Below are 144,179 nucleotides of genomic sequence, written 5' to 3' on the forward strand. Positions count from 1 at the left end.
GCATTTCTAACTGCCCTAGTGGAACACGGTGACCCAAATGAAAGCAACAGCTTTAGATTCTAACCTAACCTAGTTCTTTCTAAACAACTATTTTTACAAAAAAAATTATCAAAGAGAGCTTCTCTGTATATATTTATTTTTTTTTTTTAAAGCGCGTACAGTGAAAGCCCTCTTTGACGGACATTCACCGTCGAGTGATTTTTGTTCACCCATGAGAGAAGTCCACCTAAGAGAGGTAGGTGGTGCTGCCCTGTTATTGTTTGGGCTCAATTAGCACTATCTGTGCCATTTTGATGCACTAGTAGTTGACCTTTTTCTTATTTGCTATCATGTTTAAGCTTGTCGTTCAAACCATTTTGTGGTTTCGATGAAGCTACTAATATCCGTTATGCTTTTTGTAGACATCCATGCGAGGTTTGATACTTGATGGATTCCCAGTGTTCTGTGTCGGATCTGCGATACGGCTGGACATTCACAGAGGAAGTGGAAAATTGTTTCCTTATTTCCTATTAGTTCGCAGCTTCGGTATATGTTATTGTAGGGCATACCCATTTTCGACGCATGTTCTCCAAATGGCCAATGCCTCTTATGGTAGCAGTTAGTCTGAAAATATTTTTCCTTGACTTATTTAATAAGTTCTCTTCATGTCGTATTTTGGTCATATCTGTTTGGTTATTTTGCATTTAGTTGTATTCTTCCATCTGTTGTTTACCGCTTGGCTATCCGTGTATATTGTTGCTTTATGTATCCTCTCATAGTTTTCAAATAGAGCTTCACAGGCCTTCTCTATGCCTAGTACTTCCGCTTGGAAGATACTAGCCGAGTTTGGTAAACGGATAGAGAGAGAAATGTCTAGATCATCGGAAAATACTCCCGTGCCTACATCGCAGTCCATCGCAGACCCGTCGGTATAGACTGAGATGGTATCTTCCGCCCCCATTCTTCCCCTTCTCCATTCTTGTCTAGAGGGTATCCTCACCTGGAAGTTACTATTGAAATCCAGCTGCGGGAGAATATAGTTTGATTTATAGACTTGTATTCTGAGTTGGTTTAGAATATCACTATTTCCATAGTTCTTCTGATTCCTACTTCCTAATTCCTTTATTCTTATTGCAGAACATGCTGCTATTTTGTGAATATGGATGTCTATGGGTAGTTGATGCACGATCACATTAAGCGCATCAGTCGGACATGACATGATTGCTTCAGTTACTCCTGCACATGCCGCCCTTTGTATTCCATTTAGTTTTCTGATACCAGCGCTCCATAAGTAAGTATCGGTCTAATGACAGCCGTATACATTCACATGATTATACGAGGCTTAAGACCCCAATTCCTGCTAACAACTCTCTTACAAATGTAGTAGGCATAAGTGAGAGTCATTAGTTCTAAAAATTTAACTCCGTCCAATAGAGCTGTCCCTTAGTAGAGGTTTCTCTGTATATTAAAGAACTTGAAATATGGTCGAAACCCCGTAAGCTTGTTATATCTTAAAAAAAAACACTATTAATAATATTAAATATATTTCTTGTATTTATTTTTATATAGTACAAAATACAATATTTTTTAATAATTAAAATAATAATTACATTAAATATTTATTAAATTTTTAAATTATAATATAACGACGACTATGTGTTTTGCATTCAAATTGCATTTAAATTTAAATAAAAAATATATAAAATATTTATAGCATAAAATTAAAAAATAAAAAATTAAAAAATTAACAAATTAAAAAAATTAAAAAATAAAAAAAAATTAAAAAATATAAAATTAAAAATATTTATTTATATGCTATAATATTAATAAACTATGCGTGCTTGCAGCCTACCGCTGCCATACACACACGCTTCGTTGGACGCGTTGTCTTAGCTGCCATTACTGCCATGTCTTCTGCTAATTAATATTATTAATATTTTATTTTATTTATTTGTTCATTCGTTGTGCATCACGTTTACAATTCGTTATGGGCGCCACATAAGTAAATAATACTTAATTAATTTCCTCTTTTTACTATGAATAATTACAAAATTAAGCGAAATGTTTAGGCGCCATTTTCAAAAAAAAAAAAAATATTTATATTATTTGTTTTCGCTAAAGTATAAACTAAATATAATGTAATATGCTTACTAACTAATTACAATTAATTATTGCTGCACAATAGTTTAGTTTATTTTATTTTCATATTTTCATTTAATTTCGTCTTAATCTTGTCTGCACTATATGATTTGAGCAGCTTTAAAAGCTTCACATTAAATATTGTAATCTGTATATATGTGTGTGTTGTTGCATAAAGCATTAATTACACACAAAAAGAACTTTAATTTTATTAATTATAGCATAACATTTGTGCAAATTAAGTAAATGTGTAGCATGCATTTAGGCGCGCATGTGTCAAAGTGCTGCAATTCAAAAATACTTTAGTGTATGTGTGTGTATACAAAAGTGAGAAACAATTAAAAATTACAAATTTAAACAAATTCAATTACAACAATTCAATATAAAGCTTTTTTTAATTTTTTGTTTTTGTTTTTTTTCAAATTTTTAATGCATAAAACGCGTTTTTTTTTGTTTGTATGTGTGTAGTGAGTATTCGTAGTCTTGCCAACTTTTCGCGCTTTAAAGGCAGTGTTTTTCACTTGTGCTTGTTTTTATTTTTATTCTCACCACTTTACTTTACTGTCTCATGCTTACCATTTGCCTGCTCCACTTCACTACTAAATCGTACGGTACTAAACTAAAACCTATTCGCATTTAAATACAATGTATCAGCGGCGTCGCTTACAGATTTTCCATGTGACGCTGATTCGTTAGTTTTATGACCACAATTCTTTATTGCCATCCATTGTTGGACGGCACACTTCAATGCATGTGTTTATGTATGTGTGTATGTGTGTGTGTGTTTCGAGTTCGTAGCGATTTGCGCTTATTGTACTTCACTGTCACTGTCGCTCTTCTCTGCAAAGCAAAAGCAAAAACACATAAATTGAGCGTTTATTGATTTCGAATTGAGTTATGGTTAACGGTTTATTGTACCTTTCTTGCCAGTGTACGCGTGTCGTTTCAGTCGATCGTATAAGTCTTCTTTAGTTCCATACAGCGAAGCATTCGACCTCGCCAATGTACTCATTTTACCGCCATGCAGACCTGGAAGGGGTAGAGGAGGGGAATGCAATTAGAAATATTTTGATGAAAAACATAGCATAACATAACATAACATAACATAACAAAACTTAGCATAGACTAGCATGGAATAATATAGTAACATAGTAGAGCATAAGGTATCAGAGCACATCTTAACATAGAATAACATAGCATAACATAACATAGCGTAGAATAACATAATATAGCATATAATAAAATGCAATTAGAGTATTTTGATGAAAAACATAGCATAACATAAAATAACTTAGCATAACTTAGCATAGACTAACATAGAATAATATAGTAACATAGTAGAGCATAAGGTATCATAGCACATCTTAACATAGAATAACATAGCATAACATCAAATAACATAACATAGCATAGAATAACATAATATAGCATATAATGAAATGCAATTAGAGTATTTTGATGAAAAACATAGCATAACATAACATAACATAACATAACACAACAAAACTTAGCATAGAATAGCATAGATTAACATAGAATAACATAACAATAATAAAATAGTATAACATAGCATAACATATAATAACATAACATAGCATAGCATAACATAATATAGTGTATAATAAAATAACATAACATAACAAAACTTAAAATTACATAACATAACATAGCAAAATATATAGTTTATACAGTAACGATAATATAATTCAACTAAAACTAACCTAAATTTAAGTATAGAGTTTATCTAAGACTTAAAACCGGGTAAAACTAGTACTCACCACCGCCATCCTTGATGTACGCCTCATTGTAGAAGTTCGGCATCTCCCAGCCGTCCTCCTCATCATCATAGTAATGCGCATAGGTGCTGTGATGCGACGGCGCAATGGACTCCGCATAAGGCGTATGCGCACCATAGTAGAAGTTCACCTGTGAACCTGTCTGATCAATAGCAGGCGTCAGCATCTTCTTGGGATCACGTCGCTTCGTCGAACGCACGCAGATCATCCAAATCAGAAGTACAATCACGATAATAAAGATAACGGCACCCGCAATACCACCGGCAATGTAAGCAAACTCAGAGCGTTCCGCACAGTGTGGACCAGTGAATGAGCCGATGCAACGGCACGATGGTGTACCCTTGAGATCCTTAACACAAGTGCCGGAATTCTCGCAGTAGCCATGACACATGTCTGTACACTCCATGCCGGTACCATTGAAGCCAGGCTTGCACTCACACTGGAAGTCCGACGTTTCGGGCACCAATATGCAATAGGCATTGGGGTCACAGTGTGGCCGACCTTCGGCAATATGTTCGCATGGGTTGGTGCACTCCGATTTCGCAGTGGCGCCGGTGATCTTTGTGCTGTGATTGGGTGGACATTGTATACAGGAAGTTTGCTGTGAATCCGGTTGGTAGTAACCCTTACGGCATTCCACGCACATATTGAGTGTACCATTGAGATAAGTACCGGGTGAGCAGACGGGCAGTGTGCATTCCTCCACAGAGTTGGCGCCCACTTTGGGTGTTGTGCGGCCGAGTGGACAATTGACGCATGAGGGTTGTACGCCCTGTGTGCGGTAAGTGCCACGTGGACAGGGTTCGCAGCGGCCGTCGATGCCGAGTTGTTGACCAGAACTGCATTCATCGCGACATTCCTTGCGTGAGGTAGCCTCACTGGAACGTGTTGTTTGACCGAGACCGCAAAGTTCACAACTGAATGAACCTTCGCTGGGCTGGTAGAAGCCATGACCGCAAGAGCGACACAAGCCAGTGTCCGAGTCGAAGTATTTACCAGCTGGACAACGTTCCTTACAATCGGCAGCAGAGCGTGCGCCAGGACCAGCAGTAACACCCGGACGGCCAGCGATTACTGGACACTTGCTGCATTGCAGTTGACCCGCCTCCGATTGATAAGTGCCACGCTCACAGGCGACACAAGTCTTATTGGCCGTATCGTAGTAGGTGCCAATGGCACATGGCACACAGTCGGGTATCATAACCACTTGACCGACGGGGCAAGCATACTCCGAACCCAATTCCAATGAAGCTGGATCGGGCACGGTGTTGGGCAGTATATCTTGCACGGCGAACTGATCATCTTCCAATATGAGTTTTTCCAAGAGATTCTTAACGGTCGAACGTTCACCTGTGCTCGAGTGTATAACCGGGTCGCTGTGAATAATAAAAGTTGTAAGTTAATACTTATGTTCGCAGACAGCGTGGGTTTATGCGTTAATAGCTAAGCATTATTGGATTATTGTAAGCACAATATGTGAGTATGGTATTAGCAGTAAGGTTGATGCAAGTGATGTTTGTGGTTTGCAGGTTATGTTATGTTATGTTATGAGTTATTATGTTACGGTTTGTTATGTTTTATCATATTATGCTGTTTTATGTCACAATATGAGATGTTAAGTCACGCTATAATGTTATGTTAAGTTACGTAAGAGTATAAAACGACATGATATGACATAACATAACAAAATTTAACTTAACGTAACATAACTTAACGTAACGTGACGTCAACGTAACATCGTAACGTTACGTTAAGCTATGTTACGTCAAGTAATGTTATGTTACGTTAAGTTAAATTTTGTCAACGTAACATCGTCACGTTACGTTAAGTTATGTTACGTCAAGTAATGTTATGTTACGTTAAGTTAAATTTTCAGATGTTATGTCATATCATGTTATTTTAGACGGTCCATTTACGTTAAGTCACTTTACGTCACGTAATGTCATGTTAAGTACAATCTCTGGGTTAAGTTAGCGTTAAGCAATAATGAGAAAACCCATTATGCTGTCAAACCAATTCCCAAAGCAACAGCAAAACTTAAAAGCACAAAGCCACAAGCCACCAATAAAAAACTTAACCGAAAATGCATAAATCATGTGGAGAGTGAAGCGCTTTCGTCCAGCGATATTAAAGTGCTAATGTGCGCAAAATTGCAAATTGAAGCAGAAATTCGACAATGAGCATAAACATACTTTACTGCTGGGAAGAGTATCTCCAGCATGTACGTATCGCCGCCAGCTTGTTGGCGTCCTTGACGACCGCGCGGCTCGACCTCATCGTTCTCGCTATAAATCATTGATTAATTGTGTTAAATTCAATTAAAACAAACACATAGAAACAGTAACCATTCACACATTCACATATATACAGACACGCTAAGTGATTACTTCAACAAACATATAAACATTTAGGACACACATATTTCTTCCGCCAGATTTCCAATTGATTTTATTACTTACTTGAGCACTGGAATCTCGGCTTCCATCACGTATACACCGCCATCCTTGACTTGGCGACTCACGCGTTGACTTTGCGCTGCACGATAGTGATCGCATTTCACATCAATCTTGATATCCTTGCATTCGCTGTGGGGATGAGAGCAGAAATAAATTATATTAGTAAACTGAGAAATATATTTCGGGAGTGAAAAAAATCTTAAAATACAAAAAAGTAGTTGCAGAATCAGGAAAAAAGGTTTTAAATGAGCTTTTCTAAAGCTTTAAGCTCCAAGCTCCTCAGAGCTTTGACATTAAAAAGACTTGGTCTCTGAGACTAATGAAGATTGGTCAAAACCTCGCAAGATTACCTTAAAAAGTCTTAGGTGAGGCTTGAATGAATAACAAAAATGTTTCAAAGACCTCACCTAAATAGAGTCTATCGATCCACATTTACGGAAAGACCAAAAAGCGGTTTCACTTCAAAATTTTATATTCAAAAAATCACTCACCGTGTACCCTCCACAGAGTATGAGCAGAAGTTCCAGTCACGATTGAGAGCATTCACTGAGTTCGTCACCTTTTGACGTAGCACACCTTGACCAGCCTTGTTGCAGAGTACATCCGATGGGAAGAGCATCTTAATGCGGAAGACACGTTGAGCGGGTTTGGATGCTGTAAGCAAAAACAATATTTATTCTAGATTACTTACAACTCCAACAATAAAGACAGATGAGGAACACTTACGTGAGCAAGATGGATAAATCAGCGGCATGGATGGTTCGCGTGTTGGACGCCAGAAGCCTTCAGCACCACATGTATAGAAGTCAGGTACATCCTCAGAGAAGCGTAAGCCAGTATTACAAGAGATCTCGCAAACCTTAAACTGACCGCCTGCGCCCCAATCTTTGCAGACTTGCACACCGCCAACTGGATCGGCCAAAGGTGGACAGAATTCGGCTGTAAATTATAACAAAGTGATGTTAGTACCATTTAAATAATTATGTCTTTGCTAAAATACTCACTTAACAAAGCAACCTTGAAGCTGCATGTGGCCGTATTGCCTGCTGCATCCGAAGCTATATAGGTTATGTCATAGGAACCCCATAGCAGTGTGGTGCCCGGGCGATGGCCGTTACGTTCGACAATTTTCGTTACGCCAATGTTGTCGCTGAAGTGTGGCTCATCCCATGTCACAACAGCTGAACCATTCTTAGCTATGACCCACAAGTCACCTGGGCAATGCTCGACAATTGGTGGTTCTTTATCAACAACCAATTGTTGGCAATTTGGACCTTGATAACCGTTAGGACATTTACGTTGGCCGCACATTGATGGTACCGTACGTTCAACGCCACCCGATGTTACTTCATAACCGGCCCAGTTTAGTATAAGACCATGATAGAGTACAGGCTCTGAGCGGCAATCTCGCACTTGCTTTTGTATTTCGGAGGTGATGTCCAGGGCACGTCCCCAAACTTGCGCTTTAGTAATTGTACCTTGGAAACCAGATTCGGCGTATGATGCGGAATTTCTTGTCTCATCGGGTTGTGGACGTCCAAGTACGGACCAAATATATTGTGGCATAGTACGTCCGCCACCATATTCCAATTTGCTAGCGATAAGACCCTCTGTAATCAATTGCAGTTGACCGGTGACACCATCCCAGAGTATGGCCACATGATGCCATTGTCCGTCATTCACTGAAGTGTACTCGCCGAAGGAGAGGAAAGCGTCGGGCAGATCTTCGAAGATGGAAACTTGCACACCACTTGAATGTGCTTGTAGTAATAGGCGGCGATGGTTGGCAATATGTGCTGATTGCACGCCATAAAGTGTGAAGAAGATGCCAGTATCGTCCTTCTGTGCGAATTGCACCCACATTGCTATAGTTAGACTGTTTGACTCGCCGGTGTAGAAAGGTACCACTTGCGCGGCAGTTGAACGTAGCGGATCGCTGAAATATAAATCGTAGTCTACTTGTATGGTCTTGCGACAATCATCGCCAGTCATATTGAAGGCGCACTGACAGTAGAAACCATTTGTCAAATCGATGCATGTAGCGCCAGGTGGACATGAGTTGTCCTTACAATCGACAATATCATCTTCGCAGTTTTTACCAGTATAACCAGGTGGACAGGCGCAGGAGTAGCCGTTGCCGTAATCAATGCAGGTAGCACCGTTCTGGCAAACATTAGCATCGCAAGCATCGAATTCGTATTGACAGCCGATACCAGAGAAATCAGCTGGACATGTGCAATTCAGTCCGGAGCCATAATCTTGACACTTGCCGCCATGCATACAGGGGTTGCCGATGCAACGTTCGGGCGCTGTCTCACAATTCTTGCCATCCGTGCCACTTGGGCACACACAGAAGTAGTCCTGGAATAAGTCAATGCAGTTAGCGTCATTCTGGCATGGCGATTGACCACCACACGATGTAATTTGACGCTCGCAACGCACACCGCGCCAACCATCCAAGCAAGTACACTCAAAGCCAGCAACACGATCGCGACACTGACCGCCATTTAAGCATGGACTTGCCTCGCAATCATCAATATCCGTCTCACAGAATGAGCCGGTGAAACCTTCGCGGCAGACGCACTCAAATTTATTATCCAAATCGAGGCAACGCTCAGTGCCTACAGGGTTGCATGGATCGCTCAAACACTCATCGATTTCCGCTTCACAACTGAGACCAACAAAACCTGGACGACACTTGCAGGTGAAACCATCCAATTGATCCACACAGGTAGCGCCATTCTGACATGGGTTCGATTCACAGTCGTCAATGGTATGCTGACAATTCTTGCCAGTATAACCAGGCTCGCAAGTACAGCTGTAACCGTTCGCTAAGTCCACGCAAACACCATCATTGGCACATGGTTCTTCAGCGCAATCGTCAATGTTCATATCGCAAGCATCACCAGTCCAACCCGGATGACAGACACACTCATGATCGAAAAGGCGATCTACGCAGGTGCCATGTTTACAAGGCTCCGACAAGCACAAATCGATCTTCTCCTCGCAACGTTTACCGGTGAAACCAGACGCACAACTACATTGGAAGTCATTTACTAGATCGGTACAGTTAGCGCCTAATAGGCAAGGATTCTCGGCACAGTCATCAATATTGTGTTCGCAGTGTATACCCTCCCAGCCGGGCAAGCAATCGCATTTGTAGCGACCCTGTTGTAAAGCCAAACAGCTAGCGCCATTTCCGCATGGATTGCCATTCGCAGTGCAGGGATCGATGGTGACATCACAATCAGCGCCAGTATAACCGCTACGACACAAGCAGGTGTAGTTTTTAAAGCCAGGTTCATTCTTACACATAGCGCGCGCTGGACAAGTATCATTACCGCAATCACTCACTTCCTCCTGACAATTGATGCCAGAGTAGCCGGCTGGGCACTCACAGCGATAACCTTGTGGCAGATCGGTACAAGAACCGCCATTGTAACAAGGCTGCGAAGCACATTCATCAATATCGATCTCACAACGTCTGCCAGAGAAACCAGCCGGACAGAAGCACTGCACACCATGTCCCATGGGCACACAAAGACCGCCGTGCATACAAGCGCCTTCACCACACACCACTGGTTTACACTCCTCACGTCCTTTGGCGCCCGGACCTTCGGTACGCATATTTGTCGGGCATTCATTGCAAGTTTGTGCGCCGATAGCGCTCTGATAGTAGTTGACTGGGCAGGGTGAGCAAGGAGCCAAACCGGTGTATGAGTAGAAGCCAGGTGCGCACTTTTGACGACACAGATCCTTTGTAGAGGCAGCCGGTTGGAAGGTGAATGTATTCTGTGCACAGGCGGTGCAATCCTTGAAGCCGCCAGTTGGTGGCTCACCAGTGTACGAGTTACGTGGACACTCTAAACAAGGCACCAGCCCAGTTGGCGAGTATGTGCCGAAACCGCAGACGGGTATACAATCAGCGAGCGCCTTCGAACCTTCTTCCTTTGTGTATGTGCCAGCCGGACAACGTAGACAGGTGCCCTGACGATCGCGGTTCTGATAGTATCCACGTGGGCAGTTAGTGCACACGCTTTGTCCAGTTATGACATAAGTACCAGCGGGACAATGTAGACAACGTGGCACATCGCTTGTATCCATATTCAACACTTCACCAACGCTGCAAGTGAAACCACGCGAAATATTGCTCTTAAGCGCACGCAGCGGTGGACACTGATTGCCGATGTTGGAGATATTCAGCAACGAATCGATGACGGCGCTGGCGTAGGGCACACTCAAGTCGAAGATCAGGTTGAGTGTGGAGCCGCAAAGTTCGTACAGTTGTGGTTGTCTGACGGCGGGCAGAATCGAGAGTATAAAGTCCATCTTTACCACATTCTCCTCCAACAAACTAGGTACCGATTTCACGAAGGACACATTCATATTAACATTAACAGCCGAGCAACGCTGCGACAGCAGACGATTTAAACCGGCATAGTGTTGTGCCAGCATATCTTGATATTGATTGAGACACGCCTGTGCAACGGCGCCGTTAGCGCGATAGGTGACAGTAGCGGTGACTTGATAGTCAGCTTGTTCGGTATTTTCCGAAACGCAGTCGGGTACAACCGATGTGGGTTTCCATAAACGTGATGTCTCGCAAGAGAATGATTTCAATGGTTCGCCATCAGTGAAACGGAAGCCTGGTTTACAAGTCGCAATACACTCAATACCACGATCGCCTGGTAGACAATTGATAGCGCCATTCGCTGGCGGTTGCAGTTCCCAATCCACGCACGGTGAAGCCTGCACCGAGACTTGGAAGTGACAGAAAGCACGATTGTTGTACTTGTCAGTGGCAGTAACGGTAACATTCTCATACCCGCCGATGGGTATAACAGCACGCTCGGGTGTGTAAGTGACACGCACTTCACCAGATTCGTCGGAGGTCTTAATGCGCTTGCGTGTATCGTTGAAGTTCACATTGTAGCTATCCTGACGTTCTACTAACTCGATTACATAACTTTGTGGACATTGTAGCAGTGGTGGTGTGACATCTGTCACCGTGATATTGATCTCGCAAATCGCCACATTACCATCATAATCGAAGGCCACGTATTTCACTACAGTATCCTTGAACACATACGAGGGTGTCTTAAAGTTTTGTGGCTTGACTTCAAGACGCGCAATTGAGCCGGAATTGTCAACAGCAGTGGGTTCGGTGAAGTTGACCGGCAACACAGCACCGTTCTCATCACGTCTTACTATGATCGGTTGTTGTGGGCAGTTCTGGAAGATTGGTGGTTCATTGTCCACACATGGTGAGTAGCCATAGTCATAACCTAGTAGTGGTTCTTTCTTGGGTTCTTCACAACCCATCAGCTCGAACTTCAAGCATGCATTATCCATGTAACTGACGATACCCAAAATAACGAAACGTGCCTGCACATATTTCGGCAGTGTAATCATCGCCAATTCACCATAGTTGCCAGGATCGCGCATAGTCAAATTGAAATTGGGGAAATACACAACATAATTCTCATTCTCAGCTTGTTTGTAGAAGAAACGTATCTCAGTGGGACGTCCAACAATGTCATTGGTGACCACACCCTTAACCAAAATCGCCTTCACACGATGTATCTGACCCAAATCGACGCTGACATAAGTGAATGCTTCCTGCTTGCCACACCAGCCAGTCGCAGAGTTCAAACGTATATTTTTTGCCTCATAGTTGGGACGTTCCGAGGTGGCATTTATTGCAGAATCGGGTATCTTACCAGAAGTAACACCCAATGGCTTGATCACACGGCACTCAGGTTCGCGTATACAAGTAATCGGACGAGGATTAATCAATATATAACCGGGACGATTGCAGCCGAAGTACACTTCCGAACCCTGTTCGTAACTGCGCGCGATTTGACGACCATCACTTGGACGACCAGGATCCTCACACACAGGACCTTCACAACGTAAATCGCCAAAGTCCCAAATACCATCAGACTGACAACGCACGACATTATCGTGACGTGACGTCTGTCCGGCCAACTTGAATGTATTCTGACAGCCGAAGAAGAACGAGCTTTGGAAGCGTGTGTCCACAAATTGACCATATTCAGCACCAGGTGTTGGCATTGGTTGATAGCAATCAACGCGTGGACAAGAAGGCTGTGAACCGGATAGCCAGTAGTCGGGTAAACCAGGTTTGGGATCATACACACACTGACGGAAACCGGAAGTGGCTGTGTTACGTAGCTTACGACCAGGCGCACTGCAGGTGATAGTTACATTATCACGGAAGGGAACAAGCACAGATTCAGGATCTGGACGTTCTACCGAGAGACCCTCCAGTTTGTCATCAGGCAAGGAAACACATTTGGCATCTGTTAACGAAATTTTGGTTAAAGGAGTTAATATAAAAATGTAAAAGGTGAACTTACAGTTACATTCTGGTACCGTGGCATTCCATTGACCAGTGGACAAACAAAGCACAGCAGAGCTGCCCGACATAATATAACCAAAGTTGCACTGGAAACGCACAATATCGCCGAAATGATGATCGTTCTTGTCGGTCAAGAGCTTGCCATTCTCTGGCTCCAACAGCGGTGGGCACATGAGTGGCACACAAGTCTTATTACGCTGATAAGTATCGCCATCGCGTTCCCCAGTTTCAGTGCGTTCAATGCTATAGCCGGCTGTGCCATTGGCAGCGAAGAGTTGGTAGCCCGTATTACAAGAGCAACCATAACTACCGGGTGAGTTCACACATTTCTGATCGCAACCGCCATTATTCTTCGCGCACTCATTAATATCCACACAATCCAAGCGTGTGCAGCCCATCAACTCCATACGTATACATGGGGCGCCGACATAATCTTGTATGCGGAAGCGTATGTAACGCGCCTCAATGGGCATTGGTAGATTGAGTATCGACAGAGTGGGTTCTAATATGCGGAATTCGACAGCTGTGCCATCGGGATTGGTATAGTCTTTGAATACATCGGTAAGATCGTCAGTATATTGTAGACGCACGGCAGAGGTGAAGGCGACATTGCCATCGAAACGCTGTACGGACATCGTACGGAAGCCACGTAGTATTGTTGGTGCCTTAAGATCAATCAAAATCCAATTTGCGCCCGGTTCGACAAGCGCGCCACACCAACCACCTGAATTGAGACGTACCAGACCCTTTGAGTAACCCTCCTCACTGGACGAGGTCATTATGCTGTCATCGGGTATGCCACCATTAGCCAAACCTAAATCGCCGACAGGACGGCACTCTGGCGTTGGCGCAAAACCGCTGCGGCATTGACAATGGAACGAGCCATTCGTGTTCATGCACTCCGTTGTGGCCAAGTCGCATTGTGTCGATGTGCACTCGTTGATATCTTCACAAGTGGGTGGATTCTCAAAGATCTGCTCTGAATTGCAACGTATAATATTGCTACCGATCAGCTTGTAACCCTTATAGCACTGTACACGCGCATCGTCGCCAAAGAAGTACGGACGCGCTGAGTCCACAACGAAACCATTATCGATTTTCGGGTATTCGTAACAACGTTTGCGCGTGCAACGTGGCACATCACCGCTCCAAGTGCCATTAGACATACAAATCAACACAGGATGTCCATTACGCTCATAACCCGATTCGCACTCGTATTGCACGATAGTACCGTAACTGCGGCCACCGCCATTCAACAGCGTCACATTTGCGTGTGGCACTTCTGGTAGTGGTGAGCATTGCGAAGCCATACAAGTGGGTGTACGTTCCCAACGGCCATCGGGCAGACAGGAAATCTTTTCAATGGGTGCGCCCGAAGCGAAAGCGAAGCCGGCGTAACATTGATACATGGCGACGCCACGATATGTGACGTTCGAGGAGCCGATCGAGAAACCGTTATCGATTTGCGGCACAGGACCACAGTAGACCTCTGTGAATGGTAGAAAAGATAAGTTATAGTATAATTTACAATAACCATGCCGTTGAAACTCACCTTGACATTTTGGTATGTACGAGACGCTCCAGTTGCCACCCTTCATGCACTCGGTAACGATCTTATTCTTGCCGGTTGCAAACTCTTGGCCGATAGGACAGGTGAATTTCACAACAGTGCCAAAAGCGGTATCACGACTCGAAGCTAAAGCACCAATACCGGGTTTGAGCTCGGGACAGTCGGCAGAGTAAGTGGCGGACCAGCTGTGAAGGGAAAAAATATTGAAAATAAGAGTCTAAAAAAACAACCGCAACTTTCGTTACTTACCCAGCCGCATTGTGGAGCGCATCTGAGGTGAATTTGATCAACATCTCGCCGGACGAAGCAGTCAATGTAAGTTTAGGCGCTACGGTGCCAGTGAAACCATCACCTGAGTGCAACCGCAGACCAGCTGTGGATGAACCATCATAGACTTGTACGAAGTCGCTCTTGTGTACCATGAATTTATCGAATTTCAACGAAAGTGGTGAACGGCTTGGATTGCGTATGGTGAAATAGCATTCCTGGTTCTTTGGATAATCTTCCAAACCATAAGCAGGTGAGGTTACAGTACCATTACGTGCGGTGATTGTAGCCTTGCAGCCCTGTATGTAACGCAAGCTAAAGCCCTTGCCGGACTCACCCAAGCTCGATTTGAAGTAGAGATACAAAGCATTGCCCGTCGAGATAATGACCTTCTCATTATCCTTAGCTTTACCAGTCAAATGAGCAATAGGACGACTCATTGGTGATTCACCATCACGTATGAGCAACACATCACGTCCCTCAGCCACATCCAAGTCATCTACCTCAATCGAAATAATGCGTCCGGCTTGCGCTTTGATGATGTACAAACACTCCAAACCGCCGGGATATTGTTTCGGATAATTAGGGCTCGTCAAAGTTTGACGCTGCAGATTCGCCTTCAACACACCGCCACAATTCTTCGCCTCCGTCTTCCACGTGGCACGGAAACCCTTACGCTCCACACTACCATCCGTAGTGAATTTCACAATCATAAAATTGGATGCCGACACAAATGGTTGCATCGTCAAATCCAACTTGCCGCTCAGCGTTGCCAACGACACTGACTTATCTTCCGTGCGTCCACCGACCAACACTTGCACCGTATCGAAAGTCTTCTCCGTTTCGAACTCTTGGAACTGCAAAATTATATTACTACCCAATGGACCCTCCAGCGTCCACTTGCATTTGCTCATCGCCGCATATTTATGAGGATAGTTTGGCGTCTCAATCACATCACCGCCGGATTGCATGTGATAATGACACTGCGCCGGACAATCCAACTCATCCGAACCGTCGCCACAGTCATCAGAGCCATCACACTTGAACGCCTGATTGACGCACAAACCATTCGAGCAGTGTATGGAGTTTTGTGGACACGCCGGCGCGCGACACATGAACGGCAGCAGACTCTCGCAGGTGTCCAAACCCCAGGATTGCATGCGCGACGCGAAGGTGGCAGCAACACATTCACCAGACATTGGATCGGGTTGATTCAGTGACCAGAAACCGGAGTATTGCGAGATGAGCGCACCCGAAGCGGACTCCAAGGTGTTGGTGCGCAGATCATCCAGCGAAGCCAAACCTAACCAGTACTTATCAGAAGCGCGTCGATTGGGATCGTTTGTGCGCGCAATCGCCAAAGTGTTGTTATTCTCCGCGTAGGTGTCAATAGCCACGAGTTCGGCGCCATATCTGTGGAGGAGAGGGAATGGAGTTGTTAGTTAAAATTTTTTATAAAAAAAAATTAAAATCGTAGAAAGTGTAAATCAATAAGCGCAAGTGTTTTCTACAAGAATTTAGCACATTTCCTCACGCGTTCGCTAATTTTTTGTACGAAATTATTTAAAAAAAAAAAATACAAAAATCACAACAACACCAACAATTTCTGCCACTAACTTGTCATCAGCCAAACTTTCTATTTTCTTTGAATTCTTTGCGGCTCTTCTTTTTAGCTCATTCGACGACTGTAGTTTACTTCTTTATTAACAAAAAACACACAACAACATATTCAATTATGCTTTTGGCCTAATTTGTGTTAGTCAACGCAGCAACAACAATAACAATAACAACAATAGCAATGGCGCTGGTTGTCAGTTTGCGTTGGAAACTTTCCTTTCCAAATCAATGCCAAATGGTATGATTTCAAATTTGTAGCGGCAGTTACTAATAGTGGAACAATTACAACAATAATATGAGTGTGACAGACAAGTACAACAACAACAATAATGTGTTGTTATTATATACCGCCATTGTAGGTATATTTAAGAATAACGCTGTGGGGTCATTAAATGCCATTGATATGTACCATAGTCGCACAGCAGCGCGGAAATTGTAGAGCGAAGGCCAGCCGATTGGAGCTTACAGAGTGGTTTATATGCTTGTGTATGATTCATATCTTTATTTTTAAATTTTTTGATCATTTTTTATTTTTAATTCTTTTTTATTTTTTCTGTATTTTTTATCATTCTTTTATTTCTCAAAAATCCAGTTTAAATTGAATGCTGCGTGTTGGAGTTGGTTCAAGCTGATTGTGAGACCGATTGCTTATGGTGAAGGAAGGCGAGTTCGCAATTTTTCACTTTCATATTTTTGATTGATGGATGCACAGTATTCCCCGGTTATTTCATCCTTGAGTCATTGAATTTTTTGACTTATTTATGAGCACAATTTTTAGGTTAGGAACTTTTGAATAATGAAAGAAAAGCTTTGGATCCTATGAACCCTTAAACTAACAAGAGCGAATGCTTAGGTACATAACGGTAAAAATGGACTTAACGTAGTAGAAAAAGAAGCGTAGGGTCTGAACTGTAATATTTGTTCAAGCTCGGTTTAGTTGGCTCTTATGGACTTCGTAGCTTTTCAAACCGTCAAAGTCATCTATATTTTTCGCGGTTCAGCTCGTCATTATTATTTTATGAGCATAAAATTTAAAATTTATCATAAAATTATTTATTTATTTATTAAAAATAGTAGTTGGCAACTCTACTGCAAAAAAATTATACAAACTCAAGGCATCTCAATTAAATTCAATTCATATATTGACAGCGAGGTTAAAAATAAAAGAATTAATCAAAGAATGCAGCTAAAAATGCACACAAAGCACATACATATATATACCTATATATATATACAAACTGTAATTATAGTATATAAGAATACTCAAAAATATACATACATCCATATATAACTACATCTGACAACATTTTTACAACCAGCATGATTTCGACAACTACCACACCTCTTTGAACGCCAACAGGTTTCCTTTGGAATTTTCATCATTATTATTACTGCTCTTGTTGTTGTTGGTTTTGTGCTTTCAAAACAACTTAAGCCACACCCAAATCAACGCTGCATTCTTTTGTTGTTATTGTTGCGCTGCATTGCATTTTGCCCGCATGCCATAAATGCCGCAACATTCAAAATCGCATACTTAATGGCGAGCATAAATCTGCACAGCTGCAACCAAATTGTCAATAAACAATAAGTGTTGCGCGCCAGCCGGTGCACGTGTGTGTAAATTGCAGGCGATGTGACGGTAAATTTAGTACTAGGAGCACACATATGCACAGTTTTGCACACAATTTGGTGCAATGAACAGTGAAGCCGGGTGCTCTAGTTAGCTTTTTTACATGCCTTCGCTTCGCGTTTGAAATTTCGGGATTCCGCGAATACGGAATTTATATTTTTTTCTTAACAGCTAATAGCCTTTTCACACAGCCAAATTAATTGATCAATTAATATATTTATTGAGTTATTTATTCAGTTTTTTCCCTTCACACTACCTACTCAATAACCGATCAGCTGTTATACATTTTTGTTTTTGCTTTTCATAAGAAGTTGGTAAGTTTCATCGGTTGATGGCTATTTTCTGCAGCGACATCTACCGTCGAGTAGTATCAATGTTATTTTATCAAAAAATACAGCCAATTGCAGACAAAGAAGGTATATAGAATTACAAATACGGTCTTTGTCGCAGAGTTGCATTTCATTTTCAAGTCGATTAAAATTCAATTAAAAATGAATGTCGAGTTTTATTTTATATGGTAAATTGATCTTAATCAGCGTTTTAATCGAGTAGAGGCCGGTTAATTGATCAATTAGCGGCTGTGTGAAGAGGCTATAACATATTAAACGGATACTACATACATTTCTCGGATTCAGAACTTCGGTATGCCGAAAAGTCGAGATTAATTTTTTTTTATTTTTTATATTTTTCTTAATTAAATACAGTTAGCATTTTATACTAACTGTTATATTAGAAAATATCGAGATCCCGAATTCAAAATTGTATAATCCCGAAATTGAAGGGTTAGAAAAAGGAGCGGAATGTATTTTTTTATGAACTTAAAATTTCAAAAAAATTAAGATTATTTAAATGCTGGAAAATGATCCTCAAAGACCTGAAGACAGCACCTATTACCTTAGTATACAAGTAGAATAGATAAGCCTATATCTATATAATTCATCCAATTATAGGTAAATTTGCCTAAACAAGCCATATAACATTCGAACAAAGTAATGTGCTATTGCTCATCAAATACCTCCACTATGCTTTCTCACTCTCTAAAAACTGTGAGCAACAACCAACATTTGTCAGTTCAAAGACTTCTTCTGTAATATTTTTTTTTTTAATTGTACCCGCGCTCATTCAACCATGTAAAATGCCACAACTGCCCAAAAGTGAAATTCCACAAATTCTTGCATGTCAATTTCCAAACAATTTCGAAAGCTTTAAGCTTTAGAACAAGTTACCACACAGACACCGAAATTGTTTTGTTGATTTTCTACCAATTTCATTGCAGCTGTGACTTTCACTCAGGTAGAAAAACAGAGACATATTCACACGGCTCTTGGTAAAAAATATATGAAAAATACGATATGTCTACAGACAAAATAGCTGTATATATGTATAACAAGCGTTAAGCTTTACAAGCATGCATCATATTTACAACAAAAATATAACAACAAATGTTTGTGTAAATATTTTTCTTAATAAGCAGTAGTAAAGTGAGAAACCACAACAACAACAACAATTATCAACAACCAATTTCGCTTTCTGGCACGTTAAAAATGACCACGTCCGGTATTGGGGCGTACAAGCTGTGCGGTTCAAGTGTCACGCTTTGGTACTTCAAATTTCGTTTAAACTCAAACACACACTTGAGTCGTGTGAATTTTTACTTATTGTAGACAATTTGTATACTTTAGTGATTTTTAGCGCAAAGTTGGTGATTTTGGTGCGGAGAGTTTATGATACTCTGACATTTTGCGTAAGCTAAAGTGACGTCAGCAAAAGTGTTGATGCTGTGAAATTCGCTATGAGTCGATGAGGTGAGCAGAAGAGACATGAAGAACTTCTTGAAAAAAAAAAATTGATTAAGGCGCATAAAACTTAGTAGACCGGCAATATCTAAGAGACCTGAAAAAAAAAACTTAGAGAAAAAACATACTTTCGAATCTAGAGATCTGGTTTTCTTAAACTACGTGAGATATATTCATGAAACCAATCTACTCTCTTCACTAAGTTTCATTTGAGATCCTTCGGAGACTTTGGGACCTTGATGTATAGTATGATCAACTTCGGAGTAGAAGATGTTTTTTTTATTTCTTGAAAAAAGAGAAAAAATAGGTTCCATTGAAGACCAAACATATGCATTAACCATCCTAAGCAGACATTTTGAAAGTGCAGTGAAGGAATTAGGAATTTCGACGCTCGGCATAGGCTAAAATGACGTCATCAAAAACACATGTACTGACAATTTGACGAAAAGTGAATTCTGAGGCTTTAAGATGAGAATATGAATGAGAATACCATTTATTTTTTTAAGATGAATGCTCTCGACCTCTGCTAAGGAGTTATATTACTTCATATATTCATGATTACCTAGTACTAAGGAAGTTTATTGTGAGTTCTCCAAAAGTCAGTAATGACTCTTAATCTTTAATATAAGCGAAAAATGTATAGTTGATGGATGGATGGATTAAACTGGCTGACTCGTTGAGCTCTAAGTTCGGTCAATCTCGCTTCGTTAGATATACTCAAAGCAATCCGGAGATGGTAGGATTATTTTTGCTTGTAAGGAATGCATTTAATGCAACAAATGAAGAAGACAGATTAAAAAAAAGGAGTCAAATCGCATTACAGTGATTAAATTCTGATAAATCCTATTTCTTCCTCGAAAGAAAAAAATGGAATTGAATTTAATTTAAAGACTTTTATTTCTCGTTGCGTTAAGCTGACATTTGGTCCTTTCTTATGGAGCAAATAAAATGAGGTAATGTTAAGATAATAACAAGAGTCTCCATAGTGAAAGTTTTTTTTTTCGAACTCACTTTCAGCCGCCTAAAAAATGCGTCATAAGAATTGGTGTGTGAAAAAAATCTCTAAAATCTATTCCGACAAAAAATTTCAAGCGAAACAATCTCACTTTTTGTGCACAACAAAGAAATCTAACACAATCAATCACTACACAAATTTATTTCTTTCCTCCTAAGTAGTTACGAGAGTGACGCCGCGGCCAATTTGGACAAGAAAAAAACAAGAAAAAATAAATAATTGTGGAGAATATTAATAGTGCGAGCGTTAGATGGCAGCGGTGAGCGAGCTACCTGCTCACCGGCGATGCTGTGCTGTAGGCACAAAAGACGCTGACGCTGACGGCGCAGTGTGAGTGGGGTCTTCAATTTAAATTCTTCACTTCATTTTGTTGTAGATTCTTTCGCTGAATGGAATGCAATGATTTTCAATTTGTTGGCGCACAAAAACAATAACAAAACACCTGTCACTGAACTCAAATGGTCAAAAGCATTTAAATAGGTTAATGCTTTATATGTTGTTGTTATTTTTGTGTATACTTCCCCACTTTATTATTATTATTTTTTTGGTTTTTGGAAACTAGGCATCAATTGCTGCAGCGCGTTGCACAGCAAAGTCAACGTAGTCAAGGCAGTGTACAAAATTGAAGGCGGCGCATTAGAGACAGAGCCACTTAGCTTGTAGTCAGGTAGTTGATGAGTTGAAACAAGAGATGCCTTTGTTAATCCATAAACATACATACACACACACACACAACTGAACATGTAAATAAATGTAAGTATGTAACTTGACAAGTAAAATTATGCTTATCTGTGCATTTTCTCATTATGCCGTCGCGCTCTAATCTGTGTCTGCGACAGCGAGACTGCAGAGCAAGTGTCGGTGGCTGTGCGCGTTCTATTGCCACGCTGAGTTAGCCGACTCACATTACAATATTTTTTGTTGTATTTTTTTCATTTTTTATACACTTTTATTAGTTACTTAGCCAACGTGCGACTATTAGCTGATTTCCAAGTAGTCTCATAGAATAATTTTCTTTCCAGCTAGCAGTTAGAATGTTAGAAAATGAGTTTAGTTGAAGCTTTCTCCGCTTGACGTGGGAAATGGTTACTCATTAGTGTATAAGAGCTTATTTTATAATTTATTAATAAGCATTTTCATCTAGATAATGAATGCAATGGATTAGCTTAGACTGTAAAATTATCGCATGCGATTTTTTATGTACTGAGATTTCTAATAAATATTTTAAGCGAGATAATCTAAATCAGTGCTGTCTCAATCTTTTAAGTGTAAATCTGACACCTATAAGAGTTTCTCTTTTCTTTCTGAACTCGTTAACCTTATGGATATATGTATGTAGGCTAAAACTATATTTTTCGCATTATATTCTAAAATATTTAAAGGAGTATCTAACTCAATTTAATATGGAAATACTCGTATAATATATAGAAATAATTTCAGTATTTTTTATCGATATTTCGACTTTTCACAAGAAGTTTACATACCGAACCAAACCTTTACGAAGATCAAAGTTCAGATTAACAAGGTCATATAAAGTATTATAATTAATAGATTATCTCAAATAGATGGATGAATTCAAACAAAAACGTTTCGCATTTTTTTCTTTGAGATCTATCAGTCAAAAAAAAAGGCAGAAGAAGCAGAAGGAGTTAGACAAAATGCTCACAAGGATTGATAAGTGATCTCTATAGCATAGAAGAATATTATTTGTGAAATTTTTCACTTAGAAAAAAGTTTCGTTTCTATTGGCGTGTTTCAAGGAGTGTTTTTTAAAAGTCTTCGTACAATCCGTGGATCTCAAATTTTCGATAAGAATATATAATATATAGCAGGAAACCGTTATCAAAGCTTTAGTGTGTATCTGTGATGAAAGGTTTTTCTGTTGGAACAATTACAAATATTTGAGGTTAATTTAGGCCATATTCGAAAGAAGTCATTGAGGTACTTGAGATTCACCTTTGAGATCACTAAAGATCACTGACATAAAAAAATGTATATGCAAAAAAGTGGGCGATAAGTGGCTCAGATGATTCATTATGATAAAGTTTCATATTTTCACTGATTTCTTTCATGCAGCACTAAGTAGGATTTGGAAAGATCAATTCTATGTTTATTGGTTAATAGAAGAGAATTAACCAATAAACATATTTCCTATTTTACTAAAGATTTGCAGATACAGTCGACTCTCGTTAATTCAAACCTGCGAAAATTCGAACCTCTCTATAATTCAAAGTTATCACGAGTACCCTACTAAATCTCTTAATATTTCGAACTAAATCAATACATTTTCATACACTTGGTAATTCGAACGAAAAAATCATTGATATTTAACAAAACGACGCGTTAATTCGAACTTATCAGCATCCAACACTCGACAATTCAAAGTTGCAGAGAGAAGAGGCGGAAAGATTGTAAGTACATTTTCCGACAAGTTCAAACTTGTATCAAGATTTACGGGCCTTTGTTTTTGTTATGATTAGTTTGACTATTTGACGCACACACTTCTCACGAATTGGTTTGTTTAGTTATCCAGTTACTGTTACTCTTTCGTTGGTATGCAGATTTAAAGTTAGCGTTAGTTATGAGCCCTAGAAAGTATAAATGTTTGACGATTGCGGTGTGAGTTTTTCTGATTTTGTTTAAGTGGATGAAAATGTTGCTGTCTCAGGTTCACTAATCGATGGCGAAATTTTATCTGCGACAGATACGCAAAGTAACGATGAAGATGAGGGCGATACATCGGAACCTTTGGCAGAGGTGTCAGTTAAGGAAGCAAGATCCTAATTTGATACATGTATGTACACGAATGTACCTCTCAATTCTTGTCATTTTTATATTAATAAATAAAAATTAACCAACACTTAATAATTCGAAGTTTTGTTTATTTTCTTTCAAAAATTTCGAACCATTTGATATTTCAAACACTCGATAATTCGTAATATTTCAAGAGTCCCTCGAGTTTCGAATTAATGAGAGTCGATTGTAGTAATAAGAGTGGTCTGCTAATGAGTCTAAAATATATTTTGAGAGTTTTTCGACCGTTTAGTAATAATACCTTTTTATATACAATTTGGGAAGCGCTAGAATCGATGTAAAAATATTAAAAATTAAAAATAAAACAAAAACGTTTTTATAGGTTAGAATCGAGGTTCCTTCGAAAGTGAAAAAAAATTGTAACTACAAGGCTGTATGATCAAAATTTTGAAAAGGACACAATTGGGGAAGCACTGGAAATCAGTTAAAAGTGAGTAATATGAATAATATTCATTTTGTCTGAACATTTTGTAAGCCACAGGGTTGCATTTGGAGAAAATATGTGTTTAGGTATAAAAAGTTTTAACATATCAAAAATGGGAAATTAAGAAATTGTAATAAGGGTCAAAAAGAAAGAGTTTGAGCAGCGCTGGAATCGGTTCAATGTGTATAAAAATGGAAATTATTGTTTTTAGCTCAAAAGCTTATAGACTGCATAATTGTTTTTGAGGTAAAAGGGTTTTGATTGTAAAAGGGTCAAAAAGAAACAGTTTGAGAAACGCTGGAATCGGTTCAGAGTGAATAAAGAGGGAAATTGTTATTTTTAGCACAAAAGCTTATAGACTGCAGAGTTGTATTCGAGGTAAAAGGGCTCTGATTGTAAAAGGGTAAAAAAAGAAACAGTTTGAGAAGGCCTGGAATTGGTTCAAAGTGAACAAAGAGGGAAATTATTATTTTTAACTGAAAATTTTATAGACTGCAGAGTTGTATTTGAGTTAAAGGGTTTTGATTGTAAAAGGGTCAAAAAGAAACAGTTTGGGAATCGCTGGAATCGGTTCAAAGTGCATAAAATTGGAAATTATTATTTTTAGCTCAAAAGCTTATAGACTGCAGAGTTGTATTTGAAGAAAAAAACATGTTTAAACATGAAAATGTGTAATAGAAGAACTCAGAAATAAATTGGGAAATGTTAAAATTTTATTTAAATAATTATTAAGTGGGTTTAAATATGGCAAAAATTAAATTATTTTTGACAGATCATGTCTTTAAGCTTAATCTGACCACTTGCTAATATCTACACATGAAGAAGTGAGGCTGCCAAAGTTGCCACAAACTAGTCACTCAACTGCTCATCAACAAGGAAATTTTTTTTATTGTTAAAATTTGGACTTCCTCACAGTTTATGCAGACAAATATACTTTCTTTAGCACTCAGAGTGACACATATTGTATACATGAAGAAAATGGAAATGTTTTATACTACATTAATGGATTTTAATATGCTGGTGGTTATTAACGTGAAACATTTCCTCGCCACTTTGATGACAAACAGCGCACTTTCTAATACCAAATAATATTGTACATGTATATAAGTAGATATATTTATATATATAAATAGATATGTATATACTATAATAAAGCGGTTACCTGGTAAATATGGCCAAGTTAGTTGTTGGACTTAATTAAGCTACAAGTAACCAATATACACATGTAAGACATAACTTGGTACATAATTTTGTATAAAATGTAAAATTTAACGGTACATAAGTGCGCACAATTAGCATTACATAGTGTAGTACAGTTATACATATGTATGTATGTACAATGACAAGTTGCTAAGTACACTACACGTACAAATTGACTGACAGCGACGTCTTCAATCATTTCACTTTGACGATTTTAGCCAAAAAGCAGCAAACACACACACACACACACTTACATAAGTATTGATTTTTTATTTATTTTTGCTTTGAAGTGCGTCACGAATTAGCATGCCTTACGCATTGCGTTTGTCGACGTGTAGCCCATAACCATTAGGCCAGTGATCTGCAGTGAAATTCGCAGCACAAAAATCGATCGACGACAATGATTACACCAATACACAAGTGCTCATGTGTAGTACTTAAGTGTTAATCGGGTAATTGTGGGCAAATAATATTACGAATAACGGTAAAATTGAGTTCAATAACCGCTTTAGGCGACATTTTTGTAGTACAAGCGTGTGTATATATATTTATATATATGTGTGTAGATATATGGTGTGTGTTTGTTGTTGCGCGTAAATATTTTTCTTAAACAAACAGGTGCGCATACCAATTAGCGTGTGTTTTTCCCGCACTTCTTGTTAAAAAGGGAACTCTAGATTTATCTTTCACTTTGCGCTGATAAGCAAATGAAGATGGGTAAAGAAATATGTACATAAATGCTATTATATACTGTTATACAACTATAGCGTATGGCTAAATGTATATCTGTACTTGCATGAAACCTTTGAAGTCGAATATGATTTTAATATATAAAATATATATTTAAAGTTTTTGAAAAAAAAAAAATCTTTTTACTTCAAATACAACTCTGCAGTCTATAAAATTTTCAGTTAAAAACAATAATTTCCATTTTTATTCATTTTGAACCGATTCCAGCGTTTCCCAAATTGTTTATTTTCAACCTTATTACAATTTCTTAATTTCCAATTTTTGATATGTTAAATCTTTTTTTACCTAAACACATTTGTTCTCCAAATGCAACCCTGTGGCTTACAAAATATTCAGACAAAATCAATATTATTCATATTTATTCACTTTGAACCGATTACAGTGCTTTGCAAATTGTGTCCTTTTCAATATTTTTATCATAGAGCCTTCCTTTTACGTCGATTCTAGTGCTTCCCAAATTTTATATAAATAGGTATCACTATAATGTCGAAAATCTCTCAAAATATATTTTATACTCATTAGCAAACCACCCACATTACTATCTGCAAATCTTTAGTAAAATAGGAAATATGGTTATTGGTTAATTCAAGGGATGATAGAGTTGATAATCATCAGTGAAAATATGAAACTTTTCATAATGAATCATCTGAGCCACTTATCGCTTACTTTTGGCATATATATTTTTTTAAGTCAGTGATTTTTAGTGATCTCAATGGTGAATCACAAGTACCGCAATGACTTCTTTCGAATATGACCTAAATTAACCTCAAATATTTGTAATTGTTCCAATAGAACAACCATTCATCACAGATACACACTGTGGCTTTGATAACGGTTTCCTGCTATATATTATATATTCTTATCGAAAATTTGAGATCCACGGATTGTACGAAGACGTTCAAAACAAAAAACACTCCATAAAAACGAAACTGTTTTCTGAGTGAAAAATTTCACAAATAATATTCTTCTAAGCTATAGAGATCACTTATCAATCCTAGCGAGCCTTTTGTCAACCTCTTTCTGCTTCTTCTGTCTTTTTTAATTTAACTGATAGATCTCAAAGAAAAAAATGCGAAATATACAACTATAGAGTATATTTAAAGTTTTTGAAAAAAAAATCTTGTAAATATTCTTCGAAATGAGTCTCGGTCTCTATGTCAAATGTTATAAGAAATACTTTCTATATTTTTTGTAGTCTTTCACTCGAAATTCTAACTTCACAGCTGCCCTTCGAAAATTATTTATGTATTACACTTTTCTTCGATATCATGTTCTGTTCAGAATCCAGAATCCATTCCTCCAAACATTTATTTTTACAATCTTACGAAAATTTAAACCATAAGGCACTCAGATGGTATCCGCAAGTTCAAAGCTATGTAAATTGACAATAGAAAGGGAGATACATGAAGAAAAAAATGTCCATTGTTTCTACATACTGTCAAAGATCGTTTCTTATAACAAGTAATACTCACTTAACTCATTTTAAACTAAGTCATGAATGTCTTTCTGGATTCTTTCATATTCGAAGAAAATCTAGATTTTTAGTCTAAAATATTATCAAGTTTCAAACCATTCTTCAAACTCAACCTTCCACGCATATCTGAAATGTAACAACCTGCGAAATACTTTCTACTCGCTCACAAATAATAAAATCAACGCCAACGAGAGAGAGAGAGAGAGAGAGAGAGAGAGACAGAGAGATATCGAAAGAAGAAAAATATCACTTTCAAACCCGAAATGTTTCAGATTGTTTTTACTGTTAAAATCTTAACTTGGACGTCTTTTACTTAGGTATTATTTCAGTAGTAAAGCTTCCTATATATAGTATTATATTCACTTATTTCGAAAGAAAACAATTTTTGAACGATCTTAGGAATTTTCGAAAACCGAACAGACATTTTATCGTATTATTAAATGATGTTGATATAAGACTAATTAAATTTCTCTCCATCGTAGCCGGATTTGTTTTTACCTATATGTTCCAAATCTAATGGTTGCCAGAAAATCGATGGGTTCTATGATTTTTGAGATCTTAAATTTTTTTGTATTAATTCTCAGTAAAACAGTATACAGCAGACTCCGTATATAATTATTATTGAATAAAAAAACATTGTGAATCAAATATTTTGGAAATTGTGTTCCAAAGATAATGGTTGCTAGACTATTTATGACCGCTATGAATATAACCTCAAATTTCATCACATTCAAGTTTTTTAAGTTGAATAACAAGTAGCTATTAATTTTTTTAACATTTTATTGGTTGTTTTTGGAATAACATTCACTCGGTTTTGGAAATGGGTTTCTCACATAACCTCACTTTGAATGACATAAAAGCCTCATATGCAGAAGAATTATATAATAGAGCAATTATGTTAATAAAAATATGTATTATGTTGAAGTATAAACCAAGCTTCAATTCCGATATGCTTTGATTTTAATCTCTATCTTGAAGATAATAAATTTTAGAACTGCCCTGGGAAATTTACGAGGCTCTAGAAGCAGTGTTTTTTTAAGAAAAAATATATTTAAATTTTCTGTTAAATAATTAAGTAATATTTTATTTTATTTCTAACAGAATTTTATGCCACTACTCAACATATGGTTACAATGAAGTGTTCTGGAAGTGAGGGAAGTAAAATTTTAGCATGAACCCTGTTGTCTGAAGAAAGTATAAAAGGTATTGTATAGCACCAGTATCCCATATAAGAGGAGAATTTAGAATATCTAAATTCTGCAGCAAATAACCTAGGAGTTCAAATAGTCTGAGTGAGACTAACCAGTGGAGTGAACTACTACATCAAGTAAGCTTTAGTCACGACTTTTATATGATCGATTTGAGAGGTTATGTCAATAATGTTATTTTATAATTGTCTTTTATACAATGCGTATATTTATTCAGTCCAAAATTCAGTAAAAAAAATATGTCACCGTTACCGCATGGCAATAAACATTGTATACTATCAGCTATTAAAAAATATCAGCAGCAAAAAATATAAATGAAAATTGCACAATAACCGGATAGCTTGCAGACAGCGACTTCCTTACTTTTTGCACAAACACTTTATAATGTCTTTATATAGAAACAAACAACTATTAAGGTGTGACATTACATTGACAGCATTGACATGACATTTTATGCAACAAATTAAGACACATTCGCGCGTAATTAACAAACAATTTACTAAAGTGCTATTTTGTTGTAAACTAAAAACTGACTAGCACACCTAGTTAAAGTGTGTTAATATGCAAAACATTTGTTTTTTTTTTTTTAATTTTTTTCACAAGTTTCAATAACTTAATAACTTCAAAATTTTCGTCTAACTAATTACTTTTTTAGTTATGTTATTGCATTTTAATTACGCTCACCTTCGACACAGCTCAGCGCTCTTTTCCCATGAATGTTTTATGTTGAAGTATTTATAACAGTTAAGGCCACGCAATTCCCAGCCTGAAATGCAAATAAAGTGAAACAAAATTGAATTAATGATAAGGAGAAAAAAATTTGAAACATAAAATATAATATGAAAATGAGGGTAGGAAAAAGTAATAAAAAAATAAAAAATAAATTTAAAATATTAATTAAAAATATGATTAAAAATAAAAAAATATAAATAAAAAAAATTCAATTAATTAAATTTTTAATAAAAAAAAAATATATTTATATTTAAATAAGTATAAAAATATTAAAAAATTAAAACTATTTATAAAAAATTTAAATTTTGTTAAAAATGTTAAAAATAAAATATATGAAAATAATTTAAATTAATTTAATTTTTTATTAAAATAATGAAATAAATTTAAAAAAAAATTAATAATAATTTAAAGTAAAAAAACATTAAATTATTTATAAAAAAATTAAATTTAGTTTAAAAAATAAGAAAAATATTTAAATAATTTAATTTATAACAAAAAAACACAAAAGGAAAAAATAATTTTAAAAATATAATATAAAATTAAAATTCAATTAAAAAGTTATTAATAAAAATTTAATATAAATAATTAAAAAAATTAATAAAAAATTTAAAATTAAAAATATATAATTTTTTTTTTTTAATAATAATAAAATATTAAAACAAATACACAAGTAGTAGCTCATCAAGATAATATAAAATTATAATAAATTATACAAAAACAACAATAAACTCTAAAATGAGAAAAATTACAAAAAGCACTCACAATAATTACACACATAAATTAATTAAAAATCAAATAAATAGAGTTTAATAACTTCAAATAACTTAATATTGTTCAAATACAACTACAACATAAAAACAATAAAAAATAACTTAAAACTACACGCAACAATCAAATGCGAGTTTAATAAACTAAACAACAAATGTGGCAACTTTTTTTCACCACCGCCAACTCATGTTAACTGTATGATTGATTTATTTTATTTATGCATATTTGCCACATGAATGCCTTAATGCCACACCAGCACCGCCAATTTTGATTAGATTTCAAAGATTTTATACACCCAGCTGGTGGCTGGTGATTGCTTGAAATGCTTGCTGCACGGTTGGGGGTTATGCAGGGCCGTAGGAAAGTTCGAGCTGTTACAGCAGTGCAATTTTCGCAGCGGTATTTCAAAAGCATGAAGTTTGTAGTGGCATTGGTGTGTGTGGGGTTAAGACATTTCGCTGACATATTATGTAAATATATATGGAGGTGCGTATTACAAGGCACATAAATATGCCATAAACTCACTTGCTGGGATGTGATATATTGGAATTTGGTGTACCCACAATTTTTCCATCAAGTGAAAACATGTCAAGAATTATCTCTCCTTTGACATTTTTATTCGATCTGAATTCATGAATTCATAACTTTACAGATGAACTTCCATAACTCGATCTGCTCTAACTCGAAGTTCTCCATAATTCGAACTATTTAATTTTCAATAGAAGTCAAAATTCATACAAATTGCCTTCTGTTACACGAAAGTCTCTTTAACTCGAAGTTTTCTTGTGGAATATGGTGATTCGAGTTAGAGAAGTTCCACTGTATTAGGTCTACAACAAGCTTCCCCGTTTTCCAATAGATGTCTCTAGGGAAGCACTGGTCGATTAAATCGATTACATCGTTTTATATCGATCTTGGCTCATCCCATTTGTAACCGTTTTTATACAAAAAAGCCTAAAATTTACAAAAATATTTTATTTTATGTTATTTTATGTTATTTTATTTTATTTTATTTTATTTTATTTTATTTTATTTTATTTTATTTATTTTATTTTATTTTATTTTATTTTATTTTATTTTATTTTATTTTATTTTATGTTATTTTATGTTATTTTATTTTATTTTATTTTATTTTATTTTATTTTATTTTATTTTATTTTATTTTATTTTATTTTATTTTATTTTATTTTATTTTATTTTATTTTATTTTATTTTATTTTATTTTATTTTATTTTATTTTATTTTATTTTATTTTATTTTATTTTATTTTATTTTATTTTATTTTATTTTATTTTATTTTATTTTATTTTATTTTATTTTATTTTATTTTATTTTATTTTATTTTATTTTATTTTATTTTATTTTATTTTATTTTATTTTATTTTATTTTATTTTATTTTATTTTATTTTATTTTATTTTATTTTATTTTATTTTATTTTATTTTATTTTATTTTATTTTATTTTATTTTATTTTATTTTATTTTATTTTATTTTATTTTATTTTATTTTATTTTATTTTATTTTATTTTATTTTATTTTATTTTATTTTATTTTATTTTATTTTATTTTATTTTATTTTATTTTATTTTATTTTATTTTATTTTATGTTATTTTACTAATCTATATTTTTTCTAGATTTTTCTACAATGCCTTGAAAACCTCTAAACATCATTTTCAAACGGTTTTTGCTCCCTTACAATAGTAGTGACTAACAGGCAAGCACGCACCCAGCCGCCACATGCATATCACATACTTATATATATATAGAAATGCATTAACGCCGCAACACATGATTAGCATTAACAAATATTTTTCCTCTTATACACTATCTTTTATTTATTTAAATTGTTACTTTTTTATTTGAAAACTACGCGTATGAATAAACACCTCCACGGTGATTTTAAAGCAATGCAACATAGATACCTAGATATACAGATGTATAATGATAACATATGTATGTTATGAATGCATACGAGCAGAAGTGTGTAATCACGATGCGCAAACGCAGGCGCAAAGCCAATAAGCAACAGGCGGCACGCACACACACCACACACACGCATCAAGTGCAAGAAGAAGTGGAGAAAAAAAAACCAAAAATTTCGAAAAGTTTCACCGCACCTTTCAGCGTGTACGTATGCACATCAACAGCGCGCGCACACTTTCCCAGCGCGACGCGGTATGTTTGTATGCCACGGCGCATGCGCGCAAGCAAACGGAAAAATTTAACAGCAAAAACTGGTGATTGCGCTGCTGGAAATGCATATGGGAGTGCACACTAGCGCTGAACAACAACAATTACCGCCTCAACATGGTTGCAACTCATGGCTGCAACACGACGAACTGGTCAGCAACTTTCTACTAAATTATCAATAAATTCATTATTATTGACTGTTAAACGCCAGCAGTTATTTTGTAGTTGTGGTTGTTGTTGCGCATTGTTGTTTTTGTTATTGTTATGTAGTATTGACCATGTAGTTGTTTGGTTACGTATAGAATAAAATTCACTTTCCTTTGCAGTTGTTTCCATATATTTGTACATACAAATGTATATGTTGTGTATTTGAGTATATAAAGGCTTTGTATATAAGCACATACATATGTATGCAATAGTTAAGCGATCCTTCATTGTGCGACAACTATTGAATATGAAAGTGATCCAGGTGAAGGGGTACGTAAATGGCATATTGATCGTTTAGCTGCATGACACACGTAGCACTCACTACCGGTTCGAAGAGTTACAAATTGACTACTTAATTGAGTCATCGAAAGTGGTGAGTATATTAAATTATGCCGAAAGACAAGTAGTGGAATTAAATTGGCTTTTAATCATTTCCGTTTAATTTGTGAGTGGTTACACTATATTTGAAAGGCGGCTGTTCTCTACACTAGCTAATTTATCTAGATGATTGAAGAACGATAGCCAAGAGCTAAAAACTAAAAAGCTGGCAAAGTATTTGTTGCTGTGCATTTACGCTTTCTTACCTTCTGCACCTCTCACTGCAATATTTAATTTCCGCGAAAATCTGCTGACTAACATAAGCTGCAGATAATTAACAAAATCTATAGCTAAATCAATTTTCTATGTGACAAAATATTTTAAATTTTATTTTAATTTCCTTTTAAAATTTCCACATAAGCCTATACAAATATTTCAGCCAAGAAAACGTGCAAAAATGCCAGCAACATCCAGCTGTTGCAACGAAATGATTGAATCATTGCAGCCAACTGATATTTGTCGACTTGTTGACAAGTGATTATTGCTTACTATTTGCTTTTATTGTAGTTGTTGTGTTTTGTTTCACTTGACTTTTTGCCATTTTTAACCGCAAATCGGTGGTTTTCGCGCATTTCGCTTAATGCTCAGCCGCTTTCACACATTCCTGGTAGACAGGCAGTTAATCAAAGGTGAATCAGTTGAATATGCATATATACTCATACTCGTGTGTATGAATCAATGTATATAGTTCTATGAATATTAGTATTTGATTAATTGGTTAATTAGTTGTTTTATTCAACAAACTTCTTGGAAGAGATGTACATTTTAATTATTATTGTGTAACTTTTTTTAGGTTAAGTGTGAAAACAACAAAAAATTAATTAATTAATAATTAATTAATTGGGATTTCTTGGAGGTTAGGTGTGAAAAAAAAATGAATTGAAATGTTTTTTTTTTTTTATATAATCAATAAACTGAGACAGAGACGTTGACAAGAAAATGTATATAAAACTACTGAGACTCCGGCTCCATTACACTTTTAATTTACATATTGATCATATTGTTGCATTATTTATTTTTGTTTTTCCAATTTAGCCGTATTACAAGCATGACATTTGGCTCACAAATAAAAGTAAAAATTGATTTTCCAAAAAATGCCAATTTATAATAACAATCTTCTTCTTCTTAACTGACATAGGCACCATTCACGCGGTTATAGACGAGTTGTAACAACAATATTGTAGTATTATGTGAGCACACCTTAAAAGAGGCTAGTCCAAAGAGGAAAAATAGCAAGTGTAGAACCACATGCAATCTTACTGCAAAATAATACTTTGACATTTGATTGCGCAAATATCAAGAGTGAAGATGTCAGACAATAAGAAAAAATAAATCTTAGAAAAAAAATAAAATTTGATTATTAAAAAGGCAAGTGTTAAAAAAAAGTATCTAAAAAATTAAAGAAAAAATAAAACAGAAAATAAAAAAAATGAAAACGGGAACGTTAAAATTTTATAAAAATTAGATGTTAAGTAATATTATTAAACTGATCAAAAATATAAATTAAAATAAATTAAATAATTTTTTCAAAAATTAAATTAAAATTAATAATTAAAAAATAATTAAATTAATAATTAAATTAACAATTAAAAACTAAATTAACAAAAAATAATTAATATAAAAATTAAAAACTGTAAACTATAAAAAAAATTAAATTAACAGAAATAATTAATTTAAAAAAAATGTTGAAAAAATGTCCAATAAATCAAATAGTCATAATGTCAAAAACTCTGATCTATTAATTTTATAATTCTGTAAAGAACACTAAATCTTAAAATAATTAAAATTTGAACAAAATTAAATCTATGTATTTTATGAAAAATATACCTAAATACTTGATATTTCTTGACATCATTTATTAATTAATAATAATTTATTATTAAATTTATTAATAATTATTAATTTATTATTAATTAATTTATTATTAAAAACATTTTAAAAGCTAAACATATATGTACAAATTAATATATGCTAGAAGACATTTTTTTTAATTTGAATTTTATTAAGTATCTGAAAAATATAATAATTATTATTTTTTATAATTTTAAATTAAATTAGTTTTGAATTCAAGGAAAGAAATGTATTAAATTTAAATAAAAAATAAAAGTTTACCAAGAGCGATAAATTTTTTGCAGTGTAATTGCGGTCGCATGTATTTTTTTTTGCGGTGTATAAAAAAGATTCGAGCATGTCTACTCAAAGAAACAGGAATATTGGGAAATTTCAGCAAATGAGTGTATATATATAAGTATTAGTACAGCTATATGTGATTTTCAGGCAAGTATATTTCAATAAATATGTATATAGTTATGCATGATAACATATTATATCCAGTCACAAGAAGGCCGATTGTATACGGGTTTAGCACAAGAGACCATAATTACAAAAGTTATTGAGCTGCACAGTTACAATAAGGGCTTAAAGTCAATGGTTGTTCAATGATACCAGCGTTTTATTTTCATTTAACATTTTTCAGATATTTTTGGCTTTCAATTTTATCTACATTTGCATTTATTTTTTTTTTTAAATCATATTTCTTTTATTTTTATACCCTGAACAGGGTATATTAAGTTTGTCACGAAGTTTGTAACACCCAGAAGGAAGCGTCGGAGGCCCTATAAAGTATATATATGAGTCAATTTTGCCATGTCCGTCTGTCTGTCTGTCTGTATATATACGACTGGTCCTTCAGTTTTTAAGATATCGTTTCGAAATTTTGCAAATGTTATTTTCTCTTCAAGAAGCTGCTCATTTGTCGGAACTGCTGATATCGGACCACTATATCATATAGCTGCCATACAAACTGAACGATCGGAATCAAGGGCTTGTATGGAAAACTTCCGCATTTTACTACATATCTTCACGAAATTTTGTGTGAGTTATTGTTCATAGAAATAATTGAATCTCCGAAAAAATTGTTCAGAACGGTTTACTATAGCATATAGCTGCCATACAAACTGAACGATCGGAATCAAGGGCTTGTATGCAAAACTTCCGCATTTTACTACATATCTTAACGAAATTTGGTGTGAGATATTGTTCATAGAAATAATTTAATCTCCGAAAAAATTGTTCAGATCGGTTTACTATAGCATATAGCTGCTATACAAACTGAACGATCGGAATCAAGGGCTTGTATGGAAAATTTTCGCATTTGAAGTGGTATCTTCACGAAATTTGACATGGATTACTGCTTAAGGTAATAATATAATCTCCGTAGAAATTGTTCAGATCGGTTAACTATATATAACCTTAATGTTTCTAGCAACCAACCCGGCTAAAAAGAATTAGTAAAATGTTTTCTTTTTTTTACTTACTTTTTCTTATGTCTTTAGATTTGCTTAAACACATAGTTACTAAAAGAAATGCACCTGTGAAGGGTATATTAGCTTTGGTACAGCCGAAGTTAACATTTTTTCTTGTTTTCTATTAATTTTGGTTTTAATTTTTCTTTGTATACATATAGTTGCGACTGTCAGGCTGTTAATGTCAAGCTTTTATAGTTCCACCAAAACAAAGCACAGCGCTCTTAAAAGCTTTTATAACAAAGGAAAATAAAATTAATTTAAATAAAAAAATATTTTATGCATGGATTTTTTCTCTCAATGCAAGCACCGTACTAGTTTCAGAAGCAGCTCAAGTTAAAGAATATAATAAAAAAATATTTTTTCTTCTTTTTCTATAAGATAAAAATATCGCTTTGAGCTTCATGTTTAGCGCGTGCATTTATTTTGTAATCAATTTCTTTTTTTTATTTTCCTACATTACTTTTTTATGGCATCTGACCCAGCATACAAAAGACTTAAGCAACAAACTTGAATGCTTGACACAAGCCGGCTGTGGCAGGCGGCACATTTTTAGTATTGTACGCAGGTTTGCATGTATTAAAGCTTATATAGATACGCATACATATGTATATATATATATTTACTATATTCAAACACTAAACATTTTTTTCAACGCATCTCACCGTCTTTTATGACACATAAAATAATGTGTGCTATCAAGATGGCTATAAAAGCCTATGGCGGCTGTATTTACATACACTTAGTATATACATATATACTAAAAAACGCGCTTTTATGTGCCATTTCAACGCTTGCTTGTTGTTAACTAAATTAGTGATGCTGCAGCTGTTGTTTGTCCAGTTGTTGTTATTATTATTTATTACGCGAGATTTCGCTACTGCGACACTTTGTTGTAATTAATGTCATAAATGGGGTTTTAATGTTGACCTATACGGCTTTTATGCGTAAATGCTCTACTTTTTTTGCATTTTTTTTAACTTTTTTGTTTTTATTTATTGTTTTTTTTTTTAGTTTTCTTTAAATTATTTTTTTTTTTATTTTTTGTAATTTTTTCATCTCAATTACAATGTAATCATGTCACGGTGTCACTATAATTTCACCATATTCAGTTCATAACAGTTTCAAACCAGCTGTTGAAGTTGTTAAGTGACAGCGCTTTAACAGGCAGCTGTATTAGAATTAAATGTTTTTTCGGGAGTTTAAAACAGTAATAATTATAACATAATTAAATTAAGCACAATTAGAATTTCGAAATTCTCTGCTGTCCGAATTCAATTAATTTTTCTGGTTTTCTAGAAATTAAAGCGGAAATCAAACGTGTTTATGTTAAATGTCTTTAACATTAAATTTCTGTTGGAGAAATCTGGCTTGTCAGAAGCGTGCAGTTAATAGCATGCTGGTCGAGCAGATTAGCATATTTTTTGTATGTGTGTCGTTAGAATACACAGTTTCAGTGACATGAAAAAAAACTCATTTGAATTTTCAGTTTTTTTTTTTTTTTGTTTTTGGCTTTGTGTTGTAGGGAAAATTCCAGGTATTTTAATGCAAGAATTTGAGAAGTGAAAGCTATTGAGTCGAAAATGTTGAGATTCATGAATATTTTTTCGTCATATTATAAATATAAAAAAATGCAAAATAAATCAAAATTTATGAATAATAAAGTTCAATTTAAATTTTTTTTAAATACAGTGAAAATTCCTTAACTCGAAGTTCTCCATTACTCGAACTCTTGAATTGGCTACAGCGTTTACAAATCAAATTTCATACAAATTTCCTTTCACAACTCAAACTTCCTTAACCATTACTCGAACTCTTGAATTGGCAATAGAGGTCAAATTTCATACAAATCTCCTTCCATAAATAGAACTTTTCGACCAGGACATAATACAAAATTTAAAATTTTACTACTACTACTTTTAAAAGAGTCCCTCTATATCGTAAGGAGGAGAACAAAAAATATGATATTGGCCTAATGGATTTCATAAATCATGAAACAAAAGCATGGGATACAGACCAAAATGCAAGAAACAAAATTAAAAAGTACATGTTTTAAAGTATTTAAATTAAAATTTTATTTTATTATATTTTATTTTATTTTATTTTATTTTATTTTATTTTATTTTTTTTATTTTATTTTATTTTATTTTATTTTATTTTATTTTATTTCATTTTATTTTATTTTATTTTATTTTATTTTGTTTTATTTTATTTTATTTTATTTTATTTTATTTTATTTTATTTTATTTTATTTTATTTTATTTTATTTTATTTTATTTTATTTTATTTTATTTTATTTTATTTTATTTTATTTTATTTTATTTTATTTTATTTTATTTTATTTTATTTTATTTTATTTTATTTTATTTTATTTTATTTTATTTTATTTTATTATATTTTATTTTATTTTATTTTATTTTATTTTATTTTATTTTATTTTATTTTATTTTATTTTATTTTATTTTATTTTATTTTATTTTATTTTATTTTATTTTATTTTATTTTATTTTATTTTATTTTATTTTATTTTATTTTATTTTATTTTATTTTATTTTATTTTATTTCTTTTAATTTTTTTTTAACCATTTAAAGCAGTTATAATCTATATGTGCGTAAGCTCTGTCTACACTCTTTAAGTAACGTTGGTGCTGAAGCGTTAAAAATTTATGTAAATTTATTTGTTTAACAAACGTTTTACAAATCGTGGGAATTTAGCAATATCATTTGCATATTGAAAGCATTTACTGTGTAGGAAAACTCATTAGAAAAGGTGTGTGACGCGGGAATTAAGTCATTTAAATATGAGTTAGGAATTTTTTACAAAAATATCTCATTTTGGCTGAGAAAATGTATTGTTATACCGTTATTGTAGTTTCAAGTTCAGTTGGAGAGGAAAAAGTAATAAAAAAATATATGGAACAAAAAATAAAATGTTTCAAAAAAAAATTTTCTAGACGTACATACATTCAAAACTTAATCATGGCAACCCTATGAAAAGTATAATAGTTGAATATTTTAATTAATTAAATATATTTTTTCAATATTTATTATTATAAATACTAAAACCAAAAGACTTCACAGTCCACATTTAAATTCACCACACATTTTTTCGAACAGCAAACAACTGACTCATTTTGTGTTTCTCTAAATTTAAATCAAGTTTATTTTAATGATTTTTCCATGGCAAAAAACCCGTTTGCCACACTAGATTATGAAAAAAGTGCATAATTCTTGACTTAAGCAACAACAATAACAAGTTCAAACAAGAAAGCTAAAAACAAATATTAAAAGCGCTAAGCACAGCCAATCATTCAGTTAAGCGCTTACTCAAACGCTTAAAAATCAAGTGCTGCCAGATTACGTGCACACTGTGGCATGCAAAGAATGCTGAAGACGGTAAAAATCAAACGAAGCGTGTATTATTGATACATACAGTACACAGATGCAGATGCAATAATAAGGCCAAATATGTAAGTGTGTTTGTGTCAGTTAGAATGCAAGAACGGTGTAAGCGCAGCAGCTGAGACTGCAATCTAATATATATACATAAATATACATATATGTATGTACAACGGATGACAAAAAACAACCACAGCATCTAACACTTGCTACAGCTTTAGCACCAATCTTGCCAATCATTCACTACAAGCCAAGTCAAGCGCTCAAGCGCTATGTCATTTTAGCAGCAGCCAACGGCAACAAACTAACGCTACAACAACAAATGCAAAAAATATAATTATTTATATACATAAATACATATAGACCTACATATGTATATGCGTGTACAGTAATCACAATGAAACCTGTTAACCTTGGCAAGAGTTATGCCACTTCTGTTGGCGGCTACGGTTAGATCTTGTACACATACACCAGACTTATACACACAGTCAGACATATACCATATTTATTTATATATAAGTGTATATAGTTGTCTATGTGATTCACTTCTTGTGAGTTGAGCAGCAAAAATCTAAATGCACAGCATTAATTTTATATCAACCATTCGTATATATAAGGTAAATAAATACAAATTATTGCCAATCGAAATGTCATGACAAACTGAGAAATTGTGTGACATGAGGAATTTTTACGTTGGAATTGTATGTGTGAGGAATGCATGGTCGGAAATTGAGAAAAAAAGGCTATAAAATAGAAGTCATCAAAGCATCATATATGAAAATTATACTAAAATAGTAAAATTTTTCTAATTAGAATGTTTTAGGGTTGCCATACAAATTAAAATTTGATATATGGGGCTTAAATATTTTCTAATATTTATATTGAAACCACCTCTAGATTGGTATTAGCCAATTACCCTTTAAATATATTTTTACAAATTGTGAATTTAATTTTCATTTATATGGCAACCCTTACACAAATTTTGCCTAGAATTAAGTTGCCTAACCTTTTAAAACAATTTTAGATCAAAAATATATATTTTCATTAATTTCCAAGGATTTCAAAATAAGAGTTGCCACCTATTCAGAAGTAAATATTTATTGATAAAACAATTATAAATATTATATATCCATTCTAGAAATGTATGCTTAAAAAAGTATGTTTTTGACATATTTATAACTATTATGGAAAATTGTATAAACAGGATTGCCAACAGCAGTCTAATTTAAATTTTTAAAATTAATATATTTTTATATTTAACAATAAATATATTTTTCAGGCAATTAATAGTTTGAAAACTAAATCAGTTGCTATTAAGTCTCTCAATTAAATATTAAATATAATAAAGAAATATTAAATATTTTGGCGTTGAGTTTCTTTTTCAAACAGGGTTGCCACTTTCAAATTTCTTTTAATAAATAACTTAAAATAGAAAAAAGTAACAAAAACGTAAAGAAAATGTTCTCCATTATGTTCAACATTTTTTTTTCTGCAGGGTTGCCACTAAGTTTTAATTTTTGAATGGACACATAAATGGTTATTATTATTTTACCAAATATATAAATAAACACACATTAAATTATTTTAAATGTCTTTTGGGGTTTTATAAAATAACGAGTAGGGTTGCCATATAGCAAAAAAAAATTGTAGTACTAAACTATTTAAGTTAAAAAAATTACGTAATTAAATGCAGTTTAAACTGAAAGTTGCACAAAAATGGAAGAGAATATGTTGAAAATTTTAAATTACAATTTTCTTGTTGTAAATTGAATATTATTACAATGACAGGGTTACCACAATCTCATAAGAAAATATCTCTATGTATTGAAGAAACTATTTAAATAGTTATATAACTGAGGCGTCATCTTAAGAGCGGAAACGGTGCACAAAAGTTAATTAGTAGGCACAGGGTGACCAACCATTAAACTAATATTAATGTGAATATCTAAAAAACAGTTGCCAATTCTTTTACTTTATAATTCAGTATTTCTAAATCAGACTGTAGCGCAACAGTATGAATAATTAACTATAATTTCTTTTATTTTTTTTTTTGTTGTGTTTTCGCTTCCTCAAAACCAATTTCCAATCTGTAAACAATAATCAATGCGCATTACTGCTTATGGCAGTTGTAGCATTTAGAGTCATTAGACTTACAAATGGTCTGTGTATAATTTCTTCTTTAATTTTTCTTTTTTTGCCAAGCTCAAAGCACAAAACACCTAAGAGCTAAGAGCGAAGCGCACACTAATGGCTTATGACAAGAACGCCCGTTGAAGCGCGTAACTAGTATTAACAGTTAATTGCTGAAAGAAAGCTAGACTTAAATGGACAGTAAATGACCGTAGCAGCAAATTGAAGTGTCGGTGAACCAAAGCGGCAAGTTGGCGGTGAACGGTAAGTTGAGCCGACAGCGTAATGTGAAATGCCAGTGAAGCTTAACGTTTAACTATGGATAAGAACTTTTTTTTACATTTCTTTTTAATTTTTTTTACACTTCTATTTCAAGCTTGAAAATAATAGAAAGAGTTGAAAAAGTGCGCATTCCAATAATTTACAGTTAACTAAATTGGCGCACAATGCGTGTGTTTATTTTTAGTTATATGATGTAATAGGAAAAATTAAAGGAAATAAAATGTATTTGTATTGAATTTTGCCAGGAAATATATTATTTCCTTTTAATTTATATTTTCTACAATAAATTATAATTTGAAATTGTTTAACTAATAAATGTATAATCCTCTGAATAATTATAAATTTAAAAATTTTTTACATTTCACTATAATTTTTAATGATTCCAAAAAAAATTTTTTTTTTTTGATCCTTAGAAATACTTAAAGTTATTATTTTTTTCATGATTTTAAATATAATTAATTTTGAAATTTTTGACATTTTTTAAGTTTTAAAATAAATTACATATTTTTATATAAAGTCTTTTTTGTCTAGTTCTATAAGGATTTCTGAATTTAATATTTTTTTAAAGAATATAATATAGCTTTAATAAATTTTTAAATTCTAATTTTTCAGTATTTGTTTTATTTTATTGTATTTTATTTTATTTTATTTTATATTATTTTATTTTATTTTATTTTAATTTATTTTATTTTATTTTATTTTATTGTATTTTATTTCATTTTATTTTATTTTATTTTATTTTATTTTATTTTATTTTATTTTATTTTATTTTATTTTATTTTATTTTATTTTATTTTATTTTATTTTATTTTATTTTATTTTATTTTATTTTATTTTATTTTATTTTATTTTATTTTATTTTATTTTATTTTATTTTATTTTATTTAATTTTATTTTATTTTATTTAATTTTATTTTATTTTATTTTATTTAATTTTATTTTATTTTATTTTATTTTATTTTACTTTATTTTACTTTATTTTATTTTATTTTTTTATTTTATTTTATTTTATTTAATTTATTTTATTTTATTTTATTTAATTTTACTTTATTATATTATATTATATTTTATTTTATTTTATTTTATTTTATTTTATTTTATTTTATTTTATTTTATTTTATTTTATTTTATTTTATTTTATTTTATTTTATTTTATTCTATTTAACTTTACTTTATTTTATTTAATTTTTTATTTTTGTATTTTATTTTATTTTATTTTATTATTTTATTTTATTTTATTTTATTTTATTTTATTTTATTTTATTTTATTTTATTTTATTTTATTTTATTTTATTTTATTTTATTTTATTTTATTTTATTTTATTTTATTTTATTTTATTTTATTTTATTTTATTTTATTTTATTTTATTTTATTTTATTTTATTTTATTTTATTTTATTTTATTTTATTTTATTTTATTTTATTTTATTTTATTTTATTTTATTTTATTTTATTTTATTTTATTTTATTTTATTTTATTTTATTTTATTTTATTTTATTTTATTTTATTTTATTTTATTTTATTTTATTTTATTTTATTTTATTTTATTTTATTTTATTTTATTTTATTTTATTTTATTTTATTTTATTTTATTTTATTATTTTATTTTATTTTATTTTATTTTATTTTATTTTATTTTATTTTATTTTATTTTATTTTTTTTTTATTTTTTTGTATTTTATTTTATTTTATTTTATTTTATTTTATTTTATTTTATTTTATTTTATTTTATTTTATTTTATTTTATTTTATTTTATTTTATTTTATTTTATTTTATTTTATTTTATTTTATTTTATTTTATTTTATTTTATTTTATTTTATTTTATTTTATTTTATTTTATTTTATTTTATTTTATTTTATTTTATTTTATTTTATTTTATTTTATTTTATTTTATTTTATTTTATTTTATTTTATTTTATTTTATTTTATTTTATTTTATTTTATTTTATTTTATTTTATTATTTTATTTTATTTTATTTTATTTTATTTTATTTTATTTTATTTTATTTTATTTTATTTTTTTTTTATTTTTTTGTATTTTATTTTATTTTATTTTATTTTATTTTATTTTATTTTATTTTATTTTATTTTATTTTATTTTATTTTATTTTATTTTATTTTATTTTATTTTATTTTATTTTATTTTATTTAATTTTATTTTATTTTATTTAATTTTATTTTATTTTATTTTATTTAATTTTATTTTATTTTATTTTATTTTATTTTACTTTATTTTACTTTATTTTATTTTATTTTTTTATTTTATTTTATTTTATTTAATTTATTTTATTTTATTTTATTTAATTTAATTTTACTTTATTATATTATATTATATTTTATTTTATTTTATTTTATTTTATTTTATTTTATTTTATTTTATTTTATTTTATTTTATTTTATTTTATTTTATTTTATTTTATTTTATTCTATTTAACTTTACTTTATTTTATTTAATTTTTTATTTTTGTATTTTATTTTATTTTATTTTATTATTTTATTTTATTTTATTTTATTTTATTTTATTTTATTTTATTTTATTTTATTTTATTTTATTTTATTTTATTTTATTTTATTTTATTTTATTTTATTTTATTTTATTTTATTTTATTTTATTTTATTTTATTTTATTTTATTTTATTTTATTTTATTTTATTTTATTTTATTTTATTTTATTTTATTTTATTTTATTTTATTTTATTTTATTTTATTTTATTTTATTTTATTTTATTTTATTTTATTTTATTTTATTTTATTTTATTTTATTTTATTTTATTTTATTTTATTTTATTTTATTTTATTTTATTTTATTTTATTTTATTTTATTTTATTTTATTTTATTTTATTTTATTTTATTTTATTATTTTATTTTATTTTATTTTATTTTATTTTATTTTATTTTATTTTATTTTATTTTATTTTTTTTTTATTTTTTTGTATTTTATTTTATTTTATTTTATTTTATTTTATTTTATTTTATTTTATTTTATTTTATTTTATTTTATTTTATTTTATTTTATTTTATTTTATTTTATTTTATTTTATTTTATTTTATTTTATTTTATTTTATTTTATTTTATTTTATTTTATTTTATTTTATTTTATTTTATTTTATTTTATTTTATTTTATTTTATTTTATTTTATTTTATTTTATTTTATTTTATTTTATTTTATTTTATTTTATTTTATTTTATTTTATTTTATTTTATTTTATTTTATTTTATTTTATTTTATTTTATTTTATTTTATTTTATTTTATTTTATTTTATTTTATTTTATTTTATTTTATTTTATTTTATTTTATTTTATTTTATTTTATTTTATTTTATTTGGTGGGGCCGAGCTCAGGCTACCACCGGGGTCACAGGTGGCGGATAGTGAATGACCTATGTAATAGGTTAGCTGCGAATACGCAGTCCCCGACCAAGAGCTGCAGGAGAAGAGGGTTTGGCCTAAAAAGCCTCATGCGCCCAATGAACCTCCGGCGAAGAGGCGAATAGATGCCGCCTCTAACTAAGCATCCACAACCCCCACCGGGGTTGCATCGAGGGAGCACCTACCCATGAGAGGGAGGCAACAAAGCAACGTGGGAGCAACCCAGCGATTAGCACTTTAATGTGCTTAGACGCTGTCGAAAGCACTGGGCAAACGCCCATCAGAATCGAGGCCAGTAAGATTCTGATTATGGTATACTGGAAACACGGATTGGATTAGTTTGACAAAGGGCTGGTGAGAGCAGCATTCTGCCACTTTAGTAGGGGAGAGTGAAATCTCACCGAAATGGCTGGTAGGCTAATGCTGCGATCATCTCCGTCTCGTTAAAACCTTGGCAGGTCTTCAAGTACGTTCAATGCATGTCGCCATTAATTTGGTCGTACAGGTTCAGTTGAGACGAACTCCTGATCTGTGCCTGAACCTGGCTCTGAACACAAGCTCCCATAAGGACTTGTGTCAACCCTCGCGTGGCCTCCCTGCTTGCATAGATAACCACGGGGTTCATATAGGGCAACTGTGCAACGTGCGGAGATAGCGGCTTGAAGCGGAGACCCTTTAGCAAAATAAAAATGAACACACCACAACAACAAAAACCACAACAAAAAGAACAAAACGAAACACAACAAAACAAAGATGGACAAGAAGAGGAATACACTGCCTTCCGTAGAGCTAGCAGAATACTCAGATCTCCCATACTTACTGTCACGCCAAAGCAAGTAGACAAGGCTGGAGAAATGACAGCCGAAAGGGAAACTCCGTCTACACCAGCAGGATCCGCAAAGCAAACAGATGTGGCGAGCACTCCAGCCGTTACCACAGAAGAACCCCGGACCACTCAAAACTCGCCGAAGCAAGAGTATATATCCCAAATGAGACGGGCGGAAGAAGAATCCATAGAAAAGTGCAAGGGCATTGTCAAAATAATGAAAATGGCGATGGCGAAACAAAAAAATGTCAGCATGGACGTCAAAAATGGAACGGCACAGCTAGACGAACTCTTTGACGTAATCAAGAGTTACCGCAGAAATTGGCTTATCGCGGAAAAAGATCAAAAACGAGGACACCTTAGGACGCGCACCACGAATGCAGAGCCAACCACTTCGAAGCGACGCGCGACAAGCCCTGCGGAACCTCGGGTAATAGTGCGACCGCGAAGCGAGCACGACAACCAGTGGCAAACAGTTTTGCCTAAAAAGAAGAAAAGGCCTCACGCGGATGGAGAAAAGGAAACGGAAGCACCTAAAAACAAGGAAGAAAGAATACAAGGAAAGAACATTGCTACAAATCTGAGAACAAATAGGAATATCAAGCGACAATCAGAGGCAGTGATCATTAAACCAGCAGAGGGCAATAGCTACGCCGAGGTCCTTAAAAATATCCGAAGCAAGGTGAATCTAAAAGAAACCGAGGTTAAGATCAAAGGCATCCGCAAAACAAGAACCGGGGCACTACTATTAGAATTGGAGAAGGGACAGAGTGCAAAAGCTAGTTTTTGTGAGGCGCTTAAGACCACCCTTCAAGAATCGGCAACTGTGACCGACCTTAAACCCAAAGCAACTGTGGAGATTAGAGATCTCGACTCCCTGACAACAAAAGATGAAATCACAGAGGCTGTAAAAGAAGCGCTACAGGACCAAAGCGACGATTACAAAATCAACATAACGGCACCCAACACACGAGAGCAAGTAAGGGCATACATAACCCTTCAACCCGATAAAGCAGACACACTGATGCGACAGGCGCGCATTAAAATTGGTTGGGTCAATTGCAGGTTGCGGCTCAAAGAAAACGTCAAAAGGTGCTTCCGCTGCTTCGGACCAGGCCACTTAACTTGGGACTGTAAAGGACCCGATAGGAGAGGGCAAGGCATCTGCATAAAATGCGGCCAACCTGGCCACAAACTAAAAGAGTGTACGAAGCCCCCCTTATGCTGCCTTTGTGCAGAGGCGAAACAAGAACAAATTGACCATATCCCCGGCTCTATAAAATGCGCTGTATATAGAAACTGCCATAACAAATGAATATTCTACAGGCCAATATGCATAGATGCAAGACTGCTGACGCACTACTGTCCCACATGGTTACGGAGAACGGCTACGACTTAGTAATCATAAGCGAACAGTACAAAAAGAAAGAAGGTGGAACCTGGTTAGAAGATAGCAGCTCAACCGCTGCTATATGGCTACCTCCTGCAAGTAGAGTGAACAATATAGAAAAAGGGAACGGCAACGGCTATGTCTGGGCCAGATGCGACCTTTTCACAATAATTAGCTGCTACCTGACGCCAAGCGATAGCATACAAGAATTCCAGGAAAAGCTCAACAACATTGAAGACACGGCTAGGTCTATTGAAGGGCATCTAATCATCGCCGGAGACCTAAATTCTAAAGCTATAGAGTGGGGCATGTCAACCACGGATTCAAGGGGCAAGCGTATTCTAGAAATGGCCGCGAGACTTGGCCAAATAGTACTCAATACAGGCGATGCAACTACATTTAGAAGACCCGGATGCGAAGAAACCACACCAGACATCACTCTAGCATCAGAACGTATGGCAGGATCAATAGATAAATGGAGAGTTCTGGAAGATTACACAGGCAGTGATCACCAGTACATCTCCTTTACGATAAATATCGGAACTAACCCTAACCGGAATAGAAAAACCTTGGGCACCCGAAAATGGAACATTTCTAAATTAAACCTTTCGAAATTCATCTCCGAACTGGACGAACAGAACGCACCAAGCAGCTCTCCCAAAAATATAAGAAAAATTGTCGAGCACACAATGGAAAATGTTACACGTGCCTGTCGCAAATCGATGCCCAAAGCTGCACACAGCAAACATAAAGCAGCAGTTTACTGGTGGACTGAAAATATCGCTACACTTAGACGCACATGTCTGCGCCTTCGTAGAACTTACACGAGATCCAGGCGCAGAGGAGCCGCATCCGAAGAAGCCGAACAATATCAAGCTGCAAAAAAGGAGCTTAAGAATGCTATCGAAGCAAGCAAAAAGAAAAAATGGGAGGAACTACGTGAGGACATTAACAAAAACGTGAGGACATTAACAAAAACCCGTGGGGACTTGGATACAAAATAGTAATGAAGAAAATCGGAGCTCGAGCAAAGCCACCTGACTTAAACGCTGCCAAAATGGACCATATTGTAAAGGTACTCTTCCCTACACACGAAAAAAGGCCCAATGAACCAGAACAGGCCATTAGCCTTTCGGAAATTCCCAAGTTTACCCATGAAGAGCTGAAAATAGCCGCCGGAAAGCTCAAGACTAACAAATCACCTGGCCCAGATGGAATTCCAGCAGAAATACTTAAAATAATCGCCACGGAACGACCGGCAGTACTCCTGAACATGTACAACGCGTGCCTCGAAGCTGGAAAATTCCCTGACGTCTGGAAGAAACAACGGCTTGTCCTAATCAGTAAAGGAAAAGGAGATCCCAGCCAGCCATCAGCATACCGTCCACTATGCATGCTCGACACAGCGGGAAAGCTCTATGAAAGGCTACTCAAACCTAGGCTTCAAGCGGCTATCAGGGAAGCTGGTGGACTCTCCCCTAGACAGCACGGTTTTAGACCCGGTAGATCAACTTTAGGAGCTATCAAAAGCGTTATGGAAAGTGTAGAAGCCGCACAGCGCAGATGCCATAAATACAAAAGAATAGTCTTGCTGGCGACCTTAGACGTCCGAAACGCCTTCAACAGCGCGAGATGGGTGGATATTATCGACGCACTAGAAAAAGGTTTTAGTATCCCTGATTACCTCAATGTGGTGGTGCGGAGCTATCTCAGTAATAGGAAATTGGCATATCAGACAAAAGAGGGATCAAGACAAATAGAGGTCACGTCAGGAGCAGCACAGGGATCCATTCTAGGCCCAGATCTGTGGAACATTAGTTATGACGACATACTAAAACTTGAAATGCCAGACGAATCGTATTTAATTGGCTACGCAGATGACATCGCAGCAGTAATTACAGCCCGAGATACAGAAGATGCCCGAAGAAAGCTAAATCAGGTCATGATACGGACGCAAGCATGGCTTGACTCACATAACCTCCAACTGGCAACAGAAAAAACAGAGCTATTACTGCTAACAAATAAGCATATCCCACTGGAAGTTAGTATGCAAACGACTAAGGACACTCTAAGGACACAAAAAACGGTGAACTACCTAGGCGTAAGACTGGACCCCAGATTAACTTTCTGGGCACAAATCCAGCACGCCGCAGGGAAGGCAGCGAAAATTACATCCCAACTCAGCAGGCTAATGGCCAACATAGGAGGGCCCACCCAAGAAAAGAGAAAGCTCCTAATGTCGACTACTATCAGCGTCTTATTATACGGTGCAGAAATTTGGGCTGATGTATTAAAACGAGAAAATCGGCGCAAAGCTCTGGCCAGAGTGCATCGCACCGCAGCCCTCAGAGTCGCATCAGCTTACCGGACAGTGCCAGGTGATGCAATATTAGCTATAAGCGGAAATGCCCCAATAGACCTCCTAGCATATGAAAGAAAAAAGCTGTGGGAAATAAAGAAAGCAGGTCAAAACAATAAGAGTGCGATCGAACAAATAAAGAAAGATACGGTATCAGCATGGCAACGAAGATGGGAAAACGAAAGCCGCGGCAAATGGACGGCCAGACTTATAAGGGATTTGAGCTTATGGACAAGCCGTAAATTTGGAGAAGTCGACTACTACACCACACAGCTCCTATCCGGTCACGGATACTTCAAAAAATACCTGCACAGAATGGGAAAAGTCGAAGAGCCGTCCTGCCTATACAACGACGCAACAGAAGATGATGCCGAACACACATTTTTTAAATGCGTGCATTGGCAACGAGAACGCACCGCCGTAGAAGACCTGGTTGGACCAATAAACGCGGATAATGTAATCAGCGCCATGTTGGAGAGCAAAGAGAACTGGAATATTATCCAGAAATACGTAGCTGACTTGCTACGTAACAAAAAGCGGGACCTGGACGCAGGTGTGCAGATGTAAATCTCTCTATGAGAAAAATGGAACGCCACCCTGAAGTAATGCGAAAGCGGTTCCAGGGTGGGCGACGGTTCCCTAGAGGGGGGGTTTTTAGTGACCTGCAAGTGGCACATACCATTGCTGCGACGACAGCTATGATGATGCGGTAGGCATTTTCCACCCCCTCTCCCGCGAAAAAAAAAAAAAAAAAATTTTATTTTATTTTATTTTATTTTATTTTATTTTATTTTATTTCATTTTATTTTATTTTATTTTATTTTATTTTATTTTACTTTATTTTATCTAATTTTTTTGTATATTATTTTATTTTATTTTATTTTATTTTATTTTATTTTTTATTTTATTTTATTTTATTTTATTTTATTTTATTATTTTATTTTATTTTATTTTATTTTATTTTATTTTATTTTATTTTATTTTATTTTATTTTATTTTATTTTATTTTATTTTATTTTATTTTATTTTATTTTATTTTATTTTATTTTATTTTATTTTATTTTATTTTATTTTATTTTATTTTTTTTTTTTTTATTTTATTTTATTTTATTTTATTTTATTTTATTTTATTATTTTATTTTATTTTATTTTATTTTATTTTATTTTATTTTATTATTATTTATTTTATTTTATTTTATTTTATTTTATTTTATTTTATTTTATTTTATTATATTTTATTTTATTTTATTTTATTTTATTTTATTTTATTTTATTTTATTTTATTTTTATTTTATTTTATTTTATTTTATTTTATTTTTTTTTTATTTTATTTTATTATTATTTATTTTGTTTTATTTTATTTTATTTTATTTTATTTTATTTATTTTTTTTTACGATTACTCGACAAGATGACTGTGTTTTGTTGCAGCTGACGTCAACTACAAAAACAGGAAACTCACAAATAGTTTTCATCTACATAATTGGTTTGAGACACATACCTACTATGTACATAGAGACATTTGCATGCAAATGGTACAAATATGCGCGCAAGAATGAATGGAAAAAATTTCTGGGTCACACATACCAAGCCATATGCGGGCAACAAAAACTACAACTATTTGCCAATATGGTTATACTAAGTATTTGCTAGTTTTATATAAGTACATATGTACATACAAGTACATAGTTCTTTACTGTTGTTGCAATGTGTCTTGAAACGCACAAGCGACGTAAGACTTGCCGCACTATCTACTTGCAAGTAAGCACCGACTAAGTTTGATTGTGGCCAAACCGCAGCGCAGAAACAAGTTGAAGAACAAACACGCAAATTTACAAGCAAGTACACAAGCTACTTGCACAAGCTTACGTACACACACTTTATATATATTTACCTACAATTTTGCCAAAGACTAATGGCGCATTTTGTTTTGAGTGCTTAGGCAGGCATGCGATAATTTATAAAAATTTAGTTGCTATTTTTTTTCAATTTAATATGGTTTTTGCATAGGCGGCTGCCACAATAATAGTAGTTGCTGTTGTTGTTGTTAATTTATTTGTCGACAACACTGTTTTGTAAGGTATTGCGGAAATATGTATCTGTATGTGTATGTACGTGCTTTTCTGCTTGAATAAGTTTCGTGTGAGTTTTGGAAGTTTTCTACGACACGCCGGCCAACTAAAGCGACCGTTTAAGTGAACTCATCACTTCGGCAATTTGAAAAAAGCTGTGAAAAGAGATATGCAGTTGAATGAACTGTTTATGCGTGAAATATGGAAAAGTGAAAAAGTGTTAAAGTGGTCACGTTCGATGGTAGAGAGCGAGCCAAAATATGAGCTTAGGTACATATGTATGTAAGCACAGGTATTATATGTAAATGTGACAAAGAGAAATGTCGAGTGGTTGAGGTAGCAAAAGAAATTTTAAAAATTCAGCTGAGTAAATAAATATGTCTAAAATCACAAATGGAAATATTTCCTAAATTTTTTTTAAATAAAATTAAATTTAGCAACCCTGGTATGATTAAAAATATAAGCAATATTTTTTCCAATAAATTAAATCATATTTTTTCAGTTAAAATAGAAATTTTATATGCAAGCTAAATATTTTTTCTTATAAACATAATTGGCAACCCTATAGGTAATGTAAATTGAAAATTTTTAAGGCAGTAGTCTGCTTTACAGGCTTAAAAAATCGATTTTTCTGTTTTGTTTTAAATCTCTTCCAAAACTATCCAAGAATATGTCTTTAAAATTCCAGAGACCAATTCGACATATTTTCGAAGCTAGAGCAGTTTTAGTGGCCGAGCGTCGAGCAGGTGCTCAGGCAGACCTTTAAAGCGCGTTTTCTCGAGTTTTCATTTTCACAAGTGTTAGAAAACGGTGCCGGCGATAGCAAAAATAATATATGTCCGATCAAAAAAAACCAAAGTGATCTAGCTTCAGTATTAAATTACCTTCTATTTGAACTAGACAAAAGTAGTTGAAGTTGGACAAAAGTATTATTTAAATAACTTGTTTCGCAACTTAAAGTCAATTTTTTTTCTTAAAATAGTGATTTTTTTTTTTCAAACTTCGTAAAAGTTTGGAATTTTATAACTTCTTCGGTATTTGTGTACCTCATAAAGAAAGAAACTTATAAAAATTAAAAAAAAAATGGTTCGACTGTTTCAGATGCATCGCACGACCTCCATTACCGGCACCGATTTACAAGTGCAGACTCCAGGCGCTCCAGAAAAATACTTACAACTTTGAAAAAATTTAAATATTTTTTAATAATAAATATTGTTTTTTAAGCCTTAAATATAGTACACTATCGTCTTAAAATTCCGTTTACCGCAATCATTTCCTTCCTTTTCAAAAAAAAATTGCTAAAAAAACGCTTTTTTCGGCTTCTAAAGCAGACTACTGCCTTAAGTCATAATTAGCAACCCTATAGGTAATGTAAATTAAACATTTTTAAGTCATTTTAGGAATCTGCAAATCGGATCAATTAAGTGACTGCGTCATCTTGAGCAATTTTTAAATTTAATCATATTAAAATTAGTTGGCAACCCTGGTATGATAAGTAAAAGTATCAATAATTTTTTTGATAAGCATAGTAATATTTTTATTCACTTATATGATATATTTTACTTAACGAATTTCATAAAAAATTTGTAATCAAGCCTAATATTTTTTTAATAAAATCATAAAACTGGCAACCCTATAGGCAATACAAATTATAGATTTTTAAAGTATTTTATCAATTAAGTGACTGCATACATTTTTTTAAATTATTCTTATTTTATTTTTATAAATTAGTTGGCAACCCTGGTCCAAAGTAAAATTTATTGCAATCAGTCGCATATTATTTAAAATTATTTTCCGACTAAATTTTGCATATTTTTATTATATAAAATATTTTTTAAGCAACAAATGGCAACCATTTTAACGTTTAAGCTAATTTGAAATATTTTTATTATGCTGAATAGTATATTCTTTTTTAATATTGTCTAGTTTTTATTTTAATAAAGCTTAAAAATTTGTTATTTGCGAAAAGAAAATAATTTTTAAATCATTTTTGTTCAAAAATTTGTTTACTAATTATTTTCTATACAACTTAATATTTTTGATAATAACAGACGATTTAAAATCCGAATATTATATTATTCTAATAAAAAAATATTTCTCAACATATGGCAACTCTTTTTTTATTAAAATTGAAGCGCTTGCTATATTTACAACTATAAAACTATATCTTTTCATAAAAATATTTAAAGTTTCTATTAAGAAGTAATAAAAAGTTGTAATTAATAAACTGTTTGAGAATTGTAGACAAACATCGAAAGAAATTTTGCGCCTAAAGCGTAGCTTTCTTTTATAAGACATACTTTATAGATCTACATGTAATAAATAATAAGCTACTTCATTAATTTTTGTTACTTTTATAACTAACACTTCTAACCAGTAAATACCAGTTTTAACTAACGGTAATTAAGTAAAACTTAACTACGCGCCACACTACATACTTTCTTTCTTTCTTAACACATGCCAGCCGCTCATCAATATTAATCGATACGACTGACTGGTTCTACAGCAAAATGCATTTACTATGAGTGGGTATACTTTTAGACACACAGACACATATATGTATGTACATATTATTGTTGTTGTTTGCAAGTATACTAAAAGAATGCTGCTACAAAAGAATTCATTATTACTGTGCTTATAGCTTTAACACACTTGCCACAACAAAACTTCAACCGTTGCACCAAGCAAACTAACACGATTTGACCCACATTCTGCTAACAAAGGAAGCGGTCTTCACTTCACTTTATTACTCGGTTGGTAGCAGCCAGCAATGCTATCAACAACAAATCAGTGTTATCAGTTGAAAACTATCGTCAACTGTGTAATAAATTAGTGGCACAACAACAACACTTACAACTACAGTAAATGAAATAACAGTCAAAAATATTGTTGTTGTTATTACTGCTGCACCTACATGCAACTGCGGTGAAGTAGGCAGAAGCGCCTGCGTGCAACTTCAACAAGCAAACCAGCAATTGTTGGTGTGGCAACATCTTCTTTTAGCAACACGAAGTGTCTAAGAAAATTATGCAGTCAAGCATGCATGGCTGTATTTATTTGCATTATTATGTGTTTATGTATATATACAAGTTGGTTTGCAAAAATATTACGGCAATGGCGCTAGCGGCAGCTGTTGTAGGCAGCTTTATTGGTGTGACGCGGCCATAGCTGTTGTTGCCACAATTGAAGTAGAAGTTGGTGTATTATATTTAAATGTGTATATATTTACAAATACATATGAATAGCTAGTTATAGATAAACGAATATTAAATTCCAAAATTTAGTTAAAAATAACTAATTTAACCCTTTTCGATTTAAATATCATATTTCATTAAATAAATTATTTATTTAATCATTTTTTTCCTCTAATTCATATGTTTTAGTGTGCTTTGCTCGTTTTCTCAATTTTTTCTTAATTCACAGTTAGTTACAAAAATCATTACCATAAGACTAGTTACACATTTAACTACTTTTGAACTAGTTTTGGGCTAATTTCGATTTAAATATTATTTTTCATTAAATAAATTATTTATTTAATTTTTTTTCCTCTAATTCATATGTTTTAGTGTTCTTTGCTCGTTTTCTCAATTTTTTCATAATTCACAACTAGTTACAAAAATCATTACCATAAGACTAGTTACACATTTAACTACTTTTGAACTAGTGAAACGAAATTATCGATTTTGTTGGAAAAAATTGTTTAAATATATTTTTTATGAACATTCTGATAGTGATTTCATAATAAAAATTAGTAAAATAAACCTAAACGACTTAAGCTTCTTACAAAATTCTTGCTAATTTGAGCCCAGTTGCGCTACTTAACTTGATTGGAGTATATGATGACACTTTTGCGACATTTTCGAAAATTATAAACAAAATTATATGTTCAAATATATATTTGTTCATTACAACAACAACAATACTGTCAATTTTAGTTGAAAGTACACATTGTAGAAATCTTTCGAGCTTTCTTTATGATATCTGATCTGATCTATATGCAAAACGTCATTTTCTTCAGCTTATTTATGCATTAAATATACGCAAACTACTAAAATTCGACTTTTGCACAAGTGGTCCGAATGTAACTAGTCCACATTTGGGCCAAAAAGGCATGGATGTAGAATAAAAAAATTAATATTGACTAGAACCAGATATTTCACATAAAAATAGCCAGCGAAAGAATAACATACACAATAGAAAACTGTATATATGTACATACATACCTACACTTACTCTGTTACAACTCTGTCATATGCCAGTCGTACTGGTATTCTTACAATTCACCTTATTTAAAATTCTTGTTATTTATAGTTACTGCCTGTCTACTTATTTACCACTACTTCATTTGCACTTGTTGTTGTTGTTGCTCTTTCTCCATACACTCCATATACATACGTGTATATGGTATTTAACGTGTTTAAAGAAATACCGTTAAAAATTCTAGTTTGCTATTGTTGGCTTTACTGTTCTCATTGCTGACTACATTGCTATAACCGTGTCTAACCGCTACAAGCACACAGAAACACATATGAAAAAGTATAAGTTGTTGTTGTTGTTGTGACGCTTGATCGATGTTGAGGCACCGCTAAAACCCGCTTTATGCCACAGCGCTACTACACGCTCATGATAAACACGCATACACTCGTTATCTATACGCGCCGCCGCTAGCAACAAGTGGTAATACAGTTGTTGTTGTTGTTGCGGTTAGTGCTAGTGGCAATTGTGGTGGTTTTGGTTGTTGTTTGTTGGGTGTTGGCAATCGAACAAGTGTTTCAGCTGCCGCCGGCGTGTAACTCGCATGACTTGCATGCAACAGTAAGCTGGCATTTACATTTGCAGCGGGAAAAATGCTTATATACATATGTATGTGTATAACTGTTAAACCAATGTCTTGTGTATGTGTAAATGTTTGTGTGAAAGAATTGCCGATGGCCTAATATAACTGGTGCATTCTATGTGCATCAAGCAGTCATAACATTTACACTTACATACATAGCGACTTTTAACCACAACTTTATGCACTTCTAAATACTTTGTGCAGCTGTTAACTTCATAATCAGCTAATAAAGTTTTTTTTCTATATATATTATAGTCACTTTGCCTTATTTTGACTGGCCATCACTCATGCAATCACACACATCAATACTGAGTAATACAGGTTGGGCTGTTTGACAGCACAACTAAATAAAACGTAAGTAGTTTTACTCAAGAAAGCAGTAGTCATCATTATATAAAAGCCACTTTATTGAATGAGAACTCATTCAAGACTTCTAACTATCAGCCATATTTGTTATATGATGCATTAGATTGCGTCAAATGTCCGTCAAGTGTCCGTCAAGTGTCGCAGTTATGCATGTTGGAAGGTGAGAAAACAGTTGATTAGTGATATAACTGCAGGCCATGGATGTAACTATTGCGTCTAATTTGTATGTATGTATGTGTCTGAATGTGCTTATTACATGCTTTTATGTGAAGCATATTTAATTCGGGGGTATGACGGGGCGTACGAGTAATGTTCTTTGAAAAATCATATAACTGAAATTAAGCTCATCTCGGATAGTTTCTTTCTACTTGTACAAAAATGCGACAATTTTTAATTTTCTTTAAGAAATTTAAAATATTATACATTAACTAGTATCGTGATCCCGGTTTCGGTCCCGAAAATATAAGAGTAAATAATTACAATTAACCTAAAATTGGCATCATAGCTGCAAATAATGTCTATAATTAAAAATAATATCAATCCCGATTTTTTAATATGATCCCGTTTTAGTCCCTAAATTTTTGTAAAATTTGATAAAATTTAAGTTTAATTTTAATTATTGTAACCCATAGTGTCTAGAATGCAAAATAAAAACACAAATCTCGGATTTTTTTTTGCAATCCCGTTTCCGTCCCGAAATTGTATAAAAAATTTTACAATATTAAAAATGACAAATTTCATAAAATTCTAGAATGCAAAACAAAAACACAAATCTGGAATTTTTTTGCAATCCCGTTTCAGTCCCGAAATTTTAAATCATTTTTATTAATTTAAATTTCATAAAATTTTTTTACAATTTCGAAAAGAAAAATTTCATAAAATTCAGATGAAATTGTTGTTATTGCAGTCAATAAAATATAATATTCCAAAGAAGTATTGGTTCCGATATTTTTAATGTGGTCCCGTTCAAGTCCCGAAATTTTATAAAAAATTTTAAAATATAAAAAATTGCAAATTTCATAAATATTAACTGAAATTGGTATTATTAAAAACATTCATCCCGAATCCCGAATTTTTGATATAATACCGTTTCAGTTTTAATTTTTTTATTTTTTTTTTAATGTTATATTTTTTTGAAAAATCAAAAATGATTAGTTTCTAAAAATCTAGTGTATTTGCATATCAGAAAAATGTCAATCCCGATATTTTAATGTAATTTAGTACCGAAATTTATAAAAATTTTTGAAATATTAAAAATAGCAAATTTCATAAATATTAACTGAAATTGGTATTATTAAAAACATTCATCCCGAATCCCGAATTTTTTATATATGTAATACCGTTTGAAATTCTTTATTTTTTTTTTTTAATTTTATATATTTTTTTGAAAAATCAAAAATGATTAGTTTCTAAAAATTTAGTGTATTTGCATATCAGAAAAATGTCAATCCCGATATTTTAATGTAATCTAGTACCGAAATTTAAAAAAGTATCCTAAAATATTAAAAATGATAATAGAGATATTGCTCAACATTTTTAGAAAAAATTAATTATATAAGAAAGAACTAGATATCTCACTTCACTTGTCACATCTCTATTAAAGCTATTTATAACCATAAAATTATTTTTTTTTATCACAAGTCTTCAGCAAAGTATAAAAAATATTGCATCATAAAAAATTCAACTGTACTCACCATTTGGACACGAGAAACCCTCTTCGATTGCTGCATTTGTTGTCGTTGTGGCTATTAAAACCAGAAAATAAATAGCGGACAGCCAACTTAAACTGGCCGCCGTAGAACCGCTCATTTTGGGAACGTTTTAAACCACTTCACCACGTCTTACAAACGCTATTTGCAGCCAGTTTATATATTTCTTACTTTTTGTATATAAAAAATTATATATTAAACACTTTTTTAAAGATGATTACTTTAAAGATGAAGCTGGAATGAAAAAAGAGAAAAAAATAATTTAATTTAATTGTTTAAAAAAATTAAATATAGAATAATTAAATACAATTTTAGTAAAAAAAACATGACATTTTAATGAAAAAAAATATTAAAAATTATAAAACAACAACAAACAGTAGTTGTGACTTTGAATACACACGTACAAACACAAAGCTGAGCAAAAATTCCCGCTAGTTCACACATCTCAAATGTCACACACACATAGCGACCAACAACACAATAAACTGTACAAAAAATATCTAAAGTAAAGCGCTGTCCCCTCAAACGCGTCCGAGCACGTGCAAACTATCGCAACACAGCGAAATATAAAAACACTAAGACGCGCGTTAGCTCCCAACGCAAATGAAATGCAAATAAAATAACAGTTAGCGGAAAAACAACAACACTGTGTACATGAGCAGAATTTCACTTCCACTGCAACACCTACGAATTTATGCACTTTTAAATGCCTCATTACTACACTCAGCAACACGCCATAATACACACACATAGATATAAATGTATATTTATATTATATGTAACGAAGTGAGTAGCTTTAGAAAGTCTTGTGCACTAGTCTGCCAATTGAATTAAATTCAAAACTGCAATGATTGCTGGCAAGTCGAAAAATGTCTATACACTGTGACGACTGCCGTCTAACGCCTGGCACCATAGACCGGGCGCTGAGTTTCCCCAACTTCGATGGTTGCATTGCGGTAGTGTTGTTGGTGTTGGCAGTGCGCTTACGGTTAATTAGCTAAATACGGTTTTAACAAGTGCTCAAAATGCAAGCGTGTATTTAATGCCAAATGAAAAGTTTCAATTACACAGCAACTGTGCCGTTATTAAAGCATTCAATTCCACATTTCTATGTTGGTATATATGTATGTATAAATATATATTTCTTTTTTAATTAAATAAAATCTGAGGTAGATATTTGATATTTATTTAATTTTAATTTTATTTTATTTTATTTTATTTTTTATTTCATTTAATTTTTTATTTTATTTTATTTTATTTTATTTTATTTTATTTTATTTTATTTTATTTTATTTTATTTTATTTTATTTTATTTTATTTTATTTTGTTTTTTTATTTCATTTTATTTTATTTTACTTTATTTTATTTTATTTTATTTTATTTTATTTTATTTTATTTTATTTTATTTTATTTTATTTTATTTTATTTTATTTTATTTTATTTTATTTTATTTTATTTTATTTTATTTTATTTTATTTTATTTTATTTTATTTTATTTTATTTTATTTTATTTTATTTTATTTTTATTTTATTTTATTTTATTTTATTTAATTTAATTTTATTTTTTTATTTTATTTTATTTTATTTTATTTTAATTTAATTTAATTTAATTTAATTTAATTTAATTTAATTTAATTTAATTTAATTTAATTTAATTTAATTTAATTTAATTTAATTTAATTTAATTTATTTTAATTTAATTTAATTTAATTTAATTTAATTTAATTTAATTTATTTTTTATTTTATTTTATTTTATTTTTTATTTTATACGCCACCCTTCCAAAAAACCTGCCATGAAGTTCGTCGCCTGACCTTCGTTCGAGCAGGAACAAAAGACTTCAGCAACGAACGCGTCACTGACCAGACATTCAACAGACATCTCACTGCCTGATATCAACGAACAAATACTTGAAATGGCAACTGTCAGCTGATGCTGTTGGCATTGTTGTTGCAGTACTCACTATATAAATACAGCCAACGCATAACCTTGCAGCTCGATATCCACTTGCAACAAGCAAACGGTGCGTGACACCATAACGTTTTGTAGCAATAAATATATTTATTTACTACTACTTAAGACATATACGGCATATATTTATATAAATATATATTTTTTAAATGCATTTAGTTTTTTATTTAACTAGGTCGCCTTTTTTATTTCAGAAAGCAAATTGTCGTAAATTATTTAATTTCCGGTTTTTTATGCATTATTGCTGTGACTTTTTGATTATTGCTGACCTAACGCTGTGAGTAAGAACGCTAGTTATATTTTTTGTCTGTTGTTTTGTATGAGATTTAGTTCGTAATTGAAATTCAATCACTTAATAACAGCAACTTGTTCAGTAATTGGCTTCTAAATGTCCCAAAGTTCGCAGAAAAGTCGCACAAAAACTTTGACTGGGTCATTTTGAGATCAAGGCCTTTAAGTACATTATCACATTAGGTCCACAACTTTACTTCCGCCGTTTTTTTTGTAAATTTAAAAAATATTTTGTTGGGTTAATGTTGACACAAATGTCCAAGATTTTTTTTATATATCGATATAAAACGATTTAATCGATTTAATCGACCAGTGCTTAACCCCAGAGACAATCTCGCAAACATCGAAAATTCGGTTCAAAAAGTGAAATTTTCAGTTGAGAATAAGTTTGGGATGCAAACAGATCTCTACAAATATTTTGTTGGGTTAATGTTGACACAAATGTCCACGAGCGATATAAAAAAAATCGATTTAATCGATAGAGACATCTATTGGAAAATGGGGGAAGCAGACCTAATAATTGAATATAAAATAAAATAAAAATACTTATACACTCCGTTTAATTAGACTTTTATTTTCAATATGTGAAAAAGTTTAGCTAAAGTGACGTCACCAAACTGCGAGCAAATCAAGAAACTATTGGGATTTTTCAAATTTTCCGCAGGAGTATGTTTACTCTGATTTATAAAACATTTAATTAGGTTGCCATCAGGTAGTATTGTATGATGATGGAGTTTAGATACAATTTTAAAAGGTGAATCAGTTACTAGAAGGAGTAAATGCTTGACTACGAAGCTTTTCAATGCAGAAAAATCATTATTTTATGATCAAAGATATACCAAGAAACTATTCAGAATTTTCAAATTCAAATTCCAAATTTACACTGATTTATAAAACATTTAATAAGGTTGCCATCAGGTATATAAAATTATGAATTATTAATAATGTAATTTAATGAATTAGTATGTGTCATACATTTTTCAATTTTCTTAAAAATGTCTATATAATTTTTTAATTTATAAATCACATTATAAATTTTGTTCCAATTTTTATTTTATTTATTTATTTATTTATAAGCTTCGGAATTTTCAACTATTACTCCAAGTAAACAGACAATAGAGGACCCGTCTATCAGCTCCGCGTTTACACAGCTTTACAAAGCAATAAATCTCGTGTTATTAATAAACTTAGATAGCATATGAATATATACAGATATAGAATATATACAAAGACAGGTGTATATTATATACTAAACACATAAATCAGTCTTTGAAAGCACTTTAATTAATTATGTACCTTCCTAGCATTTTCTTCTCGTACTTGAAGAAAATTCATATTATTAAATTAATATTTCTAAGCTCATTTAACCACATTAGCTTGTATATACTTCTGCACTGCAGCAAACCCACACAAAAGTACACTTTATTGGCTTTATTTCAGCTCATTACTTTGTAAAAATAAAAAATAGTTGGCAGCTGTAGTCTTTTGCTGACTCTCCTAAGTGATTTGACCTTCAAATGGCTTATGTTGTTCAAATATAAATACACACAAGCATAAGTACCTATGTAAGCCTGTGTTCATGTAGGTGCAGTTGTTGTTTATTCTTTCAAATCGCAGAATTATAGGTGCAGCTTAATGAATAGCTTTAGCACAATGCTTTGGTAGGAGGAAATACGCAGACAAAGATTAAAAGTACAAACACATTATTTAATAATTTATCAGCATTTATAAGATGTGAATCAGTGAAGCGAGCTGTAATTAATTGAATGCTATCGATTATGTAATTTTAAGTTATATTTATAAGAGTTACAAGTGTATGATTTTAAGCGTGTAATAAATTGGAATTTTATTTAAGATTATTTATAGTTTTTTGGTCAAAGAAAATATGTTTAATATATAAAAATATTAAAAAGGATTATAAGTTTATGTCCAGCAAATAAAAATAGTATTAATGAAAATGTAAATATAAAGAAATAATTAAAAAAAATTAAAAAAGTCTCTGAAATTTGTAAATTGTAGTGTATGATGAAATATTTTTATAAATACTGTTTAAATTTATTTTCTTTTTAAATAATTTTTATTTTTATTTTATTCGTATTTATTTATTATTTAAATATTTTGTTTTTTTCTTTTTTTATATTTAATTTTTTTTATATTTCTTTTTATTTCTTTATTTTTTATTATATAATTATTTTTATTTTATTTTATTTTTTTTACTATTTAACTTTTTCTTATTTATTTTTAATTAATATTTTTTATTTTTTTTTATTTCTTTATTTTTTATTACATAATCATTTTTTATATTTTATTTTATTTTTTTCACTATTTAACTTTTTCTTATTTATTTTTTATTAATAATTTTTATTTTTTTTTTATTTCTTTATTTTTTATTACATAATCATTTTTTATATTTTATTTTATTTTTTTCACTATTTAACTTTTTCTTATTTATTTTTAATTAATATTTTTATTTTTTATTACATAATTATTTTTTATATTTTATTTTATTTTTTTCACTATTTAACTTTTTCTTATTTATTTTTAATTAATATTTTTTATATTTTTTTTATTTCTTTATTTTTTATTACATAATTATTTTTATTTTATTTTATTTTTTTACTATTTAACTTTTTCTTATTTATTTTTAATTAATATTTTTTATTTTTTTTTATTTCTTTATTTTTTATTACATAATTATTTTTAATATTTTATTTTATTTTTTTCACTATTTAACTTCTTCTTATTTATTTTTAATTAATATTTTTATTTTTTTTTATTTCTTTATTTTTTATTATATAATTATTTTTATTTTATTTTTTTTCACTATTTAATTTTTAATAAATATTTTATATTTTTTTTATTTTTTTATTTTTTATTACTAAATTTTTTTATTTTTAATATATATGATTTTTTTTAAATTTCATATTTTTTTCACTATTTAAATTTATATATTTTTGAGTTTATTTATCTTTTTCTAAAATTTTTAATTTTTTTTATATCTTTATTTTTTATTATTATATTTTTTATTTTTAACTATAATTAATTTTTTAATTTTATTAATTTTTTATTTTTTATTTTTTTTTTATTAATTTTTTTTATTTATTTGTAATAGTTTTTATATATTTTCCTTTTTTTGTAAATATCTTCCACAAATATTTTTTTTCCTTACAACATTACCACCTTTTTCTAATCTCATGTCTTAATAAAAGTATTTACAAACATTTCATTTGCATTTATGTAACACTTTTGCGCAATTTAATGCAATTCCCAAACGAAAAGTCGGTCAATGCAGTTTCTTTCACAAACTAATTCCATATAAGACATTATATATGTAAATATAACGCCAACAATAATTTGTTATTAACAACAAATATTTATGTCTATGCAACACCAAAAGCAAGCTTAACTCTAACTATGCCGTTGCAATAATACAACAACACAAAAAACCCACGAAAAAATAATAGAAGACAACACCGAGGCGTCTTCATTTGATTTAAGCCGCCTTTCACATGCAAATTTGCGAGCGATTTGTAATGGTAAGCGGCTTAAAAAAACGAAGAAGCGGGAAAATGAACTTAATATAACTCTAGCGAATATATGTAAGTATATGTATTTTATGGAGATGATTAATTGCAGACGGTAAAAAAACATCAAAAATTATGTAAAGAAATATAATAAAATATGACAACTATCAATCAGTCGTCTTATATATAGTATATTGTATGTAAGAAAAATAAAATAAAATAAAATAAAAATTAAATTAAATATATTTAAAAAAATATTTATTTTTATTCATGTGTAATCCAATCCAATAAACCACTCAAAAATATTTGCATAAGATAAGAATTTATACCCAAAAATATATAAAAAAAACCAAACCACAGAGTTATTGAAAAAGAAATCGGGTCGCACGCATGCAAATAAAGCAAGTATTTATTCGCAGAAACAATATTGATTCAAAGAAAGCGGCGTTTGACCGAAAAAAATATTATTCATTGAACAAAAATGCATGGAACTCCGGTATTGCTCACTTAATGATATGTAACTGGGTAGTTAGCCAGTTATCAGTGCGAAAAAAATCTTCAAAACATTGAGTCATCAATAATGCTAAGCAACTTAGATGCTTTATTCGCTATCAACTATCATAATTATTTAGTAGTTGCTATAAAGATGAGCTCATTGTTGGTAAAAATATATATATAATATAAGTGAAGCTGTGTTAAAAATAGCTGAAAGTGGTGTTGGCATGAGCAATCTGTGTTATTTTTGTGTTTCTATAATATTTTCTGCGCAGTTGTTTACTTTGGCATTACTATTTTTGAATTTTTTAGCCGTTGTAGTGCTTTCAAGAAAATGGTAATAATGAAACACAGCACACATAATCTACCAAATCATTCGCGCATATTTCACGCGCACACACACACACGCCCTCGTGGGCATTTTCTGCTAATCCATTGCCACCGAAAATCCGCAAATCAACCAGTTAAATTACCAACAGTTATTGATATGCTCTTGACTTGCGTCTGAATACCACACCTACGCGAAATTCAAATGAATGCCAAAACCGGTTGTTTGATTATTGATTAGCGCTAATGGCTTGGCAAAAGAATGTTCTTCGTATGTTCTTTTTTTTCAATTTATTTAATTAGCTTAGCTCACTACGTGCTTTGTGTCAATAAAGACTCAAATGGGAGCTGATTTGAGGTGAATTTTTAATGATTTAAAAAATAATAATAAAATGAGAAAATGAAAATTAAAATAAAAAATAAATAATTAAGCTTTAAAGCTATTTTTAAAAGAATTTGAATTTAGTTTAAAATTTACCATGTAAAAAAATTTTGTGTCAAATATACGAAAGATGAACTGTCAAACTATCTGTCAACTGTCAAATTAAATAAAAATTGTCATTCATTATTCTGACATACTCAAAGTTTATACAAATTTAATTAAATTCAAACGTAAAGCCCATTTCTTTAGTAAAAAAGAGTAATCTATAGACTAATGATAGATAATATCAAAATAATTCCACAATCATGACTTGTCAAATTGAATGACAAAATATTTCAATGACAAATAGAATAAAGTCCGACTTGCAGCTTGTGGAATTTTAAACTGATTTCGTAATGACAAAATGCTGTCTTTAGCTTGTTCAATCATTTAAGATATAATAATAAACTGTCAAAATAGCTGTCAGTTAGCAAATGAGATATGACAATTTTGACAATCTTGCATATACTGGAATTACAATAGGGGAAAGTGCTATTATTTAAACTAAATAATAACTAAAAATAATTTTTAAAGTTGTTGCACAATATTTCACTCGATTTTTCACTCAATCTACAAATGTCAAATTTAAGAACGCTATTTTCACCTACTATCAACTATCGATAGAAAAATTTATAATTTTGCTTTAAAATAATGAATAAATAGTAAATACCAAGCGAATTAAAAAGACATAGTCATTGGAACCATCGGAAAAAAATAACAACAGCTGTCACCTGTCAACTGTCATTGCTAAAAACAGTCTATTTGTTACAAATTTGTATGTATTACCTCAAGAAAAGATTAAAAATTGTAAATATGAATAAACTCAAGAAAAAGTAAGGATAAATTGAGAAAAATTTAATGCTCGATATTTTGACATATTTTTTACTCTTCATAAATAATGATCAAATGAAAGGTGAAAATATAATTAAAATATTTTCTCACTTAAATTGTGTCTATATAAACCATTGCAATTATGAGCATGCTACTCTGATAACACAATTTTAATGTCAAACCCGTCTAAATGTATGGAAAGGTATGAGTACATAGAGTTGTTTACAAATAAGTTTTGACAGCATCTTTCACTCAATCTAATTTTATGCTACATTTAATGACTGTAGTTTGATAGCAGTGTGAACGAGTAAGTGCAACATTTTCCAGTCATTAAACGAAACTGCTGCCTAACTAATAAACATTTTTATATGTATCATTTTGTGCTTTTTTTAATTTCTTTTTTTTTAATTTTTATTTTATTTTAATTTATTTTTTAATTTTATTTTTTAATTTTATTTTTTTTTTATTTATATACATATATTTTTTGTTAAGTTATTTATTATTATTTTATAATTTTTTCTTTAATTTTTCACGCTTTTATCACTCCGCATTTGACCACAAACGCAAAAGCCAAAAAAACAGCGGAAAGCCAAAAGCAACAAGTGGCATCATTGCTTGATTCAAATGCCGCAGCCGTGCGCCGCGACAGTGACAGCGGCATCGCACAGCAACTGCGCTCGAACGCTTGAACTTTCACTTGGGCAGGTTGGACTTCTTTCGTAGAAGAAGTTTTGCTTTTGCTTGCCTCCGCTACCCTTATCCACCGCAATGTTAAAGCAGCGGTAGCTAGTGTAGAGTCTAGCTGGTTGCCGCGATAAAAAGTCTTGATACAGTGCATATACTCGTATGTTTCTGTGTCTCCATGTGACAATACAGCTTTTACCGCATTTGCGAAAATTCCAATGTTTTTTCCTCCATTTTTTCGCTATAATAATATCTCTTTATCTTGCATGTTTTTATGCTTGATATTTTTGGGCAGCGAAACTAGTTTTTCTCGATCTGTTTTTGGTAATCAAGGTAAATGATATTTTTTTAATTTTATACTTTCGGTATATAAGGAGATAAGTCATTTTTTTGGCTGATAGCTTTCGTTAATGTAAAGTTGTATAATTTTTTTTTGAGAAACTTGAAGCGATTAGTATTTTTTTTAATTTTGGCTGAGCGATGGAGTTATAAAAGCAATATTTAAAAAAAAAATGCTTTAAATAACAATATAATTTTTTATTTTTTTATTAATTGGAATGCGTTATAAAAAATACTAAAATAACAAAAAAAATATTTGTTTAATGTTTTTATTGCTTTTATAAAAAAAAATATTTTTAATTTTATTTCTAGAATATTCAACTTTATTTTATAATATGTATTTCCGAATTAATTTATTTTTATACAGATTTTTTTTTAATTATTTTAACTTAATTTAATTTTATTTTAACTTAAGTTTAATTGGTGTTTATTGAACTGATAAACAAAAAATATGTGTTTATAATTTTAATTTTTAATTAATTTTATTTTTTATTTATTTATTTATTTTTGCAATCATTTTATTTTATTTTATTTTATTTTATTTTATTTTATTTTTTTATTTTTTTTTATTTTATTTTTTTTTTTATTTTATTTTGATTTATTTTATTTTATTTTATTTTATTTTATTTTATTTTATTTTATTTTATTTTATTTTATTTTATTTTATTTTATTTTATTTTATTTTATTTTATTTTATTTTATTTTATTTTAATTTATTTTATTTTTTTATTTTATTTTTGTTTATTTTATTTTATTTTATTTTATTTTATTTTATTTTATTTTATTTTATTTTATTTTATTTTATTTTATTTTATTTTATTTTATATTATTTTATTTTAGTTTATTTATTTATTTATTTAAATTATTTATGATCAATTTTTTTTATTTGAACATTTAATTTTGATATTTTTTGTTTAAATTTTTATGTTTTCCTCTCTTTTTACAAATATTTTATATTTAATATTCAGATTTTTTTATTATTTTATTTATATTCATTTATTTATTTTTTATTTTTATTTATTTATGCATCTCTCATTTTTTATGTTCGAGTTTTTTATTTTCAAATTTCATTTTTAAATATTTTTTTTAAATTTATTTCATTTTTTTTGCATACATCCTTCAATTTTTATATGTTTTTCATATTTTTTCTTAATTTCTCATATTCTCAGCAAATTTTCAAAGAAAATATTTCCACTCGCCAAGCGCACTTTTAAGACCTTTAAACCACTTTTTACTCTAAACCTTGAAGGTCAACATTCATTTAACACATAAAATTTGGGTTAACGGTATTTTGGCACAGCATCCAAGCACACGCCAACAAATGAAAAGCACCAAAGCCGAGATTTATTAAGCGCATTTGCAGTAAATCTGCCCTGCCGAACCACAGCATGGACCACAAAATGGAAAATAAATTATCAAAATCATAAATGAATTGCGTAACATTGACACAATTTTCTATTATATTTTAATTTTTTTTTATTCATTTTCGGACACACACAAACGCACGCGCTTATTACTTTTAATAAAAAAATTTAAATTTATATAAAAGCATAATTCGTACCCTTTAACACTGCAATTTTCGAAACACTCGAGACACGCAAACGTCAGCGTCTAATGAAAACATACACAAAAAAACTAAAAACAACAAAAAATGCAAGAACTAACGGTCACAACAACACTAAACGATTGAGTCGTCAAAGTGTATACGCGTGCGCTCCGACCGTTTACGAGCGCTGGCGGCAACGGCGAGTAGCGTTTTCAAACTGAAAGCCAGAATCACAAAAGTCAAGCCAACAAGTCGGGCTAGCGCTACGAACTAGTCAATACATAAGCGCGCGGCGGCAGCGGAAAACCGGTAATGTGAGCAGAGACAAGCAGGCAGGCAGGCGAGTATATATGTGGGGTTATATACTTATTTATATATAAAAAATATATCTAAAAAGCGGATTATTGCTATGTGTGTGTGCGTCCAGCATCAACGCCACGTTTTTTTATTCTTGCTGCGCCGTGAACACTATGGACTTCGTATGCAGTTAAAACTTAAATTTTGAAGTTTTCGAATTGTTGTTGTAAAAATTCATGTTGTTGTTGTAATAATTGATGTTGTTATAATGATTTATATTGTTTGTGTAATAATTTAATTTTTTTTGGGAAGTTTTTACAGAATTTAATATTTTTTTTGACGAAAATCAATAATTTCACGCGCCTAAAACACCTCACCCCTCTATTACATCCAAAGAATTCCAGCAATAATGAAATGACAGTGGTTTCTATATACAACAAACACATTTATTTAAATAAAATAATCACTTTAACTAGCACCTTACAAGCAACAACCCACAAACAGACCTATTGAACTAGTTCAACAGAATCGGTCAACCTGGTTTGGTCTGCCTGCCCACCAGAAGGAATGTTGCCACATATTTTAACCATGTCCATACTAGTCTCAGAAACAACAATCAACCAAAATAAAGCAACAACAACTAACAATCAACTGATTACTCGCAATGGAAAAAAACAACAATAATAACAACAACAACATATCAACAGGTGCTACGGTATTAAGAAACGAGAGTTGGCGCGGAGTGTTTGACAGCATCGAGGGCTGCTGGACTGCTTGGCTGCTGTTCTGCCGGAGCGTTGGACTGCTTGGATGCTGTTTGTATAATTTCAATATTAATTTTATGCAACAACTTTTATGAGTAACCTAATTTGAAGCTGTGGAGGGGCGCTTTAGGCACAGAATGGAACGAATTGGTGAAAATAGATAAAATACAGATTAAGTTGGCATGCTGTGGTGCTGGTAGTTGAGTTAGAACGGTGTGTTGGCGCATGCGGCTGCGCTTGAAGAAAGCGGTAAATTTATGCAGCACATGAAAATTAAGCATTTTATTTGGATGCTTTGTACTTAAGGCAATACTTGAATACAGAAGAATGTATGGATTTCTTAGGAAGTCGTTGATTTGAATCAATTTTTGTGGTACAGACTATAATGAGATGATTTTAATTTTTTTTTTGGAATTTGAAGCTTACAATGGAGGTGTGAGCAGAAAAATTTTAAGAATTTTGGTTTATTTTAAATAAATTAATTTTTGAATTGAAGATAAACGCTGCAGTGAAATATCAAATTTTTTTTAATTATTTTTTACAAAAAAAAAAAAATATTTTAATAAAAAATTATAGTTATAAAATGATTGTTTTCAATGATATAATATTATTAGAAGTTTTTTATTTCTGAAAAATATGATTTTTTTCATAAAAAAAATTTTAAATAATAAAATAAATATTTTTAGCAAAAAAAGTAATAAAAAAATATAAATTTTTTAAATTTTAAAATTGGAGAAAACTCAAATTCTTATTAATTTTAATTAATTAATTATTTATATTTTTGCTCAGTTTGTTCATAAAAACATCTTAAAGTAGTTAAAACAAAAAATTATAAAATAAAATCAAAAATTCAATTTGATTTAGTTTTTACAAATAATAAAATTTTTCTATTGAAAAATGAGGAAATATTTATATTTTTCAATAACAAGGACACTCACTACTTCCTACACAAATTCGAAATAATTTATATGGTAAATAGGAAAACAGTAGTAAATCTATAACTGTACAACCATTCAACAACTAATGCAAGTCATTAAAATATGAAAACGCGTTTTCCTTGATTAAATAAAATAAAAAGTGCAGATTATATAAATATAGTAAATGTTGGTCAGTGGTGTTGTAGTGTGGCTGGCACTTTCACCCATGCCACAAACAAACAACAAGTTGGATTATTTTCTTTTCTTAATTTGTAATTACCGCACCCCACCCTCATTATGGCGGCTACACATAAGTGGTGAGCGGAATTGAAAATTGCTGCCGCCTGACGTGCGGCGGCGTTTAAAATTCAATCAAACCTAAAACCGCTTGTGCCATATCAATCAATCTACATGCACATATAACGGTATGAAAGCGGCGCAACGAAAAAAAATGCAAAACAATGCCTATGTAATTAATGGCATACCAGACTAAGTTGTCATGAGAAAATCAAGTAGAAAAAGTGACGAAGAAATTAAGAAAGAAAATATTAAAAAAATAAAAAAAATTGGTGAATTTGAGTATTGAAAAATGGAAGTAATTTGTACTAGTATTGAGTTACTGTGAAAATAAAATTTCAAAAATTAAAAGAAATATGATTTATAATTTGTTAAATATTTTATATTTAATTTTCTGAATTTTATTAAAAAAGTAAAAATAAAAACAAAAAAATATATTTGTTTTAATGTTCAAAAAATAAAATTTAATTTTAGTTTTAAATACAAAAATAATATTTTCAACAGATTTTTTTTAATTTAAAATTTAGCTGTAGTTTACAATAAAAAAATTTTTTAACAATTTTTTTTATTGAAAAAATATTAATATAGTTAAAAAAATATTTAAAAAATATAATATAAAATATTTATAACAGATTTTTTTTTAATTTTAAAATATATATTTAGTTTAAAATAATAATAATTAAAACTAAAAGTAAAAAATAATAATGAAAAGTAATAGTAAAAAAAAAATATTTTTTGAGTTTTTTATGAGTTTATGATTTTCCTCATTTAGTTAAAAAAGTATTTAAAAAATATAATAAATATACTTTTTAGCATTATTATAATATTATTTTTTTATATTTTGTGAAAATATTTTATTTTATTTTATTTTTGCTGATTTCACAAGTTTACAAATTCAGGTCAACTTTTGGATCTGAGCAGATAAGAACGATTCTTAACTATATTTGATATGCTGAATTCGAATATGCATTTAGTTTTTTAAGATTGATTCTAGTTTCCGAGTTCTCGCATGATAGCACCATTGTGCTGTTACAAGCACAGTTTGCTAGAACAGTAATTAAATACCGATTGAGGAAAATTCTCCCAATCTTACAGGCACTGCTTGATAAGCCTGGACATCAAAACGTCTCCGCTGAACCACTTGTAAATCCACAAGACATTTTCCTGCCACCTCTTCATATTAAACTAGGCCTTATTGTCATATGCCTAAATTGTCATATGCAAAAATCCAAGAAGGAATATTTGTCAGACCTGATATTAGAAAATTAATGGCTGATAAAAAATTTACAAAATGTTTATCGCCCGATGAAGCAGCCGCATGGGCATCTTTTCAAAATATCGTTCACCACTTTCTTGGTAATCACAAATCGCCTAATTTTAAGGAAATTATTGGCGATATGTTGCAAAATTATCGAAAGATTGGAGCTAGAATGTCTCTAAAGATCCATTTTCTACATTCCCATCTCGATTTTTTTCCCGAAAACTTGGGTGATACGAGCGACGAACAAGGAGAGCGGCTAAACCAAGATCTAGCCAACATTGAAAGAAGATACCAAGGATTTTGGGATGAAGGCATGATGAGCGACAACTGTTGGACTCTAATACGTGAAACAGATACTAAACAATACAAAAGGCAAAGTTCCAACAATCTTCATTTCTGATATGTTACTTTTAAGTTAATAAAATGAATATTATTAGACAAAAATCATAAAAAATTAAATTCCTGATTATTTCAAAAACTAGAGTCAATCTTAAAAAACGAAATGAATATTCGGATTCAGTGTCATCAATTGTCATAGAAACCACTTTTGGTTGCCCAGATCCAAAACCGTGTATACTTGTGTTTTTAGAGGAAAACTCAATTTTTTATTTAAAATGTATTGAGATAATAAGTAATTATATTTCACTCTTGAAAATTATCTATATATCTCCTATAACTTCTATTATATATTTTTTAGTTCCTTAGATGTGTTAATATTATAATAAAACTATAAATATTATAATTTTAACAAATCTAAATCTATTATTATTGCAACAAGTAAAAAGAAAGAGTTTAAAATTTTAATTATTTCTTTAGCAAAATTTATTTAAAAAAAAAAATTAAAAGTTAAAAAAAAATAATGAATTATAATAATTTAATGACAAAAGATATTTAAAATTTTATAAAATATTAAAAAATTTATTTTTTTTGAATGAAAAAAAAAATTAAAAATTTTAAAAAATATTTTAAATAATATATTTAAAAAATTAAAAATTAAAAAAAAATATTTACAAAATTTATTTTTTTAATAAAAGTATGTTAAACATTTATTTTTTTAATGATTACATAATTAATTAATTTTACTTTTTTCCCAATTTTTTAAATTAATTTAAAAAAATTCAAATTTTGTTTTTTTATTGCTAAAAATTTATTTAATTTTTTCAAATTTTTTATTAATGTTATATTGAACTTCTTTTTATTTTCTATTATTTTTTTAATTATTAAATAATTAAGTTAATTTTTTTAATTAATCAATATTTTTTATATGTTAATGTTTAATTTTATTAAAATATATTATTGTCATTTAATTATTATTTTTATTTTAAATACTTATTTCACTTAATGTTATTAACTATTTAACCAAAAAAAATTTAAAGCGATATATTATTTTAATAATTATTTTATAAAAAAACATATATCTTCACTTATATGGCCCGCGGTGTGGCATTCAACGCCAACAAAATTGGTAAAACGCGGCCTTATGCTGCATGTCAAAACAAAAACCTGAATTTTACGCATTTCCAAAAAAGCTGCACCAAACAAAAGTAAAACAGTGAGACGTCAAACATACCTTTATGTGAAACAGGTATTTCTGGGCGCTGCAGCTGCGCAACAAGCGCCCGCAAGCAATAAAACGCTACCACAATACACACAGCCATGTTTATAAATATAAAAACTAAAGTATGGGCATTTTGTGCTTTTTCTTTGTTTTTCCTTACCACGTTTTTTCTTGCATTTTGCCGACAGCACCAAGCAAACTTTTGCGCTGTTGACGCGTCACCTACTCCCAACGCCAAAAAATATGCGTCAACACGCAGCTACTCTGCTTAAACAACAACAACAACAAAAAAAAAGACAACTTGTTTACAAAAATCACATACAAAATTGTTGAAACAGTATGCACATTAAACGCTTGCGCAGCTGCGGCGTGTAAGAAATACCAAATTCAGCAAACTCGTCAGTAGGCTGGCTGCTTGGCTGGTTGGCTCTTGCACACAAAAGACTTAAGACACAAACTTGGACGCGTTTGGCGCTGTGTAAGGCAGGCAGTTGGAGGCTTGAAGGTGTAATCGAGTTTATTTGTGTTGTGTTTTTGTTGAAAATGTTTGAGTTTATGTATAGGTCTGTGCGTATGTTTATATGTTAGTATAAATATATATATATATATATATATGGCACACATATCTGCTTCGCTTACCAAATCACTGCTTTTCTCTCTGACCATTTTCACTCAAATCAATATTATTACAATTGTTGCACTTGATTTGTTCATTACGAAAAACAACAATAACAACAACTAGGCATATACTTTTATGTGCAGTGGCACTTACGTCGTTTAAGCTAAATATGCGACGTAAAGGAAAAAGCAAATTAAGACAAATATTGTCTCGGTTTTACTTTTCTATTTTGTCATAGCGGCTATTGATGTTGACTTGACGCTGCAATTTGTGATCTCAAAATTATTTCAAAATATAAAAAAAAATATTTGTTCACCATTTAATTATGTCTTTGTGGCATTTATTTGTAGCTTCAACCATCACTGAAAAATAAGTATAAAAATGCTCAGAACCACAATCACTTTCATTACCAAACACCGTGCCCAACAAATACTTATATGTAGTGTTGCTAATATACTTATTAGTGGCTATATTGCTTATGTTCGCGTTGACTGTTATACAATGCTCAAGACATATCATTTCTTTACAAAAAAGCTTTTAAGCGCGGAAAATGTTTAGCCGTTGTGTCTTGCTACGGTGTGGCATGCAGTTTATGTATGCTTATGGCAAACTTCATAGTCTAGCTCAATATTGCTCAATTTGGTAAATGTGGTAAATGAGCTGTGAGGGCCCAAAATAAGTTGTTGGCTGGTGAAATTAGTTGACACTTTCTTCGAAAGGGAAAATATGAAGAAAACGTTGGTTAAATGCAAGTGAGAGTGTTTAGGCATGCAAGACGCTGCACTTAGACACATGCATACATATAAATACCTAAAGACTGACATTTATTTAAGCAATATATCAATTGCTAATATGCAGTTTGTGAGCTGAAAATTGTCAATTTATGAGACAACGTATGCAATTGCTTGCTTTTCACTTTTATACTTTAATTTTTTGTAATTAAAATTTATTTTTAGTTAGTTTAATGAAGAAATAGACAACTAATTATTTATATGCAGCTGTAATAACTTGTGAGATGTGGTAAAAGATGAGATTAGTTACTAAAGAATAATTATTACAAAATTATAAATGCTTTTGTGATTTTAATTATTGAAAAAATTTCAAAATACTTTTGATATTCGATTCCATTAATAATCTTAAAAAAAAAATAAATCAAAATTTTGAATTTTAATAACATTTTTAACTATTTATAATTAATTGTTTTAAATAAAATATAAAATAAACTTATTTTTATTTTTACATTTAAAAAAAATTTTAATTAAAAAAAAAATTAATTTTTTTTTCAAAATTATTTTTTTTAATATTAAGAAAAAATTTAAAATCTTTATTAAAAAAAAAACAAAAAAATATTAAACATTTCCATTTTATAATGATTGCATCACTTTTGAAAGTATAATTGAAGTTTGGCGTATTGAGATTTTGGGAGTCTTCAGAAACAGTACAGGATTTATTTAACCCTTTCATGCCCAATGTTGCCTATAGGCAACTTATGGTACTTACCGGCTTCTAATTCTTGCTATTTAAATTTTTTTGACCAGCAGTTTTTTTTTTTCAATTATATAGGCGTATGTGTTGTGCAAGCTTACAGTTACATTTTCTGTTATGAGCTGTTCACGTATTCATTCAGTATGCGTTCTCCGCAGAGTGGAATTGTCAAAATCGGTTTCGCGAAAAAAGTTATACTAAAGTGGTTATACAAAAAGTGTTCAAAATCATAAAAATAATTGTTTTATTTTAAAACAAAGTGAACTATATAAATAAGTAAAGATAAGAGAGTTATTAAAAACAAAAATATCATATTTAGTTTATTTATAATAATTTTATTTGTGCCTATAAGCAACATCCTGTAAATAATGAACCAGGATACATAGGACTTTGAAATTTTTATCACTTCATATTTGAATTAAGATCTCTGTACTGTTAACTGTACTAAAAAAATGTTAGCCCCGCCCATTTTGATTCGGGCATGAGAGGGTTAAAATAAAGCTAAAGTAGAGATAACAACCAGATTTACTGTATTCGATGGAGAACTTGCCCAACTAATAATTTTTTATTTCTATTTTTGCGTTTCCGCGAGACACTAATAAATCGCAACGTAGCCTCCCCCAAATCAAATCCTCATATACATCCAGAAGAACCATCAAGTGATCCAAGCCTAGTATCTTCTAGTAAAAATGCGGGAGGTTTTCCGAATCAATTTAGATTTTTTAGATAGGTCTCATTTGTGATTGATATCAAAATGTGATTCCTATTCAAATGGTTCTTAAAATTAATTAAACCTTTTGATAATATAATGAGATGATTCCTACTTGTCTGTAGTGTACTTCTTCTTACTGGCCAATACCTACATGAAACGCCAGCTTCTTCCTTTTCAATAATGGCCTTAAAAATATGATCTAAATATAGTAAACCCCAAAAGCTTCGAAAAAAAAGTTAAGTCTATTTTTATTATCTTCGATATTAAACTAGATTTAGATTCAGAGTATTGAAGTATGTTCATATATAAGAACAGAAATAAATAACAGCTGATCGATTATCGAGTAGCCGGCAGTGTGAAGTGCAAAAACTGGTTTCTCAATTAAAATTGTAATTGATCAATTAATTTGGCTGTGCGAAAAGGTTTCAATCAAGAGCTGACTAAATAGTTGCAGAACTTGGCTAAATACTCTTGCATCAAGAGTTTTAAATTTAGTTGCACAAAATCTCATTTTCTGAATTATTCATAATCTCAGTGATATAATCACGAATGATGAGTATATAATTTGCAGTTTTGATAGAAATTGTATCCGAACAATAAAACAATTTCTCCGAATTCACAAAATCTGATGTAACGAAATTACACAATTTCCAGCAAATTATTTGAAATTGAAGAAAATGTCATTAACAGCGTGGTATTTGCTACAAAGAAAGTGAGTTTTCATATTTCATTTTTCAAAAAAAAATATATTTTCGTAGAAAAAATTGAAAATTATTTTTTCAAGAAAACTCAAGCGCTTTGTCTCGCTGCAATTTCCAATTGTTTTTCCCCTCGAAAATTTTTGTGCCCTTCATAGTTAGCACAAAAAAATTTTTGCCTAAATTATCTCGTATATTTATGCGCAAAATGGCATGCAATTAATGTCAGTGGCGCTGCGGCCACAGCGTTGATGGACAGCCACACGTCACAGCGAGTGCGGCCAGCAACGCCACCGCCTTTGCTCTCTCTCTACTGCCACTGCATTGCGCCGGCGCGACGAAAGTGTCGAAATGAAAGTGAAGAAAGTTTTCGTTGGTCAGCAGCAATGTCAGCGCACAGTAAGCGTGCACTAATGAATGAGTGAATGAGTTGAGGCCAATGAATGAATGAATGAATGCGCACACTTTGAACTAAATCACTTAAGTTTTTAGTTCAGAAAGTAGTAAAATTCCAAAAACAAAGTAAAAACAGAAATACAATACTGAAAAAAATCTAGTAGAAATAGCAAGTGTGAAATTTATTGGCTGCTTCTAACACGATTCTATCGCGTGAAAGTGTTCCTTTTTTATGAATGTGTTTAGGCATTGCTGCTGCATTGAATGGCTGTTGTAGTTGTAGGAAGTATATTGTTTTGCTGCCCACTAGCGAATTGTAATGTGTCTGTCTGACTTTTAAACGGATTTATTTATTTGATAATTTTTCTTTATTTTCTACTTCTTTCGATCAATGTGACAATAAAGGTCAGATAAGAAAAGAAATGCCTTCTTTTTTTCATAGCTATCATGTAATTTCATTTTCATATTTAGTAAATTCGTTGATGGCTGACAGTTTTTATCGCTTATCTCTAGTATCAAACGAAATGTTGACTTTCCCCTTACATTTTTCTTAGCAAATTACTTTGCACATAAATGAAAGTAAAGATTGGTTTGCCAAAAACGAGACAGTCATGCTTTTGATATGTTGAATTGCAAGTAAAAATTTGCACAAATAACTTTGAGTATTAATATGTCATCATACTTGACCAACAAAAATTACTCTGTTCAGTACAATTCGTGCTAGAACATAGAAGATCTCCCAGAGCACAAAATATCTCAGAAGATTGAAGATTACAGAGGATCTCTCAGAACATAGAAGATCTCTCAGCAATCAGAGGATCTCTCAGAGCACAAAAGATCACTAAGAATACAGAAAATCTCTTAGCAAACAGTGGATCGCTCAGAACACAAAAGATCACTCAGAACACAGAGGATCTCTCAGAACACAAAAGATCACGTAGAACACAGAAGATCTCTCAGAACACAAAAGATCACTTAGAACACAGAAGATATATCAGAACTTAAAAGGTCACTCAGAATTCAGAAGATCCCTCAGAACTTAGAAGATCTCTTTGTATACAGAAGATCTCACAGAACCCATAAGATATCTTAGAACATAGAGGATCTCTCAGCAATCAGTGGATCTCTCAGAACACAAAAGATCACTCAGAATACAGAAAGTCTCTCAGCAAACAGTGGATCTCTCAGAACACAAAAGATCACTCAGAGCACAGAGGATCTCTCAGAACACAAAACATCACTCAGAACACAGAAGATATATCAGAACTTAAAAGGTCGCTCAGAATCCAGAAGATCACTCAGAACACAGAAGATCACTCAGAACATATATGATCACTTAAAACACAGAAGATCTCTCAGCAAACAGAGGATCTCTCAGTATACAGAAGATCACTCAGAACACAGAAGTTATACTCAAAAAAGCATATTGAAAATAAAAATCCATTATGACTTTATAATTTATAACATAATTGGCGAGACTTTATAATAACTAGTTTCAGACTATACAAAGTTGAATGCTTTAGAGATAACGAATGAAATAGAAACAACTATGTAAATTATTTAAATACGAAATAAAAATTCGCATTTAAATTCATATGACTAATAAACATGTTTCTTTTATGCAAAATTATCTTAGCGGCATGTATCCTGTTGGGCGAGTTTGACCACTTGGCACTTGGCTTTGGCTAACACACGCTGCATGGCACTATGAAACGAACACAAGAATGTCTCTGATTATTATATATTCATTAATTATACGCTGATAGAATGTTTAATACGTTTCTGTCAAAAGTGACGCTTTATTAAGGCAAGTGCCGCAAGCGAAAATAGCAATAGAACAGTGTACTATGAAGAAATAAGCGATAAATTTGAAAAATTATTTTATAAATTACTTAATGCGCATAGTACTCAATAAAAAATTTGTATTTCAATACGAAATTTATTTTTTTTTCTAAAAAAAGCCGACGTATTGACTGCGTAATAAATAGTGGTGTAATTATATTAATGGCAACACATTTGCGTATTTACCGCTAATTAGTGTAAAAACTGTTTAAAGAAACACATGAGTGGGTATAGCTAGACAAGTTGAAGTAGCTAGTAGTAACGGATTGCCGAAATATCGGGATTTCTAAAATGCTATTTATATTTGTTAATTTATTTAAAAAAAAATGTCGGGACTAAAAAATGCTTGAAATAAAATACAGTAAAAGCTCTTTATTCGCGGGGTATAGGTTCCATAAATATGCCGCGAATACAGAAACCGTGAATACGGGATGGTAATTTATATGGGATTATAGGGAATATGTTCCTAGGTGACAAAAAAAAAACAAAAATTTTAACTAATTATCTTAAGGCTTAGGCAAAGGTTTGAAGAATTTTGTATTTTTTTCTTGCTTAGCAGTTTTCAAAAGATCCTTCAATTCAGACTGACACACAGCAGTCGCATTAGCACTTTGTCTCTTAAAAATTAGACTTCGTTCCATAGACGGATCAATGTTCATAAAGAAATCGCAGAGCTCATTTGCCATTCTTAAATCTTCACTAAGACTTTTCAAATTGAATGTCACGTTTCCAGTGCTTGTTGAAGCCTCTTCTTCAATAGGTTCCATGTGACCCCCTTCTATATGGAAATATTACCAAAAGTTCAAAAATATTGCGAAAATAGTGGAATATTTAACATTTTCTTGTAATAAAATCTATTTTACTTTTTTATTAGTCCATTCGACAAGAATATTGGGTTGGATACCTATTGGAATAATTTTATTATTATGTATGTGCTTATTAGATCCGCGAATAAAAAAATTATACTCGCGAATATAGAAATAGGGTCTCATTTTTTTCATCCGCGAATAGCGAAAACGCGAATAAAGGAAGCGCGAATAAGGAGCCTTTACTGTACCACAAACCAAAATTTCTGCCTTTTCTTGTACAATAAAAAATAAAAATATTTTTTTATCGAAATGTCGAGATTAACAATATTCTTAAAATATAATAGCAAAAAAATGTCTACCTTTTCCAGTACAATAAAAAATATACTAATTTTACAAAATCTCGAAAAAAATTTTTAAATTTTCGGAATCCGGAAATTTATTTTACAAAATCCCGAAATTTCGGGATCAACAAAATTTCTTAAATACAATACCAAAAAACCACAAACACTTTCTAGCACGATAAAAAATAATTTTAAAAAAATTTCGGGATCCCGATTTCAATTTTACAAAAACCTGAAATTTCGGGATTAACACAAATTTTAAAATAGAATTGGTATCGAAAAAAAATTTTTTTGAAAAAATCTCGGGATCCCGATATCAGTTTTACAAAATCCCGAAATTTCGGGATTAAAAAAATTCGTAAAATATAATACCTAACAAGCACATAACTTCATGAATGCAGAATTGAATAAATTTTCAAACATTCATGCACGCCGTTTGTGCAAACACTATTACAAACTATTACAAGAATTTTTATTGAAAACCTGATTTAAGCGCAAGAAAAATTGCGACATTAGAAACACGCTTAGAAACATACATATATGTACATACATATATATGGACATTCAGTACATGTAATCGTGTGCTGTGCGCGCATAAGCATTGGTTTTTGGTTGCTTTCGCCATCGCCGAGCCGCAAAACACACACACACATTGCCGCACCCACAGCGCAACAGAAAAAATTGGCATTTTTATCAATAAGACATACGCTATTTGTGTAAATTATTAGCGGTGAATTTTTTTCATCCATATAACAACAACAAATACTTGTAATTGGTAATTTTCATTGCGGCCACTGGATTGTAGCGGTTTTTTAAAGCCATTTTTGTTCTTTTTAAGCTTAAGCCATGTGGTTGTTGTTTTTTGTATGTATGTATTTGAATATTTATTGCCCACTGTCGTCGTACATAGTACATATTTACATATGAAATTGCAGGTGCTTATGTGCTCCGACATATTACGGTAACTACTATTTATAAAAATTGAGTTTTTACTTTTTTTTCATTAACCCAATCGCCATTTCATCGCCGTCTTTCACTCTTTGTGTGGCAACGGTATTTGGGTTAGCGCGTTTTAATTTACAATTAACGATTCGGCACCAATATGAAGTGTGGAAAAAAGGTGGAAAAGTATTTGCGGGAGAAGTTCATACCTATATATTTATTTATTTATATGGAGTGAGTGGTACTCATAGTATGGATATATGGACATATAGTGAGTATGTTTACAGTAAGTGATGGGCTTTTAAGGCAAATAAAGCACTTTTTTTGGAAATTATTTTAGAATAAAAATATAAAAAATGCGAATGAAATATTAAATATTTTATTCTATAAATTATTGAATTTTTTTTAAGAGGTTGCCACGTGTTTGAAATTGTATCTTTAATTAACTGATAAAATAAATGAAATATCGCAATGTGGTCATTAAAGTGAGGCAATTTTAAATTTAAACACTTAATTTTTCTGGAACAGAGTTGCCACTTGTCATATAGAGTTTTTCTAGTTTTTTTTTTAATTTTTTCTTTAGGTTTTTTTTCAATTTAATTTTATTTTTTGTATTTTTAATTTTTTTCGCATTTAATTATCAAATATATTTAATTTTTAAATGCTGCTCATGCACGAAAAATCATAATCTAAACTTTCTTGCAATTCCTAATACCATTTTTACCCGCCTACCACTGTAAAAGCAAGTAAAATAATTGTCTACCATTCATCATCTTCACTTTCAGCACACACGCACTCGAATACTTGTATAATTTCGACTGTGACCGATGCTATCAGTGCTGCTTTTACTGTTTTTTGATAGAACTGAAATTTCACTGGAGTCACACATACATACATATACTTACATCTACTGATGTTTGACAACTAAGTAAACGCACAGAAAAATGGAGGCGAAATTATTTAAAGGTAGATAGATTTGGTAGCAATCTCAGTGCAACAAAAGGCCTCATTAAACAAATAAATTAAAAATAATTTGATTTGTTATGGTTTGTAATCGATTTTAAGGCATATCTGCTTATGAACTGGGTATATAATGCTGTGTAATCGCAAAAAACCTATTTTAATTTTAATTAAAAAAAAAAAAGAAAAAACTGTTTAATTTTTTTGTTTACTTGTATTTTAGTCGTACGGAATCTTTGCTTCAAAAAAAAGTCAAAAAAAAGCGTGACCGAAATTATATCAAATATTATTAGGTCTACAACTTTGCTTCCGCCGTTTTCCAATAGATGTCTCTAGGGTCAAGCACTGGTCGATTAAATCGATTTTTTTTATATCGATCTTGGAAATTTTGTGGCAACATTAACCCAACAAAATATTTTTGGAGATCTGTTTGCATCCCAAACTTATTCTCAACTGAAAATGTCACTTTTTGAGCCGAATTTTCGACATTTCGGGAATGTCTCTAGGATCAATCACTGGTCGATTAAATCATTTAATATCGATCTTGGACATTTGTGTCAACATTAACCCAACAAAATATTTGTAGAGATCTGTTTGCATCCCAAACTTATTCTCAACTGAAAATGTCACTTTTGGGCCGAATTCTCGACATTTGCGGGAAATTTTGCTTTTCTTTTTTAGTTCCAAGAAAAGTGCGGCTGAGGCTCATGGACATTTGAAACATCGACATTTGTAACCGTTTTTATACAAAAATAAATTTAAATTTACAAAAAAAAAAAGACGGCGGAAGTTGTGGACCTAACATTATTTTTTTATTTAATTTATTATTATTTTAAAATTATTTATTTTTTAAACAAAATTTTTTGCATTAAAATTTTTTATTACATTTTTTTTTAATTTAATTTTTTTTAATATAAATTTTTAGTTTCTTCTTAAATCTCAATTTCTATTTACATTCTTCATTTTCTTATTTGAAACTTTTGTTTCACAATTTTTAATTGAATCATAGTTTTTTTATTAGTAAATAATTTTTTTTATTCAGGGTTCTTTTTATATTTTTTATTTTATTTTTTTGTAGCCTATTTTTATTTATATTTATTTTTTTAATTTAATCTTATCAAACTCATTTTTAATTTTATAATTATTTTTTTGTTGTTTTACAATTTTCAAAAAGCTTAAAATTTTATAAATAAAAAAAAAATATTTTCAACTTACCATCAATTTTCGTTGCTTAAAATATTCAGTGATTAAAAAATTCGCTCCAATTGCATTCAAAATCCTCAGTCAGCTACTGATAAATAATTTTTTCACTGTTTTTGTTTTTTATTGCACAATAATTTTTTAAAATGTGTCTAATATTGTTCGATAATTAACTTGTATTTAGTATACACTTACAGCGTTCAAATTTATTTAATTAAAAATGTCTGGCCGTAAAAGCTATTAAGTTGAAAGGAAAAAAAAATATTAAAAATATATAAAAATAATAGTTTTAGTTTTTTTATTATTTTAATAATTAAGTTTAATTTTTTTATTTAAAATTTAATTTTTCTTTATTTAAATTTAATTTTTTAATTTATATTTTTTTTATTTATTTTTAAATTATATTTATTTTATTTATTTCTTATTTTTTATTGCCACCAAAAAAGAAATGTTCCAGTCTTAAAAAACACACAGCATTAGCATAAACATAACCACAAATTATGCATAAAACCAACAACAACAGCGACAAAAACATTTTATATAGAAAAAAATATCACACAACAAAAATAGAACAACAAACCATTTTAGGCACTTGCTCGTAAGGCATAACATTATTATGGTTTTATTTTCTTTTTTCTTTTTTTTTTCCAATTCTTTGCCAACGCCTCGTGACACGTCTTTTGCATTCTCTAACACATACCTCATACTCTTCTACGCTTACAAATTCAAAGTGTGTGTAAAAACGTTCATAAATTCTTTTTCTTTTCATAAATTATTCATGCGACAAGTTTTGCTTTCTTAATACGCCTGGCGGCCATTAGCCGCTAGCCGCTAACCGCTTGGCCAATTGAATTATTAGTATTGAACTGGGCTAGAAAATATTTCTATATCTTCATGTCACCGGAGCACCAATACCACTCCCTGACCGCCTTTCAATACTCTGGTGTGTTGTGATCGGTATTTGTTGCTTATAAGCAGCCATGTTTGCCTGTATTTGTGACCATTTTATTCCACACTTAAATTTCATGGCAAAGTCTTGTTGCTTTTATTTTCCTTTTATAAAGATTTTTACGCCGATATAGGCATCATATATACGCTAAAATGTATATTTACAATATAGCATTAAATGGTATATTATTATAACCGTCACGACATAGCTTCTTGATAAAGCAAAGAAGTAAATAGTGTGAAGTGCAAATAAATATTAGATTGCTAAATTCTAGTAATCTCTCCCAAGAAGTATGATTTTTAATGCCTTAGGAATCTGTTAAGAAGCTTAACAAAAAAATCGGCTTAAAACATAGATTTTATATAGCTTTGCTTTTAGTTGTTTGCGCGTGGAAGGTATCACTTGAATACTTCACATCAAATGTTACTGTGAACTTCTTTATAATTTCTTCGAAAAATTTGTAATTATATAAATAGTGACTTTCAAATGTAATGATTATTTTGTAATTACCCACTTTTGGGCTACTTAACCTTTTTGAGTGTAGCATTTAATATAAACGAATAAAAAATATCTCAAAAGTAATCATTACATTTCAATTACTTTAAATTAAAATTTAATTACTCTACCATTACCCACTTTTTGGCTACTTAACCTTTTTGAATGTAGTTAAATGCTATAAACAAATAAAAAAAATCTTAAAAGTAATCATTAAATTTCAATTACTTTAAATTAAGATTTAATTACTCCAGCATTACTTTAATTTTTTTAAGTATAACTTTATATTGTCTTCCAGACATTTAAAACTCATAAAGATTTTTATATTGTCAAAAATAATATAATTAATTACTGTGATTACTTTTTAATTACTTTCTGCTTTGAATTTTCATTTTAAAATATTTACACAATTATTAAAATTTTGCTAATCCTATATGTCATGAGCATAAACTATTACTTTTAATTGTGTACTATTATAGTTTAAGAAAAGTAGTGGTAATGACTACTGTTATGATTACTTACACAAAACTTTTGTATTTAAAATACCGCAACATATAAAATTAATTTCGTTTTTTTAAATTGAGGAAGTTATTTAAGGATTACAATAGCCAAAAGTACTTTAATTACTATAATGATTATAGTAATCATTACATAAAACGTAATTACAATAACCAAATTGTATTTTAAACAAATGTATTCGTAATCTGAGTGGAGTATTCAAAAATTATAATAAATTTATTGTAATTAAAATGTAATCATAAAGTAATCAACATGTGATTGTCAAATATTTTGAACTTTTTTATATTATTTAACATTCCAATCAATAAATACTTCGTAGTATTCAAAAATTATAGTAACTTGATTGTAATTAAAATGTAATCATAAAGTAATCCTATATTACTTAACATTCCAAGCAATAAACAATTCAATTGATTGACGCTCCATATGCCAATGCATACATACAAGCACACATATTCACACGGCATCGATTACAATTTGATTAACAAGTAGTTGCAAGTGCAGAGTGCGCAATACACCCGCACCGGTGCATTACAATTTCAATAACAGCGACATAATACATATAAAACTGCAGATATATTAGTATAAGGTGCTATATGCGCCACTTGCAGCACACACGTTTAAGGCATGTTGGTGTGGAAAATCAGCCACTTGATTGCGGCAACTTCTGCGCCGCTGTAACCGCAAAGCATTTGTCTACATGCAACAAAAGCAACTGATTTTTCGCCTCCTGCCACTTGTTGGCCTATCGACAATTGCATTTACACTTTTGCATTGCAAAAATTGCTTTATACCTTTGCATATTTTGCACAGACACTTCTTCTGCTGATTCTTTAGCACACCAATTCTTTTATGCAACACTTTCGTGCCTTTTGTTTGATTGCAGACACACACACACACTTTACTACATTCTACTTTTTATGTGAAATTTTTCAGGCTATTCCCCTTTCTTCGCTTTGCAAAATGGAGTTGCTACTGTTGATGTTGGTTTTTTATTGTGGTTTGTAGAATTTATAATTAATTTTTAATTATTTTTATTCAAGGAAGTCACTTCAAATATTTTTTATTCATGTTTTTTGTTATTTAAAAAAATTTATTTCCCAAAAAAAGTTCACTTTTAATCCATTAAACGTCTTCTAGTGTCCAGAAGCAAACGAAAGACTCACGAAACGAACGCGCTTTCAAAAATTCGCCAAAGACAAGACAAACGCGCACGAACACTTTGAAAATTTGCAAGGAAAAAATTTCACTCGCGCGCACTCCTTCGCCTATTTGGTGTCTTAAGACTCGCATATATTTTTTTTTATTTTTTCAAACGTTTTATTTCAGTTCTTTTTTCATTACTCCCGTAGTAATCGAGTAACTTAAACGCCTTCGTTGTTATTAAATCAATTATTATTATCCACAACAACACATATGTTCACAAAATCAGCTAGTCAATCAGGCATTAAACTCTTTTTCAAATAAAAAAATTATTTTTAGCAATAAATAGTAGACAATTAATGTCGTATCCGTTTACTGTACCATACCACACGAAGGCCAAACACACACTAAATTTGCTTGAGAAAAATCTGAATTACCAAGCGGCAAACAAGTAGCCGGCCGACTTGTCCAACACCAGCGACCAAGAAACCACGAAAACCCGACTTCACATAGCCACGGTGCTGGCAAGCCAAGTCAAGCCAAAAACCAAAAAAAAAAAAAATACAAAAGTAGACAAACACACACAAAAATGGGCTGAAAGCCGCTAAACAACAACTAAATTGTGCTATGCAGGCACGCACACTCAAACACACACAAATGTAAATGATTTGTAGATATATATATATATATATATATATATATATATATAAGTATGTAGGTAGTTATATACCACTGGCCAAAAGGCACTTTTCTGTTTTCTTTACTTTTGTTTTTGCTTTCGTCTTCGCCTTTTCGCCGTTCGACTTTACTGAGTACGCGTGGCGGCCGGCGATGCCAGACTGGGTTGAATGAATATTTTTTGATAAGTGTGCAGAAGGAAAAATCTTAAGATAAGAATACAGATACGGATATAGTTGAGAGATAAAGATAAAGATAAAGATAAAGTTCATAGCGGTTCATAGCGTAAGATCTGAAAATACATTACAGATAAAGTTGAATTTCAAGATGAAGATAAATAATAGATAAAGATATAGTTCACATGATAAAGATACATAGATCAAGATATTGTGCATAGCGATTCATATAGCTAGTAGATAAGTCTAAAAATAAGCGTACAGATACCGACAAAGTTAAAGATAAATAATAGATGAGGTTAAAGTTCATAACGGTTCATAACAGTAAGTTAAATCTGAATATAAAAATACAGATACAGTTAATGTTGAAGTTAAAGATAAAGATAAAGATAAATAATGGATAAAGATTAAGTTCAAAAAATTAATATAAATTTTAGATAAATAAAGTTCATAACGGTTCAAAATAGTAAGATAAATCTGAAACTAAGAATACTGATTCCGTTAAAGCCGAAGTTAAAGATGAAGATAAGGATATATAATAGATAAAGATAAAGCTAAGTTCAAAGGATAGGTAAAACCAAATATATACAAATGTGATAAGAATAAAGATAATGTAAGATAAAAAGAAGACAAAGATACGGATAAAACCAAGCTCAGCTTGAAGCTAAAGTTGAAGTCAAAAATAAAGATCAAGAGAAACATAAAGATAAATAACCGGAAAAAGGTAAAGTCCACCAAGATGAAAAAGTATACCAAAATAAGAGTTAAAGATAAATATATAGGGATAATATAGAATTTTTGCGGAAGTGGGCGTGCCCCTACTAAGTTTTTTGTACATATCTCGCAAACTACTAAAGCTATATTAAGGAAACTATCTAGAGTCGTTTCTTTTTGGTATTACCTTATACAGTCCAAAAATGGAGGAAATCGGATTATAACCACGTCCACCTCCCATACAAAGATTGTGTTTAAAACTACTCAAAATGTTTTAATTCAGTAAGGAAAACCATCAGAAGCCTTACATTTCATTATAAAGATGGTACAAAAGTTCTGCACTCGAAATGGTATACAAAATTTTAAATGGGCGTGGTTTCGCCCACTTATGGGTCAAAAACCATATCTCCGAAACTATTCAATTATTCGATCAATTACAATAAAATTCGGTTCATAATATGTTCCTAGCTTCCCAATGATATTTGTGAAAATAGTCCAAATCGGTTCACAACCACGCCTACTTCCCATATACGAGAACATTGAAGTCGGTCTGAATAGTTTACTTTACAATATATAAAGTTAGTACAAGTGATGATATCGGAACAGAACTTTGCAACAATACTGTATTTAAAGAGTGGTATCGCCCTTCTAAAATTCATCGAATTTGGTCAATAAGTTTTCAAGACCCTATATATCGAATATGACCCTATATACCTCAGTACTTCCAACAATTTTTTTACCGAAAATATAGTTAAGTCTCTCAGATATTTTGAAGAAATTTTGAGGGAATGTGTTTCTTCTAATAATATGTCTACTAAAATTTACTCCTTGTGACGCTAGGACGGCTACTAGTGTCGGTAATGGTAGGCATTAGAGTCTACTTGGTCGTCCGTGGAGTTTGAGCCATCTTCCGGTTACACCCGATCCTCTCGAGCGCGTCAAAGTGTTTTCACTTATCGGTATATGGAGTTTGTTGAGCTCCCGTTTATTGTGAAGTAGTGTTGTATTCATTATATGTCAAAAGTGCATCATTGCATCGCTGATCCCATCATGACAATCATTTAAACCAAAGCAATATCTTATGGTATATATTTTGGCTTGATTGAAAAAACATTGAAACTGATAACCTATTCAAGCTCTAAATTATAAATAAAACTTTAGACCCGACTTAAACAGTACAAGGAACTCACCCCTATTTCGCTTGGAAAATTTTAAAATGAGAAGATAATTGTGATAGTTAATGAGTACACTCACTTAATTGAGGTCAGGAAAGTATGCTTCTTAATTGATTCGCTCATTAATCATTACAAGTGCTTACCTTAATTATAATTAAATTAAAATGTATATTTGAGGGTAGAAAATTATAAAGAATCAATAAAAAAGCATGAAAAAATATCGCTCAGTTTTATTGGCAACAGCGAATCATAGCAGATAGAGAAGTAATAACTAGAAAGGAAATGATGATAGGAATTTCTATCCAGAATAATTGAAGGTGCTTGAAGATGAATGACGGCGAAGAAATCATAGAAAGATGTAGACAAGTGAGAACTATAAAAAAATATGAATGCGGCGAATTGAAGACAAGTGATAGCAACAGGTAAAAAGAGAGTGAGAGCAAAGCAGAAAGAGCGACTGAGAGAAGAAAATGAGTAGTGAGCTAAAGATTTGGAAAATGATTGCATTGAGAATTTTCAAGTAGAGTGCATGGAAACATACATACATAGACATATGTATATACAAACACAAGTAGAGGAAATCTTGGGATCCTCAGAGTATGGTGCAAGCATATGAACTTGTATATATGTATGTATGACAAGAAAATCGAACGTTGACTATTTTCCTTTTTCATACCAATATATGATGATACATGCATGTATGTAAACACGTTCTTCTTCGAAGACACATACATTTTATGTATTTTATTGCAATTCCGTAAATCTTTTGTTTACTTTAAGTCATTAAATGTGTGTATTTGCTTACCTGTCCGCCTGCCAAATGCCTTTTTGCACCTCATATACAGCTAACTGTTTTTATTATTGTTGTTGCTTCTGTGTATTTTTGCTTATAGTGCAACCAAAAAGCCATTGAGCCTTTCCCATGCGCAGCGGTTCCTTTGTATGTCCTTAAACGGTTTCCTATTGTTCCTTTTTCTTCCTTTTTCACTATCCTCAACATGTTCCTACACATTAGGTAACACCGGTCATTCATATTCTTATTTTTTTCTCATTTACCGATTACGTGCTGTCGTAGTAGCGTGACCTATCAGTTATTCCATATGACATTGATCAGTTTCGAGTGTTAAAACGTTGCAAATTATTTTTGTACTAAAAACTTGTTCTCGAAATTTAGAATCAGGAGCCTAATCAACGAAAATCTAAAGGTATCTAGATTTTCACGTTCTAAAGGACCTTCGGTTTAATTAGGGTATTGCGTTTTTTAGAAAATCTTTTAACTCTCAGATAGACTCACATCCAAAATTTTCCAAACAGTTTTTTAAAAGCGATAAGCCTGGTCTTTAGAAACAATTTTTCACACTTCAACACTTCCCCCTGGATTGTGGTGTCATTACGATAAACCTTCGGAACCCAAGAAGGAGACGTCTTCAGTATGATTAATGATGACCACTATACTCTTTACCTCCCACTATGATTTGCTTGTCTAACCAGTTCAAAAGGTGATATATGTCTGATGGTCTATTATTAAGGGGTGAGGTATGCCCATTATCCAAGATTATAGAATCCTGAAATCGAGAAACACTATAAGTTAGTTTTGAGACTGTAGAGACCTAATAGTGCTAACATCGTCTAAATAACAGAGCGATCGAGGCTTCAATAGCGTGATTGATAACCCTTATTTGCATTGTTAGAGTTAGTAGTTGTCCTGACACCATTAGACTCTAGATGTAACGCATCGGAAATTGTTAGTATTGGCATTAGCTATATATATATAGTCTCTAAATCGAAGAGCAAGATATTTCCTGCCAAATTTTTTTCATGAGCCGAACGATGTTTTCACTTCTCATTTAATTTAAATTTAATAGGGATTTTATTGCCTTGAAGATTCCACATCAATGCACATCCAACGCAGAATCACTCTTGCCAACAGGTGCTACTATGGACTAAGTAGGCAATTGAAAAGTAAAGTCCTCTCTCGACGAACAAAAACCAAACTCTACAAGTCTCTCATCATTCCCGTCCTACTATACGGTGCAGAAGCGTGGACGATGTCAACATTCGATGAGACGACACTAGGAGTTTTCAAGAGAAAAGTTTTGCGAAAGATTTATGGTCCCTTAAACAGTGGCAACGGCGAATAACGCAGACATGGAACGATGAGCTGTACGAGTTATACGCCGACATTAACATAGTTCAGCGAATAAAAAGACAGCGGCTACGCTGGCTAGGTCATGTTATTCGAATGGCTGAAAATGCTCCAGCTCTGAAAGTGTTCGATGCAGTATCCGCCGGAGGAAGCCGTGAAAGAGGGAGACCTCCATTCCAATGGAAGAACCATGTGGAGAAGGACCTGTCTTCAGTTGGTGTTACCAATTGGCGCCAAACTGCCAAAAAGAGAGATGCGTGGCGCGCTGTTTTGGACTCGGCTATAACCGCGTAAGCGGTATCTACGCCCGTCAGAAAAAGAAGAAGATTAGCTATATGGCCGAACCTTCAAAACCAAGAACTCCATCAACTTTCAATAATTCCGTCCATATTTTTTAAGGAAGACATCTTGTTCCGTATATTATTTTTGTGCGTTGAGGAAGGTCTTCAATTCTCATTTTATTTGAATTCAAAGCCGAATCCAAACAATCTAAAGTCTAACACTTAGTATTATCCACTGTAGACTAGAAAGCACGTACATTTGAATTATTTTTTGGAGTTGTAGAAACGTTAAAATCACCGAGGAGCAGTATCTTAGTCAAAGAACATTGCTTATGATAGACTTACACGCAAGGCACACTACTTACAGAGCTTTTGGGAATCCTTATCTCTAATTGTTCTAATCTAAGTAGCAATGCAAAACTAATCTCAAACAACCAAAGCAAACCTAACCTAACTTGTATGAAATTACATCTATCCTTAATAAAAATATACTAACATAGAACGAATTTCTTTAAAAGAATTTACTTGAATCCCCAAAGAGAGCAGCCGAACGTAGATGTTTAGAACTCATTTAAACTATAAGGCGAATATAAAATCTACTAAGAATTGCAGCCGAGCTTCATAAGTTTACAGCAGATCCGTTAACATTTTTCTATACGATCCAAACAAAATTGTATCCATCTTTATTTTTCAACCAAGAACTTTCTTTCCACCGAATAAGGAGACCTAACACAATTTAGTGAAACCGCTTGTCGTCGCCAAAAAGCAATTTTTCAAAAAAAAAAAAAACAGCACTAAGTACAAAGCTTAGTATTTCAGTATGTCTGTGGACTTTGTAAAACCGTAGTTAACCTCAATTCTTTTTTAAGCGATCAGCAATGGACTTAACGGAAATGTGCACCAAAGTGTTCGATCAACTTCCGTTCAACGTGTTCGGCAAAGAATTGGCACAACAAAACAAGTCTACAAGAAACAAAAATACAACAACAACAAATGCTAACAATAACAGTTGTAGTAACAACAAAAATAGCTTAAGACCATGGCAGTAGACATATATATACATATATATATATATATATATATATATATATATATGTACATATATCAAAGCAAATAAGTCATCACGCGTACTTTTACCGTTGCATTCAAACCTTCTAGGGTAATACGTATACGAAAAATTAACAAAAAAAAAAACTACAACAAAAGCAAAAAAGCCCTTTCCCCGTTGTGTCGCTGCCGGCGGCTTGACGGCTTCTGTGCGGCGTTGCGCACCCGCAGTCAACGGCACTTATGCATAAAAGCATTTCGCTGTCAGCGCGGTGACAAACAAAAAATTTGTCACCAGCACCGCTACCGGCACCAGCAGTGTCACCTGTTAAGTAGCGATAGTGATAGCCACCACCGACGGCCAAGGCAAAGTGTCATTATTTATTGTTGTTGTTGTCGTTGTGTACTTGTACAATTCAATTACTTATAGTGTTGCTACTATTGTTGTATTATCTGTTAACACCACAGTTTTAATGCTTAGACATTTGTAACTATTCGGTCACTCGGCGTGTTGTTGACATTACATATCACCACAACAACATGACAAAGTGGAAAATGTGTGAAAATACGATTTTTGGAACCACAAATATTTTATGAGACATCAGACAGACTTCATTATCATACTTGTATTAGACTTCAGTGGCGATTGGTTTAAGAAATTTAACACACTCCGTCATTGAAACTTCTATGCATGAAGCTCAGCATGCATGGTCGATCTTAGAAAGAATAAAAGGTAGATCTGACAGATGACGCTCCTTCGGAAAAACTAGAGATACCATCCCTTCTGGTCCTGTTTTCAAATATGAGAAACTATTAGCTCCTCTCAATAATTATATTTTATAGTTTCTTTATCGCTATGGACTCTACACGATAACATATTTGATCTATCATGAAAGGTTCTCCGATGACCAAAAATAGTTCTCTAAAATTCCAGAGTTTCCTCTCTCCTTAATTCCGCAGCATCAAGTCCCTGCGCTTAAAAAAGTTTATCAAAAGCATTTATAACGTCGGAGTTTAGGCAAGCTGTATTTTTTCATTATTTTTCTCTTGAATAACCGAGAAGTAGAAGAAGTAATACGAGTCTTTACCTCACGATATCTTCGAAACACGAAATATATATTTTTATAAAGATTTATAATGATGGGTCTCCCTTCAATCGATTAATATCATCATGTCACGTCGCAATCTCTTGTCACATAAAACTTGTCTCAAATTCATAATCATTTATTAGGTCTAAGTTTGATTATGTTATAGATCGATCTTTGCGACAGTACCTACCTATTGAGGCGACTAATATATGTATATACATATATTCGGACCAGTTCATCTGTTTCGTAGAAGTTCGTGTTGCTAAGATGTATCAGCCTTAGTTTAGCAAAAGTTAGACAGCGAAAGAGAATGCATCTAGACCTTTCAATATCACCGTCCATCAGACAGATTCTTTAGCCTCACGGCGTGTAAGCCTGCCTATTGGACAGTAATCAACACGACAATCATTAAGGACTCATACAATGGCGGCGGTATGAACCTTGCTAAGTGCATATAGTTCAGTAGATCTTCGGCCTACCATACTAGATCAGAAGGATCTCGAGGTGACACAGGATCTTGCGCTAAAAACAGGAGGGTAGTTTAGAAGAAGCGTAAGAAGTATGTAATATATGGTGGAAGTATTTCAACTTACACTTTTTGTATATTAAATCGAAGTCTAGTAATGAAGGGTATTAGGTCAGCAGTAAACGAGGAGAATCTTACATGGTCCAAGCCACAATAATATACCGAGTAAAATAATCGGAGTTTTCAGAGTTCTTATATCAGAGGTTTCTTAAAAAAAAATACTTTATTTTAGCAAGGCACTTTATGGGCTTACGAGTATAATTTTTACTAAGGAGTAGTTGAGTGCGCTGAAATCTGATTTAAACGCTTAGCTTATTTTCTTCATTTTATGCAAACGCCTTGTTGTTGTTCAACAATTGGAAGAATTTGAACTTTCAAGCAGATTTATAATGTTTAATTGATGTAATTTCGAGAGAGAGAAATTTAGCATTGCCTGCCAAAAGAGATTTCTGTCGCAACTAGAGTCGAACCCAGATGATATGTAGAGATATTGTCTAAATCTTCTAAACATTATTAAATTTGAGTTTTGTAACAGAACAGCTCCAAATATAGCGATAGCTACTGAGACACAACGCCTCATCAGACGCTCGAAGTCGTCTTCTAATTTATCGCCTCACACTTCCCAGAGATTAAATATAACGATAGTTTCTGAGGCACAAAGGTTCCCCATGTCATTCAGTCACTAATGAGCTGTCTAGACAAGAGACTGTAAACTAATTGAAGCTCTTCGAAAAACGTGCGCACTATGTCAAGGCAATGCGCACGTGTCCAACTGCAGCTTTGGAGGCAATCCTGAACCTCATCCCACTTCTTTTGGTGGTTGTCACTATGGCCAATAAGACCTTACTGGCCCTAAAAAGGCCAGGTCTAGGGAACAGCAGGATTGTCACTATGGCCAATAAGACCTTACTGGCCCTAAAAAGACCAGGTCTAGGGAACAGCAGGATGTTAAGTGCCCGGCAATTGGATATCATCGGAAGGAAGCTTCCAAAGACTCTTCTCCCGAGGGATGATATCATCAAAAAGGTGCATCTTGTGAGACGTTTTAAAACAGTAATGTTCAATAAAAGAGAATGGGAGGACTCAACTCTCGAGGAACTCATACGCAGAAGCACACAACAATGGTACACAGACGGATCAAAGACAGCAGTTGGTATAGGCGCCGGGATAACGGGGCCACGCCTCAAGCTGTCGTTATGCATGAGTCAATTCCCCAGCATCTTCCAAGCTGAAGTCTATGCCATTACCAAGTGTGCAGCGATAGCCAAGCAGCTCTCCAGGCAATATCATCCTTCGAAGTGGACTCGGGACTGGTCATGGACTGCATAGATATTTTGAATAGGATTTGCAACAACAACAGCATAACCCTGATTTGAGTTCCAGGGCACAAAGGCATACGGGGAAATGAACTCGCGGACCAACTGGCAAAGAAGGCCACGGCCACCAGCCCAATAGGGCCGGAGCCCTTTTTCGCGGTTGGTCGGAACGTTCTTATAAGCCGCCTGCAAAAGGAGGAAGTAGCAAGCAGGAATCGCTGCTGGTTGCACATACAGGGACTTAGTCACTCCAAACCGTTCCTCGGAGGATACAATCTGAAAAAATACAAACAGTTAATGGCGCTCGCCAGGAACAAACTGAGACAATTGGTGGCATTCTATACCGACCACTGCAGACTACGGTGTCATCGGCACAAACTTGGAATCCACTCGTCGGATCTTTGCCGATTCTGTGATTCGAAGGCGAAGACACCGGTGCACTTACTCCTTGACTGCCCGGCGATCGCGAAGGAAAGGGGACAGACAATTGGGGCTCTATATCCCCAAAGAAGAAGTGAAGAAGAGAAGTGACGCGGTTGGAGGAGGTGCTGTGATAACTGGAGAGGGTACAATAGACCTTAGGTCGTGGTGCAATCCTCACTATATAATCTAATCTAATATCGGTTCAATGGCCATCGAACCGACACACCGTGCGCTACGAACTAATGAATATACAAAAGGAAGTGAGATTTCTTTGGTACTTGTAAGTACTAGAACAACTCATTCACTCTCTTTTGTCCGGTAGTCCAAGAGTTTCGGCATCTGATACCGTTTTTTACAGCAAAAATGTACTAATCTAAGTAAAGTTGGTAATGGATTATTTGAAAGAAATTAATGTGCTTTGATGAAATCTCAATAATTATTATCTTATTTTATTTTTTTTTTGTCCTTTAGGTGCTCACCGCTACCAGTAAACACCATTATAACAGTTGATGCAACCAAAGCAATTTTCTTAAATACGTTTGTAAGTGTGTGTAAGTAGTGCTTGGAGCACTCTTTGCTACGCTTGTTAGACCAAAGTGGCACTCCAAGTTATTTGACCAGAACATTAAATGTTTGTGATTGCGCATGCGTGGCCTGACTGGGCCGCCGCAAAGCGCCACTGTCCGAAATCAAAACGCGCGACGAACAGGTGCGCACTCTATACAAGAGACGGTGGGCAGACCGTGCACATATAATATATAAATTTGTCGATACGTTCTGAATACCATTCAATGTATTGAATTATGTTTAGATTTATGAGTGTGTGTTCGCGTGCAGCGTAACGCCGTTCTAAAGCCAACGAATCGGGTTTACCGCCCACCAATTTCGTACAAGTAGTTGCGCCTGCTAACCTAAATAATGCAGCCAGTTTGGCGTTGAACCGTAGCGCTTCTTCTGCTTCTGCTTCTGCTTCTTCGTCTTCTGTGCGCTTTTATTTACTTTTTAACATTTTATGTAGGCTATTTGCCACGCAAAAATTATCATCCACACACACACTGCTGCTGCTGCTGCTTTACTGCTCTGCTTGGTCAATTGCGATTTTTTTTTTCAGTAGCATACCATTTATTATGGCATAGTTTGTGCGCGTCTGCAACTTGTTCATTCAGCGCATGCTCGTATGCTCTAACAATTTTTTGGTGAAAGTTATTCCCAATCAAATGCACCGTCAATCGGATTGAGCTTCGCACAACAATAACAACAGCAAGAAACCAGAACTATTGAGCAATGCTGAAGAATTCTTCACATACACACACACACAGATACATATAGTACATGCCGCTTCTAAGTCGTTTAGGTAATGTAGGTAATATATAATACATAATTCGTGGCACGTTCGAATCGCTTAAAATTATGCCAACACATAAGACATAGCGTAGCATAGCATATATTTGGGGATATAATAAGCGTTTTTTTTTATTTCAACTTCGAATTCTTTTTCTAAGCCCACCGAAAGTGTATAAAGTTTGTTCTACAAAACTATGTATATTTCGTACACTCTGAGCCTTACGAGTCAAAAAGAAAGTTAGAATCTAACGGTTTCCCTTAAAAGTGCTGCTAAAGAATGGACAACAAAATATTCGATGAAGCGCCGAAAAAAAATTTTGAAATCTAGAATTCAAATTCCGAATAAACAACAATTGCACTTCTAAGATTCTTTATTACGAACTCTGTTAAAAAATAACGGTATTTTTCGTTTTTGAAAAAAAGTGTATATTTAGTCATCAGTTAAATCTATTACTCCTAAGATGGCTTGAATTGGAGAGACACCAGGTTCATTCGGTTTCTTCAAGTAAAAACCTGAGGACCTCTCGTTCGCTGGATATAGCTTCGTTCGATTTTTTCTAAGCAAATAATCCACATCGGCCCATATCATAAAGATAGTATATTCTTGTTAATAACTCAAGACTCACCATCGACTTGAATGAATGTTCTCTATTTCATAGTAAAAGATAGACAATGGACCCATAAATCTTACGTAAAACTTTTCTCTCGAAAACTAATTTTGTGTGAGGATACCAAATCTAGACATAGCGGCATAAAGGGAGCTCCTTTTTGTGCTGTCAATCTTTTCCAAGATTTTGCGCATGCTGATCTGGTCAGTTGTTGATTTTCCAGGTCTTAAGCCACACTGATAAGGTTCAATCAGTTTGTTGACGGTGGGCTTTAGTCTTTCACACAGTACGCTCGATAGAACGTTATAAGCGTTAGTTGTTAAGGAGGCTTATCCCACGGTAATTGTCGGATATTGTGGGGTCTCCCTTTTTATGGATTGGGCAGAGCACACTGAGACTCCAATCGTCAGGAATGCTTTCTTCCGACCATATTTTGCAAAGAAACTGATGCATGCACCTTATCAGTTCTTCGCCGCCGTATTTGAATAGCTCAGCCGTTAATCTATCGGCCCCTGCCGCTTTGTTGTTCTTCAGGCGGCAATTCGATCTTGATACTGCTTTCGTCCGACCATATTTTGCAAAGAATATAGCCTCCCGCTTTGTTGTTATTCAAACGTGTTCTTGTTAATGGAATTTCTTCATAGTCGGGCAATGGAGCATCTGTTCCATCCTCATCGATTGAGAAACCTGGTTCGCCGTCTCCTGTTGTACTTTCTCTGCCATTCAGCAGATCGTAAGATCTGCCATAATCACAGTACATATGCCCTGGACATCAGTGGCAAGATTACCACATTGGTCTCTACATGAGAATTATTCGGTTTTGCATACTCTCGCATTTCGGCCTCTTTCTTTTATGTCTGCAAAACCGTATCGCTTCCTCTTCAGCTCTCGGAATCTATATACTCCATCATCAAAAGCTTATAGATTAGACAAATGTTCTAGAGCTCGGATAAAAGAAACGCGGAATTGATTTCTCCCTTTGTTGACTGTTGTAGCTCTAAATTAGATGTCTTCAAACTGGATTTATTGGAAGTGAACCTCCTTCCAAAATCAAAACACTTCTCTGACTCTGATGGTGAACTGACAAAAAAAAATTCAATGGAACTTGTTGTTATAAAATAATGGAATAACGATACCATCTGCCAAGATTACAAATCGGACCTCGTAACTTCCTTCTGGCATAACATAACCTCATTGCGACCACAATTTTCGATTTCTGCATTATAATTATAATTGTTGTTGTTCATCTGGTGCGTATTCCGTTCGGAACAGGAACAAGATATAGGACATTAGGGAGCATGTAAAGCTATTTGTCTTGACATTTAACGAGAAGTTGTAAGATCTATTAATGAATAAATGGATATATGGATGTTGTGCTTGTGATCTGTTAATGAAATATACATTGGTTCCATATTGAGATTAATGGTGATATTATTGGGTCGTTCACTAAGTAATTTCTTTTTAATTCTAAATACGTGTTTTTTTTTTAAGTTAAACTTCTTATACGACTTCGGAAAAGGTTGCGACAATTGTTGAACAATTAACGCGAGAGAGAGAGAGAGAGAGAGATTGAATGAGAGTAAAGCAGCGAACTTAAAGCACTTGCATTGCTTTTGCTATTTGTGCAATTCTTGTTTTTGTAGAACAATGTTTAAATTTTTGGTTGGTGACATATTCACATGTGTACGCATATGTATGATTGTATGCTTGCGCATTATTTTTCTTTCGTTTCTGTTTAATTTCTGCGAATTCTCAACTATTTTGTGTGACTTTTGATTGAAATACTCTGCGTTAGCCGTTGAAAAGTTAAGACTCCTCAGGATAATTTCTGTAGACAGTGTTTATTTACTAATTAATTCGTGTTCTATATAATATTGACGTACTATTTGTAGTATTAGTACACAGTGAATAGTGATTCAAGTGATTCAAACCGTTGTCAACCGCAGGTTCGTATCCGGTACTCCTTGCGGGAGATTTTAAAGTAAATTTCTCATTGGCAGAAGCTGAACCATTACTGACATTCCTCAGAGAGAAATTTTCATTAGAAATTATCAATGGAAGAAATGATCATACGACAAAAGGAGGTACGACTATTGATGTGGTATTCGGGAGAAATATAGATAAAATAGATGTAAGACATTCCATATCGTATTTTAGTTATCATAATCCAATTGTAAATATTATAGATATCAATCCGTCAGAACCCAGAAATGATAATTTATTTGGACTTTGCTTTATAAAATGTGCATAATAAATTTAAAAAATGTGAATTTAAGAAAGTGTTGGTCACTCCACCATATATTTATCCTTTCCCTCTCGCTAGTTTTTTTTCATACAAAATGATATGCATTTCTTGGAATATCACTAAGAAGTATAACTTCTTCCGCGCGTAGGGACTCCACGCACCTTTTTTTTTGTTGTGTAAAACGTTTTATCAAATTAAATATATTTTTCCATCTTTCATGTAAGAGATAGATTCCAAGGTCATAAAATGTTCGATCCGTACAGGCAAAAAACGTATCCAAGTCATTTTTTTTTTGTACTGATTTGACGCGAAGGCTCAAAATGTGTCTAGGGTCAAGCACTTGTTGATTAAATCGATTTATAACGATCTTGGACATTTGTGTCAACATTAACCCAACAAAATATTTGTAGAGATCTGTTTGCATCCCAAACTTATTCTCAACTGAAAATGTCACTTTTTGAGCCGAATTCTCGACATTTGCGAGAAATTTTGCTTTTCTTTTTCAATTTCAAGAAAAGTGCGGCTGAGGTTCATCGACATTTTTTGAAGATTTCTACCAAATGAAGGATTATCATCCTTATTTTGATAAAAAGCCGAGTTCGTTTCGATTACGAAGATCCGACAATCTGCTGATAAAAGATAAAATTTAAATATCCTAGAAACTTCGCAACCAACTAACTGACATTTATAGAAAAAATATTGACTTTGCAATAAAATCAACTAATACTTTTATTTATATTAATTATATTGTATATATATTTATATTTATATATATATTTCGATATATTTTTAATAATATTAAATCTACAGTGTATCTCATTATTGTTATTAAACTTGCTGCTTTAGTTACTGTTTTTTTTTAATTTATATTTATTTATATATATGTTTTTGTGTTTTCTTTAAACGATAGTATTGCGCGGCCACACAGGTGAGCGGGGGAGAGAGGCGCAAATGTTGTTAATGCCAATATTTGCTTAATTTTAATTTTTATATTTATTTGAATTAATTTTACGAGTTTCATTTTTTCTTGTTGTTGTTTGTTTCTGTAAGCAACATACAAGCGCGTATACGACAACTATACACATGGTGTTATGTATGTTTATTTTTTTTTTTTTTGTGTGTTAACATTATTCATAAAAGTCGAAAATAACGTTTTACAATTAATTTAAATTATTTTGAGTGTAGAATAAAATATTTTCGCGCACTTGCTGTCGACTAAGCGCAAGCTTACTGTAGTATTTACTGCTTATATGTATGTAATATAACTAATTATCTGTACATATGTATGTATGTAAAAAAAATTTAATAAAACAAAAATAAAAAAAAAATTAAAATAAAAATAAAATAAAAATGAAAAAAAAAATTAAAAAATAAAAAATAAAAAATTTTAAATAAAAAAAATAAAAAAATTTAAAAAAAAAAAAATTAAAAAAAAAATAAAAAAAAAAAATAAAAAAAAATAAAAAAATTAATAAAAAATTTAAATTAAAAACAAAACATAAATAAAAAAAATGTTTTAAATAAAAAAAAATTAAAAAATAAATAAAAAAAAAATTAAAAAAAAAAAATAAAAAAATTTAAATTAAAAACAAAAAATAAAAAATAAAATAAAAAATAAAAAAAATTAAAAAATAAAAATAAAAAAAAATTAAAAAATAAAAATACAAAAAAATTAAAAAATAAAAATAAAAAATTTTTAATAAAAAAAAATAAAATAAATTAAAAAAAAAAATAAATAAAAAAATGTTTTAAATAAAAAAAAAATTAAAAAAAAAATAAAAAATTTAAATTAAAAACAAAAAATAAAAAAAAAAATTAAAAAAAATATATATTTAAATAATTATATTTAATTAATTTAGCATAAAAAATACAAAGCATATGTGAGTATACATTTCACAGTAAATACATACAAACAAGTACATATGTATACATATTGCATTTGTGTGTTTATGTGTGTGTGTGTGTAGCTTAATGTAGAATACAAAAATAAAAAGTAAATATAAATATTTATAATAGTTAAATAATATATACATATAATAGCTGCATATATATTTATAAATACTATATATGTTCATATATATGTATGTGTTTAGTGTCTAAAATATGTAACTTTTAATAAAACAATTTAATTTAATTTATAAGTAAAAGTAAAAAATTTTAATAAAAATGTTGCTGCTGTGCTATTAAATAATTTCTAAAAAAACCACAACAACTACAAAGGCGTAAATTGCAACTACTTGAGTTTGAGTTTTCAATTGAAAAATATTCAATTTTTGTGTTTTATGCCTTAAGCGACTGTCAACCGAGCACTTAATGTTTAATTTACTGAAATTGCTGCTTATATAAATATATATATGTAGATATATTATCCGGCGATTTCAACTGTTGTGATTCTGTGTGTGTGTGTGTGTGTGAGTCTAACGCTAAGGCTAAGTATACAGTAGTTTAATTTAACTAGCATTAAGTTTTTATTTCATATTTTCTTCAAATATTTTTTTCAAATTTTTTTTTTTCAAAATTATTTTCAAAATGCTTTCAAATTTATTTTGAAAATTATTGTAAAATTTTTCATTAATTATTTTAAATAAATTTTTCAATATATTTTCCTCAATATATTTTTCAATATTTTTTTAAAATATATTTTTCAATATTTTTTTTATATTTTTCAATATTTTTTTTAAATATATTTTTCAAAATTTTTTTATATATTTTTAAATATTTCTTCTCATTTTTTTAATATTTTTCTTAACATTTTCAAATTTTTTTTTTTCAATATTTTTTGTTCATTTTTTTTTCTATTATAGTGATGTACCGAGGAGGAGCTATTTGTTCAGTATTGAATTTCCAATAAGTGGCCTAAACATTTAATAAACACAATTAGCATGCATTTAGCGCCAACAACCAACTCACCACACACCCAAGAGCTTTGACTTTAGCCCAAACGTGCCGGCATTGCATTGCATGTTGCACAAAAAATCATAAAAAAAATTATTAAACTAAATCAACTACGCCTAACACATACACATACACATAATATTCGAATACAGCAAATATGAATATTTGACTATAACTGTGCTTAACGTCTGCGCATGCGCTCCGTATTGCATCTAAAAGCCGCGCAACAACGCGTTAACAATATTCGTGCGCGAGTGTTGTTATGTGTTGTAGTCGTCATGCTGTGAGCTAAAGTAACTGACAAGCCCACTAAATTCGCTCGCCTGCCCCTCACCACTGTCGGCGACCGCCGCAGTCGTGGCTGCACCCTGCGCCGATGAGGAGTCATCAGCCGGCTCGGCTTGTATGCCGCCCGGTGAGCTGCGTGAACCCGACGACTCACCCGCTATGACGAGTGGTGATTTGGTCTGAGCCACCGCATACGTTTCAAGTGTGGTGAGTTTCTTGCGTGGCGGCGCTTGTGGTTCACTGACAACACTCGCTGCCACTGTGGCCGTTACAATTGGCCCTTTGCTATTGACTATGGTGGCGACCGGCGCGCTTACAGCGGCCTCAGTCACTATTGCACGCGTGGGTATTGCAGCGGGTGGCGGAACTGACGCTGGTGTTGTTGGTGGTATCGGTGTGGGCGGTTGTATTATGGTTGGTGTTGGTGTTGGTGTTGGTAGTGATGACTTTTGTACAATGTTACGTGCAGCGCTGGCGTTCAAGTTGGTGCTGGCACTCGATGGTGGCGCTGCTACGATAACAGAGCTTGGTTTGGCTATGGTTGTTGTTATTGCGCTTGCTGGTATACTTGTTTTTGTGGTAGCTATTGGTGTTGTTGTGATTGGCGCTGCGCTGGTTGCTGTGCTGGCTACTATTGTTGGCGGTATGGGCGGCACTGAAGCAGTTGCTGCTGTTGTTGGTGGTGGACCGCGTGATATTGGCGCTGGCGAAGACGTTGGCGGTCGCTGCATGGGTGGTCCATGTGGTGTTGTTAAGGGTGGTGGTGGTGGATAATAGCCGTATGGTGAATAAGTACCTGTGAAAAGTAAGGTTAGTGTAAGTGATTGTAAAGTTAGCAAGTGGAGACTTGGATTGGAGAGTTGTAAATATTTTGGTTTTAGTCAATAAACTTAATAATAATAAATCAATTATGTTTTGGAGACTTCCAACTTTATGATGGAGACTTTTGTTGGAGACTTGCCGAAATATTGTAGTTTAGGTCAATATACTTATTAAATGTTATGTTTATAAATTTATTGTGCGGATACTTTTTGGAGACTTTCCGAAATAGTTTATTTAATGTTAGAAACTTATTATTAAATCAGTTGTTTTGGAGACTTTCAAATATTTTGGATTAACATTTTTTTAATGGGGTTAGAAGATGGGACTATAAAAAAGGTTAAAGATTTGAAAATTAATACGGAAGACACGAATGACAAGGATCTCCAAAGATTTAGGAAATCCGAAAACGCTTATATATTATTTTCTACATTCACTGGAGCTTCTAGCCAAAGAACTTAGCATACGTGATTTCCCTTACATGTAATATACTTACTTGGGCCACTCGGAAACTCTGGTCCTCCGCTTACTGGCACGCGTATATTCGGCACATGCGGTCCACGTGGCACAAAACTTGGGTTACCGTATATGGGTGGGCTGTAAAAAATGACACAAATTAGAACTTGGAAGATAGATCACAAATAGGCTAACTCTAGCGACCATTTGCTTACCGATATGGATTTAAATGCGATGTAGAATGACGCGCTGGTGGTGGTGGACCGGCATACATGCTGGCGCCCATGCCGCCCGGCACATGATGATCACCCGGCGCTGGATATGTCGGGCGCTCGCCCACAACACCCTGCGGCGGTGGACCATGATTGGTTAAAGACGAGCCACTGCCACGCAATGGTGGTGGTGGCCCATAGCTCTGACGCATACCATGTGGCGACAGACCCTGCATACTGGGACCATCACGATGACGTTGCATAGAAGGCGGCGCTGGCCGAGCGCCAGTCACTGCCGCTAAGGAGGTCGGTGGCGCAAAGAAGCGAGCAACTGAAAGCAAAAAAATAAATATTGAAATGTAATTTAAAAAAACGGCGCTTGCGTGTAAACTCACCATCTGCGCCGGGATATAAATTACTCATAGCACGCACGACACTTGCATGCGCAGCGGCCGTGGGTAGCTGCGGCATACGCGTAATTACTGATGCTTGTGAGACTATCGCGGCAGCGCTGACGATGGGTGCGCCAGCGCCTTCTTGCTGCTTGTATAGCTGTGGCGGCGGCGCGTTGACTGAGGCGGATAATGCTGACTTTATGACGCTGCCACCGCCCGCGCCATTACTTGCGGGCGGTTCAGCTGGTTTGTCCGATTGTGTGGTTGCCGCTGTGACAGCGGCGGCGGTTTGCTGTTTTTGCAATGTATCACGCAGCGGCGTAATCTTTTTCCGTCTACCACGCGGTTTCGGCTCCGTTTCGGGCTTGTTGATGGGGACTGCGGGCGCTGGCGGCACACTACTAGCAGTCGCGCCTGGGAGGCCGGGACCACTGCCAGCGCTGCCGCTTGTGTCGATAACATCACGCGCATTAGGCGCGCCTGGCAATGGTTGGGAAGAGGGCGGGAGATTGTGGCGTGCCGCTGCAGCAGTCATGAGATGTTGCGCGGCCAACATTTGTTCCACTGTCATGCCCGCCGGTAGACGCGGCAAATGCTGTGGCGGAAAACTGCTGCGATTCAGTGGTTGACCAAGCGGCGCGTTGAGCGCGCTCTGTAGCAGATGTGTGGGTGGTTGCGCTGAGGGATGCCGCTGCAGCAGATGTGCGAGTGGCATATTCGCACCATGTGGTGGAAATTGATGACGTAGCAGTGGCGGATGCAATGTGGGCATCGGTAAACGTTTACGCATTGGTTCCTGTAGTCCTGACGCCAAAGGCGATGACATGTGATGCGCGGCGAGTGCTGAGCTAGCGCCTGGCATTTGTGCTAGCGCTGCCAATGCAGGGTTTATCAGTGACGTCTTGTCTGGACCACCAGGTGCGCTTACTACAACACTGGAAGCATTGCTTGGTAGATTAGCAGGTGGTGCGGGGACAACGGCAGGCGGCGCGGTTGGTGCCACAGACGTTTCTTTGGATTTGTTCGTTTGTTTTGTCGGTGTGCGCAACACTTCGTCGGCTGGCGGTAACTCACGTGCCGCCGCAGCTGCACTCAATTCCTCCTCTTCTTCCACCATACGCGCTATGGTGTCTTCATCCATGTCCTCGGGGAAATCGTCGGGCAAATCGGCATCGTCGAACTCATCCACCTCATCGACATTATCCGAATCGCCAATACTTTCGCCTTTACGCTGCAAATATTCTGCATCCAAAGCCTTCGCTTGACGTATCACCGACAATGGCACTGTCGACAACGAATCACTCAGCTTTGCCGGTGAACGTTTGTCTTTGTCGCCATCCGCTTTGATCGGTGTGAGACGCGGTGTTGCGGCCAATTTCGCGCCCTCGGCATTCTTCTCGGCCAACATACGTTTGATTTCCTCTTGACGCTGTATGAATTTCTGGCGCTCTTCTGGTGGTGTGTCGGGTCGTTTAACACCTGGTTTTATGCCACCATCGGAGCTCTCATCGTCAAAGTCTTCCAAGTAGGCATAGCGGCGTCCACGTGTGCGTCGTGTGCTGTCGTCGCTGTCGGAAAAGCTATCCTCATCCTCAGAGACTTTCTTTTTCTTCTTCGATGCGGTTGTCTTGCCTTTACCTTTACCCTTGCCCTTGCCCTTAGTAGAGTTGCTGGATTTTAGTGGTTGCGAACGTGGCTGTTTGCCCGAACCCTTTCCACCGGTGATATCATCATCTTCATCCTCCTCCTCTTCGCTCTCGCTAATATCGTCGTCAGAGTACTCGACACGTTTGACCTTCTTAACCGGTTGTTTCTTCAGTTTCGGTGACTTGCGTGCAATGTTCGAGCTGTTACCTTTGCGCTGCTTCTTACGTTTCGACGGATACCAGGCGCCATCAGACTCGCTTGTCGTATCGTCGCACAGATCAGCGCTGTCAACATCTTCAAGATTTTCTGAAGCTTCCGAGTCGGTCTCCGATTCGGTATAGTCCAGATCTTCGCTTTTCTTCTTTTTCGATTTCGGACGATCTTCTTCCTCTTCGTCATCACTCTCGTCCACAACAAAACGACGATCTTTGCGTCGTTCGCGTGTTGCACGTCGCGCCGCCTTACGTTGCTTTTTATTTTTCTTGCCGCGGCGTCGAAATACTTCTAAGCTCGAATCACTATCGGTCGACACAGAAATGGAAGTATCTTCCTCTTCGTCATCATCGAACGAAGAGGTTTTAAAATCTTCGTCGGACGCATTGTCCTCCTCAGAGCTAATATCTAAGGTGGTCAACTTGCGTGACTTCTTTTTAGTAGAGCACTTCGGTTTCGCCTTACGTTTGAGCACTTCATCAGAATCATCGTCGTCCGACTTCGCTATGCGTTCTTCAATAGTTTGTTTTTCTGTGTCGTTTTCTTTCTCATTTTCTGCATCTTGCTCTTCCGTCTTTATCGCAGTCTTCTCGTCTTTTTCATCCTTATCAGCGGTTTCATCCTGTTCCACTTGTCGCTGACGTGCCTTTTCCTCTTTATCAGCCTCCATTATGGTGGAAATATCTTTGCCGCGTCCCAAATTGCCTGCACCGGCCAATTCATCCATTTCTTTCTTCAACGCCGAGTTGATTAGATCATCATATTCGTTCAAACGATAACTGACATTGATTTGTCGTCGCTTGCGTAGCTTGTAAATCGGCTCGTCATCACTGTCGGTTACCGAGGATGATGACGACGAACCAGAACCACTGCGCGTATCGCCGCTATCGCTGCCCGATCTGTGCGCCGAGCCACTACCAGTGCCACTATCGGTGTCATTGCGTTGACGACGTCGACTGGCAATACCGCGTCTTGCGGCGCGCCGACGACTACGTCCATCACCACGCCGCCGCTTGTGACTATCTCGATAGTTTTCGGTGCGTGATTTACGATTGCCGGTGCCTTTCTTCACCAACGGTTTATCGTCTTCACTGTCATCGTCATCACTTTGACTGGCACTACGTTTTTTATTGCGCTCCTCGCTTTTATCATCATCGGTACTGCCACTACTGCCGCTTTCTTCTTCGCCATTCTCACCATCCTTACCGTTTTCACCACGCCGTTTACTCTTCTTCTTATGCTTCTTGCGTTCTTTTAGTTCTTTCTGCTGTTGCTTCTCATTCTCAAGGCGCTCCTGCTCGGCACGTTCTGCCTCAGCTGCCAACCGTTTATTCTCCACCTCCTGCAAACGCTTGAGCTCAACAAATTCATCGAAATCGTTCAACTGCCGTTCCAGCGCCGCAATCAGTTGCTCTTGCTGGCACGGCGGACAATACCAATCGCCTTCGGGTATATAGAATAGTACAGGCGATAGGCAAGAACAATGATAACCCTTATCGCATTTATCGCACAGCAGTATCCATTCGGGATGATCTGATTTACCGCACTTTTGACAAGCTTCCTCATCGCCATCTTCACCCTCCTCGGCATCCTCTTTGCGCGCGGTACGCGCACGCTTCATTGGTACCACTTGCGTTTCGTCTTCTAAATCGGATTCAGGTGAGAATTCGTGATCCGAACGGAAGAGCGGTGAGCCTGGATCGCTGTACTGCGGTGGTTCATCTTCTTCTTCCGGTTCTTCTTGCTCCTCCGAACCCGATGACCAACCATCTTTGCCGGGACACTTCTTTTTCGCCTTCTTCTTGAGCTCCACTTCGCTCTCCTCGGACGACGAGGGTTCTGAGGGCTCCGCCACTGTGGGATCTACCTGTTTTTCCGCCTTCTTTTTCTTCTTCAGCTCCTGTTTCATGGTACGCAACGCTATCTCTTCAAGTTTACGCCTTTCAGCCTCTTCGCGTATTTTTTGCTGCGCAATGCGTCGCGATTGACGCACTGGTGTCTCAGAATCGATAGTTTCTATAATATTGGTGGCGTCCACTTCACGTTGCTTACGTGGCCCACGTCCACGTGCGGTGGCCGACGTATTTTCGCTCGAGTTCTTTTCAGGCGTTGGAGTTTTTGTGGGTGAAGGAGTGGGCGTGGACTTGACTAGCACGGGTTTTTCTGCTTTTTCTGGAGTGGTTGAAGTTGAAGGTGCAGTCGTGCTGGCGTTCTTTACATCGGACGCATTAGTTGCTGCTGCCTTCTTTTCGGGTTTGGGTTTTGGCTGTAATTGAAAAATGTATTTAGTACAAAATTTTAATTTTTTCGATTGCATTACAATTACCTCTTCCTTAACAATGGTTGCTGCCTCTTTTTTAGCATCCTTCTTTGTGGCTTTTGTAGCTTTGGTTGGCTTCGCTTTCGCTTTAGCTTCCTTACTACTTTCCTTAGCTGTCGATCCTGCTTTCTTAGTTGTTTCCTTAATAGTTGTTATTTCGACAGTTTCTTGGTATATACTTTCTGCAGTAATTTCAGTGTTAGAAGTTGCGGCATTGCTATCATCCGCACTCACAGCTTCCACCACAGCTTTAGACACTTCCTTTGCCACCTCACTCGACTTATCTTCCTTGATATTCGCCGCCTTTTTAGGCGTTGCAATGGGTGTTGTTGCTTTTGCGCCACCTCTCGTGCGCTTCGGTTGCGGCAGCTCGGCATAAATGACTGTCGCAGCGCTGCGTCTACTTGAGCGTCGCCCAACTACGGCCGCTTCAGCAGGTGATGGACTCTTTTCCTTCTTCACGACAACCTCAGTTTTTGCTTCATATTCCACCAGTGTCTCATATTTCATTTCCTTATTACTCTCCGACTCATTCGCGCCCGTTACCTTCACTTCCTCGCTGCTGCGACGCTTACGTTGTCGTTCCGGTGTCTTACGATCTGGCGTTTTACGTGACACAGTTGCACGTTCGTTAAATGTTGCTTCGCTTGCTTTGCGTTCGGGCGTCTTGCGTTCGGGCATTTTACGTTCGGGTGTCGGCTCCTTTTCTTCGCCACTGTGTATTTCCAACTTTTTAGCAGTTTCTGTGGATCCTGCATCGCTGATGGTACGCTTGCGCGGTATGGAGTCCTCGTCGCTTTCCTCCTGTCGCAATTGTGTGAGTAAATTCTTTTTCAACGGTTTAGTTATTGGCGACTTTTTAGGTGGCGAAAATGTCGCAAGCGTTGAGCTCACATCGTTGGTGCTCGTCGTGGTAGCTGCAATGGCAATTGTTGTTGTGGCGGCTATTGCAGGCGGCGTTGGCGGTGTTTCTACCTCAACTGTTGTTGCTGCTTTCTCGCAAGATTTTTTCAATTTCTTCTCTATGATTTCGGCAAGCGTGGGCTTTTGACGACCGGTTGGAGTTGTTGGTGTTGTTTGCGCCGATGTTAGCGGAGCTGTTGGCGCTGGTGGTGGCATTTGTATCAATGGTGTTGTTGCGCTCAAAAATGGCATTTGTGTAGTTGTTGTTGTTGCTACTGTAGGGAAAACTGGTGGAAATGCTAACGTTGTTGTTGGGCTTGTCAAATTCAGCGCCTCGCACTTCTCTTCACCGACACCAGCAATTGTGTTTTCCGCCTGCTTTGACGTTTGCGCTTGACTACTCTCACGCTTAGCGGCCGCTTCATGCGCTACTTTCAGATTTTTCACACAACGTTCAATTTGTCTACGCGGCGTGATTATTTTACGTCTACGACGCGCATCCTCTTCTCCACTCGATGATGTAGTCTCATCTACGCGTCCTTTTTGCGCTTCCACTTTCTTGCGTATATCGGTGTTTGTTATTTTGGGACGCATTTTAAAGCGCTTACCACCCACATCTGTTGGGTCGAGGTCATCCTCTGTGGCAAGTTCTTCCTGTTGTTCCGAATGTATATCCACCTCACTCTCGGATGTCGATAAACGGTGTGTGGCAGGTGCTGGCATATCCTCAAGGCGTCGTTTGCGATTAATGGTAGTGTGCGGAGTGGAAGTAGTGCTGGGGGAAGTGTTAGTAGGCGACACATCATTCGTGACATCATTACTTATGGATTTTGTAGCGGTTAATGGATTAATTTTAACATTTTCCAAATCAGTTTTTGGGTTTTCAGAGCTAATATTGGTTTTTGTTGTTAAGTTTTTAGCTTCAGCATTCTCACTACTTTCTGTTATCAGCACAACAGCTGATTTAGTTTGCTCCTCATTTTTAGTTTTTTCAATTTCAAGAGTTTCTTTACCTTCACCATTTTCATTTGATAAGTCGGTTGCGCTAACGTTAGTAGCTACTTTCTCAACAACTACATCTAACGTTGCGGTGTTATCCTGGTTATCTTGCGCGGACTTTGGTACTTCGATATCTTTAACTTCGACTTTCCTGTGAATTTCAGCCTTTTTGGGCTCACTAATACTAGCTTTATCGCTAGTTTCATTTTTTATAATTTTTTCACTTAATTCACTGTTAACATCTTTATTTGCATTCTGCTTGTGGTTTAAACTATTACTCTTTAATGTTTCCTGCTTCTGTGGATCTTTTACACCGCTTTCTACGGTTTTTTCTTCCACTTTATTTTCGTTAATGCTATTTTCAATAACCTCATCTTTATTAGTTTCCAGTTTTTCAACTGACTCAACTTTATTTTTTGCGTCATCATTAATAGCCACTTCTTTTTCGTTCACTTTTTCTTTATTATTTTCCGCACATTTTTCTTGCTCTTCCCCTGTATTCTTTTCCAAAATATTCTTCCCACACTCAACATCATCACCATTAGCTGTGACTTTCGCCACTAAATCTTTTTTATCGGGAGTTTCTTGGTCCTTCGTACTATTTTCAGCGTCCTCTTTACTCAAGTCTGTATTATTTGCTTGCTCACAATCTTTTGAGATATCTTTAGCATCTTTTTGATCTTCTGGAAGATCCTCAGCTTTATCATTCGTCGCATCTTCAACTATTTCACTTTTCTTATCAATAGCCTGAGAGTTTTCGACAGCAACGTCTGCTTTCTTTCCTTTATCTTTTGGTTGTTGTTTTAACGGACTGAGTTTAAGGCAACCAGGCTCACCAAAGAAAAATGTCGCTTTCGGTTCATTTGCTTTTGTGGGTGTAGTTGTTGTTGTTGCTGTCTCAACATCATTTTTGTCATTACCAACTAAACATTCAGCACCTGATCCTTCACCGCATATGTAAAGCGTTGCCTCCTCAACAACATCACCCACAATGGCGTCATCGCAAACATCGTCAAAGAAGACAGTGCTTAACAGAAATGTATTTGTGTTTACGCCGTCACAATCTTCTCCAGCACCCGCACCGCGTACTACAAGGGTGGGTTCTTCAATGGCTTCACTCACTTCGTTCTCTTCATCAGAATCACCATCTGAGTCTTCAATTTCTTTCTCCTCATTTTCATCCTCTTCGGCCGCAGCGCTATCTATATCCTCCTCTTCTATGGATAATTCCTCTTCATCAACATCATCCTCTTCATCTTCATCCTCCTCACCCTCTTCCTCTTCTTCGGATTTCGTTTTCTCATAACGACTGGGTTTTTTAGCGCGATTCACATCCAAAAGTGAAGGGCGCGCTTTCTTTATTATATTTAATTCCTCACTACGTGGTGAACTTTTGTCCACATCATCCAGGCTACGTTTTGTTGTTTGTGTTGTTGTGGTATTTGGTGATGTTACAGCTAATTTGCCATTATTTGACAATTTTATACGCAAATTAGGTATGCGCACCTCTTCCTCTTGCGAGTCATCTTGTTCTTCCGGCGGTGGTGGTTTTTCCACTTGAGCTGTGCAACTGTTACTACTGCTGGTGTCCTCATCTACACCAATATCAGTTGAAGGCAACACTACTTCATTACCACGCAATCGTGATATGAGATTAACTAATTCCTCGCGTGTCGTTGCGACGACTTGCCATATTTCCTCGTCCAGATGTTCCTGATATACGCGCAAATTGCCATCTGCATCCTGTGTAAAATAGTAGGTGTGCCCAAGACGATCACGTCCTATAGGCTGCGAACGTAATGAATCGGCACTCATTGTAAGTATTTGAGCACGGAACTTGCCATTACGTTGAAACTGACTCTCTAGCAACTCCTGTAAGAAATTTAAAAATATGAAATGTGTAACTATGGTTAAATTTTGTATTCTGTTATAATTTCTTACTCTGAAAATTCTTAGTTTTACTTTTAGACTTGACTTTTTATAGCCAAAACGTTCTACCTCCCAGGCATCCTGGGCGGAATAGGTAAAACAGAATTTACTCAATGCTGACTCCCAACTTTTCTCGTGTACGGTTTTGCGAGTTTTACGTAGAAGTTTGATGTGTAGATCACGCAACTGGTCGGTAACTACAAATTAAAATAATAAGTGACTAAGTTTTTTATGAATGAACATTAATATCACTTACCTTCATCTGTATTTGTAAGCCACTCTTGCAAATGTTTGAAATTCGGTAATGGTATACCCAAATCCTTGGCGAATTTTTGTAGGAATGCACATATTACCGCGAAATCTGGATCATTGGCACAGGAACGTAGTGAGGTATTAAGCGCTTCCTCTTCTCCCTCTTCGTTGCAACCATCTTCTTCTTCTCTTTTCGTTTCGCCCGTTGCAGCTGATGACGCCGATGTCGACGCCGCAACTGCTGCAGCTATCATCGACGACGCCATCTTTCATGCAGTTTGTGTTCTCCACTACCACACAATGCTTCCGACTAGCGATCAACTAAATTCAGCACGTACAAACACACCAGTGTATCTACACCTTCACCAATGTTTTTGTTATTATTTTTAAAACTAAATTTCTTCTGCTTATATTCTGCTCGGTCAGCGTCAAAACGCGCTGCTTTGCTCGACGCCACTGAGCTCGTCTTTGATCTACTCACTCACACGCTCAATCGTTGTCTTTTTTCGTTGCCTTCCTTAGAAAAAATTTCTCATTTGCAAAAACTTCTCGACTTCAATACCGTCCATGAAAAACGCAAAATTACAGCCTAAATCGAACATTTAGTTACACTTTTTATATTTTACACAAAGCACAACATCTTTATACAAGTATTTGTATAATTTTCAAGTGGATATTTTGTACAAATACCAAGTAATTTTCTACAAAACAGCGCAGCACACAAAAAATAACAAATTTTCTACCACAATTCTTCAATTCTCTTTCGGTAATGGAGAATGATTAGTATCCAAGCGTGTTGCCGGATCGTAAAGCTATCGATATACATGGATAAAATTATTACAACGCGTGCAATGACTTTTTCACTTCAAGCAATTAAATATTACGCATTAGATAATGCCAAGTTGCATCTCAAAGCACGTTGATCTTAATTTCTAAGTTTTGTTAGTGCTTTCTTGTTGAATTAATTATTTAAATGTTAAATAAATTTCGATTTACGGCAATATTGTTATCGCCTGTTTGAAGCCAATACAGAGTTGTATTTTTACGCATGACTAAAGAAGATTGTTTTAAAATATTCCATTTCTTTATTTCACTATTAAATATTATTGATTTTCATAATTATAACTACTTAATAAATTTAAAAATATTGTTTTTCTTTTTTATAAATTAATCTCTTCAACGCAACGTTTTATTTAGTTATTGAGAATTATCTGAAAACATACAACACTTTTGTGCAACTTCCGATTACTCTTTGATGTTGCCACATTTAGATTTACTGATTTATCGATAAAATAAGCCAGGGAAATTCCGCCACATAACGGAAACAGGCGAAAAGAGAAAATTGAAAGTTCGCACAAAAGCAGGATACTAAAAATTCAACAATTAAAAATTAGGAAAATTGTACAAGAAAATACATTTAATATAAAAGAAGAGACTTTTTTGCTATCTTGAGGTGTAATTTAATTAATTTCATGAGGTGAAATTACCATGAGGACACGTAGTTAGAGGATGTTTGCTGAATGTCCACTGAGGAATCTGGGACATATAATTTATTGGGGAAGAGCTCATTTTTGTAAAACCAAGTCCGGAAGAGTTTTTGATAGAGGACATCATTTAGTCGTATAGACGATATCTTTATAAAAAATGGTATATATTTACAATATGTATTACAGAAACGGAATTTCACATTACAAGTTATGTTAAAATGCTGCCTGAGACAGTAAGTGGTTTCAATTTTGTTTGTATTATTTATGTATGTCACAGTAAAAATGATTAAATGTTTGAAACAATTATTGGTCTCTTAGACTGCGGAAGAGGATCAAGTGAAACTGTCATCGTTTTTAACGAAATATCAAATTTACTTGAGCATTCCACAACTAATATAGAACACATGTGAAATTGAAAATGCATTTCCCCATATCTGACAGTGACAATGTCCAAAGTGATAACTAAGTGCTTTCAAAATCCTCTGAGTTCAACAAATCTCTAAGAAATCAACCTAGTTGTATAACAGAGAATGTGAACAAGTTCATTTGAACCTTCACAGTCATTCCAAACCATCAATCAAATGAAATCAAATAATAAACTAGAAATGAAACAAATTCCATTGATCAGATATTTAAGTTTTATTCCGCGCTTCTAAACCAGACAGTTAAATAAAGACAACGTGAGTGCATCGAAACTACGATGTAGTTTCCAACAACGTCCAAGGCATAATAGGACCCACCACTTTATAATGGCTGCTGGAGCACCATTTGCCAAACGCATAGTTACGGAAGGCGGAGTGAAAGGTAGGTAAAATTCATTTCATTTAACATAGTACTCATTTGCATATGCTAACATATTCACATACATATATTTGTTAGCTGCTCGCACATGGCATTGTACAGAACATGTTTTTTTTTCCTTTTCTACTAATGACTCACCTACATTTAAGTTTCTTAAGAGCGCCTAGCGGGTCTCTTTTAAACTGAAGAGACACCTTTGGTAGTGCGGAAGAGTGTTAGCTGTGATACTTATTAACACTTGCTCGCGCTACCTGCCTGACTGATCGCAGCGCTATCGTGTGAAAAGGTGAGCACAATTAAAAAAAAAATATTGTGAGCGTTAAAACGAAAAGGAATTACCTTTAAATGCAGGTAAAACGCATTAACTATGCATGTATGTATGCATGTCTGATTCATGATGAAATTACGACGCTAAAATGTACGATAATTTAGTCAACGTCCTCAGTCTAAAACAGTGAGAATAATAAAACGAGTAAAACCGGAAGAATTGAGTATGATGGCGATAAGCAACAAATTGCGCCAAGATAAGGCAACCCCACCAATATGAGTACTCACATGCAGTGCTCGCCACTAACCAAAATGCGCGTTTCGCCTGTTTCTAACAGTCAGTTGCTCTCGAGCTGTGGACAAAGTGAATTCGTTACATTTTTCTTTAGCAGTGCCATACAACGCTTGAATTGTCGTGTTTTTTTTCAACAAAATACATAACTGTGTGTATAAAATATACAGAGAAAGAAAAACAGCAAAATACAATTAGGAAATTTATAAACAAATCCAATAAAATTCTGCGAAATCAAGTGTAGTCATACAAACTAAAAACAAGTGCTCATTGCAATTGCTTGTGTGTTGCTGTGCTTCTTCTTCTGCTGTGTTTTTTGACGGCCCATAAATTGTGCACAGACAAATATTGGCTATAAATATATTTGAAAAAACAAAACAACTAAAATTAACAACAAATATTATTGCGGCTATAATTGAAGCAGTTTTCTCGTGTATTATTCTAATTATACACGCACATACATTCGTAACCGTACAGCTGTTGTGTTCCCAACACGCTTGATAAATTACATGCACAACTAGATTTTAAAACGCAGAAAATATAAAATACTTGTATTGCGTGTTGTAAGCGTGTTTTGTTGTTGTAGTTGTTTTTTTAAATCCAGCGCAGTTACCAAGTGACAAACGTAACACTGTTTAATACCGGGGAAATTTTAGCAGTGCCAATTCTCAATGTCGAACCTACAAACGGTAAGTCAAAGCGTTAGAAAAACATAAGTAGAAAAGCAAAAAACATGCAAAATACACACACACACACATGCATAAATACATGAAAGCGTATTGAAAAAAGATTATCGTGGAATCACCTAATCATACAATGTGTAAGGTTGGTTCGCTCAATATTTCACATATCGACTGATATAAAGTTCACTTAGTTGTTAGACAACTGGTGCGTAGTTTGTTTGTTTTTATTATTTTTTTTTTTTTAATTTTGTTTTCGTCGTTTACACATTGCATTATTTATAAGTGTTATCGGTTCTATGAGAAACAACAAAACAGAAATTGTTATTGTTTACGTCTATATAATCAGCGAAATTTACATAAAACACATGAAATTGTAATTTTTTTATTACTTTAATTTAAATTTAAATTTAATTTTATTAAAATTATTTGCTGATATTACGATAACTGCATAAATTTTAAAAGATTATAAATATTTTTTTTATTGGAAATACGAAATAAATTAATATATATTTACGACGTAGTTCCATTATGTAACTATTATTTTAAGTAAATTGAAAAAGTTTAAAATTATTTAAAGCTAAATTATTGCAAATTAATTACATTTGCAATTTGCCGTGCTAGTGCTAGTGCCGTTTCCGAAAAGAAGTGTGCTCGCTATGAATAAACTAGTGATTTTCGGTTCCGAACAGCAGAGATTGAGATTATTGAGATTTCAAAATTTCGGAAGTGTAATATTTTTTAAATATTATACAGTTGCACAAGTTATTATTAGTGTTAAATATTTTAAATGAAATAAAAAATTGCGTGAAACAGTGGAAAAATAATTTTGGAATACAAAAAGTTCGGATTTTTTTTTAATATTTTGCAGTCTTTTCTAAAAACTGTAACCGATTAGAATAATTAAATCAATGCACATAATTTTTACGACTGCCGAAAAGTACATTGTGGGAACCTCAAATTTTGGGTCTAACACTTCTAAAATATTTTAAGAAATTTTCAAAAGTGTTCCAAAAACATTTAATCGGTTGGATTAAATCTCCAATACAAAATTATTGAAGGGAAAGATTGCAAAATAAATTAAAATTTTTAATAAAAAAAGTATACTACGGCATCCCAATTTCAGGTGTAACCGAATATTTTATGCTCTCGCAAGTTATTTACGTAATTTTATTAAGATAAAATAGAATTTGTTTCATATATTCGGCATAAAGCCCAATACAATAATGAAAATCGTCATAAATACATAGTATGTGACCCATATATTCGACATAAAGTCCACTAGAATAACGAACATCATTATATATGTGGTATGAGGGCTGAAGTAATTCCTGGACCGATTTCACTCATTTTCACCATCAAGGTACACTATAACCAAGACAATTACAATTAAAATATCTGGGATATTTGCCGATATTTTCGGTAAATTTTTTCCCTAGGTACTGAGTTCTTCAAATTCGATAACCGGTGTCTATAGTCCGATTTTATCTCCAGTCACTAGTAAAGAAATTAAATGTCACATATTATAGGCCAATATCGCTGCTGCCAGCTCTATCGAAAGTCTTCGAGAATGTTGAAAACGCCTTATACCAGGACATCAGTTCGGCTTTCGTGATCATCATTCAACAATTGACCAAGTACACCGAATCGTTAATTTCGTTGAAAATGCTATGGACGTTTGTTCGGCGGCCTTCTTAGACGTGACTCAGGCTTTTGATCGAGTTTGGCATTCGGGTCTACTGCTGAAATTGAAATGCATGTTACCCAAACAATATTGCGAAATAATTGCTTCCTACCTAAAAGATGGATACTTTCGCATAAAACAAGAGGATGCATACTCAAACTTGCAACCGATAGAAACGGGTGCTCCCCAGGGAAGCGTGTTGGGGCTTTACTTGCTTTTTACAAGTGATATCCCCACTGACTCAAGTTATGTGACAGCGACATTTGCGGATGACACAGCCCTGTTAGCAGCAGGAGAGTCAACCTCAATATCTACACTTCGAGTGCAAACAGCAGTCAATGCCATTACTAAATGGGCTTCCAAGTGGCGCATTAAATTGAACGATTCCACATCAATGCACGTAGACTTTACTTAAAAAAAAACCAACATACCATCCCATTTATATAAATGGTACTCCTATACCACATCATAATAATGCTAAGTACCTAGAAATCACCCTAGATGCTCTACTTCACTGGAAAGAGCATGTCAAGAAAAAAAGGTGTGAGCTTAATTTAAAATTTGCTAAGTTTTATCATCTAGTTGGTAGGAGATCCACGCTTTCAATCGAAAACAAGCTGTTTATATATAATCAAGTACTAAAGCCAATTTGGGCCTATGGAGCTCAACTATGGGGTTGCTCAAGTCAAAACTGTATTGCCTGCATTCAGCGCTTCTAAAATAAGGTACTAAGAAGTATAGTTAATACTCCTTGCTATGTTAGATCTGCTGACCTTCACCGTGATCTTGGTATGAATTTAGTAGTAAACGAAATAACCAAACTCACGAAATGAGGCTTATACAGCATGTAAATGAAGAGGCATCCAGACTCATCGGTACTGCTGAACGAGAAAACCGACTAAAACGTAAGAGGTCTTCAGACTTAGCAAGGCAACTGTAGCAGCAAATGAATTTCTCTAACATTTAGCTTTTAATTATTATTTTTTACTTATTAGAATTGAATTGTTGTTAGTATTTAATCATTGTATACTAGGTACAATTGAATAAAAAAATACTAATTATAAAGTGAACGAATCAGATAAAATTCAAAATTGTGTTATATGAGAATTAGACGTGGTTGTGAACCGATTTCGGTCATATTCCGTCAGTGTTATTTAAGAAAATAATATATACCGAATTTCATTAAAATCGGTCGAATAGTTCCTGAGATATGGTTTTTGCACCTCTGTGCCATTTCTTTCGTAAAATTTAGTGATTTTACGCACTTTTAGTAATTTTCAACATAACCTCTGTATGGGAAGTGGGCGTGTTATAGCTCTTTATAGGTTTTCAGTTATCGTCATTTTGTGGGCATGGCAATGCGCCGATTACGACCAACCGAGCTCCTCAGGGTGCCAAGGAGTATGCGTAACAGACGGACATACGAGTTTCTACTCTACACGTCACCCTGATTACTTCGATCATTCATTCATTGAATATTCTTGGAGAAGTGTAGAAAGAATATTATAACTGGCTGTAGTTTAAAAATGAAGAATTTAAAATATTTTTTTTTATCGAAATGAACTTTGTTCAGTCGTTCACAAACTTCTATGAGACTCTAATGTTTATTAACGATTGTAAAACTCTAATTATCATTAATCCAGAAAATAAACTGTATACGAAATAACAGTTAACGCAACTCGCTTCAATGGTTTCTTCTTTACTTTTTCTATTTCTTCTGTTATATACATATGTTTCTGCGATAAGCCATTTTTATCAGTCTCTCTCTCATTAGTTTTTTTTTTCACTTTTTTCCCCCACTTGATTGATCTGTAATCTAGTGTTTAGTAGTTGATTATGATTTATATACATATGTATATGACAGGTGCTTGAATTTTCGCACCCGGTAGTACAAAAGTGCGTATATAGAGGCGCCTTTGACGTATCCGAGTCATATCAGAAAACTTCAGTTAGATTATCACAATTGATTATTTAGAAACAAGGCGCGTGTTTCCGCAAAATTTAGTTCCCAAGAGCGTTTTTGAAAATGTTTTATGGTTACACCTAAGTGCTATATAGATACATATACATATGTAAATATATATAAAGTTGACACTCAACTTGAACTCTTATCATAGGCGGGTTGTTAACACCAGTTATATCGAGTTCATTAACAGAGTTTTGTGTTAAAATTCTTTATCACCAACAAAAGAATGTTGTGTTATAAGCAACAACAAATTGAATTATTAATTATTAAATTTCGGTTTGGAAATTAATAATTTTTTATGACCTATTTCAAATTTCATGATCTTATCGTGAAAAAGCTCTTGAAGCAACACCCCTGATATATTGAGACGCAAATTTTGGCTCCTGATATGTAACTAGACCTTGTACTTGGCCTCCTGCGAGGTGTGATTTGGCCTATAACAAGTGGTTGAAACGTCGATGATATCGAGCGATCATCGACTATAAACGTTCGACTGTTTAGTCTTGATTAGTCGTTGAATCTTGGTCTGTAAGCTGCTATACCTGTGTAACCCATGAAAAATTATGCGATTTCCGAGACCTTTTTTTAAGGAAGTACTGGATCAAATGGCTGAAAGTTTTTTGGTTATAAGATATTTTAAGATGTTTTTTACAAGATTACGGAGTTATGCGCTGTCTTCGGAGGCGACATAATTCCGGCCAATTGAGTAGCGGAAAGAAAAAATTCAAGAAGGTTATTAAAGTTGAAGGTATTTACCATACAATGATATACGGTTTTTGAAAATTATTAAAAGTTAACAAAAGTTTCGTTTTTTAAATGCCAAATTCAATAAAATCGTAGGTCCATGTATAGTAAATATATTGAAGAATACTCAGTTTCAATTTGAAGTCGATCGGTCAATTGCTTGTTGAGTTCTTATGTCAGCAAATTTGAAAAATGACGTTTCGAGAAAAACGCGTTTAAAGCTTTAACTATAGCGGTTTATACCTGTGAGCGGTCACTCTTTAGAACACTGTCAATCAAAAAATATTCAAGATATGACTTTTCCACAGGATATTTTTGAAAGTTTGAACTATCAAATAAGCAAAAAATTACATAGATTTTTTGAAAGTGTCACACTGGTAGAGCCCCTTAAACTATTGAAAGCACTCATCGCCAGTAAAATAGATCTTATCCGAGCCTTGATACTATTTGAGTTATCTTTCTGGAACCAGATACCCGTTACTTAACCCATCCTGCTAAATACTGTTTTTGTAACACCTAAAACTAAACGAGTTAGATATAGGGTTATATATACCAAAGTGATCAGGGTGACGAGTAAAGTTAAAATCCGGATATCTGTTTGTCCATCCATCTGTCCGTCCGTGCAAGAAGTAACTTGAGTAAAATCTTTCTTTATCTTAATGAAACTTGGAAAACGTATTTCTTGGCACCATAAAAAGGTAAAGTTCGAAGATAGGCGTAATCGGACCATTGCCACGCCCACATGGCGATAACCGAAAACACATAAAGAACCATAACTAAGCCATAAATTAAGCTATGAAAGTGAAATTTTGTACAATGGATTGTTTTAGGAAGGGGCATATTTGGATTTTATGTTTTTGAGAAAGTGGGTGTGGCCCCGCCTCCTACTAAGTTTTTTGTATATATCTCATAAACTACTAAAGCTATATCAACGAAGGAGTCGTTTTTTTCAGGCATTTTCTTATATAGTCCAAAAATTGAGGAAATCGGACTATAACCACGCCCACCTCCGATACAAAGGTTACTACTAAAAATGCTTTAATTCAGTAAGGAAAACCACCAGAAATCTTAAATTTCATTACAAAGAAGGTACAGAGCTGCATTCAAAATGGTATAAAAAATTTTAAATGGGCGTGGTTCCGCCCACTTATGGGTCAAAAACCATATCTCCGAAACTACTCTGCCAATTTCAATGAAATTCGGTTTATAATATCTTCCTAGCTTCCCAATGACATGTTGTGAAAATAGGTCAAATCGGTAAACAACCACGCCTATTTCCTATATACAAGAACTTTGAAGACGATCTGAATTGTTTACCTTACAATATATAAAGTAAGCACTAGTCAAGATATCGGAACAGAACTTTGCGCAAATACTACATTTATAGTGTGGCATCGCCCTCCTAAAAATCGCCAAAATCGGACCATAGGTATTTAAGGCCTCATATATCGAATATGAGGACCCCAGAGCTTCGAATAATTTTTTTACCGAAAATATAGGTGAGTCTCTCAGATATTTTGAAGAAATTCAGAGGGAATATTTTTCTTCTAATAATATGTATCCGTGTAATGAGTGAAATCGGATCATAACTTCCCCTAGCTCCCATATACCTATTGTTCGGGGTTTAAACTTTCAACGGATTTATACCATATATACATATATGCCGAATCTGCCAGTCAAATTGTGGTTATATTAATAAAATTAAATAAATCGGTTACACACGAACTTAGCCCTTCCTTACTTGCTGTATGAAAGATGTTTGTTTTGAAAATACCTGCACAACAAGTAATCGATCTAACATATTGGATGTTGTTTATACTTTGGATTTGTTATATACATATTCCGAGAAGATATACGATACACTAGGTATGCTGTATACTAAGTACCGCCTCCATATATGTACATAAATGGCTGGTGGTACACGAAACGTGACTTAAAATATGGGACTACTAATTTTTAAACAAATATTTGAGAACTTGCAATGTCTCTATAATATAATATATACTATATATGTATCTAAATATTTATATACACAAGCTAGTATATCTGCGATACAAATTATTTCCACTATTTTTGCACTTAACGTGTAGACTATTTCACACTTGAAACACTTAACTGTCAAGTTTGAAAACTGATAACGATAAAGTAGGCAAATTTGCGAAATAGATAAAATATTTTTTGTACATTACAATATAATTCTATGGAATCGTGCACTTGCATATAAAATAATACGTAAAAGCAAAAACCAATAGTTTAAGCTGACACTACTAACTACTATGTATTCTTTGTTTACTAAACAAATTTTACACCGTTGAGTTGATTTGAAAGCCGTTTAATTTTAATCGTCAATAATTATGATGATTACTTTATAATCGTGACTAAGTTTTTATTATTTATTTACTTCATGCTTTGTTGAAATTGATTTTTTCGTTTACATTAAGAATTAAAATATTTACAATAGTATTAGCTTTTAATATCGGTCGCTGCCTTATCAATTATCAATAGCAATAAAGCTGTTTGCAGTTTACTTTACTATATTATTATCAAACATATATGAGGAAATACTACAATCAGTGCAAATAATACATATATACATAAATACCAAATAGTAAATAGACTAATCGCATTAATAGAAAGCTGAAAATGAGTATTGTTGACAAATAATGAATGGTTGTGGCATATACTGTTGACTTTCAATTGAAGAAATAAAATAATTATTGAAATAATACAGTTGAACTTCCCTAATTCGCATCACCATAGCTCAAAAAAAAAAACTTCGAGTTAGAAAGACTTCGAGTTACGGAAGGTAATTTGTCTGAATTTTGACTTCTATTGCCAATTCAAGCGATCGATGATCGTTATGGAGATCTTCGAGTTATAGAAGTTCAACTGTATAATCACTTCTGGGATTTTCAATTTTTGTTTTCAATTTCCTAGTTATCGAAAGGAAGGCGCCCAGTACCTACGGCTGACTTTATACCGAAAATAGGGGTAAAGCTGTAAGATATCTTAATGAAATTAAGTATTAATGTTTCCTAACACTATTGTGTCCTGGTGCTTAAAATTCACAAGATCGTTTTTTCCCTAACCTCTATTTATCTAATATTAAAAAATTCTAACTTCCGATTAACCTTTCTACCATATAGTATAACGATCTATATGTTTGCGAGATATATTCACTATACTATCTATACTGAAGTTTAATGCTGAAAATAGCTAAAACCGTATGATGAATTACCTTAGCCCCATATATAGATATAATGATTTTCATTATTGTAGTATATAGTTTACAGTAACCAATATTACTGCAATTGTGGATGTTATTCTAATAAAATTAGTTGAAAATATTTTCGGTGAGTACACTTAAGGTCAAAAGAAACTAAATCAGTCCAGTTCTCTAACATATGGAACAAAAGGATTTTAGATCATCCGGCTCAGTCTTTATACAATTTAATTTCCACGCTTTGATAAAACCCCGTTCCATTTCTCTTTTATGTTTTTTATGAACAGATCGGTTTAAGACTCTTACAAATTACGATTTACGAGTATAAACTATTCCATTCTACTTGGACTTCGGACGGTTCCTCACAATATTGGTCAAAAACATTACATTTCAGTTGTTAATAATATATTTTCAGACATTTCTCATCTAATCAATACCAAATATGATTTGAGTGAGAAAGATTTTCGAAGAAAATTCTTATTTAGAAGAGGATATATCAATTTCGTTACGTGCCAAAGGGAAGTCTCCCAAATGAAAGATAACAGATCAAATTATCTAAAAATGTATTACTGAAGATAATTGGTCCATGAAAACTGCTAAGGAAAGAATTTTTGTTTGCCGGACAGGTGAAAGTATGAGATAGTTTAGAGTATGAAAAGTATTATAAGACAAGCCTGGCTAACTGCGAACACGGATTCGGAGGAGGCAACGACACATAATCTCGTCGTAATAATCTCAAGGCGACCATCAAATATCTTTTAACTATCCTGTTACATCTTTATAGATCTATTAGGAAATCATTGGTCACTCGGATGACATCATATGTAGCCTTAGGTTAGGTTAGGTTTGTGAGGTGGGCCAGTAGGCTCCACATAGAACAGTTATGGTTCTTAGCGATACCAGATGGAGTTCCGTCACGTTTTCCCTGTGTAGTAGTCGGTCGGTTAGGATGCCAGCGCTTGATGGGATTTTTAAATATTATGCGACCTTACTAACGATATCTCCTCGAATTTATCGTACGGTGGGGCCTAGATACCTGAAGCGTTGTCTTACTAGCTAAGGAAAACGCACAATTGAAGCTGCACAGTTTTCTTGGCGCCCTGACTAATCGGCTGTGACCAGTAAGTATGCCAACCATGGTCCTACAGCCATTTCTATCACGTGTAATAGGAAACTTGCATATTTCTGATCCAGCGCTTTGCATATGACTTTTGCGGTTTGCCAACCTGGTAGTTTCTTTCATAGCGCTTTGAATCTCTACATCATGCACGTGTCTATGTCGTCGTACAGACATTGTCTGGTTTTGCCCATGCCGGTCATGTTTTCGGGTGACAGCGGTACACCAGCCTTGGCAATCCCGTCAATTATTGCGTTGCTCTCGACACCTTGGCCTTTCACCCAGTAGAAGTGGAGCCGCATGTTCCTGGCAATATGCTCCACTGCCACCCTGCTTTTCAAAACACTTTTGGTCGATATTCGTAACGAGGTTATTGCCTTGATTTCTGATTGGCTGTTTACGCAGACGTTAACTTTAGAATATTGGGTTGTTGAGCCACAAGCTCAAACACTTCTGTCTGGAATTTACTGGTGTAGTCCTGCAGTTTGAAAGGTTGCTTTATAAATAACTCCGGGCAGTATATTCCTATTCCATTATCCATTTTCGAGCCACCCGTAAAGATTTTAAAGGTTACGTGTAGTTGCAGTGACCTACGTAGCCTTAAGCTTGAAATGTTAACGAAAAATTTTAACTGAAACTTGTTTGATCCTTATGGTTTATTTGATAAACGCCGAAAAGTTGGAACTTGAACTTGTTCAACTAGCAGGCAGACGTGGCCTAATTGGAATAAAGGCCGTACGAGTCGGCTACTGAAATTTAAAAGGAAGAACATAAGAACTCTAGTGGGAGTGCTAACTGGTCATTGTCTTATTGCCGGCCGATTGGGGTTACCGAACAATGACTACTGTAGAAGCTGCCAGGAAATAGAAGAAGAAGAGACTGTTGTACATCTTCTATGTGAATGCAAAGCATTGTGCAGGAAAAGACTCACAACAGTCGGACATGGTTTTCTAGACAACATTTCGGAAGATGCGCACATTAAACTTGTTGAGCTGCTCAACTTTATAAAAACCACAGAGTGGTTCAAAGAGGACATTGTAGTGTAAGGGGCTTTAGTCTCGGTGGATTCACAATGGGCCTCTTAAAGGCCTAAGTGCGTCATTGACAACCACTTTACCTACCTACCTACCTAGAACTTGAACTTTAGAGATTTGTGGCATTCTTATAAGAATAGACGTCAAGACAATTCGTTTCGTAACACCCATTAAAATACTTAATATACAAATTCACATATTCATTATTAATAATTTCACCACCTAATATGGCATACGGAATTTTCCTTATCTCTAAATAAATACCGTCACTCATATCATAATGTCATAGCATATATTTGAGTAATTAGGTAATTAATATGTTCATTGTTTGTTTATATACATTTAATTGCAGGCTTCTCTACAGGAAATTCGCGAGCTTGCTACGCGTTTGTGTCGCGATTACTTGACTGGCCGCTGGAAAACGATCAGCCCGGCTGATATCGTTGTGAAAAAGATTAAGTGAGTTTTTCGTATTTTAACCACAAATTAATGTAATTACGCGCATGCATTCAGAATTATATACTTGAAACGTTATGAAAGCGATAGATTGAAAAAAATTCCCCTATTTTACAGTGGCGGCTTGTCGAACTTTCTGTATTATGTAAGTTTACCGACGACTGACAATAATTCCCAGTTTATACAACAACATTCCACAGCGCCACAAGGCAGTGAGGACTACCTACAATTAAATGGTGATTGTAGCGAACTCATAAACAATGACTGTATCCATAACAATAATAATGAGGATCAGCTACCGTTAGTGACGCGACGACAGTCGAATAGTGAGCCAAATGAGGTTTTACTGCGCATATATGGCGAGGTGCATGGTGAGGAGGATGATGCGTTGGGTGGTATCATCACAGAATCCGTTGTCTTCGCATTGTTGAGCGAAAGAAATTTCGGTCCAAAATTATATGGCATATTCCCTGGTGGGCGGCTCGAGCAATACTTAAATGTGAGTTATTTGAGTAAGATGAATCACTTTCGAAAGAATACTTGAAATATTATAAAATTCCTCAAATTTACAGGCTCGAGCTTTACTTACACGCGAATTGGCAGTACCGAAAATCTCGGAGAAAATTGCCGAGAAAATGGCTGAAATACACACCTTAGACATACCAATGTCCAAAGAGCCAGAATGGCTATGGAATTGTATGGAACGTTGGCTCAAAACGTCAAATAGCATTTTGACACGTACAGATTGGTGAGTAACGGTAGTTAAGATGCTGAGTTATTAGTAACAATATAGCTTGAATCAACGATTTTTATGAGTCAGGAGTCAGTAAAGAACGCTCTCTCATTTTATTTCTCTTAAGCATTCTTATCTAAAATCATCAGGGCTGTACGAGTAAACGATCTTTAAATCATTGCTCCTGAATTTCGGAAATCAAAGAATTAGTATTTGAGGTTTTCATCATCGAGAAGCATAGATATCCAATTCCTCCTGATTATTCGAACTGATCTTGAATTAGATTTATAGAAGGCTGACTTTTGTCTGATGATCAGTTTTTAAGTCAAAACCACTGACTTTGACTTCGACCTTGCCAGCAGTAGAGAGAAAATAATATAATTTAGTAATAACTGGATTGTTCGAAAATATTGCCTTGGTGGACGAGTAGTTTGAGCGTGTTTTCTTCACTTTTTAGTTTCTAGAAAAATGTTTTCTAACAAACTGAGCGTTTAGAGAGGTGATTTTTGAGTTCAATCTACAAGAGAATATTTCTAGAACATGAGTATATTATACCTGGCAGTGGTTTAAGCCTGGTACTGGTGGTTCTGAATCTCAAGACTAAGAAAAAATTGAAAATTAGCGGTTTTAGAAAGTAGAAGACTACAAAATAGGTGGCAACTCTCTTTAAGAAATGAATTCATAACCAAATAGATTGCTCTCCAGTTAGTTTTAACATGACTTGCTTACATATTAAAGATAATTTTGCTATTTTCATTTTACAGGGGCGATAAGACACCATTGGTGGATATGGTGCGAAGCTTCGATTTCCGCAAAGAAAAGGCTTGGCTGCAGTCTGTCATCAACGAAGGCAACTACAATGTTGTTTTCTGTCACAATGATATGCAAGAGGGCAATATACTTTACTCCAATTCCAATAATAGCGATAAGACAAGCGGAGCGAGGTTAGTGCGCTTGATATATATATGTAGTTTTGAGTGCAATATATAACATATATATTTACATTGCAATCTATTTTGTATACAAACTAGTATTTTTTATTGAATTTCATTAATTGTTTTACTATTTCATAAACACCACAACAATCTATAGCATTTGCCTAGATAACGCTGAAGATGTGCTACAAACACAATACACACAAATCCGTAATGACGAAGAGCCCGATTTACAAATTATAGATTTCGAATATTGCGCTTACAATTATCGCGCTTTCGATCTTGCCAATCATTTCATAGAATGGACCTTCGACTATAGCAATCCGGCAGCGCCATATTATTACCACCACAAGCAGCATTATCCCAGTTTAGAGCAAAGGCAACGATTTTATAGCGCTTATTTGCGTAAATTCCACGAGGATTTGCCGGGTTATACGCCGACAGCGCAGGAACTCAGCGATATGGATGCTGAAGTGCGTGTCTTCTCGATGTTTTCCCACCTCTTCTGGAGCGTGTGGAGTGTGGTGATGACATTGGCCACCATCGAATTCGGCTATTGGGTGAGTGTGTTGAAGCAAAAAATTTAAATTTCATAATTAAAAATATTTCTTCTCTTCGCCCACAGGAATACGGTGTCGCACGTATACGTGAATATCAACAGTTGAAGGAGTTGTATGAGCGTGAGAGCGCCAAGAAATCGTGATAATCGTGATTTTTTAAGTTTTACACATATATTCTTTGTTTGTTACATTGTGCTCAGTTCGTGTTTAAGACATAATTCTAAGTGGTGTTGTGGAGCGTTTTGTGCTCAAATTCAAATTCCCTTGAATTGTACTTACGAATTTAGCTAACGGCATTATGTATGTAATTGTGACCAAAATTTTTTTAAGGCAGATATTTATATTTTTTAAGCGTAAACCTGGTTATAAATGACATCTATATATGTACTATATTTTCCTAAGTCAAAACATGCACACACATACATTCATATACACACATATACATACATAATTTCCTTATACATTTACAAATACAAAAATACAAATAAACATAATATAAACATAAAGCAATGTACCGTTATTTTTATTTCTAAATATTTTTACTTAGTACCCAGGCAATCAACATATTGATTTGTTAATCATTGATTGCTTAAGTACTTCGTTTTCCGGGTTAGTTTTAGAGTCACCAAATATATTTGAGTGCTGATAACGCAAGCGACGGAGGCATGCCACGGCATATATATATATAGATACAATATCTACGAGTATATATAAACATATTTCTGTACAATTTTAATCTTTTTAATCACGCGGTTTTTAGAGATTGCCAATTTTTTTGCAGCCTAACTAATTAAAATGTGATAAGATAACGAAGAAAAGTTTAGAAACCGAGGTTTGAAGTACTTAGCTACATATGTTGGTGCATACGTCAGTTTGATATTAAAAAAATAATAGTAATAATAAACAATTTAACTTTTTTATAGTTGAAACCAAAATGCTGCCTTTCACTAAATCAACACATATTCCGCTATTGAACAATAACGAATTAGGTTATGTTGAGTTAATAGTGGTTACACACAGATATTGTTGATGAATGAGCACACATAAGAGAGAAAAAGAGAGAAGAGAAAATGGAAAAAGGGAGAGAGAGGAAGAAACCGAAAATATCGGCTCGATATAGTAAGAATCGAAACCTTTTTCAAACAATTCTACAGAGTTGCTAAGATCTAGCTTGAATAATCCTTATTGGTTTGATATACCAAGACTTTGAAAACATTATTTTAATGAATAATTTAATAAAATAAATATATTTATTAAACTCAAATCACTTTCTCTTTATCTCTATTAATTTTTCATAACTCTCTGTCTCTTTCTTTCCACTTTTTATACATTTCTCTGCCTAGCTCTCTTTACTAGTAGTGCTATCATAATGTTGTGGAACCCAACCTCACTTAATTTGTTCTTAAATTTTTTTTGAGTTCGTTCTAAATGTTATTCATATTATATAATTTGGGTTATACCAATTGGACCAATATGTAAAGTTATGAACAATGTCTTGTTTCAGTCATACTCTATCTATTAAACTCAATTCAGAGAAGCGTTCGAATTAACCGTTTCATCTTCGGATAAAAAGATCTTGTAACAAAGCAAAACGCTAATATAACCAAGCATACTGGAAATTGTATTACGAGTCGTCTGGGCACTCAGTTTTACAAGCATACGAGAAATCGCTGAAAGAGCCGAGGGTTATCTCAAAAATCTAGTTTGAGAAGTGTTTTGACGATTTGACTATGGCATAAATGCTTAATATGGAACTCGGACTATTTTGAAAACTACAACATTAATGTAGACGAATTAATATTTTGATTTTTCAGAAAACGAAAATTACCGTAAGATGGGATTTAGTTCAAATATGCGCCGTTTCGTTCGATAATCTGTTTCCACCTAGACAGCAACTTCATAATACCACCCTCGTAGAAGCCCCCTTATTCTTATTTGCGAAGAACTCGGAAAGCCATTTTTCACAAGCCTCTTTTGATTTCAACTTTACACCAGCAAGGGTGTTCGAAATGGACAGGAACAGGTGATAATCACGAGCTATATGGTGGATGCAATAAAACCTCCCATCCGCGCTCCCGTAGTCATCAACAAAGTGTATGGTCTGGCGTTGTCCTGGTGGATCACTACACCGTTCGTGTTGGCCAATTCTGGACGCTTCTGGTCGAACGCCTGCTTCAAGCGGTCCAGTTGTTCGCAGTAGATGGTAGAATCAAGCGTCTGGCCATATGGGAGCAGCTCATAGTGAATGATTCCCTTTCAATCCGATTAAACACACAGCAAAACCTTCCTGGCCATCAATCCCGGCTTGGCCAATGTTTGAGACGATTCACCGGCCTTCGACCACGACCGTTTTCACTTGATATTGTCGTATGTGATCCATTTTTCCTCGTCAGTCACCATTCGCTTCGAATATGGGTCGAGTTCGTTCCGTTTCAGCAGCATATCACAGGCGTTGATTCGGTCCAGAAGATTTTTTTGAGTCAAATCATGCGGCACATAAAGTTTTTTTGTGTATCCAGATGATATAAAATGGTTTGGTAACTAACTTCCATCTCCTGGGCGATGTCACGAGATGCCACATGTCGGTCTAACTCGATGTTTTCCATGATTTGATCGATATTCGTCGTCACAGGTCTTCCGGAAAACGGAAGGGAGATATTTGCCAACCTTCAATAAACATGGAAGGTACAAATAAATTGGGCCAGTTCGAAAGCTAATTCAAAGATATTTAATCAACCCTACGTAAAATTATATATTCTATTCCCAAAATGATCTGAAATAATTTAATAGTTTAAAAGTTAATTAGGAATAGAAAAAAAATGAAACTAAAAAAGGTAAAAGTTAGATAAATGCTGAAAAGCTATAAAATATTTGTTCACTGCGCAATTTCTTTTATAGTCAGCTACTATTTGTTCTACCAAGGAGTCGTATTGTTAAGCATACTACGTCAAACAAACTATTCGATTATGATTATTTATGAACTTCAATACGTTCGAGTATACACGCATGCCACTAGTTATGGTGTCGTAAAGCTCTTCATTATATGCAATTAGATGAAGGTCAACTTGATAAGGTTCGATAAAAATAATAAAAATCTTTTTTTAATTTCATTCATGTCGACTAAGTAAGTTGTGTGAAAATTGCTTATTACTTAGTCATAATTAGAGGATTAGATCAGTAATAAGCTCTCGGCTAAGCTTTTCAACAGGAGCTTTTGAAATTTTGAAGTTAAGTTGTTACATTAGAAAAAAAAGTTGTTTCGTGTTGAGTCATTTAGTTTTAATAATAATACAAAATAAGCTCACGGAAAGCTTTCGAGCTAAAGCTTTCAAAGTTTTAAAAGTTACTTCAGAAAAAATGTTTCAGGAGCCTTTTGAAATTCATTTCAATATTAACTACTACTGCACTATAATATCAATTCCGGATAAATTAAATCATAAGTACGAGATATCCAGACAGGGCAGAGAGAGATCATTCAACGCAGTTATAAATCCACAAACTATTGAAAAAATATTTTACAGGGCTTATAGGCTGATATCCCCATCACTCACATTTTCAAATAATCATATGTTTATAGAACTTCAATTGATGGTATTATTGTTAGTAAAATAAGTAGATTTGAGTGCAAATTAAATATTTAAGTAAAATAAAACTTCATATTAGAAAATGCTGATAAAAATCAGGCGGTTTAGTGCCATGGCACTTGTTAGAGTAAGTTTAAAGCAGAAATTAATCTTTTGAAGTACATATGTACATATTTTAGGAATTTACTGAATAAATATTGTCGCTTGATTTCGTTGCATATCTAGCAATTTCGAAACGATAAGCCCTCTTGTCTGAAATCATAAATAGTTTGTATAATGATTGTGTGCAGAAATTGTTATTGTTGTTTCGTATATGATTTGTATTGTAACACTTTAGAGTAAATCTAAGTCTATATTTCATATGTATACTTCCTATTGCAGTCATGAGTCATATCTGAACAGCTAACGCTGATATAGAGTGCCAGCGAGGGATTGCGATCTAATAATGACTATTCATAAAATAAATTGTCATCATAACGATTCCGCTATTCTCAGAATCGTATGCAATTTACTGTCGAACGACTTTTAATCTATATGTCTTTATTGCAAAAGAGATAATATCTTGATAAATTTTAATTTCTTTACCTACCTCGAACACTTATTTATATACATGCTACTAAGGAAATAAAATCTCGAATATTGTTGGAAAGCTTTTTGAGATTATTTTATAGGAGTAGAGGAAATGTTTTGCTCATTAAATATCGGAACTTAAATTAGTATATAGTTGGATGAAAATGGAAAGTTCGGGATATATATTTTTATATTCTCACAACATGTTGAACTGAGTAGAATTGTTTTGTTGACATAACGATTGTTTGTAACATCTAAAAATAAATCTGTTAAGTATAGATCATGGTGACGAAAGTCTACGAGAAAAACTTAGACATTAATAAGGCTCTAAAAAATTAGAATGGGAAAATTGTATAAACCAAACTTACTACTTAATTATTTCCCTATAGTACCCCATCACATCATTATCCTTAAAACGTTTGCAGGAGTCGTAAACAAAAGTGGGGTGTCTCATCCGAGGCTTTCGTCGATTTTTCATTGGTACTTCGTTTTTATGTGGTGGGTCCCAAACCCTACGCACAACCGCAGAAACGTGCTTCGCCTTCTCACTTTAGCTCGCCTTCAAACGGATGTCTGTTGGCTACCCAGAGGATACTTGGTCTAAAACCGAAAGTCGCGAGCCTCTTGAACCATGTGGAGAAGAATCGTTTCTGGCCACTCCCAAGTGAATGACAATCAAAAACTTTCCTCACTTGCGTGAACTTCTACACATGATCCGATCCCAATCATATGCAATGAAAATGAATGAAATCGAATAATACCAAGCCCACCCCCATACAAAGGTTATGTTGAAAAGTACTAAAAATGCGCCCATCGCCCATCGCCCATCTTTAGGCCAAAAACCTATATCTCAGAAGCTACTCGACCAATTTCAATCAATTTTTAGACGTAACATTCTCTTGTACCTATTTTACGGTTGGATAATTGCCGAAAATTGCAATTGCAACCACGTCAACTTTCCTTATAACACAATTTCGGATTCCATCTCATCCGTTCACTTCACAATACATAAATCAGGAATCAATGCAGATATCAAAATAAAACTTTGTACAAATGCTACATTGGTGTAGAAAAATTTGGAGTTAAAAATTGTCGAAATCGAATCAAAGCCCCAAACAAAGCCTACTGTTTTTCAAACATCCAGTGAGCTTTATAGAGAATGAGTGAAATCGATACAGGAGTTACACCAGTCCTCATATACTAACTTGTATGTTATCTATGGTATGTTAAACAAATATATTTTTATAAATTTAATAATACCGAAACAAAATGTTTTAGTCCGCACCAATAGTAGCGCTCCAGGCTGTTAACGGATTGCCAGTTCTCGCTATCAGTTGCATCGGAACACTTCGCAATCATACAGTTTGGTTGCCTGGCCACAGCGGAATTGCAGGAAACTGCAAGGCTGATGAGCTTGCTAGGCTAGGCACTTCGGTATCACTTACAGTTGATTGGGAACAAGTAGGAGCGCCGCTGTGCTCTTGCAACTTGCTTCTGGATGAATGGTCTCAGCTGAACTGAGCAGGCGCTGGACAGTCACTAGCACCTGTTTTGCCGCAAGATCGTTCTGGCTCAAAGTAAATCGCAAGAGGTCAAGGGGACTTTTTGCCCAAAACAAGGTCAATCTTTCCCCAGTTATAGGTGTTCTAACTGGCCATTGTCATATCGGGATTCACGCGGTCAAATTAAAAATTTTACCGGATGCTGGCTGCAAAAGCTTCCTAAAAGAAGGTGAAGTAGAATCCTCCCAGCATTTACTTTTGGAATGTCCCGCCTTTGCGAGATCCTTTTTGGGCACCCCCGCCAAATAAAACCAAAAAAACCTCAAACTTGTGGTAGGTTCTAAGCGCCGAATTTTGATTGAATTTTTGGTTGAATTTTACGGCATCACAAAGGACTGCTCTTGATAGTCTAAGTGAGTTTCCTTTTCTAAGGAAACAACCTTCGCACTTAACCCTAACCTAATAGTAAAGTAAATGTTAAAGAAGCTAGTGATCTGTTTTTGATTGCATCGTAAAAATTTACTTTCTTAGCAGTTAGCAGGTATTCAGTTGAAGATAGGTTCTTACAAATCCAAAATCTGCTAATTAAAAGCTAGTCTAAAATATGAATGGAAAGTAATTTATAAGCTGTTCAATAGAAGGTAGATACCGAATATCATACCGTCGCATTCTTCGAACTACTTCTCTTAATTTTGAAATTTTAGGACAAGTGAGTCAGCAATTGAGAAAATCGCGTTTTAGCAGGAAAAGATTCGAATCGCGGATATAAAGAAATCAACATTTCCTAAATAATTGTATGCAGCCCGCTTAAGTAAAACTTCTTCTTGCCATTTTAGAACAGTCTTGTCTCAGAATTAAACCCGCTCAAAGACCTCAAAAAAGTATTTAACGAATATTATATGCTGCTATGCCAATAACAGCAACATTTTGATTTTATTTTTTTTTTTTTTAATCGCGTCTGGGACATGAACCACTGATCAAATGGTACTAACTATTAGTTATCAAATAATCGCAATTTTGCAGTTTTTTAAACCAACCGTTGAAATTTAAAATCTCAAATTAACACCAAAAACTGTTAACCTGAAGCAAATACGATCACACGCCAAAAAGTATGCAACATGTGGATGTTAAGTGTCCATTAAGCACACACACACTAGTAGCTGACTCTCTGCTGCCTGAGTATGCGTGCATTTTGGGGTCACTGTATGCCAAACAACAATCGTCATCACACTCTAGCGCAAGCCACTAGCGCTACACTCAACAAAAAGCACATTCTAGATGTTTCACGTGCGAGCAAGTGGGCTGCGTTGGCCGATCCACACACACACACACACACACACACGCAAAATCGACGTTAAAAACGCCACGCCGCCACACCAAATCAATGCAACGAACGGCTGATAAACAAAAGACGAAAAAGCCGAATTAACTTGTTGTTGTTGTTGGCTGCTGCAGCCAGCTGATTGCTGTTGTTGTCACACTCTGTTACGCTGCGGCAAGACAGCGGCAAATGGTGGGCTGTGCATGTATGTTGTTGATGTGTGTGTGTGTGTGTTTGTGTGGCGCTTATTAATAATATTATTTTTCACTGTTGTTTTATTGCTTGTTTTTCTGCTACCGCCAACAGCGTAAACGCAACGCCATGACTGACAGCCGCAGTCGCCGCATTGACCGCACAGCGCGCAGCCCAGTCCGCACAGCCAGCCAGCAGCGTTGGTGATTCCGACGACTCTTGCTGTTAGTTTAGTTGGACATTGAGTGAGCGCTAATAAACGCTAACGTTTGGCTACGTTCCCGATCGTCGTGTTTATTACGGTGTTATTATTATTTTCGTCATCGTCATCGCACTCGCGTTCGCATTGATTCGGTTTGGCGTTATTGTTTCAACTGTCGAACGGTCGTAAGCAACAACAACACACGGTTGGTTGTTGTTTTTATTTTTGTATTAGGAATTTTTCCTCAACTGATTTTAATATATTTTTTATACTTGTTTATTTTTACGTTGTCGCTTTTGCCGTTGTTCTAACGCACACACATACACACTTGCATACACACACACACGAATGTTTAACGAAGTGCTTTGACGAGTATGTGCGTTTAAGCTCAAACTCTCTTTATTGGCTCTCGGCGTTTATTAAACGCTTTTGCTGGCATTATCTGTCGTGTTTTTTTTTCGTTTTTTGACATTTGTTTTTGTTGTCATCTTTAATTTTTTTATTGTTGTTGTTTTTGTATTTTTTTTTTTTAATTTTTTAATATATTTTAGTTGTTGTATTTTTTTATTGTTATTGTTAGTTTTTATTTTCATTGCTTTTGTTGTTATTTTTCATTTTTTTATTGTTGTTGTTTTCGTAATTTTTTGAATTTTTTAATGTATTTTAGTTGTTTTTTTATTATTTTCTGTTTATTGTTATTGTTATTATTTTCGTTGTTGTTGTTGTTTTTTTTTAATAATTTTTTTATTGTTTTTTTTTTTTAATTTTTATTATAGTTGTTGTTTTAATGAAATTATTATTTTTGTTGTTATCATTGTTGTTGTGTTTGTTGTAAATGTTTATTGCTGTTGTTGTGTTGAAGAGCACCAACAATTTAACTTATCAACATTTAACCATAACCGTTTCGCTGCGTGCTCATCTCTACGCTTGTGCGCTCATCTCAAGTGCGTTGTTGTTGTTGTTCTTCTTTCATATTATTGAAATTGTTTTTATGCGATTAAATAACCAAAATATACAACAAACAAGTGTTTTCGTTAAACAAAAACACAAAAAAAATCGGTTCTTTCTCTATAAGAAGGTCGCTGTGCGTTTGCGGTGATAAAACCCAAATTGAGCCGACTAGTCAATTGATTAGCACGACGTCGAGGCATTAAGTGAGTGCGTGAGAGAGTGAGTGAGTGAGTCAATAATAGTGTAAGAGCGTCTCTACCAGTGCGTTAGTGACTACATTAAGCATGAGCCGACTAGTGAGCAAGTGCGTTTAGCCAGCTAGTAGTTAGTATACACTACATACTAGCTGTTTAAAAAATCCAACTGCAGACAGACAGACAGATGAACAGAAAGCGCCGCACACCAAGTGGGCAAAAGCTGAAGCAGATTGTGACTTGCGAAAAGAAATGTAAAAGCAGCGCTGAAAGGCATGGCAAACGTCAAATAAAAAGCTAAATAAAGAACTGCAATAATAGCGTGAACGTGTGTGGATGGACTCGTACATACAAACATACGGTGTTTTTTCACACTCTCCACGCTCGTCGTCTGCTCTTCACCTTAGACAATTTGCAAACTTATACAATTATTTACAAAGCAACCCACTAACAACGTTGTAAAAATCTGCGCTTTTGTCTTCTACTTTGTCAACGCTAGTGTCTCAGTTGTTTGTCTAGACTGCCTAGTGTTGCTGTCACTGCCGCCAACGGACGGACCTATTGGCGCTCTCACCGTGCTTGGCGCAGCGCTATTGGATTAGTCGTGCTTTCGTCTCTTCGGCAGGTACAGTAAAAAAAACAGCAGTTGTTGTGCCGCAGCAGAAAACAGAGAATTGCAAATAATAAATAATAATTATAAAAATAAAAATAAGTGAACAAAGTGGGTAAAGTAGGCAAAAAATATGTCGCTAGCTGCAATTAATGTTAAGACTGCATAAACAATTTTATTTAATAAAAAAACAAAAAATATTAAGAAATTACAACAAACAAAACAATGCAAGAAAGTGCAAGCCATTCAAGTGAATCAGTGTGTCTGCGCGTGAAGAATTGCATTTCGCTGCAGTTTCGGCTTACGCTGGACGTTATGTGAGTGAGTGTGAGTGTGTGTGTGTGTGCTAAAGACCCCCTTGCACAAGTTCAATAAATTCAGTGAAGCAAAAAAACAAAAAAAAAATAAATAAAAAAGGAACAGAAACAGAAACAGAAACTACAACAAAAACAGAATATACGACAAGAACAAAAATTCTATAATACAAAAACAAAAAATACAACAAATTAACAAAAATTACAGCAAAAACAAAATTTACAACAAAAACGAAAATTACAATAGCAACAAAATTACAACAAAAACAAAAATTATAACAAAAACGAAAACTACAACAGAAACAGAAACTACGAAAAAGCCAAAAATGCAACAAATTCGAAAAAAAAAACAAAAAATATTGTATAAATGCAATAAAAATAAAAAATTACAACAAATAACAAAAACATTCAAAGAAAAAGAAGAAAAATTGCAACAAAAATGAAGTAAAATGCAAAAACAACAAAAACAAAACGCAGCAAATATACTGAAAAGCAATAAAATGTGTGCAAGCAATGCGGTTTTTTAAAAGCGATTTACGCTGACAGCAACAACAAGAATTATACTAAAATATACACAAGAAAAAGCACAAAAACAACAACAAAAACACTATAAAAAATACAATTATGCAGAAATCTGGTGTATTTTTATTTGTTTGCAGTGCTTATTTATAAAATTTTTGCTTCGTATTGAGTGCTAATACAAAACGCACAACAACAAAAACACCTACATACATACATACATATATACATACATAAAAACAACAACACATACCATTATTAATGCATATTTACGAGCAATTCGCAAACATGCCCCCACAGCCACGAATATGAATGTGGTATATGACAGCCAATTTATGCTACGTAATGTGAAAAAAAAACAAAAACAACACATACACTTGCACACACACAGCAAATGACTTGCTTAAGCAAGTATAGCAGACGTAACTCACCGCTGCGCCGCTGTCGACAAGAGAAAAGTGTGTGTGTGTGTTTGTGGAACGCGTTCGTGTAAGCGCATGTGCCAAATGTATGCATGTTTGTGTGTGCCGCGATCGTGCCAGCAGTGGCACAGTGTGTGATTTTTGTGAAAAAATGGATGAAAAGATAATATTTTGTGGATTTGAAAAATTTTACATTAAAAAGAATTAATGATGAATGAATATTTGAAAAAAATTTTCATTCTAAAATATCTACTTAAAATTTAAGAAGGTTGTCTTATGAAACAAATAAACATTAATGTTAAAGAAGAAGTGACCTGGAAAAATAATATAATTAAAGAAAATTTTTCGTTAAATTCTCAAAAAACTCTACACTGCTTCAAAATATTTTCGTGCCGTTAACTCTATGATTAATTTTTGAAATGTTCATGATCCGATATATTTAACCTTCTAAAATTTGTGGCAAGCGCAGGCATCCATCTGGTATCCCAAAGGACCAAAACTGGTCCATGTGTAGCTAACCTAACCTACATATAGGTTAGATGTTTGATGAAATTCTTAACTACGAAAGTTATTTTTAGCAACATATATATCTAATTATATATATATATCAACTGATTGCTTGTCTACTTGGATAGCTAGAGAGGTATATAGTTATGTAACTGAGGACTGTTAATATTAGGTCTACAACTTTGCTTCCGCCGTTTTTTTTTTTTTTTTTTTTTGTAAATTTAAGGCTTTATGTTATGTTATTCCAAATATTGGCCGTCGCTAGCTACTACTTTTGAGCATCTTTCTGGCAATATGCGTATTCCGTGACGAAAGAACTCCTCAACTTTCGAGTCGATCCAAGTATCAATCCACTTTTTGACTTCTTCATAAGAACTGAAGTGCTCGTTAGCTAGACCGTGTGCCATCGATCGGAACAAATGGTAGTCAGATGGAGCAACGTCTGGAGAATACGGCGGGTGGGGAAAGATCTCCCATTTCAGCGGCTCCAAATATTTTTTGACCACCTTTGCGACGTGAGGCCGAACATTGTCATGTTGGAGAATGACTTTATCGTGTCTTTCCTCGTACTGTAGCCGTTTTTCTTTTAGTGCTCGGCTCAAACGCATCAAATGCGTTCGGTATCGATCTCATGTGATGGTTTCACTTAGCTTTAGCAGCTCATAACCACTCATAACCTTCCACCACCATGCCGGTCTTTGACTTCATAATTACCATTCTTAAAACGTTGAAACCATTCGCGATATGTTCTTTCACTTCACTTTCACTTCACGAAAGCATTCGATGAGCCTCAGCCGCACTTTTCTTGGAATTAAAAAAGAAAAGCAAAATTTCCCGCAAATGTCGAGAATTCGGCTCAAAAAGTGACATTTTCTGTTGAGAATAAGTTTGGGATGCAAACAGATCTCTAAAAAAATTTTGTTGGGTTAATTTTGACACAAATGTCCAAGATCGATATAAAATGATTTAATCGACCAGTGCTTGACCCTAGAGACATCTATTGGAAAATGGCGGAAGCAAAGTTGTAGACCTAAAAACAAACTTGTTTGAAGGTGTTGATTACATTTAATTTGACATTTCTTAGGTCAATTACATATTTTATGTGAATTGTTTTCTTTGCGTGAAAGATTTGAGTTGTTAATGGTTAAAAATCGTAAATGAAAATTTCATTCACAAATACGGTAGATCGAGATGTCGAGAAAACTTCATTCTTGAATTTTCACCGATATATTTCCCTGTGGAGACTTGTTTTCATAGCTCCTAATAACACATTAACGAAAGTGTCGCTTATATCTTATTAATTTAAAATAAAACTACTCGACAAAATGTTCCTGAAAATTTTGTTAGAATCTCTAATACATACATATATGATGTCTTAATGCTTTAATTATATTTAAAAGCAAACAATTTCTCTCTCTAGAACTCATTCCAAATTTAGTTTACAGAGTGAAAATCTTTCAACTTTCAAATCAGCCTTTGGATTTAGAACTCATATATTTTCCTTACAGATTAAAAATCTATAACTAAACATGGAACATTCCGCTGTTTGACTCAAAATCTTGCCCATAACGAATCAAGACAAATCAACTTATATCCAGATCACATCATTCTTTTAACATTTCGATATAATAAGTCTTAAGAAGGAATGAAACTGTACGAAATATCAGCATAAACAGAGTCTCAAAACTTTTCTCAATAAAGTTTCACATTGAATCATATGGATGAGGTAAGAGTAGTTAGGTCGATAAATATAATTTGTATGTAGATAGATTGCAGTTAGTGTGCTTTAGGGTCGATATTTAACTATTCACTTTGAAGCTAGATGTTTTTGGACATTCGTTTGTGGTTGAAATTCGAAAAAAAATACTTTGGTGTCGGTATTTAACTATCCACTTTGAAACAATATGCTTTTGAAAAAAAAAAAATCGATATTTATTCATTGGTATCATAGTTTTCAACGGGTGACTTCGAGGTTCTATAGAATGCTAAATTTCAAAAGCTTTAGCGGGAATTCAACAGTTCAACATTTTTGCGTTCTTGAATAAGATTTGATATAATGTTCTCACTATAGTCGGGGTAACGAAACCAGAACGGAAGAAGACCTTTATACGGGCAAGGACTTCAAAAATATTATAGAATCATCATCTAGTAGTAAATATATATTTTGCGATTTAACTAAGTAATCAGTTCAAGGGTTAAGAGTTTCTTAGGTGATTTTCAACACATTTCCGAAAATATCAAAAAATAAAAAAAAGTATGTAACTCAAATGCGAGCATTCTTGACAAATTAGATTGCCCCAAACACTAAATTTATAAAACAGGCCGGACCGAAGCCAAATTTGGTCAGTTGTATATTTGTTGGCAACTTCTTGTCAACGGCCCACTGTGGCTATGTAACTAAAATTTCATTGAGCATCCAATGTTATAGTAGGACAACGCTTAGTGCGCATAACCGCGGAGAGGGGGACGCACACCAGCGAATCAGTGAAATCGAAATTAATTTAAAAAGTCATAAAAGCTGAAACTGTTAACTGCATAAGTACATTGCATACAAGTATGTGCGAGTAAGAAATAAAATGAAATCTCGTGCCTCGGCAAATGCTCAATTGAAGCTGCGAATACCGTTATATTGCAATAAATTTTAACCGCTTCCGCAGCATGTGCACATCATCGACCGCTCTTTGCATGAATTTTATAATATTTTATTTTTTATTTTTTTATTTTTCATTTATACATTCCAT

At 33.4% G+C, this 144,179-nt stretch overlaps 4 protein-coding genes and 1 long non-coding RNA gene across 16 annotated transcripts in view; 3 read left to right on the top strand and 2 right to left on the bottom strand.

Moving 5' to 3' along the window:
* Nucleotides 1-2,649: 2,649 nt before the first annotated feature.
* On the bottom strand, nt 2,650-87,942 carry LOC105219311 (sushi, von Willebrand factor type A, EGF and pentraxin domain-containing protein 1). 6 transcript variants are annotated; one of them, XM_054227584.1, is made up of 15 exons: nt 87,858-87,942; nt 84,386-84,607; nt 58,830-59,078; nt 29,202-29,283; nt 14,572-16,002; nt 14,305-14,507; nt 12,751-14,241; nt 7,375-12,693; nt 7,097-7,309; nt 6,862-7,024; nt 6,374-6,499; nt 6,107-6,199; nt 3,897-5,290; nt 3,037-3,147; nt 2,650-2,958 (listed from the first exon to the last, which is right to left on the bottom strand). In XM_054227584.1, the coding sequence occupies exons 3-15, from the start codon at nt 58,942-58,944 to the stop codon at nt 2,927-2,929; spliced, it is 10,773 nt and encodes a 3,590-aa protein (XP_054083559.1). In that variant the 5' UTR covers nt 58,945-59,078; nt 84,386-84,607; nt 87,858-87,942; the 3' UTR covers nt 2,650-2,926. The 6 variants fall into 6 exon arrangements, with proteins under 6 accessions (XP_054083559.1, XP_054083558.1, XP_054083560.1 ...); XM_054227583.1 differs by lacking the exons at nt 84,386-84,607; nt 87,858-87,942 and adding an exon at nt 69,288-69,493; XM_054227585.1 differs by lacking the exons at nt 6,107-6,199; nt 84,386-84,607; nt 87,858-87,942 and adding an exon at nt 69,288-69,493.
* A 12,457-nt stretch (nt 87,943-100,399) lies between these two features.
* LOC128920402 (uncharacterized) lies at nt 100,400-101,267 on the top strand. The gene is made up of 3 exons (XR_008470449.1): nt 100,400-100,944; nt 100,999-101,129; nt 101,185-101,267. It is a non-coding gene; the product is annotated as an uncharacterized LOC128920402 (long non-coding RNA).
* Nucleotides 101,268-103,977: 2,710 nt separating this feature from the next.
* On the bottom strand, nt 103,978-115,354 carry LOC105212455 (uncharacterized). The gene is made up of 7 exons (XM_011184440.2): nt 114,576-115,354; nt 114,332-114,516; nt 110,495-114,262; nt 106,309-110,434; nt 105,917-106,244; nt 105,742-105,842; nt 103,978-105,222 (listed from the first exon to the last, which is right to left on the bottom strand). Exons 1-7 carry the CDS (start codon nt 114,835-114,837, stop codon nt 104,399-104,401), a joined length of 9,594 nt encoding a protein of 3,197 aa, XP_011182742.2. The 5' UTR covers nt 114,838-115,354; the 3' UTR covers nt 103,978-104,398.
* A 2,084-nt stretch (nt 115,355-117,438) lies between these two features.
* On the top strand, nt 117,439-131,060 carry LOC105212454 (choline/ethanolamine kinase). Of its 2 annotated transcripts, XM_054227602.1 has the most exons (8): nt 117,439-118,107; nt 125,430-125,483; nt 128,219-128,325; nt 128,440-128,821; nt 128,895-129,070; nt 129,820-129,999; nt 130,148-130,550; nt 130,616-131,060. In XM_054227602.1, the coding sequence occupies exons 1-8, from the start codon at nt 118,090-118,092 to the stop codon at nt 130,691-130,693; spliced, it is 1,398 nt and encodes a 465-aa protein (XP_054083577.1). In that variant the 5' UTR covers nt 117,439-118,089; the 3' UTR covers nt 130,694-131,060. The 2 variants fall into 2 exon arrangements, with proteins under 2 accessions (XP_054083577.1, XP_011182741.2); XM_011184439.3 differs by lacking the exon at nt 125,430-125,483 and having other exon boundaries at nt 117,442-118,107.
* A 6,840-nt stretch (nt 131,061-137,900) lies between these two features.
* Hnf4_1 (peroxiredoxin-6) overlaps nt 137,901-144,179 on the top strand; it is a 69,790-nt gene continuing 63,511 nt past the window's right edge. The window contains exon 1 of one of the 6 annotated variants that reach the window (XM_029040295.2): nt 137,901-138,126. The gene's annotated coding sequence lies outside the window, so the exon portion shown is untranslated. Of the gene's footprint in view, nt 138,127-138,772; nt 139,788-139,857; nt 139,994-144,179 lie in introns of those variants that run through there. The other 5 variants (XM_011184436.3, XM_054227600.1, XM_054227597.1 and 2 more) reach the window with 5 other exon arrangements.

This window comes from Zeugodacus cucurbitae, chromosome 3 (assembly GCF_028554725.1).
Source record: "Zeugodacus cucurbitae isolate PBARC_wt_2022May chromosome 3, idZeuCucr1.2, whole genome shotgun sequence".
Classification (NCBI taxonomy): domain Eukaryota; kingdom Metazoa; phylum Arthropoda; class Insecta; order Diptera; family Tephritidae; genus Zeugodacus; species Zeugodacus cucurbitae.

Bases quoted from the DNA above. Each gene is read 5' to 3' on its own strand.
- LOC105212454 (XM_054227602.1), top strand. The intron at 128,326-128,439 runs GTGAGTTTTTCG...CCTATTTTACAG, and splicing joins ATCGTTGTGAAAAAGATTAA to TGGCGGCTTGTCGAACTTTC. The intron at 129,071-129,819 runs GTGAGTAACGGT...TTCATTTTACAG, and splicing joins ATTTTGACACGTACAGATTG to GGGCGATAAGACACCATTGG.
- LOC105219311 (XM_054227584.1), bottom strand. From the start codon at position 58,944: ATGAGCGGTTCTACGGCGGCCAGTTTAAGTTGGCTGTCCGCTATTTAT. The intron at 16,003-29,201 runs GTGAGCGTAATT...TCTCCTCCACAG, and splicing joins AGCGCTGAGCTGTGTCGAAG to ATATGGCGCCGAACTCGTGG. The intron at 14,508-14,571 runs GTAAGTAACGAA...TTCCCTTCACAG, and splicing joins GCGCTCCACAATGCGGCTGG to CTGGTCCGCCACTTACTCTG.
- LOC105212455 (XM_011184440.2), bottom strand. From the start codon at position 114,837: ATGGCGTCGTCGATGATAGCTGCAGCAGTTGCGGCGTCGACATCGGCG. The intron at 114,263-114,331 runs GTAAGAAATTAT...AATTTCTTACAG, and splicing joins TAAAACTAAGAATTTTCAGA to GAGTTGCTAGAGAGTCAGTT. The intron at 106,245-106,308 runs GTGAGTTTACAC...TTTTGCTTTCAG, and splicing joins TTTATATCCCGGCGCAGATG to TTGCTCGCTTCTTTGCGCCA.